At 47.8% G+C, this 115610-nt stretch overlaps 2 protein-coding genes across 4 annotated transcripts; both read left to right on the top strand.

Moving 5' to 3' along the window:
• Positions 1 to 56142: 56142 nt before the first annotated feature.
• Positions 56143 to 87279, top strand: LOC111154921 (mitochondrial inner membrane organizing system 1). The gene is made up of 4 exons (XM_022514877.1): positions 56143 to 56325; positions 83348 to 83395; positions 84706 to 84815; positions 87035 to 87279. Exons 1-4 carry the CDS (start codon positions 56262 to 56264, stop codon positions 87047 to 87049), a joined length of 237 nt encoding a protein of 78 aa, XP_022370585.1. The 5' UTR covers positions 56143 to 56261; the 3' UTR covers positions 87050 to 87279.
• Positions 87280 to 102512: 15233 nt separating this feature from the next.
• LOC111154686 (neuroblastoma 1, DAN family BMP antagonist) lies at positions 102513 to 113775 on the top strand. 3 transcript variants are annotated; one of them, XM_022514517.1, is made up of 4 exons: positions 102513 to 102559; positions 110549 to 110743; positions 110842 to 110953; positions 112308 to 113775. In XM_022514517.1, the coding sequence occupies exons 2-4, from the start codon at positions 110577 to 110579 to the stop codon at positions 112554 to 112556; spliced, it is 528 nt and encodes a 175-aa protein (XP_022370225.1). In that variant the 5' UTR covers positions 102513 to 102559; positions 110549 to 110576; the 3' UTR covers positions 112557 to 113775. The 3 variants fall into 3 exon arrangements, with proteins under 3 accessions (XP_022370225.1, XP_022370223.1, XP_022370224.1); XM_022514515.1 differs by lacking the exon at positions 102513 to 102559 and adding an exon at positions 102611 to 102775; XM_022514516.1 differs by lacking the exon at positions 102513 to 102559 and adding an exon at positions 106668 to 106851.
• The last annotated feature ends 1835 nt before the right edge of the window (positions 113776 to 115610 follow it).

The raw sequence follows: 115610 nt of genomic DNA, 5'->3' as shown, positions 1-115610 counted from the left end.
AAAGAAAGAAAGAAAGAAAGAAAGAAAGAAAGAAAGAAAGAAAGAAAGAAAGAAAGAAAGAGGTGAAGTAGGAGAGAAAGTACACGTGGAAGCCCAGGAATAATCTGTTTTACACCATCCCCTTGACTGAGCAGCTGTTTGTGGTTGACTGGCTCTAGGAATGTGGGGAACCCTTGGGAGATGACTGTGGCTATCTGCCTTGCAAGGGCTCCTGGGCATAAGGGCAGGGTTTTATTCACGTGGCTTTACCATCCTCAATGGCTAGTGGCTTCTCTACCAAATTCTTCTCTCATTGATGACCAAGTCTCATCCCTTCTTTCTCTGCAAGGTCTTTCTCCCATCTGTCTTAGTTCTATTTGCACTGTTCGCTGACTCTAGATGGAACTTAACGGAAAAACTTCTCACCTAGACTTCCTTGCCTTCATCACCTCCTGTTCGCACCTCTTTCGCATTTCCTACCAGACCGGTCTTTCTGAAAAACAGATCCGATCTGCTCAAGGTCCTCTGTTATTCAAAGATCTCTGCTGGCTCCCCATTGCCGGTAAAATAAAGTCTGAGACCTGAGATCCCCAGGCAAGCTTCCAACTTATTCCCCGCCCCCCTCCGCCGTTATCATTCACACGTCCCTCTCCCTAAGACAAGTATAGCTAAGCAAGAATGGAATGTTGGATTAGAAAGAAAGAGGCTGGGGGTAAACTGGACAAGGGAACCAGATTTGCAGGAACCTGGTAGGAAGGAGAAGCCATTTGGTATTTTTAATATTTTTTGGGTCTTCCTAAATGTCCAACCAGAGGGGAATGGTGATGTATGAAATCTCTGCTTAGGATATGTTATATACTTACAGTTTAAATTATGTTTACAGTTCAAAAACAGGGAAATAGGGGCCCCTGGGGGGCTCAGTGGGTTAAAGCCTCTGCCTTCTGCTTAGGTTGAGATCCTAGAGTCCTGGGATAGAGCCCCGCATCGGGCTCTCTGCTCAGTGGGGAGCCTGCTCCCCACCCCCCGCCGCCTGCCTCTCTGCCTACTTGTGATCTCTCTGTCAAATAAATAAAATCTTTTTAAAAATTTAAAAAATATTTTAAAAAGGCAGGAATAAAATACACTTAAATGTTGGCAGTGGTTGTCTTGAGGTGCTTTCTTTAATATGCAAGTGTTGTTTTTATTATAGGAAAAATGTTTTATTTAAAAATCTGTTGTGACACTATACTGTTTCCTTCAAAGAAACAGAATCAATAGCACTGATCGATTGATTATAAGAAGTTACCTATCAAAATTAGGGAGACTCTGAGTCCCAAATTTGCAGCATTGCCCTGCAGGCTAGAGACCCAGTGGGGTCGATGGTACAGTTCCAATCCAAAGGCAGTCTGCTGGGAACGTCCCCTCGCTTAGGGAAGCTGGTCTTTTTGTTCTGGTCAGGTCCTTCAACTGATTGAATGAGGCCCACCCATACTATGGAGGGCAGTCTGTTTACTCAAAGATTAAAATATTAATCACATCCAAAACACCTTCCATAAAAAATTGACAGTTGACATAAAATTAACCATCACGGACAGCATAACCATTAAAGTATTCTTTTTTTTTTTTAAAGATTTTATTTATTTATTTCACAGAGAGAAATCACAAGTAGGCAGAGAGGCAGGCAGAGAGAGAGAGAGAGAGGAGGAAGCAGGTTCTCCGCTGAGCAGAGAGTCCGACGCGGGACTCGATCCCAGGACCCCGAGATCATGACCTGAGCCGAAGGCAGAGGCTTAACCCACTGAGCCACCCAGGTGCCCCCCATTAAAGTATTCTTGCCCCTCAAATAAATCTAACTGAAACTTATCAATCTTCCAGATCTACTTATCAGTTTCCATGAACAACAGGAGATGGAGGAACATATTAAAAGACACTATGGGAAGGCAATTATCTGACCCAGTACAAAATAAATGAATGACCTGAAAAAATCGAGGAATGGTGAGAGACGAAAAGTGGCTTGACAGCCATATTAGCTACACATGCTGCATGGACCATGTTTGGATCCTGATTGGAATGAACCGATTATAAAGAGAAATTTATGAGAGAATCAGGGAAATCTGCACATTCACTAGATATTCGTTGATATTAAGGGTTTTTTTATGTGTTAATCATAATATAGTTATATTTTCTAAAACAAGAGGTCTTGTTTTTTAGAAATATGTAATGAGGTGCTTACACATGGAAGGTTTGACATCTGAGCTCTGCTTTAGGACAACCTAGCACATTACGAGGAGGTATAGGTGAAAAAAGGGTCTTCTATACGTTGACAATTGTTGGTGCTGAAAGATGGGGGATCATTACATTATTCTCTCCACTTCTGTGTATGTTTCACATTTTCCATTAAAATGTCCAAAAGAATTACCTACTCTGGAGTATGGACAGTCTGTATTTTAGGCTCTCACTTTCCTACAAAGGAGCACATCAGTGAGATTCCCCCAGCTCACAAACCTGCAAGCTGAGACAAGCATTCTCCCATAGAAACAGAATACAGACCTTGTCTGTAATTTATGTTTTCTAGGCTATATTAAAAAAAAAAAAAAAAAAAAAAAAAAAAAAAACAAGTGAAATCAATGTTAGTAACAATTTTACTTGGCCCAATATTTCCAAAATTATCCTTTCAACATGTACCATAAAAATTATTAATGAGATACTTTACCCTTATTTTTTATCCTTAGTATTTAAAATCTGGCATGTATTTTATCCTGATAACATATCTCAGTTTGGCCTAGCCACATGGCAAGAGCTCAGTGGCCACATGGGGCTAGTTGCCGCCATGTTGGATAGAGGTGGCTTGCAGACTGGGCAGTCAGAACTCCGGGATTTTTCCCTACCCTACTTCACACACGTGGTCTAGTTCTTGAGCTGGCTTCTTCACAGTTGCATGAAGACTGCCCATAGATACCAAAACAGTGTGTTTCTAGTTCACAGCCTGGCAAACATCCTTTGATGTCTCATTGACCTATATCACCCTAGACCTGCCATCTTGGAACCAGTCATCGGCAGAGGGCCCAGGATTGTTGGGATTGCATAGAGTAACCAGAGGCTTGCCATTGGTATCAATTTCCTGAGTCTCACAGCTGCTCATCAGTAGAGGAGGGATGTGTGGATATGGGAGACCCAAGCCCAAACTCTCTATTAGTGTAGATTCTAGCCCCCAGGAACACCATCCAGACCACTCGAAGTCTTCTCCACTACTCATGGGACAGGAGAACACAATTCCTTGATGTGGCATCTTTATTGACCTTTGCCATAAAGGAGTAAAAAGCTCATGAGTATGATCTGCTTTCAGGCCGGCCAGTGTGAAACTGAGCTATTGACATAGATCCAAGAGGCTTTCCTAGGGAAACAAAACCCCCAAATCCCATATTCTCTCTGCACAGTGTAGATGAAACAGCCCTTCCCTAGCTCCTACATCTGCTCTGCCAGCCTCTCATTGGTCGTGGGAACTTAGGCAGAGAACTTTGCTGTCCTGGCGATGTTTCCCCTTTGTAAAATATGGGATTATATTACAACAGGGGTGGTCAATCTTTGTTCTTCCTCTTAATGAAATTTTACAAGGAAGCTGGGCCTGTAAAACAGATAAAAGCAGAGTTTCTCCAAGGACCTGGCCTCTCTGTTAGGCCACTACGTCATTCTTTTTTAAACTTAACATTTATATTGCATTTACAGTATGCCCAGCTCTGTTCTAAGTGACTTTCATGCATGAATTCATTTAAAATTTCATCTAAAGCCGCATAATGGCCCTATGAAGTAGGCATTATTATGAGCCACTGTTTACATCATGCAATCAAGTCCCAGAGAGGTTGAGTAACTTGTCAAAGGTCACACAGCTAGTAAGTAACAGAGCTAGGATTCAAACTCAAGACAATCCAGCTCTGATCCTCGTTCCTATCTCCTCAAAGCCCTGTGACTCCAGTGAGCTAGATGATGCTGAAGATCCTATCCAGCCTTCAAATCTGTCAAGCTACGAGTAGCAATCTTGTTTGTTGCTTGTCTATTTCAGCACTATGACTTCTTCAAAGCAAAATTTCATTGTTCAGGGGTGCCTGGGTGGTTCATTTGATTAGGCGTCTGACTTCGGCTCTGGTCATGATCTCAGGGTCCTGGGATCAAGCCCCAGATTGGGATCCCCACTCACTCAGAGGGCAGTCTGCTTGTCCTTCTGCCCCCCTCCCCCACCCCATTGTGTGCTCTCTCGCTCTCTCAAATAAATAAATAAAACAAAAAAAAAATCCATTGTTCAGCCTTCAGAGTTCTGTGTATGGTTCAAGGGACAGGAGTGGTGAGGGAGTGATGGAGAGAAAGGACTCTTCTCCAGACCCTGGAGGAGCCTTGGGCCCCCTTATCCCAGCACACTTCAGCTGAAGCCCACTGACTCTGACTTCCAGCTCTTGCCCCTTTACCCTTACCCCATAACCTTGGGGTGGTGGTGGGGCAACATTTTTCCTAACCTCAATTCGGACTTCATGGCTAAAACTAGACACATGTTATGATATTGTAATGTAATAAGAAATATATTTGGTCTTTGTCCAGTCTCTGGCACCAAGTTCCAAAATCTCTTGTCATTTCTTAAGTGATAAGAGCAATCGAAGTATCTTTTATTGTAATATCTGGTTTTTGTCCCCAGTTCCTGAAATAGCTCCGGAGGGATAAAAGTGAAAAGAGAGAGCAGGCACCTGGGTGGCTCAGTGGATTAAGCCTCTGCCTTCTGCTCAGGTCATGATCTCAGGGTCCTGGGATTGAGTCCCGCATCGGGCTCTCTGCTTGGCGGGGAGCCTGCTTCTTCATCTCTCTGTCTCTGCCGGCCTCTCCGCCTACTTGTGACCTCTCTCTGCCAAATAAATAAATAAAATCTTTTAAAAAAAAAAAAGTGAAAGGAGCATCTTTTGTTATTCATGACCAGGCCCTTTCAGAGGCCCCTGAGTTTATGTTAAATTGGTGACTTTTGAAAGCCCCTAAGGTTGGGGAGCTGGTTGCCAGGGGAACCAACAGTGATTTAGAGGGTTGAAACTTTCAGCCCCGCCCCCCAGCTTCTGGGGAGGAGAGAGGGACTGAAGAGTGAGTTCAACCATCAGTGGCCAATGATTTAATCAGGTGTGCCTACGTAAAGAATCCTCCATAAAAACCCCCTTAACCTAAGAGATTCAGAGAGCTCCAGGTTGGTCAGCTTCCAGGTAGAACGCATCCCTGTGTCGGGAGGCCAGCGCAACCCAGACTCCATAGGGGCAGAAGAAGCTTTCGTGCTCAAGACCTTACCAGACCTCACCCTATGTGTCTCTTCATCTGGCTGTTTTGTTTTGTTTTGTTTTGTTTTTTAAGATTTTTATTTATTTATTTATTTATTTGAGAGAGAGAGAGAGCAAGACAGTGCACACAGAGGGAGAGGGAGAAACAGGCTCCCCACTAAGCAGGGGATGATGCAGGGCTCATCCCAGGAGCCCAGGATGAGAACCAGAGCCCAAGGCAGATGTTTAACTGACTGAGCCACCCAGAGGCCCCTGGCTGTTCATTTTTATTCTTTAAAATGACCAAAATGAACAAGTCAGTAAACAACGTGTGTTGGAGAGGATGTGGAGAAAGGGGAACCCTCTTACACTCTTGGTGAGAATGCAAGTTGGTGCAGCCACTTTGGAAAGCAGTGTGGAGATGCCTTAAGAAATTAAAAATAGAGCTTTCCTATGACCCTGCAATTGCACTACTGGATATTTACCCCAAAGATACAGATGTAGTGAAAAGAAGGGCCATCTGTACCCCAATGTTCATAACAACAATGTTCATAGCAGCAATGGCCAGGGTCGCCAAACTGTGGAAAGTACCAGGATGCCTTTCAACAGATGAATGCATGAAGAAGATGTGGTCCATATACACTATGGAGTATTATGCCTCCATCAGAAAGGATGAATACCCAACTTTTGTATCAACATGAATGGGACTGGAGGAGATTATGCTGAATGAAATAAGTCAAGCAGAGAAAGTCAATTATCATATGGTTTCCCTTATAAGGAATAACACGGAGGACATTGGGAGATGGAGAGGAGAAGTGAGTTAGGGGAAATCGGAGGGGGACAGGAACCATCAGAGACTGTGCACACTGAGAAAGAAACTCAGGGTTTTGGAGGGGAGAGGAGTGGGGGGTTAGGTGACCCTGGTGGTGGGTATTAAGGAGGGCACGTATTGCATGGAGCACTGGGTGTGGTGCATAAACAGTGAATCTTGGAACACTGAAAAAATAAAATAAATTAAAAAAAATAAAATATCTCTTTGTGTTACACTGAGAAGGTTAAGTTTAGTGGTGTGTGTGTGTGTGTGTGTGTGTGTGTGTGTGTGTAGGTAATCTGTATACCCATTGTGGGGTTGGAGATCAAGATCAACCCCAAGATCAAGAGTCACACACTCTTTCGACTGAGCCAACCAGGTGCCCCAAGTTTAGCAATTATATAATCAGACAAACGGGTACACTCCTACCCCTTCTCCTACCCTTACCATATGATAGCTGTGGGACCACAAGATACTTAAAAATAAAAATATTGAGGAATATCGGAGAACTGGACAGATGTTGTTTAATTGTACTAACTTCCAACACATCATAAATAAGTCCTAGAGATTTAATGCACAGTCTGGTGAATGGAGACAACAACCTTGCATTGTAATCTTCAAAATTCGTTAAGAGATTACAAATTAATTATTCCAGTCACTGGAAAGAAAGGACAGTTAAGTGACATGATAAATTACCACCACGATGACAGTCATAGTGCTGCATATAAATGTACACGACATGTACATAACCTGTTGTACACATTAAGTTTCCACAATGTTATATGCCTAATATAGTTCCATTAAAAAAATCGATTAACATTAATTGACTTATTGAGCATTTTACATGTATTTCTTCCCTTCATCCTCGTTATCATCATATATGATAGAGCTACCCTTTATTCCTGTATTCTGGGGAGGGAAAGTGGGGGGCGGAGAGGTACAGTAACTCTGCCAAGGTGAGGGAGACAGGACTCATACCCAGAGAGCACCCACTTCTCCATCAACCACAGGACACCTAGCACGTAAAGCCCATGATACCTTGAGGGTCCACAAAATTGTTTTCATTTTCATTTATTTTATAATCACAAGAGAAATGAAAATAATAACAAAAGAGTATATAATAATGAATTCAGTCTGGATTAGAGTCCCCTTTATTCCAACACACCCATAAAATGTCTTGTTTAATGTTTTTTATGGAAGGAAGGGCCCCACAAGGCAAGAGTGCCCATAAAATCAAGTCCCATTATCCCAAGCCACTGGGCTTAAAGAACGAGGGCTCCCCAGCTCTCTGAACCCCACCTTAAGACTGGATACCTGCATGGCCTCAGGCAAGTCACCTTTCTCTGCCGTAGATTTCTACCCTGTAAAATGGGAATCATAAATAGTATGGATTTGTCTATAGCCGCGAGGGCGCCCCAAGTAACTGCCTAGCATCTTGGCAACATGCTTGATGCTCTAAGGACTCCCATACCGACTAGCTACGGGTGATCTGACCTGTTGCAGCCTTGGGGTCCAGAGCACCCAGACCCCACAGGGGCTGTCCCCGCGAGAGCCCCATGGCTGACAGGCTCAGCGTGGCAACGCCTCATCAGGGGCCACCAGAAAGTCTAGAGCATCTCCACGGCAGCCTCTGGAGAGATTCCGACATGTTCTTCACCCAACCACGGCAGATCCACACTTACAAAAGCTTCCAGGCCTCAGCGATCATCTCACCCTTTCCCACACCCCTCCCCACCCCCCTGGCCCTTTTCCCTCTTAGCTCTGTTTCTGCGGGAAGCAGGACAGAAAGGTCTCAGTCTTACGTGAGTCTAGAAGAAAAAGCCGAGACGTAGAGCTCTTGGGAACTGGCTTTGCAGCCCACAGCTCTGCCAGGACAAGCTCGGACAAGTCACTCAGCCTCTCTGAGCCCCAGAGCCCTCGGCTGGACAACAGGAACACGTAACTAAAGTAGGAGTAGGAGCACCTGGGTGGTCTGGGTGGCTCAGTTGTTTAAGCAGCTGCCTTCAGCTTGGGTCACAAGGCCAAGGTCTTGGGATCAAGTCCCACATCAGGTTCCCTGCTCAGCTGGGAGCCTGCTTCTCCCTCTGCCTCTGCCTACTGCTCCCCCGCTGCTTGTGCTCACTCTCAGTCTGAAAAATAAATAAAAAAGATCTTTGGAATAAATTAGTAGAGTAGAAATAATACTTGGAGCCGTTATTCTTACAGTGTGGTACTAGAAGCATGAGGGCTTCAAGGGTCAGAGGGCTTTGGTTCAAATCACAGCTTCCACCCTTTGACAGCACCTGACCTTGCCTTTCCAAGTCTGGGTTTCTCATTTATAAAATCGGGAAAAATAATAGCACCCATCTCAAAGGGTTGTTGGGATGGTAAAATGAGATACTTAGATCTAAAGCTCTTTGCAGCTCTGGGTATACACCAAGTGCTCTATAAAGATGAGCAGTGGTTGCTTTAATTGTAAATGTGCTTCTTCCCAACCCCTTTGGCCTGTAGCCCAGTCTCCCAACTGCTCACAGTAGATGCTCAATGAATAGCTGTGGAACGAAGAAATGAATGAATGGATGTGTGAATTAATGAACAGACTTGCCGTCCTTTGCAACCCAGAACTCAATCCAGAACTACTCCTGGCCAAAGTCCCTTGACCTCACAGCAATGGGAATTCTTGCAGCCTCAATACTTTCAATGTTCTTGTTTCTTCTTGAAGCAGTTAAAAATGTGTCCCCAGGTCTGAGCCTCCCTTCAAATTAGGGACCCTAATCCCCTTCTTCCCCTTGACTGTGAGCTGAATTTAGTGACTCAACTTCTTTTTTTAATTAAAGATTTATTTATTTATTTATTTATTTATTTATTTATTTATTTGAGAGTGAGCCAGAGAGCATGGGTGGGGGGTGAGGGGCCTAGGGAGAATCAGATTCCCCACTGAGCAGGGTGCCCAATGTGGGGCTTGATCCTGGGACTCTGGGATTATGACCTGAGCTGAGGGCAGGTGCTTAACTATGTTAACAAGCTGTTAGGCGTGCTCCCTTCGGCAGCATATATACTAAAAACAAGCTGTTAGGGAAGCAGGTCCTCCAGCCCCAGTCAAGCCTTCAGATGCCGCAGCCCCAGCCAACCATTGGACTGGAACCTCATCAGAGACTCTGAGCAAGAACCATCTGTCTGACTCCCAATTTTTGGACTCCCAGAAACTATGGATTAATAAGTGCTGTCTTAAGATGCTGTATTTGGGGATAATTTGTTATACAGCAATAATATAAGATAATATTTGCATGAATATTCTTGAGGAAAGGTTGAAAGAATGCCTTTCTTTTTTTTTTTTTTTTAAGATTTTATTTACTTGACAGAGAGAGAGAGAGAGAGATCACAAGTAGGCAGACAGGCAAGCAGAGAGAGGGGGAGAAGCAGGTTCTCCACTGAGCAGAGAGCCCAATGTGCGGCTAATTCCCAGGATCCTGAGATCACGACCTGAGCCAAAGGCAGAGGCTTAACCCACTGAGCCACCCAGGCGCCCCGAATGAACGCTTTTCTAACACATGGAAACTTCTGAGAGTTCATTCTCCTTATCGCTTTAGCACTCTTCAGTAAGCCTGAATCCACACTTTCCTAGACCATGCCTGCCTGCTGATTAAGGACCCCTAGGATCCCAGGTGGGATGCATCATGGTGTCTGTTCCACACCAGTCCTCAGGGGAGCTGGCACCACCAGGTCCCCAGCTGGGAAGGAAGAGTCAGGCTTTGTGCAAGCAGACTGGTCAGCAGCCCATGTTTAGAAGAATCATATTTTCAGTTTCAGGAGGGTCCATCTAGGAGAAACTATTTCCTTTCTTCCAGCTCCCATGTTGTGCTAACAGCAGCTAATCCTTTCAGCGTTTTAGAGACAAGTTCAGCATCCTTCCCCTGCCTAGCCAAGGCTCTGCACTCACTGGAGAGAACTCTGGTAGCCCTTTGCCTCTGGGAAATCTCCGCCTAATGTGGGAAAGTGCCTGGAAAGAGTGTCTGTGCCTGACCAGGTTGAGAACTCCAGGCTGATAAAGACAAGCCAGCTCTTTTTATCCCACAATGAGGACTTGAGCCAGCCGGCTGTCCTGAGGACATGGCCAGTGTGGCTATGGCCACCAAGTTCAACAGTCTTTTTTTTTTTTTTTTAAGATTTTATTCATTCACTTGAGAGAGAGAAAGAGAGAGTGCGCACTCATGAGCCATGTGATAGTCCAAGCAAGAGGGAATGGTGGCCGAGACCCTGGTGAGGACAGTATAGGTGAAGAACGTGAACAGATTCCAGATTTGACAAGAAATCTGCCCTTGAGCTTGTCTCAGAATCCCTGCTACAAGCTGAGCATGGTTTAGGGATCTTGACCTCTTTTTGTAAGATCTTCCTTCAGATTTCAAGCCCAGTTTGGTAGTTAATGTTCCAGGTGGACTCCAAGAGGGGTCAGAGGAGGATAAGTGAGATCCCACCAGTCCTCAGAAGTTATGGCCCGGAACCCAGCGGAATCCTTGCCCTGGCCTTCCAAGTCCTCAGTCTAGGATTTTCTCTTCTCTGTGCTTGGCTCATGACTGCGTCTACTTCTTAGTATTTCCTGAATCAGTCCAGTCTTCTCCATCCCCAGGGAAGGAACTTCTCCTTGTTCTCTTCTGCTCTGTGCTCTTGGTTTACCTGGTTTATGGGTAAACCTCTGCTTTTGACCTGGATTGTAGTTATTGATTGGTTTGCCTATCTTCCCTAGCAGGCCATGAGTTTCTTGAGGGCAAGGATCTTGTGTACTCATCTTTGTGTCCCAACCTTGTCTGCAGCGACTGGCACATGACTAAAAGACTATTGAACTTGGGATGCCTGGGAGACTCAGTCATTTGAGCATCTCCCTTCCTCAGGTCATGATCTCAGGGTCCTGGGATCGAGCCCTTGAATCGGGCTTCTTGCTCAGTGGGGAGTTTGCTTCTACCTCTCCCTTTGCCCCTCGCCCCTGCTTGCCTCCCCCCACATCTCACTCTGTTCTCTCTCTCAAATAAATAAAAAAAATTTCAAGTTGGTTAGATTCTTTTGCTCAACTGCTTAGACCCTTTTGAAATGTCTTCCATTCCTTTTTTTTTTTTTTTTTTTAATTTTTTTTTATTTATTTATTTGACAGAGAGAGATCACAAGTAGGCAGAGAGGCAGGCAGAGAGAGAGGGAAGCAGGCTCCCTGTTGAGCAGAGAGCCTGATGCGGGGCTCGATCCCAGGACCCTGGGATCATGACCTGAGCTGAAGGCAGAGGATGAACCCACCAAGCCACCCAGGTGCCCCTTCCATTCCTCTTAGGATAAAATCCCCCCTCCTTTCCATGGCTTACCAGGACCATGTGGCTACCTTCTGCCTACTTCTCCAACCTCCTCTCCTGCCCTGCCCCACCTGCTCACCGTGTCCCATACACTGACCTTCTACTGTCAGTGTAGAAGTACACCAAGTACACCAAGCTCTTTCCCAGTCAGAGTCATCCATTCTCTCAGAACATATTTATCAGGAAGCTTCTGCATGCCGGACATTATTATTATTATTTATTTTTTGCTGAAGATAGAGTGGGGAATAAAATGCACACAAATCATTGCCCTTGGGAAGTTTATATTTTAGTGAAGGAAGACAGCCTGCAAACAAGAGAAGTAAATCAACAGTATGTTGGACTCAGTACTAAGTGACGGGGAGGAGCAGAGAGAAGAGAGTAGAGACGTTGGAGGATTGGTTTGCAGGTTTCAACACAGGAGCCAGAGATGGGCTCAAGAAGGTGATACTTGAAGCCTGAAGGCGGCGAGGGTACAAGTCATGCAGATATGTGGGGGAAGAAGAGTGTTCTTAGCAGCGGGGATAGAAGTGCAAAGGCCCTGAGGCTGGGGCACACCCAGTTTGTTCCAGGAACAGCAAGGAGGCCAGAAGGGCTGGAGGGGAGTGAGAGGTGAGATTTGAGAGGTAACAGGAATCCTAATCAGACTCCCCTGAACACGAGACTGGCATAAGAACTTCGGCATCTGTGGAAATTTCCACCTGGAACATTCCATCCTGACTCTACCTGTCTGACTCTTTCCCATCCTACAGATCTCAGAGAGACTTTCCTGGGCCACCCTCCTGCTTCACTTTCACAACACTCTTTTTTCATCATAGTAAGTGCTGAAATATGCAATTGTATGATCTAGTTCTACATCCTTGTCTGCTCACTATAGCACAAGCTCCACCGAGGGCAAGAGTGCTGTCGGCCCCTTCCACCCTCGAAAGCCCAGCACTGAGCAGACTGCCCAGCACTCAGTAAGTCCTCAGTAAATAATTTGTGGAATGAAAAAGAAAGAAAGAGGGAAGCTCTGTCATTATTATTCCCAGCTTGAACCTTCTGAAGTATGAAGAAATGTGTTTTGATATTGGAGGGCCATCCCTAGGAAATCTGTGGGCAAAGAGCTTTCAGAGAGACTAAGAAAAGAAAAATCAGACATGCACCACGTTGAAAGACTTGGGAATTAGGATGGCCCAAGCTTCTGAAAAGTAACATTAGAAGCTAGAAGGAACACAGAAGGAACAAAGGAACACAGCCTTCAAAATACTGTGTGAAAAATATCGTTAACACAGAACTAACTCTGCATCTAGCCAATCTATCAATCAACATTTCAGATATGCAAACGCTCAAAATATTTTACCTCGCATGCACTTTTCCCCAGAAAGTGATTGATGATGTGCTCCACCCAGATGAGAGAAAAACAGAAAGACAAGTATCCAGGAGACAGTGGCTCCAACCCAGGAAGGAGCAAGGCAAGGAAAACTTCCAAGCCCATGGCACAAGGAGGACTCAGCAAGACCCCCCCTGCGGGGGCTCATTCCAGATGGGAAGAAGAGGGCAGATGACTCCGGGACTGAGATCTCCTGGAAAAAAGGGAAATTCACACAATATCTACTCTGTGCAGCCAGAGCTGGCTGCCTAAGTTGCAGGGCCCCCTGCAAGAGGGAAACAGACACGCATCTTGCTTAAAGCTTAAGAATTTCAGGGTGCCTGGGTGGCTCATTGGTTGAGCGACTGTCTTCTGCTCAGGTCATGATCCCAGACTTCCAGGATCAAGTCCGGCATCGGGATCCCAGCTCCTTGGGGAGTCTGCTTCTCCCTCTGACCTTCTCCTCTCTCATGCTCTCTCAAATGAATAAATAAAATCTTTTAAAAAATTTTTTTTTCTAAAAAAAAAGAATTTCAAGATGGTGGAATCAGAGCAAGTGGGTGGGCTCTTCTGAGAGTGGGGTCTGGTGCCTCCTGCCCAGGTCACACACCCAGGAAGGTGGCCCTGCCTGTGACCATGTGGAAGACTGTATTGCTAGCCGTTCTTTTCTGTAAGCTAGGTAGAACCAACTCTAGTTGACTTAAGAAGAAAGGGAACTTATTGAAGGAGTATTAGGGACTTGTAAAATCCCACGAGGGCTGGAGAATGTCCATCATAGCTACCCAACTAGAGACAGCTCCTCTGCCGGGCTGTCAGCTGGTATAGTCAGGATGACACTGCCGCTGTCCCCAAGTAGCAGACACGGCAGCTTGCAGAGACGGCACTGACGGGTCCCCGGCACAGGTCACTGCCACTGTCGTGCACTGCTGCCCCGCTGTGACTTCTTCTGCCAAAAAAATGCTCCTTGCATGTTCTGCTTCTGCACCCAGCAGTTACCTATTGAGATGTGTGCATCTGATGGGTGATGTCTGAGTTGAGTGCCTTAGCTGCAAGTGGCTGAGAAAGTGAGCTTCTAGAATCTTCCATTTCCCTGGTGGAGGTTCTGCTTCCCACAAGTCTCCTAAGGGGAAATTCCCCAAATACAGGAAGGGCTTAGCATCTGGGCAGCAAGGAATGACAAGTATCCACTGTAGAAGTATGGAAAAAATTGGTGATAGGGAAATCTACGAAAAACAACGAAGCAAATAAAAATAAAACAAGACAAATAAAAACACAGATACAAAAAAAATTAAAACTTGCTCAAGAAAGGAAATGCAGGGGGACCTGGGGGGCTTAGTTGGTTGAGCATGTGACTCTGGATTTGGGCTCAGGTTGTGATCTCAGGGTCATGAGATCGAGCCCCGTGCGGACTCCACACTCGGTGGGGAGTCTGCTGGAGATGCTCTCTCTCTCTCTCTCTGTCCCTCCCGCTCGTGCTTTGTCTGTCCAATAAATAAATAAATAAAATCTTTTTACAAAAGATTTTATTTATTTATTTGTCAGAGAGAGAGAGAGCAAGCGAGCACACAAGCAGGGGAAGTGGTGGGCAGAGGGAGAAGCAGGCTCCCCGCTGAACCAGGAGCCTGATGCAGGGCTTGACCTCAGGGTCTCGCGATTATGACCTGAGCTGAAGGCAGACACTTAACCCACTGAGCCATCCAGTCGCCCCAGTAAATAAGTCTTTAGAAAAAAAAAAGAAAAAGGCAAAGTAATGCCACTGTAGCATCTGGCTCATCGGAGTCCTATACTTGCATATTCTGCATAATGTAAAAACTGAATGGGATTTAGCCCCAGATGGCACATTTATCACATTGTAAAGTTGGAAAGGGGACAATCAGGGCTGTTGATCCTTTAAGAATGCTAACTCATTTGTTGTAACAGGAAGTTCATCGATAATACCTAAAATTGGTAAAGACAAAGTTAGAATTAAAATCATATTTAGAAATGTGGACATAAATGCCCAAAGAAGTTGCTGAAACATTGCAAGTGGTCGTCTGGGGAAGAAGACGGAGCGTGAGAGGATGTGAGGCAGGGGACCGGCTGCTTTCGCTGTTGTTTGTTTTGTTATAAGCCTTTCGGTGGTATTTCTGGTCCAGTTATATTAGGTTGTGTCGCGATAGGAAATCCTGAGGTGCTTTGTGGCTTTTACCGCAATAACAGGAGGGGATTTTTCCTCCTTCTTCCAGAATCCAGTGAGAGTCGGATAGCCCCCCAGTCTTGTAGCCCCATCATCCCGAGCAAGGTCATTGCCAAAAGAAGGAAGGGCTGGAGGGACTTTTGAAGGACCACGCCTGGAAATGGCTTACTTCGCTTCCGTTTAGTGCCCAGAACTCAAGACACTGGGGCCCAACAGAACCCTAGGAGAACAGGGAAATGTCGTCTTCCCAGGAAGACACAAGGCATGGTCTGCTGTGAGACCATTCACTTTTGAAAAATTAATAGACTTTATTATTTAGAGCAGTTTTAGGTTAAAAGGAAAACGGAGCAGAAGTACAGTTTTTCCGTATAACCCCTTTCCCTTCACCTCACACATGATTTCCACAGTTTTTAAAAAAAGATTTTATTTATTCATTTGTGTGAGAGAGAGAGAGCTCGAGCAGGGAGAGGGAGAGGAGCAGTAGACTCCCCCGCCTAGAAGCAAGGCCGATGTAGAACTAGATCCTACGACCCTGGGATCATAACCTGAGCGGAAGGCAAACAGACGCCCAACCAACGGAGTCACCCAGGCACCCATCGATTTTTTTTTTTTTTGAATACGGAACACGAGATGAGTTTACACATCATCCTTATATAGATGACAGGTTAATTTTCTTTGTATTGTTCCAATCTCCGTATAGGCGCTACAGAAGCGAGCACAATTTCTTCAATTTTTAATATCTTGCAGTGATGTCGAACATTTGTCGTCATCGATGAACCAACACGGATACCTCACTATTAACTAAGTTCATAACATGCAGTAGGTTCTCCTCTTTGTGGTCTACAGTGCCGTGGGTTTCATCAAATGCGTAATGTCATATGTCTACTACTAACGCATCATAGAGTAGTTTCACCGCTATAAATACCTCCCAGGCAGCACCTCCTCATTTCTCCCCAGCCCTGCCCCCCTCCGCCAGCCCCAGTGTTCCCGGAACCCCGGGCAACTGCTGATCTTCTTACTGCCACCATAGTTTTTCCTTTCCTGGAATGCCCTATAATTGGAATCATACAGGATGAGTGAAACCCTTTCAGACCGGCTTCTTTCACTTAGCAAAAACGCATTTAAACTTCCTCCATGTGTTTTCGTGGCTGGATAGCTCAGTCCCTTTTAAGCGCTGAATAATACGTTCCATTGTTTGGGTGTCCCACTGTTTGTTTATATCCATTCGCCTAGCGAAGGACATCGTGGTTGTTTCTAATTTTCGGCAATTATGAGTAAAGCTGCTGTAAACATTCATGTGCAGGTTTTTGTGAGGACATACGTTTTCAACTCACTTGGGGTAAATACTAATGCAATTGTAGGAATGCCATTGCCGAATCCTACGGTAAGATGACGTTTAGTTTTGTAAGAAACTGCCAGACCATCTTCCAAAGTGGTCAAACGTCTTGGATTCCCACAGCAATGAATGGGACGTCCTGCTAACCCATTTCCTCACCAGTATCTGGTGTTGTCAGTATTTTGGGTTTTAGCCATTTTAATAGATGTATGTATAGTGGCATTGCCTAGTGGCTTTGACTTGTTTTTTCTTTTTCTTTCTTTATTTTTATTATTATTTTTTTTTTAGCAAGCTCCATGCTGGGGCTCGAACTCAGGACCCTGAGATCAAGACCTGAGCTGAGGTCAAGAGTCCGATGCTGAACGGACGGAACCACCCAGGTACCGTGAAGATCATCTTAAGTTTTTCTTTTGTAGTTTGTACTTCTGGTGTTGTGTCTGAAAACTCCTGGTGAAACCCCAGGTCACCTCGATTTTCTGCTATGTTATTTTCCAGAAATATTTTAGTGTCGTGTTTTCCGTTTAGGTTTATGGCCCGTCTTCAGCTCGTTTTTGTTGCAGGTGTAAGGTCAGTATCTAGACTCCTTCTGATTGCCGGTGGATGCCCAGGTGTTCCAGCAGTATTTGCTGAAAAGACTAGCTTTTCTTCATTGAACTGCCCCTTCGTTCCTTTGTAAAAAAAAAAAAAACCAACTGACTATATTATTGCAGGTCCACTTCTGAGCTCTCTGTTCTGTTCCGTTGATCTGTCTACTCCTCCGTTAATACCACACTATCTTTTTCTTAAGATTTTATTTATGTATTTGAGAGAGGGAGCGAGAATGAGCAAGGGGGAGGGGAGAGCATAGTTGGGGAGCCCGATGCGGGACTCAATCCCAGGACCCTGAGATCATGGCTTAACCCACTGAGCCACCCAGGCGCCTCCCACACTGTCTTGATTACCGTATTTTCACAGTAAGTCCCGCAGTTGGGTCATGTCTGTCCTCCGACTTTGTTCTTGTTTAATATTGCACCGGCGATTCCAGATTCTCTTGCTTCTCCACATAAACGCGATTTGCTGAAATCCACAAAATAACTTGCTTGCATTTTGAGTGAACTACAGACCAAGTTGGAAATAACTGGTGTCTTACCAACACGGATTTTTCTTATCCACAAACAGAATATCTATTTCTTCGGTTGTTCCTTGATTTCCTTCATCAGACTTTTGTAGATCTTGCATGCATTTTGTTAGATTTTATACCTCAGTCTTTGATTTAAGGGGGTGCTAATAGAAATGGTTTTTTTTTAGATTTTATTTATTTATTTGACAGACAGAGATCACAAGTAGGCAGAGAGGCAGGCAGAGAGAGAGGAGGAAGCAGGCTCCCTGCTGAGCAGAGAGCCTGATGCGGGGCTCGATCCCAGGACCCTGAGACCATGACCTGAGCCGAAGGCAGAGGCTTTAACTCACTGAGTCACCCAGGCGTCCCAAGATTTTATTTTTAAGCAATCTCCACACCCACCATGGGACTCAAACTCATGATACCGAGATGAACAGTCACACGCTCTACTGACTGAGCCAGCCAGGCGCCCCTAGAAATGTTTCATCTGAACAACTGAAGGATACGTTAGAAGCGTACTCGGACTGTGGATGAGCTGAGGCACTGCCACCACACACAAAATCTCAGGTGTGGGGCACCTGGGTGGCTCAGTCATTAAGTGTCTGCCTTCACCTCAGGTCATGATCCCAGGGTCCTGGGATCGAGCCCCTCATCGGGCTCTCTGCTTAGCGGGAAGCCTGCTTCTCCCTCTCCCACTCTCCCTCTTGTGTTCCCTCTCTCACTGTAACTCTATCTGTCAAAAAAATAAATAAATAAAATCTAAAAAAAAAATCTCAGGTGTGTCAGTCTGTTCCTTTGTTCCTCAAAAGCTAATGTTCTCACAGAAAACAACAAGTGTTGGCAAGAATGTGGAGACACTGGAATTCTAGTGCGCTGTTGGTGGGAGTTTCGAATGGTGAAGTCACTATGGAAAACAGTGTGCAGGTTCCTCAAAGCATTAAAAAGAGTGTGAACACACAAGCGGGGGGAGGGGCAGACTCTCCACTGAGCAGGGACACCCCCACCCATGCAGAGGCTCAATTCCAGGACCCCGAGATCATGACCTGAGCTGAAAGCAGATACTTAACCAGCACCCCTAGAATTATCATTGGACCCAGCAATCCCATTTCGAGGTATATATCCCCAAAGGACTGAAAGCAGGTTCTCAAAGAGATGTTTGCACACCTATGTTTATTGTAGCATTATTGACAACTTGGGCTGTGGAAGCAACTCAAACGTCCAAAGACGAATGAATATAGAAAATGTGATAATGCATACAATAGAATATCATTCCATCTTTAAAAGGAAATCCTTGTCAGGGTGTTACAACATGGATGGACCTTGAGGACATGACGCTCAATGAAATAAGCTAGTCACAGAAAGACAAATGTATGATTCTTACAGGAGGTACCTAAGGTAGCAAACTCCTAGAAGCAGAAAGTAGAATGGTGGTTGCCTGGGGCTGGTGGGGAAGGGGAAGTGGGAAGGTATTTAATGGGTATAGAGTTTCAGTTTTGTAAGATGAAAAGGTTCTGGAGGTCTGTTGCACAACAAATGTGAACATACTTAACACTACTGAACTGCACATTTCGAATGATTAAGATGATAAATTTAATGCTATGTGATCTCTACTACAATTCGAAAAAATGTTAATGATGGTTCCATATTGAACTGGAAAGATGAACTGGAAGGCTTTTCGGGTCCCACCAGACCCTATAGAAATCTATCTGTAAGCAAATACTTAACCATGTCATGTTATTACTGTTTAAGTTTTAAATGACGAGTGCCTTTTAAGTATCTTAGAGGGACTGCTTGGGGGAACAATAATGACTATTTTGCAGTGAGAGCCGCCAACTCTAATTTATCAGATTTGAAAAGTGAAATTTTTGTTTTTGGGTTTTCTGAAGGGCATCAAAAGCATACAGCATTTCCTGGGATTAAAAATTTTCAGTTTTCTGAGTCTTTAAAAAAATGCAGCTATTCAACTTCCCTTCTTCATCTTCTTTTTTTAAAAGATTTTACTTATTTATTTGAAAGAGAGAGCAAGAGAGCACAAGCAGGGAGAGCAGCAGAGGGAGAGGGAGAAGCAGGCTCCCTACTGAGCAGGGAGCCCAATGTGGGGCACCATCTCAGGACCCTGGGATCATGACCTGAGTTGAAGGCAGACATTTAACCAACTGAGCCACCCAGGTACCCCTCAACTACCCTTCTTGTATAAAGAATTAGAACGAGCCATGTTGGGGCACATGGGTGGCACAGTCGATTAGACATCCGACTCCTAGTTTTGGCACAGCTTGCGATCTCAGGGTTGTGAGATGGAGCCCTGAGTCGGGCTCCTCGCTCAGTGCAGAGGCAGCTCGAGAACTGCTCTCCCTCTCCCTCTGCCCCTCCTGCTGGTGCACTCTCTCTTTCTCTCTCTCAAATGAATACATAAATCCTTAAAAAAAAAAAAAAGAACCAGCTATGTTGTCGAGGTAATTAGTTTGTTTTCAATCTGAAAACCACATCAGAAGTAATGAATAAATAAATCTTAAAACACACACACACACACACACACACACACACACACACACACACACACAAGAACCAGCTACATTGTCCAGGTAATTAGTTTGTTTCAATCTGAAAACCACATCAGAAGTATTTCCTTATTTGCTGTGACGACCAGGAAGCTCAGAACAAGATTTATAGTACATCTCTAACTTCGAGCAGAAACTGTATTTTTATTTATTTATTTATTTATTTGAAAGTGGGCTCCATGCCCAACGTGGAGCTCCAACTCATGACCACAAGATCAAGAGTCACATGCTTCATGGACTGAGCCAGCTGGGCAACCTCTACCCAGGATTTTAGGCAATATGTGTTTAGGCAACATTGTGTTTTACTTGTCTCTTAATTCATCTGCTTTATTCCCTCCCCTAATGTTTGCTTGGCTCAACTTCGTCACTTACTTTTTTTTTTTTTTTTTTTTTTTATCTTTTGCACAATATATTTAGGAAATCCTCTTTGGAACATGGTAGGGTCCATAAATATAAAATAAGATGAGTCACGTGAACTGTGCACCTTACAGATAGGGTCTTATACAGTCATAAATCTCCAAACATCATCAAGTCCATGACTTCCAAAGACAAAATTCCAAGGACAAGTGAAATTCATCCTGAGAAGCAGAAGGAAGTGGCAAAGCATTAGGGGTGGACTCTTCAACTAATCTATTTCATATCTCTTTGTAAACAGGAAGCACACGCTGCTCTAACAGCCAAGCAGCTGGTGGGGGGAGGAAGTGAGGAGGAAGGCTGGTTCGTGAACCAGCTCGTTCTGGGTGCAGTTATTGTTCTCAGCGGCCTCCACTGAAGAAACCAGCAACCTTCTAAGAAAGAGGTAGGAAGTTAAAGCTATACAGTGAGGGGTGCCTTGGTGGCTCAGGTCATGATCCCGGGGTCCAAGGATTCGAGCCCTGCCAGGCTCTCTGCTCAGTGGGGAGCCTGCTCCCTCCTCTCTCTCTGCCTGCCTTTCTGCCTACTTGTGATCTCTGTCTGTTAAATAAATAAAATCTTTAAAAAAAATTTTTTTTAAGAAGCTATGCAATGAGGAGACTTTTAAACACACAGATGTATCATAGATCAAGAGGACACTAGTGACTCCTGTTAGTCATAATCTGCTTGGAGTGGTTTCCCCAGCAAAGGGAGTGAGGGACTTTGAGCTAGCCCCTTTGCAAAGGGCCTCATGGAATTAAATCAAATGAGTAAGCACTGTTTCAATTAGGGTTCTTGGTTACTAGCCAAAGAAATGGACTCTCGCTTAGGCAAAACCAAAATACATTACAAAGATGCTATGGACTGAACGCCCATGTTTCCCCAAAATTCATATGCTGAAGCCCCCCCCCCAGTGTGGTGGTATTTGGAGAGGGAGCACTTGGGATGTAAATTGCGGTTAGATGAAGTCATGAGGGTGGAGCCCTCGTGATGGGATTAGTGCCCTTAGAAGAGGAGACACCAGAGGCCCAGGGCTCCCTCCCACCCACAGCCTTGGCAAAGAAGAGGACATGTGAGCACATGGGGTGATGCCAGCCACCTACATGGGAGAAACCCACCTACCAGCACCTTGATCTTCAACTTTGCACCTCCAGAACTGTGAGAAATCAATGTCTGCTGTTCAAGTCACCCAGTCTATTATATTTTGTTATGGTAGCTAGAGCCAACTGAGACACAGGATGGGGGGGGTGGTTCACAGAATCCAGAGGAAGCTGTGGGGCTGGCTTGGAAAAGCAGCAGGAACACAGAGAGCTCCAAAAGTCCAGCAGCCACGTCTGTACCAACCCTGGGCCCAAAGCACTGTTCCTACCCACCAGGAGTCAGCGGACTCTGGCACCGTGGCCCATTCTTGCCTGCCACATGCTTTTGCAAATAAAGTTTTATCAGAACTACCCGTTTCTTACAACACTGCTGGTTTCTTCGGTCAGAACCGCAGAGAACAATAACTCACCCTAGAATATTCTTAAGTTTACATGTTTTCTATGCTGCATTTGCACCGTAACAGCAAAGTTGAGTAGTTTTTACAGCTCATATGACCTGCAAAGCCTAAGATACCTACCCAAAATGTTTGCTGATCCCTGCCATAGACTAACATAGTATAGAATGAAATAGTGTCCCCTAAAGTTGTACAGTGCCCCGGGGGCCTCATCTGGAGGGAGGCTGCACAGCAGAAACCCAGCTGAGGTTATGTGGTAGGACAGGTCAGGTTCACATGCCGCCTCTGTGATGGATCTGGGGTTTCTAAACCCTTTCTCCATGCTCTGTGTCCTTAGAGGGCCCATTGGCTGAGCTTATGTTCTAGACTCATCCCTGTGCCATGGGACAGACGGTAGAAGGATCGGGCCCTCTTGGCCTCATTTACAAGGGTGGGCAAGGGTGCCAGGCCTGGCCCTTCCTATGAGACTCCAAGTGAGTTCCTAGATAGGGAGCTTCGGGTCCTCATAGGAGAAGGGGGAGCTGGATACTGATTGGCTGAGTCTACAAATGTCCTCAAAAATATGAGGAGCACGATCATTGTCTTATGACCCATCAAGGTAGACGTGGTTTTCTCATTCATTCATTGTCATGCCTCAAGTCCAGAATCTTCTCCCCACTGGCTGCAACCCTAGCTGGGGCCAGCATCATCTCTTCCCTGCATTGTTGCAACAGCCGCCTTCTGCTCTCTGCTTCTGGCCTTGCTTATGCAGTCTCTTCTCCACACAGCTGTCCGAATATTTTTTCCACAGTTTATTTCATCACAAACTTGAAGTCAGGTTATATCATATCTCTGTTCACACTGTCTAGTGGCTTCCCAGCTAACTCAGGGTCAAAGCCAAAACTGTCACCCTGGCAGACCAGGGCATGACCTGTCGGCCCCTAAGGGGCTCTCTTATCTTACCTCCTACCCTTCTTCCCTGCACTCCCTCTGTTCCAGCCACACCAGCCTCCAGGCTATCCCTCCAACTGTGCATGCCCTCTCTTGCCTCAGAGCCTTTGATCTTACCCTTCCTTCGGCCTAGAATTCTGTTCCCTCATAGCTGCAGGACTTCATCTCTCAAGCACCTTGCTCAAAGGTCTTCTCAGCAGAGAGGGTGTCCTTGACCACCCTGTGACCTTTATCTCCCTCACCCTGCTTTCTCCCTAGTCCTAGCATCTCTCACCACCAGATACCTTACACACGCCCATTCATTTGTCTGTGGTCCACGTGTCATCTCAGAGAGTAAACTCCAGGAGAGCCACCGTGTCTCTGTGAGCCCGGCCTGGAGCAGAGCAGTGCTCGATGAACAGAGGTTAAGTGGAAGAATCCTGACCCGGGAAGGGCCATGGTTTCCCTTGAATCTTGGGAAGCTGGGGACTCTGAAGCCCCCTGGAGTGGGAAAATGACCCTCTTTTCCCCACTCTTGGAATGTTGAACTTGAATTCCCTCATTTCACACCGGGGGAATTTCCAGACTATAAAACTAAAAGTTAAAGACCTCGACCTTTTAAAACCCCAAAGCCTCAAGAGCAGGGAAAGGGGGACAAGTCCCACAGCAGGGTCAAAACGATTTTTCTTTTTCCCCGTCCCTATGACCCTGCTTTATTTTTCTTCATAGCATTTGTCACTGTTTGAAACCGAGCTGAAGGCCCATCTAGCCACTTGGTGTTTCTGCATTTCATGTCTGTTTTTCTGAAACTCTCTTTCTTCTGATTTTCCTTGGGAACCCCATCCTACCCCCCCATTCCCTCAGTTCAAGTGACTCGGTTGGCCTAATCTTCAAGAGCTCCAGGAAGGGCCACACAGACAAGGCTTATACTAGTCAGTCTGCTTTATGTCTTTATGTCTGGCTGCTTGAGTATGGCCATGGGACCCCATTGAGACAAAAGAGAATCAGGACAAATTTAAGTCAATGGGACTGCTGGAGAAATAGAGCATCTTTTTTCTGCCCCCTCTTTTATTTTTTAAGATTTTATTTATTTTTTTGTCAGAGAGATAGAGGACACAAGCAGGGGTGTGGCAGGCAGAGGGAGAAGCAGGCTTCTTGCTCAGCAGTGAGGCTGATGCAGGGCTTGATCCCGAAGGCAGATGCTTAACTGACTGAGCCACCCAGGCGTCCCTTTTGCCAGTTTTAAAAGAGAACAAGATATACGCCTGAAATTGCTGATACCAGTGCCACAGCTAGGGAAGAGCCTTCCTATATAAAGGTTTTTTTTTTTTCCTTTCTCTATTAAGTTTCACAACAAAGAGACAGAGAGAGACTGGTCCTGATACTATTGAGCCCCTGGATCCAGCCAAACCTGAAGTCCATGGACATTTCTGATACATGTTGCCTAAGCCAGCTTGAGCTGGATTTTCTGTTACTTATCACCAAGAGATTGTTACCTTTTTTATTCACTCTTCCCTCCCAACTCACTGTTCATTCATTCCCTCTGATTCCTCTTCTGCTAGTAGGAGCCATAACTCTATGTCAGACCGCAGGCCCTGAAATGGGATACAAAAACACTTCCTGCTCAAACCAAAACAACAGGATGAAGAAGGGGAAAGGTCAGCTCATTTTCCCCATGTTTCCAAACATTTGGATGCTTGTCAACACAAAAACAGAACTTATAGCTTTAGATCTGGTAATTTTGGAACTCTGTCGATGCCAAAGGGCTTGATTCTCATGCTCTCTTTAGAACAAAACTTACTAGAATTCGTGCAGAACTTGGAGAGAAGGACCCTAAATACATTTGCTGAAGTATTTGTACAACTTCCTCTTAATCAACTTAAATGACATCATTGTTTTCAGAGCATTTTGAGCTATTTTTCCTTTTTAATGTTAGAAGAATAGAGGTAGACACATGTGGACTGTATCTTTTTAATATTAAATAAACAGAAGTAGACACGTATCTAGACTTAAAAAAATCTTTCACCCTCATAATTTTTTTCTTATGGAAGTGAGAAATGTCTTAGAAAAATAAAACATTACAGGAATATATAAAACAGGATACGTCAGTTTCCCCATCACTGACTCTCTAGAGATGGCCACAATTAACAGTTTGCTGGATATCCTAGCTCCCACTAAACCAGAAAGTTCTTAGACCCCAAGGGATTATACCATGTATATTTTTTGTGACTTTTTTCTTCCATATATCATGGACAACCCACCATTGTCTTTATATACCATTTTAAAGGGTTCCATCATATTTCATTGTGCTCAGGGCTATGCCTGTTGTCTGAGTTGCCAGCGTGTAAAAACTCTGATTTTATAGAAATTCCATAATTTATTTTTCCATTCTCTTTCAGCTGGGCATTTGGGTTATCTCTAACGTTTGCTCTAATAAAGAATGCTATATTTGCATCTTTCTATGTTTGCTTGCTTGTGGAAGTACGTAGAACTTATCTCTAAATGTCGAATTGCTGGGTCAGAGGGTATACACACTAAAGTTTTTGGTTTTTTTTTTTTTAAAGATTTTATTTATTTATTTGACAGAGATCACAAGTAGGCAGAGAAGCAGGCAGAGAGAGATAGGAGGAAGCAGGCTCTCTGCTGAGCAGAGAGCCCGATGCGGGGCTCGATCCCAGGACCCTGGGATCATGACCTGAGCCGAAGGCAGAGGCTTTAACCCACTGAGCCACCCAGGCGCCCCTAAAGTTTTTTTTTTTTAAGATTTTATTTATTTATTTGAGAGAGAGCGAGAGAGTACGTGCAGGGAGTGGGGGAGGGAGAAGCCGGCTCCCCACTAAGGAGGGAGCCCGTGGGCTCGATCCCAAGATCTAGGGATCATGACCCCAGCTGAAGGCGGCTGATTAACTGACTGAGCTCCCCAGGTGCCCCAGCATTAAAATTTTAATACCTAGGGGCTAACTTTTATCCTCTGCAGAGGTTGTACCAGCTTTTACCAATAATGCACGAGGGTGCTTTGGTCGGTAACTTTTTTTTCTCCTCACTAAAAACCATCAGGAGGTGTCTTCATCTGTCTGGGCTGCTAGGATAAACTACCATAGACCAGATGGTCCACGAACAACAGACTTTTATGCCTAACGGTTCCGGACACTGGGAAGTCTAAGATCGAGGTGCTGGTAGAGTGGATGTCTGGTGAGAAACTGCTTCCCAGATCACATACTCCTATCTTTTTGCCCCCCTCCTCCTGTACTAGGAAGGACAAATGAGCTCTCTGAGATGCTTTATAAAGGCACTAATTCCATCTTGGAGAGCTCCGCCCTCATGGCCTCCCGAAGATCCCCCCTCCAAGTACCATCCCGCTGGGGATTAGATTCCAATCTATTAATCTGGCGAGGACACAGACAGTCAACGTGGTGGCACTGTACGTCTTTCTTCCCTGAGGACCTAGTCAGGATCAGGGACGGCATTGTGGTGACCCATTTGCTTTCATTTCACCCCCATTCTATCAGCCAGAAACCAAACTCAAATTGATTTGGTGACAAGTTGACTTTATGAGGTAAATCGCTTCAGGCAAGGCTGGATTCAGGGCTCAGATGTTGCCCTTGGAACTCATTTTCTGTTTCCCACGGGGTTGGCTTACTTCTGTTCTAGGTCATGCCTCCAGCAGCTCCAGGCTCTCTCTCTCTCTTTTTTTTTCTTTTTTCTTTCTTTTTTAAGATTTTATTTTTCAGTAACTTCTACGGCAAATGTGGGGCTCAAACTCACAACCCCAAGATCAAGAGTTCCACCGACTGAGCCAGCTGGGTGCCCCCAGGCTCTCTCCTTTCAGGGTCCGGGTTCTTGCAGGAGCTGCAACAATCCTATATGCTCAAGTTCAAGTTCTGCACACAGGAGTCCTGGGAGTGCTGCATGGTTGCTGGGGAGACCAAGCTCGGTGGCCACCCTGCCTCCAGCGCTATCCGGGGGTAAATCCATTCTCCATACTGCAGCCAGAAAGGGGCCCTCCAAAAGGAACAAATCTGAGCCTTGTTTCAAACCCTGGTTGTTCTCTGCCTTCAGGGTAAATTCCATCCTCCTTAACAAGGCCTCCAGGACCTGGCCTCTCCCACCCCCACACACCCCAGCATTCCTTAGTAAAGCCAGGCTGCGTTGCCTAGTTGTCCAAATATGCCTTGTTCTCTCTTCTACTTCTTGGCTTTTGCATAAGAGTCTTGGTGATTTACAAAGAATTTACCAAGTGCCAGGCAATGTGCAAAGCATTACATGTGTATTACCTACCCAACGTGGGTCCTCCCGCTAACTCTGGGAAAGGAGGCACGGTGTCCTGGAGACTACAAACACAGCAGTCGGTCTGCTGGGTTCAGATGTAGGCTCGTGTATTAATCATATCTCCATTTTCTGTATTTTATGATGCTTTCACATCTTAGGGCCCGGCAAATCCTGGAGAGACAGCCCCTCCCAGGGCTAGCTAATTCTTAGAGATAGTAAACAACTTGCCTTCCAGCACGCCTTTCCAATACAAACCAGAGGGTTCAAAGCCCACACCCCCAACCCTCCTTTATCCAACTCCCCAGCAGCAAGTTAATAGTCGCCCTGCCCTCATCACACACACACACACACACACACACACACACACACAGGCCAGCCAGGTAACCAAACAACCAGGGGTCATCCCACAGGCAGGAACCTGCGGACATTATTCATACTAGCCAATCCGAAACTCATTCCTTCCCCTGAAAACCACGATCAAGGCTTATGCTGATGCTTTTTTCCTGTCTAACTTGTCCTGGTGCTTTCCCAGAATGGCCCTGTGTAGCATGAGGTACCCCTGCTCCTCAGGAATTTTAAGTAATAAATCCTCCTTTTGAAGGCAGTTGTCTCATGTCTGACATCTTACCATACCTGATTAAAATCAAATCGTAGAGGGACGCCTGGCTGGCTCAGTTGGTAGAATACGTGACTCTTGATCTTGGGGTCATGAGTTCGAGCCCCATGTTGTGGTAGAGGTGACTTTAAAATAAAATTAAAAATTTAAAAAAAATTTTTTTAAATAAAATCATGGATACATTTCTTTCCTTCCTTCTTTCTTTCTTCCTTTCTTTCTTTCTTTTTTGAAGATTTTACCCATTTATTTAACAGAGATCACAAGTAAGCAGAGAGGCAGGCAGAGAGAGGGGGGAGGCAGGCTTCCCACTGAGCAGAGAACCCGATGCGGGGCTTGATCCCAGGACCCTGGGATCATGTCCTGAGCCGAAGGCAGAGGCTTTAACCCACTGAGCCACCCAGGCGCCCCATCATGGATACATTTCGTAATAGTTTAACCTCTAACTAGCTGTGTGACCTTGAGCTCGAGCTCTCTCTGTCTTGAGTTCTCTCTCTCTAAAATGGGGAAAAGAGTACCTACTTTAAAGATGTGGGGAGGGCTGCCTGGGTGGCTCAAGTTGTTAAGCATCTGACTAGGGTCTTGGTCTCAGGGTCCTGGGTTCAAGCCTTGCACTGGGCTCCATGCTGGGCGTGCGGAGCCTGCTTAAAAAAATGTAGGGGCGCCTGAGTGGCTCAGTGTATTAAGCATCTGCCTGGGGCTCAGGTCATAATCCCAGGGTCCTGGGATGGAGACCCGCATCTGGCTCCCTGCTCAGAGGGACATCTGCTTCTCTCTTTCGCCCTGCCCCTCCCCATGCTAGTGCTCTCTCTCTCAAATAAATAAATAAAATCTTTTTTAAAATGTCGGGAAAAATTGTGAAAGACTTTGAAATGGGAAAAAACCCAAACCATCAATGCGTGTCTGATGATGAACTCACTCATCATAGTTATTGCTACCTTTCATGGTCTTGGAGTTATTTTGCAACTCTGTAAGTCATGGGAAACCAACAGTAATGCAATAATTATTGAATAATTTTTTAAGGCTTTCTTTCTTTTTTTTCAAGATTTTATTTATTTAGTTGTCAGAGAGGGAGTGGTAGGCAGAGGGAGAAGCAGGCTCCCCACTGAGCAGAGAGCTGATGTGGGGCTCAATCCCATTACCCTGGGATCGTGATCTGAGCCAAAGGCAGATGCTTAACCGACTGAACCACCCAGATGCCCTGAATAATAATTTTTAATAGAAATGCAAATATTGTATCTGGTGAAAGGCAGCTGATTTTGCCCTGAGGATATTGACCAGTTTTGTCAGTTTTGCATCTATTTGTAAATTTCAACATCTTCTTCCCAGCTACCACTGGTTGCACTTCCAACTTCCCAAAGTTCTATTCCCACCAATAGTATCTGAGGGGTTTCCTCCTGACTTAATGAGTCCAATAAAGTCTTTGACGATGTTCACTCTATCTGTCCAAGTCAGGATTTTACCTTTTTGGAAAATGATCTTATAATGTGCCATCAAGACATCCTAGAGATCCACCTGCCAGCGGGGTGGACCGCACCTGCAGAAGAGAGCCTGGTGGCTGGTCTAAGTGCGGACACATCTCTTCTTGGCCCTCGGAAATAGATCCCAACTAGCAAGACAACCTTGACTTTCCTAACTCTCTGTTTCTCTTTTCTCTCTCTCTCCACTAAGTTTGTGTTTTGTTTTTTTGTTTTGGCTCATATACAGCTAATAAATTATTCCCCTTTAGTGGCGGCAGTAATGGGGAATTTTATTTTTATGGTCAGAACATTTCGCAATCTCTGTAAATGGGTTCATGGATTATAAGAGATCTATTCTCTGTTGAGAGAGGCAGAGAATCTGGCTCACTGGTCTTTTTGTTTGTCTGTTTGAGCTCAAATCAGTTAAGACTTTTATGCCTGCCAGGAAGGAAAAGAACTCTTTGATATCCAGACCAGTGAGTTTTATGTGTTTTTCAGTTTATTCTTGACCCTTGGCTACAGTTGTAGGTCTGAAGCGAGAGGCTTTGTATGTTTGTCTATCTGTAATACAGAAAGGCCCTTATCTCTTTTGTAACTATGTAAAGTTTTCTTATCTTTAGAGGCTATCAGTAAATCAGATTATAAAGTCTTCTAAAGTCAAGAAGTTCTTTTCTGAGTCTCCTAGAGCTTTTAAAAAAGTGATTATATTTCTGAAATATGAATAAAAGGAGGAAATCGAATGTCTAATACTTCCACGTGTGACAAGTAGAACCTATTATTCTCATAGAAACTCAGAAATGTTTTCAGGATTCAAGTTCATGGACGAAATAGGGAGGCTGAAGGGGCTCCATTTTTTGTTTTTTTCTTTCTTTTTTTTTTTTTTATTAAAGATTTTTTTATTTATTTGACAGAGAGAGAGATCACAAGCAGAGAGAGAGAGAGAGAGAGGAGGAAGCAGGCTCCCTGCCTAGTAGAGAGCCCGATGTGGGACTTGATCCCAGAACCCTGAGATCAGGACCTGAGCTGAAGGCAGAGGCTTAACCCACTGAGCCACCCAGGCAGCCCCTGTTTTTTTCTTTTTTGAAGGGGCTCTGTTTTCGAAAGGCTCTGCTGTCTTTCTACTAGCCCTCACGGACCCACATTTTGCCTCTGAATAAATCAAAGAAGCTTTGTTCCCATTGCAAGGAGGAAAGCAAGAAAGTTCTTCATTCTCTGAGTCTTGTCATTGACCCCCAAACACCTGGTAACACCTAAGATGAGCCAGATCGCAAATATGTTCCAGGACGGAAACTTTGAGCCGACTCAGCCAACACAGGCCTCTGTACCCCCTACCTTCGGGAATTTATGGACTACCTACCACCTACTGTTCACCTCTCACTTACCTTTGTTTGGACCCTACCCTGGATTCCTGGAGGAACAGGTACCCTAGGCCCAATTTCTTTCTTTCTTTCTTTCTTTCTTTCTTTCTTTCTTTCTTTCTTTCTTTCTTTTTTAAGATTATTTATTTATTTATTTGACAGACAGAGATGACAGGTAGGCAGGGATGCAGGCAGAGAGGGAGAGAGAGGAGGAAGCAGGCTCGCTGCTGAGCAGAGAGCCCGATGTAGGGCTCGATCCCAGAACCCTGGGATAGCGACCTGAGCCGAAGGCAGAGGCTTTAACCCACTGAACCACCCAGGCGCCCCTCTAGGCCCATTTCTAATATAAAGCCCCAGCCCCAAGCAATGACAAGACTCCTTTTCCTTTCCTTTCCAAGACCCCCCATGCATCGTCTACCATTTTCTCCGATTCTGTCACTTAAATTAGTCGGTCAACTTTCCATTTCTCTGGCTTGCTTTTGATTTCTCTCTTCAGGAAGCCAAAGACCCTCTTGGCTGGTCTTGTGGGACCTGCCCCCCCGCCGGGTCCTTGTACTCAGCCTGCCTGCATCACATATGGAAGATAAACCTTTGGCACAAAAAAGGTTAGCTTAACAATTTTGCTTTCATAAAAACTATGTCTGATTTATCAGTGTTGCGTATAATAACAGTGTACATTTTATTCTACTTGGCTTTGTTTATCTCGAACTTATTCAGCTTTATTGATTAAATAAGCTAACTTACTCATGCATCACATTGACAAAAATGAAGAAATGTAAATTTGTATTCAACTAAATTCAAATATTGTATTCAGCTAAATTGAGTCACTCTGGCACACTTTAACAGTGATCATGTCTTACAGTCTTTCACCTAATAGATAATTTCCAAGGTCTTTAGATGACTGAAAACCTTGAACGGATAATAAATTAAGTTATTTAATGGATAGACATTGGTATTCAAATAATTTCCAAGATACAACAGTGAAACATTGTTTACCAGGCATAATTTTATTTATTTATTTATTTTTACTAGGCATAATTTTAAATTTATATACTCCGCTTATATGTTTGTTATATAAAGACTATGTTCTGAGTCATTTTTTAAAATTTTATTTATTTTATTTGAGAGAAAGAGAACGAGATAAGCAGAGGGAGAGGGAGAGGCAGGCTTCCCCCCCCCCGAGCAAGAAGCCCAATGTGGGGCTCGATCTCAGGACCCTTGGATCATGACCTGAGCTTAAGGCAGACGCTTAACTGACTGAGCCACCCAGGCACCCCTATCTGAATTATTTTAATGAGCATTTTTAAAAAAGATTTTTACTGGGGCGCCTGGGTGGCTCAGTGGGTTAAGCCGCTGCCTTCGGCTCAGGTCATGATCTCAGGGTCCTGGGATCGAGCCCCGCATCGGGCTCTTTTCTTTCTTTCTTTCTTTCTTTCTTTCTTTCTTTCTTTCTTTCTTTCTTTCTTTTTTAAGATTATTTATTTATTTATTTGACAGACAGAGATGACAGGTAGGCAGGGATGCAGGCAGAGAGGGAGAGAGAGGAGGAAGCAGGCTCGCTGCTGAGCAGAGAGCCCGATGTAGGGCTCGATCCCAGAACCCTGGGATAGCGACCTGAGCCGAAGGCAGAGGCTTTAACCCACTGAACCACCCAGGCGCCCCTCTAGGCCCATTTCTAATATAAAGCCCCAGCCCCAAGCAATGACAAGACTCCTTTTCCTTTCCTTTCCAAGACCCCCCATGCATCGTCTACCATTTTCTCCGATTCTGTCACTTAAATTAGTCGGTCAACTTTCCATTTCTCTGGCTTGCTTTTGATTTCTCTCTTCAGGAAGCCAAAGACCCTCTTGGCTGGTCTTGTGGGACCTGCCCCCCCGCCGGGTCCTTGTACTCAGCCTGCCTGCATCACATATGGAAGATAAACCTTTGGCACAAAAAAGGTTAGCTTAACAATTTTGCTTTCATAAAAACTATGTCTGATTTATCAGTGTTGCGTATAATAACAGTGTACATTTTATTCTACTTGGCTTTGTTTATCTCGAACTTATTCAGCTTTATTGATTAAATAAGCTAACTTACTCATGCATCACATTGACAAAAATGAAGAAATGTAAATTTGTATTCAACTAAATTCAAATATTGTATTCAGCTAAATTGAGTCACTCTGGCACACTTTAACAGTGATCATGTCTTACAGTCTTTCACCTAATAGATAATTTCCAAGGTCTTTAGATGACTGAAAACCTTGAACGGATAATAAATTAAGTTATTTAATGGATAGACATTGGTATTCAAATAATTTCCAAGATACAACAGTGAAACATTGTTTACCAGGCATAATTTTATTTATTTATTTATTTTTACTAGGCATAATTTTAAATTTATATACTCCGCTTATATGTTTGTTATATAAAGACTATGTTCTGAGTCATTTTTTAAAATTTTATTTATTTTATTTGAGAGAAAGAGAACGAGATAAGCAGAGGGAGAGGGAGAGGCAGGCTTCCCCCCCCCGAGCAAGAAGCCCAATGTGGGGCTCGATCTCAGGACCCTTGGATCATGACCTGAGCTTAAGGCAGACGCTTAACTGACTGAGCCACCCAGGCACCCCTATCTGAATTATTTTAATGAGCATTTTTAAAAAAGATTTTTACTGGGGCGCCTGGGTGGCTCAGTGGGTTAAGCCGCTGCCTTCGGCTCAGGTCATGATCTCAGGGTCCTGGGATCGAGCCCCGCATCGGGCTCTCTGCTCAGCAGGGAGCCTGCTTCCTCCTCTCTCTCTCTGCCTGCCTCTCTGCCTGCTTGTGATCTCTGTCTGTCAAATAAATAAATAAAATCTTTAAAAAAAAAAAAGATTTTTACTTATGTATTTGACACAGAAAGAGAGATAGTGAGAGCAGGAACACAAGCAGGGGGAGTGGGAGAAGGAGAAGAGGGCTTCCCATGGAGCAGGGAAGCAGATGCGGGGCTCGATCCCAGGACGCTGACATCATGACCTGAGCTGAAGGCAGTCACTTAACAGCTGAGCCAACCAGGCGCCCCTTAATGAGCATTTTTTTTTAAAGATTTTATTTATTTATTTGTCAGAGAGAGAGAGGGAGAGAGAGCGAGCACAGGCAGACAGAATGGCAGGCAGAGGCAGAGGGAGAAGCAGGCTCCCTGACAAGCAAGGAGCCCGATGTGGGACTTGATCCCAGGACGCTGGGATCATGACCTGAGCTGAAGGCAGCTGCTTAACCAACTGAGCCACCCAGGCGTCCCCTTAATGAGCATTTTTAACAGGCATAAGAGAGATGTGTGGCTGTAGAAAGATGCATTGTAAGTTTTGCTCATCTGCTATAATACTGGGGGGTGGCTGACAGGTCTTCCTAAGCTACCCCACATGCCCCAGTATTATTTGTGAAATGGAAGTTAATTACTTTGGTAAAAAGTTAAACTTCGGTTAAAAATAAAAATTCAGGGTTTGTGTTTCCGTCAAAGAACCCGTTCCCAGAGCTTCATGGAAAAGGACTATATCAGATACTTCAAACTACTGGCACTCAAACCTGAGCTGACTCAGTTTTAGACTGTACCAGTGGGGTGAATCAGGATTTCCAGGACTCTATGGTTGAGCAGGTGGCTTCATGAGACTCCAACTCGAGAGCCAACAGAAGAAGAATTAATTACATAGGACCGAATGAACAGACAAGGGAAATTTTATGGTAGTTTTTTGTTTGGAAAACTGTTGGTCTTGTAATGTTCTGTTTTCCAGATTCGTAAGGAAGTCCTTTGTCTTTTCTTCTCAAGCCGTCTGTAATCCATAACAACTTAGTTGGTTTTGCTCTTGTAAATTGAATGAAATCATTTTTTTAAAGATTTTATTGATTTATTTGACAGAGAGAGAGAGAGAGAGAGATCACAAGTAGGCAGAGAGGCAGGCAGAGAGAGAGGGGGAAGCAGGCTCCCTGCTGAGCAGAGAGCCCGATGCGGGGCTTGATCCCAGGACCCTGATATCATGACCTGAGCTGAAGGCAGAGGCTTAACCCACTGAGCCACCCAGGCGCCCCTGAACTAAATCATTTAAAATGTCTGATTTTCACTGACTTTACAGAACCCAGAAACTTTTACTGTCTTCTTGCTTTTCATGGTATTAGTTATTTGCATACCTTTGATAAGAATGTGTCCTACTTCTTGTCAGGACAAATTGTACATCAGGGCATGAAGAGTCATGTTTGAGAACTATCCTCATCAAATCAGGTATGACAAGACATTTTAAGGAATGAAATTTGGCTCTACCCCTGGAGCTCATACCTACAAAACTCTCCAGGAAGACTGACCTGGTACCTGGTTTACAGGTGCTAAGGCATGATACTTGGAATATTTGGGGACCTCAAAATGAGAAGAACTCACCCAAATTTATCGGTGACAGGTCAAAGAAATCTGGGTTGGGGTTCTTAACCTAGGAATTACAAATAATAGAGCCCTTTTAAAATTCCAGTTGGTGATTCCTTACGAAAATGTCCAGACAAAAGTTAATTGTGCAATTATTTAAAACTGTGTGGCTTTAAATTTTGCAAAGCAAATTTAGGAGGTCTATATGACAAATTAATGCACTCACTGGACCTATGTAAACAATCAGACCAAATGTCATGAGACCAGCCTTATTTTGTGATCAGGAATAATTTTTCTTTGAGATTATTATGATCATAAGGGCATGGCAGAGACCATAGGAACAAGTCGGAAGGACCTTGAAATTCAGTGGGCGTCCTGACTGGCTTCACCTTACCTCTGTCTTTTATCAGTGAGCTACTTTACAGCTCAAAACTGTAGCAAATGGACAGAAATGCAGATGAGACTTGTCTATTGAAATGTAAATCGCTTATGGTACAGTGCAGTTGTCTTGGGGACACTGACCAAACTTGCCAGTTTTGTATTTGTTTCTAGATTAATTTCATTGTTCCTTATCTCCCTATAATGGCAGAATACTTTGATTTGTCCATTGCACTAGTCATAATGTCTAACTGGTTCCCTCATTATTTCATAGGTTCCATAAAATCTTTGATATGTGTTCATTTCATATCCTTAGGAGAATCAAAATTTTATCTTTTTTGAAAATTACCCTCAGAATTAATGTAGGTAGGATGCATAGAGCAGGGCCTGCCATCCAGTAGAGGCTCAATAATGTTAGCTTTTTTAAAGGATTCAGATTATCCCTGCCTCACAGATGAGGAGAATAAGGTCTGTGGAGAAGCTAAGCAAACTTGCTTAAATGACACAGCTTTTCAGAAGTAGAACAGAACTAGAAGTCAAGTCCATCTGCCTTCAAGCCCCTGTTTTCTTGTCCCCGCCCCCTCCATCCCCAGCCCTACCTACAGTCCTCTCTGGCTGTGCTCTGCTGACTCCCACTCCTTCTTCAGGTTTCAGAGTTGGAGTCTTTCTGGATCCTTCTGGGCTAGGTTAGCATCTCTACCTCCAACCTTGGGTCTTCCCCTGTCAAGCCTGTGTCGTAAATATGTTGCAACCATCAATGTCTTTGTCTGAAGGATGAGACCCATATGACCAGGGACCAAGACTGTTGCCATCACCATCCAGCCCAGAGCTGGCATCCAGCAAGTGCCTACATCCGAGTGCTAGAAGTGAGATGTCATGTAGGCATGGCATTTTTGCCCCCCAACACTGAGAGCGGGGATGCTTTCTGGAACCTCCTGGAACCCCTCAGCATCTCCATTCTGCCAAACCAACACTCCCTGGGCTCTTGTCGGCTGGAGCTACTAGCCTCTCAGGACTTGAGTTTCTGGGGCTTTTAGGGTTTTGTGGGGGGGTTTTTGGGGTTTTTTGGTTATTGTTTGTTTTTTTGTTTTATGTTGTTATTGTTTCTTCTTCCAAATCAAATTCCAGAAATCCAGATTTAAAAATAACCAAGAAATGCAACCTTCTCCACCAAGCTTGGCAAAATAAATCCTCAACAAAGACCATGTGCAGTCTCGCTTCGCGCTTACTCATTTTCAGACGCCAACTCGGCTCTGTGTTGGGTTGGGAGGAGGACTCTTTGGGGCTGGTGCGCAAGGGCACAGAGGCTGTGCACTGGCTGGGCTGGACTGCGGGGCAACCCGGCGGGGCAGGCATACGCCCTTGCAGGAAGACAGCTGCCTGGGACTGCTGTGAAGTCCCGTTTTCCTTGGAGTCCCAGCTTGCTGATCCCCAGCCCTGGATTGGGCAGAAGATCAAAGCAACCCTGGAAAATGGTCTCCATTAGCGATCCAGAATTCATTCTCCTTCCCTGGGGAGACATTAGCTTCTGCTCTAGCCTGCCTTTCCCCATCATTACTTAGGGAACTGGCTGGTGGTAATAGGGAGTAGCATTTATACTCCTGCTAACAACAACCTCAAACTCCCTCCTCTTTTCTACATGGTCTATTTTTTGACCTGTCATCTTTCTTAATGCCTATTTTGTGGGCGAGAAAAATGTGTGATGGAAGAGAGGAAATTCGGGACCAGGGAAGGCCTGGAAAACTGTCAGATTTCATATTTCCTCCTACTTTGAATCAGCATTTATGTCCCTCAGTGGGGTTTTCCTGCATATGCTTGTATAACTCCCTCTTAAAACAATTTTTGCTGTTTTTTCCTTTCCCTGCCCCTGGGTAAGTTATTCCAACGACTACTTTCCACCTCAAAAGAAAGTAGTGGACAGGAAAAAAGAGGTCGTGTGGTCTGTTGGCTACCACTCCAAGTGGAGCCAGGAGACTTTGGTTCTATTCTGAGACTTTTTGGGAACAGGATGAAGGAGGGGGATGCGAGCCTTGCCCTTCTACGGGGACTTCCCGGGACCCGGTGCCAACCGGAGGAAGTTGCTTCCTCCGGATCCGAAGGGGCCCGGAAGCAGCATTTATGAAACCTGTAAAGTGCCAGGCTCACTTAATCTTCACAACTGGGGAAGAGAGGTCTGTGACTTCCATATTGCTGCTGAGGAAACTGAGGCTCAGAGAGATGTAGTGAGTTGCCCCAGGGGAGCACAGCTTGGCAGCAAGGAACACAGCCTGACTCTGATTCTTTGGTGTGAGCTGTTTCATTGAGTGACTCAATTTATTGAGAACTTATTATGCGCCACTCCCTGTTCTAATTGGGAGCAAAGATCCATTTTTTTATGGAGCTTCTATTCTCATTGGGGTTGGGGCAAAGGGAGGAGGTAGACAGGAAATAAACTCAATAAATAAGTAAATTATGTAACACGTGATGTCTTCCAAGCTGAGAACAAAAGAAAAAATAGAGCAAGCTAAGGGTATTGGGAGGGCTAGAGACAGAGTTGTACGTTTTTTGTTTGTTTGTTTGTTTTTGAAGATTTTATTTATTTATTTGACAGACAGAGGTCACAAGTAGGCAGAGAGGCAGGCAGAGAAAGAGGGGGAAGCAGGCTCCCCGCTGAGCAGAGAGCCCGATGCAGGACTCGATCCCAGGACCCTGAGATCATGACCTGAGCCGAAGGCAGAGGCTTTAACCCACTGAGCCACCCAGGTGCTCCAGAGTTGTACGTTTACACAGGGTAATCAAAAGAGGCCTCAGGGAGGAGGTGACATTTGTGTGAGGATTTAAAAGAGAAATGAGAGCTGGGGGTGGTGTTTCCCATCCAAGTACTAACCAGGCCCGACCCTGCTTAGCTTCCGAGATCAGACGAGATCGGGCGCGTTCAGGGTGGTATGGCCGTAGACCTGGGGGTGGTGTTTGAGGGAGATTATTACCGTCAGAGGGAACAGTCAAGTCAGGGCCAAGACCCTGAGGTGGAAGTGTGCCTAGCGCGTCTGACCGACAGCAAGAAGGCGAGGGTGGGCCGAGGGAGCAAGGAGCCCTTTCACAGAAAAGGGCCGCTCTGCTGTGTTGTGAATACACCGCCCAGGGATGGGGAAGAAGCAGGGAGAGCGGGAAGGGCTGTTGCAGTCCCAGGCGAGAGACCGGGTCGGGCTCCGTGGGGTGGTGGTTGGATTCTGGATTTATTCTGAAAGCAGAGTCAGCGGGATTTCCTGACAGATTAGATGTGCAGTGTGAGAGGGAGAGGCGTCCGGGCACTTTCCAAGGTTTCTGCTGGCAGGAGGAAGGTTTTGAGTGGGGCAGATGTAGGCAGGGAAGGAAGATCAGGAGTTTGGTTTTAGACATAATGAGTTCAGGATGTGTAACTTCTCTCCCTACGGGGCCAAATCAACATCATCCAAGAGCAAGACCCAAGAGGCCCATTAATAAGGAACCTCCAAACTAAGCATCCAACTTCAGCTTCCCCAGCATCATTTTCCTCTTTCTTTCTTTCTTCCTTCCTTCTTTCCTTTCTTCCTTCCTTCCTTCCTTCCCTTCAGATTTTATTTATTTATTTGACAGAGAGAGACACAGCGAGAGAGGGAACACAAGCAGGGGGAGTGGAAGAGGGAGAAGCAGGCTCCCCACTGAGCAGGGAGCCCGATGTGGGGCTCGATCCCTGGACCCTGGGATCTTGACCTGAGCTGAAGGCAGACGCTTAACGACTGAGCCACCCAGGGGTCCCCCTATTTTTTCCTTAAAAGATTTTATTTAGGGGTACCTAGGTGGCTCAGTCATTAGGTGTCTGCCTTTGGCTCAGGTCATGACCCTGGGTTCTTAGGATCAAGCCCCACATCCAGCTCCTTGCTCAGCAGGAAGCCTGCTTTTCCCTCTCCCACTCCCCCTGCTTGTGTTCCCTCTCTCGCTATGTCTCCCTGTCAAATAAATAAAATCTTAAAAAAAAAAGATTTTATTTACTTATTTGAGATAGAGAGGGAGAAAGAGTGGGCAGAGGGAGAGAGACAGAGAATCTCAAGCAGACTCTGGGCACACCTGAGCCTGACTCCGCTCTTGATCCCTGGACCCCAAGATCCTGACCTAAGCTGAAATCAAGTGTTGGACACTTAACTGATTGAGCCACCTAGGAGCCTTGACCTTTCCTTTTAATAAGAACATCCATGAACTTGGATGGGAAAAGAATTACATCTTTTCCACCCCCAGTAACCTCTTTTTTTTTTTTAAAGATTTGATTTATTTGACACACAGAGATCACAAATAGGCAGAGAGGCAGGCAGAGAGAGAGAGAGGACGAAGCAGGCTCCCCACTGAGCAGAGAGCCCGATGTAGGGCTTGATCCCAGGACCCTGAGATCATGACCTGAGCTGAAGGCAGAGGCTTAAACCACTGAGCCACCCAGGTGCCCCTTCCCCAGTAGCCTCTTACTAGAATTTCACATTTCTTTCAATTATAAATGTAGGCAACAAACCCCAGTAGGCTAAACAAGGCCAGTGACTGTTACCACTAAGAATTAGATATTTTCATTTTACATAATTGGTGCCACAGATTATCCTCAAAAGTCTTTTATCTTCACCACTTCTTTGAACTTAGGGTAATTATTAGATGCCACTACATTTTATGATTTCATGCATTAACAATCACATATATTACTATAACATAAATTTGAGTGTTTCTTTTAAGATTTTATTTATTCATTGGACAATCAGAGATCACAAGTAGGCAGAGAGGCAGGCCGAGAGACAGAGAGGGAAGCAGGTCCCCTGCTGAGCTGGGAGCCCAACACGGGGCTTGATCTCGGGACCCTGGGATCATGACCTGAGCCAAAGGCAGAGGCTTTAACCCAATGAGCCACCCAGGTGCACCAAATTTGAATTTTTTGATAACAGTATTTCATCATACTTAGTTTCCCTGGTAATCCTATGCATTTTATCATTTGCATCTAAAATCATTATCTTGGGGGCACCTGGGTGGCTCAGTCAGTTGAGCGTCAGACTCCTGGTTTTGGCTCAGGTCATGATCTCAGGGTCATGAGCTCGAGCCCCTGCCTGAGATCAAGCCGAGCTCAGAGTTTTCTTGAGATTCTCTCTCTACCTCTGCTCTTCCCTCTGCTCTCTCTCTCTAAAATAAAGAAACAAAATATTTTAAAATAACAATAAAAAAACAAAGATAAAATCATTATTTTTTTTAAGATTTTATTTATTTATTTGACAGAGATCACAAGAAGGCAGAGAGGCAGGCAGAGAGAGGGGGAAGCAGGCTCCCCGCTGAGCAGAGAGCCCGATGCTGGACTCGATCCCAGGACCCTGAGATCATGACCTGAGCCGAAGGCAGAGGCTTTAACCCCCTGAGCCACCCAGGCGCTCCTAAAATCATTATACTGAGAGAAGCTTCAGCAGCTTCCACAGACTGCCCAAGGCGTCCACAACCCAAAAGAGTTAAGACCCCGATATAAGTTAAAGACTCCTTGACAAGACAGGAGCAAAAATCAATAAATAAGCCATTAATATTTCTTGAGCCGTAGTGGGAACCACACCAGGAGCTTTATAGACGTTACCTCATGTAACCCTTCCAGGTGCATGGTGGGTATTTGTATGATTTTCCCTTTTACAAATGAGGAAATTGAGGCTCAGAGACATTAAAGTCACCCAGCTGCTCAGTGAAGAATCGGGCGTTCAAACTCAGGGCTCTTTTTTTTTTTTTTTTAAGATTTTATTTATTTAATTGACAGAGAGACAGACAGCTAGAGAGGGAACACAAGCAGGGGGAGTGGGAGAGAGAGAAGTAGGTTCCTGGCTGAGCAGGGAGCCTGATGCAGGGCTCGATCCCAGAACCCCGGGGTCATGACCTGAGCTGAAGGCAGACACTCAACGACAGAACCACCCAGGCCCCCCCTCAGGGCTCTTTCTAAAGCCTGCGTTTATGTTACTAAAACAAACTGGGTCATACGAAGAGCCCCACACGGCCCTCTGAATCAGCACAGTGTCATAGCCCAATGGTAGGGTGGTATCAGTTAAGAACTGAAAACTGGAGAGGCCCATGGGGGGTGCAGTCGGTTGTGCCTGACTCTTGATTTCAGCTCAGGTCACGATCTCAGGGTCGTGAGATGGAGCCCTCCATCAGGCTCCACGCTCAGTAGGGAGTCTGCTTGAGAGTCTCTCTCCCTTTCTCTCTACTTTCTCTCTCAAATAAATTAAAAAAAAAAGAATTCAGGTTGCCCTGGATCAAGCCTCACATTGGGCTCTCCGCTCAGCGGGAAGTCTGCTTCTCATTCTCTCTTTCTCTCAAATAAATAAATAAAATCTGAAAAAAAAAAAAAAAAAGAATGCATCTGCCAGTTCCGCGGCCCTATCCTTGTCTCTGAGATTGCGTTCATCTGCTCTAGCAATGTTATCACAGCTGGGGTTGGTGTTGCTGGTTGGTGGGGTTTACAGTAGTCCATTGTCCTCTTCCAGGAACACAATGGCGAGTTCATCCCCCATTGGTCATAAGCACCTTTGGTCTTTTATCATCTTTCTCCAGGGCATGGGTAGCCTCCAGGAATAGCCAACTGATTCCAGTCTTTGAAACTGTCAAACACCTGGTATATTGCAACCCTCAGTTCAATCTCTTCCTCTCATATCCCATTCCGGTTCGCCACCGGTGAAAATTTTAACAATGGTGTCATCATTGCACATGAGGAGCCGCTGGAACTCCACAAACCATCAATGACACGGTCTCCATTGTCAGGCAACAGGCCGGTGACCCAGCTCTAAAATCCCAGTTTAGTTTTCTTCCTAAAACCACTTTCTGTAGCAACAGATACAGGTTGGGTTCTCTGTGAAACAGATTTAGAGTCTGAAATCTGTACGTTAAGAAGTTTTTGCAGGGGTGGGATGGGGATGCTTTCAGCAAAGATACCGGCAAATGAGTGAGGGGAGCAGAATCGGGCAGAGGGAGAAGCTGAATAGCGAGGAAGTTGCTCCCAGCCCTCAGATAGAACCCTGGGGAGCTCTGGAGTTGAGATGGATTTTCAGAGTTGTCCTGCCTGAAGCAAGGGGGCTAGGCACTGACTCTCCCTTCTGGACCAGTCATTAGATACAGGTGACTTTAAGGAGGGGGTCTGATCTTGGGCAAGGCACCACTCTGTGGCTGAGCTGGGGAAGGGAGTGGCTCAGCTCTGAAATATGGGATGTGAGAGAACACCACGGCAGCCTCTACGGAGACTCTCCCTGTTTTCATATCCACGTGCAAGGATTCCATGCACAAGTTAAATATTAGATAGTCTTAATATCTTTTTTCAATCTGTCATCTGTCTGTTAACTCTTAGTGTCATTTGTTAAGCCAAATTCCTTAATTAATTATGATGTAACCAAATTAATCAATTTCTCTCCTTAAGGATTTGTCCTCCTTCCTGAGGTCCCAAAGAGATCCTCCTACATTATGTTTATTTCATTAAATATATTTTTACCTCTCCAGTTTAGGTCTTCAGTCCTCCTGGAGCCCACTCTGAATGCAGGTATTATGGGGGGGGGCGGTAATTCTTCCTTTTTCCTCTGTGTAATGAACCAACTTTCCCTACGTGTCTTCATCTCTCTGCTTTCTGGTTTCTGCTCTCATCACTGTCTTAAAATGCCACATCTGCAGAGAATCACGGCTCTCTTTATACTCTTACTTTAGGGCTTTAAAAAAAAAATCTCCATTCATCTTGCCCTCTATACAACACTGGGCACTTTGGACCATTTCCACTTCTTGCAGCTCTGTGCGGACGACCTTTCCAGACTTATTATTCTTGTTTGCCTTTTCCTCCTTCATCCTTTCCTCCTCTTTCATCCCTAGGGCTTTGTGGGTTGACTTTCTCTTGCAGCTCCTAACAATTGGTGTAATTTAAGGCTCAATGCTTGTCTTTATTTTTATCCTGTGTAATTCTATCTTCTTTGTGAAATCCCTTCATTTTCAAGGTCTCAATACTTCCAGGTGTGTGACTTCCCAATGGGCAGGTCCAGCCCTGACCTCTCTTGTGAACGCCAGTCAAATTTCAAACGGAAAACTGGACATTTTTAGTATGTGTAGATTCAAATCAATCTTCACCATGCCAGTAATGTTATACGATTCACCTATATTTTATACGTTTCCAGAGACGTATTTATTCAAAGGGTGAGAGGATCACTTATGTTTAACCATATTAACAGTCAGAGTCAAATATTTTTATTCGTGGTTCAAAAGATCAGAGTCACTTAAATTTCAGAGGGAAGTTCAGCCATGAGTCAGCTTATCTTCTTCTTCTTTTTTTAAAGATTTATTTATTTATTTGTCAGAGAGAGAGAGAGCATGAGCAGGGGGAGCGGCAGGCAGAGGAGGAGGGAGAAGCAGGCTCCCGGCTGAGCAGGAAAAGGGTTGGCGGAGACCAGAACCATAGTCACGTGCTGTAGTGGACCGATCACAGTTTTGGAGCCGGAGATACCTGCATTCAAATTCCACGCCCTCCACTTACAAGGGCCTGCTTTCCTATCTATCGAAGGCTCAGGCCAGACACTATTGCGGACTAAAACAACACATGGAGAGTGCTTTGCACCCGAAGGCTGCTAAAGAGAATTCTGAGTTCCCTTTCCTTCCTTCTCCTTGCATCCCTCTCCTGCATTCAGCTTCCAGATGAAGACAGAAGTGTCTGAGCTCTCAGGATAAGTGGTCTGTATGTGAGCATCCTGCAGAGCCCAAGGGGAAGGTCAGACTGCAAGTCTCAGGGATCTACAGAGCCTTCCCTAGGCACCTATAAAGCTGGCCAAGGGAACTACAACTGTCCCCTATTTGCAGATTAAAAATTCGAAGTGACAGGTACCATCCCAAGAGCATCCAAGGGGCACTTTACAGTTTACGACAGCTCAGACCTCAGACTCTCGGGAAATAAGCTCACTCTTAACTTTTCAGATGGGCAGCAGAGGAGATCATGTCAAACCATCCATGTACCACGATCCTGTCCAGTGATGTGGGCAGCATGTTCAAGCTGGCTCAGGGATGAGACGTAGAGTCAACACAAGCATCCCCAGTTTGTCTCTGGAATCCCTCCAGACCACCTCCTTGTTTTTCCACCCTGCAATGCCTCATTCATAAGTTTCTTAGTCTTCAACTCTCTTTGTTTTGGCTTCTACCATGAGGTTCCTATCCTCCACCCATCTCTGTGCTGGACGGTCCTCTGGGCTTGACTCTTGCTCCTGGCTCTCAACGACCACACCGATCCAAGCCATTGCTTGATCTTCGTGCTTTGATCACCCACACTGCTCCCACGGGTAAGAAGCAGCCCATCGGTCAGATCTGCTGGAGACGCCTCACCCCTCCGCAGGACCACGGGGGTCATTGATGGCCTGCCAGTTTCAAGATGACAGAATCAGGGCTTTTTTGTCCCCCGTCATTAAAAACATCCCAAAACAAACAGTGCAGGATATGAAAACTGAAGTATTGTTTTCAGATTAAACCAGGAGAAAACAGCAGCCCCTGTCCAATGCACGGGGATCAGGAATGTGGAAAGACCAAGGGCCGAGCACCCCGTGTAGACATCGGAGCCTCCTCACAGAAACCAGACTAGACTCTGTAGACAGAGGGTGTCTTGTGCATTTCTTTATCCTCAAGGCTTAGCATAGGATTAATCAAGCATTCAACTAATCCTCATTCAACATTTGTTGAATGAATTACATCATTTTATATATATCATGTAATAGTCATCCCCAGACAAAGGCATATTTTTATTGCAAGGGGAATCATTAGAAATGTTTCCTATGCTGCAAACTGAAGCTGCCATTATTTCTCTTAGAGGGATGGCCCTTCCAAACCCATATGCTGAGGAAGAGATGTCTGAGCAACACCCTTGCCTTGATACTCAGCATTTCATTGCTTCAAATATTTCGAAAAACTCACCAAATCAGCTCGGTCTTCGTCTTTTATTATTTTAACGTGAACTTGGTCCCTATGGCGGTCAGGACCTGATAATTACACGCAGCCCTTTGCCATTATGAGTAAGGAACCAGGTAACAGCGCTGACATTTAATATTTAATTGTTTTTGATCAGCATTAATTAGTCACAGATGCACACCAGATTCCCATTGAATTAAATTCTCTCGGGAACAGATCGCGGGCTCAGGGATTCTAACCACATCAAAAAGTAAATGTTCGACTTTAAAAGTTGGGCCCTAGAGACCCAGGCATCCGTGGAGAGGAAATTCCAGATGTCTCGCATTCTCCCTCTTTCGTCAGAAGTCAACCTCCTACTTGCAGCCCCGTGGAATCTAAAACCTCAGGGTTCTGCGGGGGACCGTGCCGGCTGCAGTCTCCTCTCCCTTACTCCAGCAGTTTAAGCCTCTTCCCGGAATCATTCCCATCTGCCTGCACACACGAGTAATTTCTCCAAGCCTAGAAACCTCCTGTGGACTCCACTGCTTCTCAAGCGATTGCCTCCTCTCTTTGTTCCTCTTATGAGAAACACTCCTTGAAAAGACCGCGTTCACCTGACGTCTCCCACCCGGCGCCTCCCGGTCTTTCTCAAACCCACAGTCTTCAGTCTACCCTCCGACCCCTTCAAGGAAATTGTCCTTGTCAATTGTAACCAAAAGAACCACCAAGGTGAGAAATCCAACGGCCGGGTCTTCACCTCCCTTCGACCAAGTGGATCATATTCTCTTTCTTGAAACAGTTTTTCATGGTCTGGCTTCCAGGACACTGTTCAGGTTGGGTTTCCTCCCATCGCCCCTCCCCCCACCCCGCCGTCATTCCTTTTGATTCTGCCGGGCTCATTCACCCTCTGCTCCCCAGCCCGAAAGCATCATAGTCTCAGCGCTTTGCTCTTCCTTTTTGCTCTGTCCACACTCATCCTTTAGGTGGTCTTAGAGAAGCACGTCTACGCATTGAACTCCCCATTTTTTAGAAAAGATTTTATTTACTTGACAGGGGGAGCACCAGCCAGGAGAAAAGGGAGAGAAGCAGGCTCACGGAGCAGGGAGCCCGACACGGGGCTCGATCCCAGGACCCTGGGATGATGACCTGAGGCGAAGGCAGATGCCCCAAACGCCCCGTTTTTATCTCCAGCACTGACCCCTCCCCTGCTTACTCTGTGTGTCCACTTGAATGTGGACTTAGCCTGGGTGCCTTAGACATCAGAGCCTGAGGCCAAGCTCACACTTGGGCATGCTGTCTTAGGGGACTGCCAGTCCAGGGCAGAGGTGGGGGGAGGAAATGAGGCAGGGAAGGAGGTAAAGCAGACACCAGTGGGTGCGTTATCTAGCTAGCCCTGTGTTCATCTGTTGGCTCCTTCTTGTCTCTTGTCTCTCAATGATCAGAGTTGAGCCCTGAAGTTCAGGGTTGTGGTCCCTAGCCTTTTTGGACTCCTTAGGATGCCAGCACTCCCAGCTCTGGTTTAGAACTTAATCTGGGCTCAGACGTGTTTGGAGGGGCCAGAGCCTCAGTGTCGGGACATGCGGGTCGTGTGTGTGGAGAGCTGGTGCAGGTCCTGGTATAGCAGGCAGGAGAGAGCCGGGAGAGACTGAGGCAGCCGGACTTAGCAGGAGGCCATTTGCTGTGGTGGCCGGGTCCTTCTTTGAGGGCACGGTCAAGAGCGGGTGGGAGGATGGGGTTGGGGAAATATGGGGCAGCACATAAGTGGGTCTCCTAGGGAGGAGCCCCAAGCTTAAGCTAGCCAGAACTGAATTCCTTCCTCTGTTGCTGCACACAAACTCCTTTCTCCTATTTTCTTTCTTTTTTTTTTTTTTTTTTAAGATTTATTTGTCAGGCAGAGAGAGAGAGAAAACACAAAAGCACAAGCAGGGGGTAGGAGTAGAGAGATAGAGGGAGAAGCAGGCTCCCTGCTGAGCAGGGAGGGAATCAAATGTGAGACTCTATCTCCCAACCCTGGGATCATGACCCGAGCGGAAGGCAGACGTTTAACAGACTGAGCCACCCAGGCATTCATCTCCTGTTTTCTTCTGTCTCAGCTTCAACTCCTACCTTTCTGTTTGCTCATACCCCAAACCTTAAAACTTAAAACTCTTTTTTTCCCCTCAAACCTACATCCCATCCATCAACAAATCCTATCAGCTCTACCTTCAAAATATATCTGGCAGCAGACCTCTTCTCACTGCCTCCTTTCCCATCATTCTTAGATGTCGGCTCTTGGCTTCTGCCCTTGCCTCCACATTCTATTCTCAGCATAACCCTCAGAGCCATGCTTTCCAAACACAAGTGAGATGGTCATTCCTCCCCTTGGGCCTCTAATGTCTTTCCATCTCACTCAGAGTAAAACCAGGCTTTGTGATAGCCCGTAAAGTTCTGTACCATCTGCTTCTACCACCCCTCCTGTTTGCACACTCTGTTCCAGCCACACAGTGCCTTTGTACGCTCAAGCAGAGTCCTACCCCAGGGCCTTTGTACTTGCCCTTCTCTGTGCCTACAGGACTCTCTCCCCAATATCTGTGTGGCTTGCTTCCTTGTTCCTTCAGAGTCCTTAACCTTGTGTTCTACTGCTTCTCAGCTGGAGATGGCTCCACGGAGGATGGAGCTGAAGGATGGGAAAGACAGGAAAACAGGAGGGAAGAAATGATCCCTTCAGGAAGTTGTTGGAAAGCCCAAAGCAATTGCAAGGATAGTTTGGCTAACAAGGAGACCTTAGGCGCCGGGAAGGGAGAAAGTCCCATGAAAAGGAAAAGTTGAAGGTGGAGTGGAATCTTTTCAAAAGGCTTTGAATGCTAAGTAAGGCAGAGAGATGTTTATTCTATAGACAAAGGCCTCCAGGGGGAATCCAAGTCAGTTCACTTGAGTTTCCATTGAAGATTGTCTTAACATCGGGATCTCTGAGTCAGAGTTTGCTCTGGTGGTCTGAACATATCCACGGAGGAAGCAAGAGAAACCAGCATTGGGAAAGGAGCAACAAAGCTGAGAAAGATACATGTTCCTAGGAGGAATTTTCCAGGCCCTTTCAGGAAGTTGGTAGGAGAAAGTAGTCTTCCCAGAGCCAGTGTTGGAGAGCTTACACATCCCATGAGGTGGCCACTGGGGGATTGGAAATGGGATTTCAAAACCAACCCAACAGGAAGAACAGGGGAATCTTGGTGTTCTCTTCTGGTGCTCTCGGGTCAGGCCTCCCCGACTCCATCACTGGGCTCTCTGGATGCCCATGTTGCGAGGTCGAAGAGGTCAGCGACCATGGGTGCCACTGCCCTCTGCTGGAGGGACTGCGCTCCTCCCCAAGGCCTGTATCGAGATCAGGGTCAATGGTTAACCTTCTTTGGATCAGGGGTCCCTTTGACAATAGGAGGCAAGCTATGGACTCCAAGATAGGCACTCCTACATAAAGTTGTGAGGATTTGTGGAAAGATCCTCTGAAACCCATCCACCAACCTTCCACATAAAGGTATAACTTTACTTTTTCTTATTTATGTATTTATTTATTTAGATTTCTATTAAATCAAAGTATAGTTGACACACAATGTTACATCAGTTTCGGGTGTACAACATAGTGATTGACAAGTCTACACCTCATGCTCTATGGTTCCGGTAAGGGTACCTGCCATCTGTCACCACACAAGGCTATTATAATAGCACTGACTGCATTCCCTATGCTGTGTGTTTTTTGTTGTTGTTGTTGTTGTTTTGTTTTGTTTTGTTTTTATCCTGGGCATTTACTCATTGCATAACTGGAAATCTGCATCTCCTACCCTGCTTTACCCAATTGCCCATCACCCCTTCTGGCAACCACCCATTTGTTCGCTGTGTTTTTGGGTCTGTTTCTGCTTTTTCGTTCATTTGTTCATTTGTTTCGGTTTTTCTCGGTTCCGCACATAAATGAAATCATATGGTGTTTGTCTTTCACTTAGTGGAACTTATTTCACTTAGTGGAACACCCACTAGTTCCATCTACGTTGTTGCAAATGACAAGATCGCATTCTTTTTTATAGCTGAGTAATATTCCATAGTATATAGACATCGCGTCTTCTTTATTCGTTCATCTATGGGTGGGGCACTTGGGCTGGTGCCATGTCTTGGCTATTGTAACTGATGCTGCAATAAACATAACGATGTATGTATCTTTTCCAATTAGTGTTTTCATGATCTCTGGGTAAGGAACCAGTAGTGAAATTACTGGATCATATGGTAATTCCATCTTTAATTTTTTAAAAATATTTTATTTGTTTATTTGAGAGAGAGAGCGTGAGAGAGAGCATGAGAGGGGAGAAGGTCAGAGGGAGAAGCAAACTCCCCATGGAGCTGGGAGCCCAAGGCGGGACACATCCTGGGATCATGACCTGAGCTGAAGGCAGTCGCCCAAACAACTGAGCCACCCAGGCGCCCAATTTTTTGAGGAACTTCCATACTGTTTTCCCCAGCAGCTACACTAACTTATTCCCATAAAGGTGTAACTTGCAAACCAGAAAGCCCTAAGTGCCAGTGGGCTAAGACGCCCACCTATTTGGCTGTGGGACAGGAGAAAAATTAAAAAGAGCTTACCCAGCCCATTTTCTGCCAAGAATGCCTTTTCCCATCTTTGGATCCCATACTCAGAAATATTTTCCCTACCAAACGAGTTGCATTGATAAGAACCCCCCCAATTTTTTAAAAAAGATTTTTATTTATTTATTTGACACAGAGAGAGAGATCACAAGTAGGCAGAGAGGCAGGCAGAGAGGGGGAGGGGGAAGCAGGCTCCCTGCTGAAAAGAGAGCCTGATGCAGGGCTCGATCCCCAGACCCTGAGATCATGACCTGAGCTGAAGGCAGAGGCTTAACCCACTGAACCACCCAGGCGCCCCAAGAACTCCCTAAATTTTTTGTTAACAAAACAGAACAGGCAAGTGATAGCCGGTAATCTCATTATGGCCGAGTTCATACAATCTAGTCAAAAAATCAAAGCTGACATGACATTCAGTTGGCCCAGGGAGCTGTCCTATGGACAAATAATGGCTTTGGTTGGCCTTTGAAATATCAACACTCAATTATAATGATTACAGTGCATTTGTCTCAAACTCACGCTCTCTCACAGATCTGTTTCTGTGCCCCTTCAATGTAGCTTCAAATGCAGGTAAATGCACCTACCAGTGTGTCTTTCCAAGCATTCCCATAGACTCAAACTCTTTCTGAGGTCAATTCAACACATACTGACCACAGAGCTACACTCAAATCTGCTCTGGTTGTTACTTTTAAGCTGTGTCCCTCCCTGGCCTCCAACCACCAAAAAAAAAAAAAAAACCCAACCTCATTCCCGCTTCTCATTCATTCTTCCAAGAAATATTAAATGCCTTCAGTGTTATCAGACACTGTGCAAAGCACTAGGGGTGTAATGACAATGAGACATACGAAGTCCCTGCTTCCATGAAACTTGAGCTCTGGCGGGAGAAACAGGACAGGGGAGGGGGTGGGGAGGACAGGAGAGGAGTAAATACACAGAGAATGTGATTGCAATTTTTGATATGCACTAGGAAGGAAACAAAGAGGGTGGTGGGCAGATAGAGAACAGGGGCAGAGCGGGGATCTGCCGTGGGTTTAGCAGCCAGGGTCCCAGCAGGAAACACAGGGTACACCCAAAGGGGGACGTGGAGAGTTTAATACGCTGGCATTAGTAACAGTGGGAGGCATTGCCTGCATTATGTCCACAGTACTGTGCAGCCTGGGTGGCTTAAAGTAACAGCATGTTATTCTCAGTGCTGGAGGCTAGACGGCCAAAACCAAGGTGTCTGCAGGGTCCGTTTCTTCGTGGAAGCTCAGAGGGAGAATGTGTTTCACGCCTCTCTCCTAGTTTCTGGTGATCGCTGGGAGACCTTGGCTTCCCTTGGCTTGTTGCCACGTATCTCTAATCTCTGCCATCATCATCCCCCAGCTATCTCCCCCTGCATCTGCCTGCCTCTGTATTTTTTCTCCTCTTATAAGGACACCAGTCACTTTGGATTTAGGGTTCCCCTTATTCCAGTATGATTTAATCTTAACTAATACCATCTGCCATGACCCTATTTCCAAGTAAATTCACATTCTGAGGTTCCAGGAAGGATGTGAATTGAGGGGGGACTATTCAACCCAGTATACCTGCTTTTTTGTAAAGCATTAATTTTGCAGTGTCTTCAACATCTTCTTTTTCAGGGACACATTCATTCCACTCGAATCTCCTACTCCTGCCATATTATGGATTCAGAACATACGCTCGAGTAGTATCAACACTTGAGAAGTGAGGGTTATCTTAATGAGATGCCATGACACACAGCTCAGATTGGCAACAATTTTAGAGTGTAATTAAAAATCGACTGTTGGGGGCGCACCTGGGTGGCTCAGTGGGTTAAAGCCTCTGCCTTCAGCTCAGGTCATGATCCCAGGGTCCTGGGATCGAGCCCCGAATCAGGCTCTCTGCTCAGTGGGGAGCCTGCTTCCCTTCCTCTCTCTCTGCCTGCCTCTCTGCCTACTTGTGATCACTGTCTGTCAAATAAATAAAGTATTTAAAAAAATAAAAATAAAAATAAACTGTTGGGGAGGATGGGGAATAACAGGCATGGTCGTACATTGCTGGTGAGGATGTAAACTGGTACAATCACTTTAGGATAAAGTTGTCAGTATCTAGTAAAGCTGAAGATGAGCATTCCTATTGTCCTCCTTAGTTACAGATGCTATAAAAATGTATGCCAGTGTGCATCAGAATGCATGTATGAGAATGAGAAGCCTTGTGGGTAATAAGTCCCCAAGTGGAAACAACTCAAATATCCATGGACAGTAGAATAAGTAAACACATTATGGGTAGAATATAATGGAGTACTGTATAGCAATGAAACCAGGACAAATTATACACCCAACCCAGGTGAATCGTAAAGCATAATAATGAACAAAAGAAGCCAAATACCGTAAATAGAGACTGTACGATTCCATTTATATCAAGTTCGAAAGCAGCAAAATTAAACCATATTATTTAAGGATATGTGCTCAGGCAACAACGCTTAAAGAAAAGCAAGGAAATGAGTCACATGAAAGTCAGGATAGTGGTTATACTTGCAGGGAAGGAAAGGATGTGATTGGGCACAGGACTCACCCAGGCTTGGGCTTCCGAGATGCTAGCTATTTTCATTTTACACCAATTTATTTGTTACTTATTTATTATTTAGACTTTTAGCACTTTTCTATACTCTCGTTAACACATACACATGTAAAATGTGGGAGATGAGCACGTGGGCTTTAGAACCAGACAAAGGAGCTACTTAGTAGCTGTTCAACTCTGGATACACAGCTCAAGAGGTGAAACCATCTAAGACCCTCTGGGGGAAAGGAGATATGAAGCAAAAAAAATGTATATCTCCTTTTAAGAAAGGAATTCACTTTTAATTGAAGGGAAATGGAAGAGAAAAAAAAAAAACAAAACCCAAACCTCCTGGAATCTAAAACACCTTTATTTGTGCAGGTGCTGTGCTATAAAATATTCTAATCTGCGTTGTTAATGAAGCTGGATTTACAGCCTAGTAAACTAAACAAAGAGCTTATGTTTAACTGAGTAACCAGTTGAGGGTGACATCTTGACTCCTTAAGTGACAGTTTTCACTCTTTCATTTTTCTTCTGTTCAGTGTGAAAAGATGCCAGCTCGCTTGCTGTGAAATTGCTTTATTACAGGACTCTGTCTTTACCCACTTGAAGTGCAAACTTCATCTTTGTGAAACTTGTTCCATACAGTTGGGAGAAGTCCCAGCCATAGTAATAGTGACTTACACAAAGAGATCCAATTAGGAACCAAGCGCTACTTCAGGCAGTTTGGAGCTATGCAAACATTTTGACATGACGTTGTTAACCTTTGAAGACTTCCTTACTCTGTGTTTGTGACATAAGAAGACATTCACCTTGTATTTTCCCTGCTTCAGCCCCGGAGTCTCTGTCATGTTCCTAAGGAGTCCTCATATTTAGAAGCCAAGAGCCAGGCTTGTTTATTGCTACTGATGGGTCGCTGCTTTTCTTTCTTCTTTTGTTTTCTTTTGTTCTGTCTTGTTTTGTTTTCTTTTCTTCTCTTTCTCCATTCCTTCCTTCCTTTCTCTCTCTCTCTTTCTTTCTTTCCTCCCTTCCTTTTTCTTTCTTTCATTTTTTTAAAAAGATTTTATTTATTTATTTGACAGAGATCACAAGTAGGCAGAGAGACAGACAGAGAGAAAGGAAGGGAAGCAGGCTCCATGCTGAGCAGAGAGCCCGATGCGGGGCTCGATCCCAGGACCCTGGGATCATGACCTGAGCCAAAGGCTGAGGCCTTAACCCACTGAGCCACCCAGGCGCCCCTCTTTCTTTCATTTTTAAGTGGGTTCCATGCCCAGTGTGGAGCCCAACCAACATTGGGCTTGAGCTCACAACCCTGAGATCAAGACCTGGGCTGAGATCAAGAGTTGGACACTTAACCAGCTGAGCCCCCAGATGCCTGGTGTCATTGTTTTAGACCTTTTCCCACACAGGATCAGGAAATATGCACGTATATATTTGTATTTACCTCCATTATATTAAATACCATGAGTTCATACCAATACATTCAATTCCAATCTAAAAGCAAAGAGTTCTTGCCAGGGTTCCCCCATTCCATGTTTGTAAATCCCTTCTCCAGCACTGGGAAATCTATTTCTAAACATTTCAAATGTTTACTAAGTTTACAATGAAAGTATTGCTGTTTTTTAAATGTCTATGCTCCACACTTGTATGGGTCTTTGTTCTCCAAGAGCCATGAAAACTCCACAGAGTTTTCGTTTCTTTTATTCAACCAACACGTATTTATCAAGCAAACATTATGTGTCACATAATGTTGTAGCAGTGGGGATACAGCAGTGAACAAAACATTGTGTTGGGAAAGGAACAGAAAGAGAGAAAAATAGATACAAGCCTAGAAAATGACAAAGCTGGGATCTAAATCCAGACAGCCTGACTCCAGAATTCATTCTATACCATCTGCCTCTGATTGCTTTTGTAAGTTGCTCTCTGCCTTCTACAAAAGTTTACAACTCTCTTGAATCCAATAAAAATGCCTCTGTCAGTTTCTAATTCTACACAATACAGAGCCTTGTGCATCTTCCATACGACTTCTCTGAGACTCAGTTTCCAAATTTGTGAAAGTGAAGATACTAATTTTAATCTGCTGTGAGGATAAATGGAATTATATGAGATCCCTGGTGCTATTGGTGACACATCATAGGTATTTAGTGAAGTTAGTTTTTTTCCTTTTTCAACACAAATGCTATACTACACAACACCCCTAGAATAGTGTTTTTTGTTTTTTAAAGTTGGCTCCACACCCAACATGGGTCTTGAACTCATGACCCGGAGATCAAGAGGCTCAGGCTTTACTGACAGAGCCAGTCAGGTGCTCTGAGAGAATTTTTCTCTCTAATTCATCCAATCAATCATTATTTATTCATTCACCCATTCTTACATCCATTCAAAAAAGCATTTATTGAGAATCTAATATATACCAGGCTCTCTGCTCGTCATTCAGGATACAAAAATGGCACGGACCTCATTCTCACAGAGCTCCCAGTCACATCCAAGAGATACACAAAGAATTAGAATATAATCTGATAATGTAACTCAGATGAGAGCTAGAAGAAGGGTGGTCATGGAAGGAAGCCTTCCTAAAGGAAGGGGCTCTGTCATGGTAAGAACTGGTCTGGCAGTTCTACTGTTAAAGTTGCCAAAAATAAATGAATAAATTAATGGGTCAATGAATTCAGTTCATTTCAAGAAGCACTTCATAGAAGATCCATCCTACTGTCCAAGGCATTGCACTCTGAACAGGGAGTGTGCGGACGAAGGGGAATGAGCTTCTAGTTTTACTGGCAGATACAATCATCTGTAAAGAGATGTTCTAATAGAATGTGGAGAATTCTATGGGGTACCCAAGCTACTTGGACAATGAGAAGATAGAGGGATCTCTATGCTCTATTAGTGGATGAAGAGGGGGCTCTAAGATCTATTAGTGTAGGCTTCTAAGAATGAACTCTGAGTCTTGGATATATATGGAATGTCATTGACAACTTTTTTTTTTTTTTAAGATTTTATTTATTTGACAGAGATCACAAGTAGGCAGAGAGGCAGGCAGAGAGGTTGGAGGAAGCAGGCTCCCCACCCAGCAGAGAGCCCGATGTGAGGCTGGATTCCAGAACCCTGAGACCATGACCTGAGCCGAAGGCAGAGGCTTTAACCTACTGAGCCACCCAGGCGCCCCTCACTGACAGCTTCTAATCAGGATTAATATGGTCAAATTTGTGTTTGTTGGTAGCATGGGGGAGGCAAACGGGGAAGGAGGGCTTAAATCAACGCTACCAGCAAGGAGGTTGGATTATGAACACGAGGCTTGAGCTAGACGTTTGAGCTGGAGATAGAATTTGAAAGTGGTTGCCATCACTCAGGGAGAGTATGCAGAGGGAAAAGGGGATGGGTGGACTCCTTGGAACCCACGCCCTTTAAGCAGCTGGCGGTGAAAAAGCAACCCGGGAAGGACACCTAAAGATTAGAGTCGGCAGCAGAACTAGGAAAGTCTGTGTCCTGGAGGTCGGATGAATAAAGAGAAGGCGGAGACAAGGAGGACCAGGAAGGAGGGCGCAGTTGTGCCCAGCGCCGTGTAGAGGTTCCAAAGCATCCCTTTTTTTCTGGCCTAGGTGACCTTTGTCAGAGCAGTTTCCCAGGTCGTGGCGCAGGCGGGAGTCCCACTGCAATAAACGAGTCAATGAGGGAGTAGAAACAGTCCAGTGAGTATATGAATGAATACATCAACGCTGTGCCCTCACTTTCCCTGGGACTTTCCAGGGCCAACGCCGGAAGCTGGTGCGGAGGAAGGGCCTTCCCGACAGAGCTCTGGATGCCGCCCGGGAAGCCTGTCAGCCTCGCAGCCTTCAGGTAGGCGCGGCTCCAAGGTCAGGGTCACCTCGGGCCTCCAGGCAACCCGTCACCCTGACAACCAACTGAAGAAAAAAACAACAACAACAAAAAAAACCCCACAAACCGGAAAGGGCGGAAGCATTCAGATCATCTCGCGATATCTGTCAGGCCGGCGCCGGCCGTCCGGGCCTGGGACCCGCGGCCGGCTCTCGCGAGACTTGCCTGCAGTTGGAGCGCGGGGCCCGACCTTAAGGAAAGCGGGAGCTGCGGGTGGGGAACATGTCGGATTCAGAGCTCGGCAGGAAGTGGGACCGGTGCATGGCGGACACGGTGGTGAAGATAGGTAAGGGGCGTCTAGTCCCTGGCAGGCCCCGCCGGGAGCCGAGCGGCCGGTTTCAGGTCCCGCTGACCAGGCCGGCGGAAGGGAAGCTCCGGGGGAGGTCAGGCCGACCGTTCTGATCCAACCCCTCGGGCCGGGGCGAGCTGACCGAGCCGGGCGGGAGGCCACTCGGGCAGCGGAGGGACGCGGCCGGAGGAGCCTGGGCCCCCGCGGGAGGCGGGAGGCGGGAGGGGAGGAGTCGCAGCTCCAGGGGCGAGGAGTGGGGGGCAGTCGGGCTGGCAGGTGGCCGGAGAGGTGCAGAGCTCCTCGAGTAGAAAGCGGTCTGCAGGGCGCAACCTCGTGCCAGAGGCTGGACATTCTCCTCCCCGGTGCCACATTTCCAGCACGGGGCGTGGAGCCCGGTCAGGGGGCACAGTGCTCGCCGGCTGAAACAAGTGCCTTCTAAAGAAGGTCATGGGGAGCGTTTTATAGACACTGCCAGGCCCTAACGAGCGTTGCTGTTATTCCGGAGTCGTAACCCGGTTTATTGGCAGCAGAGTAGTCAGCGGCCTGAAATTGGAGACCTAGTGATCTGGACGGAGAATTGCCCTGGGAAGTAAGGGACTGGACACTTTTTGGTCCCGGGTGTAACTCCGCGGAGCCTTTTCACACGTGCTCAGTGACGACGCGGATTATGAAGTCACTGGATGGAGGGGAGGGGAAAGATGGGAGTTCACTTATGGAGCGTGTACTAAGTGCCAGACACTGTGGTAGGTGTGCAACCAAGTACGCTTATCTCGTACAGGTCATGAAATCGAGAGTCAGTGAACGGATTTGTCCAGGGTCCAAGAAGTGACAAAGTTGCTCAGAAATGGCAAAGTTGGAAGTGTAACTCAGGTTTTCTGTTTTCGAGTCCCATGCTTTTTCCTTGATACTAATTCTTAACCAAATTTGATGTTTTTTTTAATGGAAAACTTGAGTATTTAAGGGGATTTAGGTTTGTGTCCATTGAATGACGGTGTTGGAAAAGAACGAAGATGGTAAGCGCGGTGAGAGCAGAAATGAGTTCTGGTGTAGTCACTGCCGTATCCGCAGACCCTTTCTGGGTTTGCTTGTGCTTAATAAAAATTGTCGAGAAGGAATTAGTAAGAGGAGTACGTACTTGATCACAGCTGTCGCTTCACCCTTGAATTCACTTACCAGCTCTGTGGTTGGGGGCAAGTTGTTGAGCCCCTCCGTCCCTCTGTTTCCTCATTTGTAAATTGACAACAGCAATTATTATCTCACGGAGTTGTTAGGATTACAAGTTTGTTTAAGTAAAGGCTTGGGTATGAATCACTTATTAAGAATGGGTTATTCTGTAAGTGAGCCAAGAAATACAGTTTTTGGAGAGATTTAACATGTGGCTCTTTTTTTTTTTTTTTAATATTTTATTTATTTATTTGACATAGAGAAGCAAGAGCGAGCACAGGCAGACAGAGAGGCAGGCAGAGGCAGAGGGAGAAGCAGGCTCCCTGCCAAGCAAGGAGCCCGATGCGGGACTCGATCCCAGGACGCCGGGACCACGACCTGAGCCGAAGGCAGCTGCCCAACCAACTGAGCCACCCAGGCGTCCCTAACATGTGGCTCTTAAATGACCACACTAAGTACTAAGCAACACGATGGCAGTAGGTACACGAGTGGGAGGCCGACTGCTCAGTTTGACATCATCCCTCTGGCTCTTCACCCTGGTCCCCATCCCCACTAGCTTTGTGGCTTTGGGTCGGTTCTCTTCTGCCACTATGAAATGGGGATAAAAAGATTAACTAAAAGAATTAGGAAGATTGAAGGATAGTAAAATACACAGGAAACTGAGCGCAGTGCCTGGCCCTTAGAGAGGCAGCAAATGTCGTAATAATTGTTGATATTAATATTGTGTCACTGAGGATCCCTGAGGGAGTGAGTGGCATGGCTGTCATTTGTGAGTGGGACATTGGTGGGGGAAGGGTATACACAGGGGAAATAATTCGGTGAGACGCCGTGATACATGATTACCGATAAGACTTGAAATGAGCGCTTCAGGCTCCTCCTGTTGTAGAGCTGTTATGAACCCAGTCAGTGTGGTGATGGGCTGAGGTCATCCAGTGAGAGTTTGCAAGGAAAATGGGCCTTTATCCGACCTTTGGAGAATGACTTGGACTTGGATAGTCAGGGAGAGTGGGAAAACTGGGACAGAGGCCCAGCCCAGTTGAACTCTTGTAGAGCAGGAGATTGAAGCATGGAGAGGTTAAGAAGCTAGCCATGGAGGAGCGGGGGTTTGAACCCAGGAATTCTAAATCCAGTAGCCCCGCTCCGTGAAGAAGGCTGGTTTGGGTGGAGTCAGAATTGTGAAATGTCTTAGGGAAATTCCACTTTATCTTAACGGCTCCTGAGTTGCTTTTGGCTTTTTCACATGCGTGGTGCGGATTCAACACAGCTGCCCTAAACACCTCTTACTTTCTGCTTCTCGGGCTCATTAGCTCTAAGCTGGTGGGGAATCATGGGATGATTTTAAGCAACAAATAATTACTGAATTCTGGGCCAGTCTGTGGGCAAATAGAGAAGCAGAAGGCATTTCACTTCCCTCAACCGGGAATTGGTGTGATATAAATGGGATTTTGGTGTGATTGTTCCGGCAGTGTTTCATACAGAACAGGTCAGGAGTTGAGGCCAGCGGTGCTGTGGATTTGAAGTGGTGAAAGTCTGCTCTGTTAGACCAGAGAGGAATGGGTATATTGAAGAAACATTCAGCTTTGTTCCCCATTTATAAAATGGAGATAGAAATTCCCACCTCCTAAGCTAGAACAGTGCCAAGTTCATAGTAGGAACTCATTAATGCTATTTTCTTCATCTTTCTCTCCAACTGGCTAACTTTGCCTCATTCCGTTTCTTACAAAGAAGACTCCAAGGTTAGAATGGGGTTAAGGGGTGATCCGCTGATGGGAACTTGGACATAAAACACCTTGTTTACAGGAAGTAAGGAAGGACTAGAAACTGATCATGGGGGATGGCAGAAGACCAGTGAGAACAGCGATCATGATTTTGGTCACTTTTCTACTTACATGATTGAGTTGTTTGAGACTGATAATGAAGCTGAGTAGGGAGTTTTAATTTTGTGGGAGAAGCTGAGTTCAGATTCGGAGGGTGTCGTCCCTTTAGTAGTGGACTTAGAGAAAGGGCATAAGAGCGAGGAAGCACAGAAGGAATACTTGGGGAGCCTTTAGTTTGAGAGTCTTGGAGACGGTGGAGATGGGCACACTCTGTAGTGAGCAAATTGGTTCCTTTTCCCGTTGGCAGTGATGTTGTGAGACCCTTCAAACCTCCTTGGCCGCTTGCTGTCTGGTCCGCAGCAGGATGGAGGTGGACACTCACGATGGCCGCCCGCCAGAAGTAGATGGGAGGCTTTGTAGAAGACGTGGGCTTTCAGCTACGTATTGGTAATTTCAGGCTCTGGCTTGACAAGAGACTGAAGGGAATCCAAGGTGAACGGACAGCTCCCGTTGTGAGGGCTTCTCTGTGTTTGGCTGCCTTAAACCTGAAGGGTTTTTGTCCTTTTCCCACTGGTTTGCTGAAAAATGACTTTTCAGTGCTCATGTTTAGCCTAGATGTAGTACAGCTGAGTTAAAGAGCATATAAGCTTGTACTTAGACGGTAGTTCTTTAGAAAAAACTGCTCTTTGCGGATCTCTTACTCTGAAGCTGGAGCAATGTCTCAACTGAAAATTCTGTGATTTCATCCTGTGGGAAGAGCTACATTGATTCACAAATACCTTTTCCCTGCCCTTCGCCATCATAAGAAAAGCACTTTTATTTCCCTCGTTAATTTTGGTTTTAAGATACTATTTGTGTATAATAGGAGTGTGATAGGATAGGTGGTTTCTAATATGGCTTGACCTAAGATATTGAGCCCACGAATCAGACAAAACAAAACACATGCCTCCCTGTAATAGACACAATAGGCCATTGTTCCTTACACATCTGTTTCTTTCAGCTCCTGTGCCTTTCTTTTCCTTTCTCCCCCTCACATTTTCACCCTTCTCTTTGGCCTGTGTTCTTATTCCTGCCACTCATATGCCTTGCCTAGTTCCTCCATAAAGCTTGAGCTTAATGTATTTTTTTAAATAAATTTGTTAGCATTGAATAAGTTCCTAGGTGTCCTGTTCATTCTCCATCACATCACTAATTTTTCTTAATAGCGCATGGCACCGGGCGCCTGGGTGGCTCAGTGGGTTAAGCCTCTGCCTTCAGCTCAGGTCATGATCTCAGGGTCCTGGGATCGAGGCCCGCATGGGCTCTCTGCTCAGTGGGGAGCCTGCTTCCGCCTCTCTGCCTACTTATGACCTCTCTCTCTCAAATAAATAAATAAAATCTTTAAAAAAAAAATAGCGCATGGCACCATCTGAAATTTGTGATTTTTTTCTTTACTTGATTGTCCGTCCTCGCTAGAATATGAACTCATGAGGCCCAGAGACATTTTTATTCACTGCTGATCGCCTAACCCCTGACACACAGAAGGCATACAATAATTACTGTTAGAAAGACATGTTTTGCTAAGAATTTTGCAGACTACATTCTCTGCCTGTATTTGCTTCTCACTGTGTGTTTATTAACTGAATGAATTAGCATTTAAGTTAAAAAGTCAAGTCAGGTAGATTTCAGGTGAATTTTTGCTAGTTCACATGTTTGACTGTGTGTCCCTGTAATTTAGGGGCTTTTTACCAACTCTTTATTTCATCTGGGGATGTAAATTATTGTCAGTAGATCTTCATAACAAAGTAGTAGTAGAAATGTTTGGGAGTAGTCAGCTAAGAAACATGAACCAGAGAACACTTTTGTATTTAAACAAGTAGAGGGTGATGTTGGTTTCAGTGGTAGTGCCAAAGCCTTATTGCAGGAAATTAAAAAGGAGTGAAGATGACATTTTATGAATGGCATGTTCCGTTAGTTTTTATGTGAATGCGTCATTAATTGTTTTTTGCTAATTTTATGGATTTATTTTTAAGTTTTATCAGATTTATTGAATGCTCTGGTTTTCTTTCTGCCCTCAGTTCACAGACTGTGCCGGCTGTTTTCCTTGTACATACCGAGTAATTTGTCTTGTGTGTACCCACATGAATAAATCACACCTTCTTGTTAATGAGGCTAGAAGGCAAGGTATCTTCCCAAAATAGAGGGCTTAAAAGCCCTGGGACAGAGCTGGTACCCTCAGCTTGTGCTTATTTCTCTGGATTGGATGGGTGGTTATATCTGTTTTCTGTTTCCCCGGGAAAACAAGATTCCAGGAGATGAGAAAAACCCAGCTATAAGACTTCAGGAGGTGCTTCCCTGTGATCTGAGAATTTCTAAGCCCTGCAAGCGTGGGTCATGGAAGCACTACCGTTGTCCTCAGAGCCTTGTTATAACTCTCTCTTGAATGCTGGAGGTCCGGCTGGCCGGCTGTGACCTCATGACCAAGTCGATGTCTGCGTGATAGCGGCCGGGCCTCAGAGTTGCAGATTTGCCCAAGGAGGCTTGGAGGAAAATCTGATCCCAATACTTCCTGAATTCATGCGGAGGTCCTGGGTTTCCTAATGTGACTTGCAAAGTTGTACAATGGACTGTGTCCCTTTTCCCCGCATTTCTCTTCCACTGAGAGGCCAGAGTCCGGAATATCTAGTCTTACTAATTTGTGAATTGGCCAGGAGATCCAGAAGGGAAGGAGATGTCATGGTTGGGGCAGGGTTGTCCGAGGCTGTGGTGCCTTCCGGGAAAAGGCTGTCTCTGCAAGGTAGGTATATTCAGCACAGCAGGGTTTTCATTTTCTTGGTAACAAGGAAAAGTGCAAGCCTGGGACATTGGGAAACAGCCCTGGAGTGTGTTGCATTCAGTGGACTCTGGGGCATTTACAGTCCTTTCCTTTTCTTTTCCCTGGCTCAGTTGGTAGTGTGTGTCTTTTGATCTCAGGGTCATGAGTTTGAGCCCCACATTGGGCACAGAGTTTATAAGAAAGAAAGGAAGAGGGGCACCTGGGTGGCTCTGTGGGTTAAGCCTCTGCCTTCGGCTTGGGTCATGGTCTCAGGGTCCTAGGATTGAGCCCCGCATTGGGCTCTCTGCTCAGCGGGGAGCCTGCTTCCCCCTCTCTCTCTTTGCCTGCTTCTGCCTACTTGTGATCTCTGTCAAATAAATAAAACAAATCTTTAAAAAAAAACAAACGAAAGGAAGAAAGGGAGGGAGGGAGGGAGGGAGGAAGGAAAGAATAGAAAGAAAGGGAGAGAGAAAGAAGTTCCTCTTTGTGCCTCAGTTTCCTTATCTATGGAATGGTAGTATCTTTCTGGGGGGGGGGTTGTTACAAGTAAGGATAAAATGAGATATTCTTTATAGAGCAATTAGGGAATTACCTGTACTTGATAAATATTAGCCGCAGGCACGTGAATGAAAGCTGGCAGTCATAAGTTAAAATATTTACCACATTTGCTTTCATCTTGCTGCTGTGGGTAGTATGGAAGCCTGATGATCAGTATTCCAGTTTATATATGTAACAGTAATTGTTAATGTATAATCACCACCCCACCACCCCCAGCTTAATGCCAGGGATTCCGGAGAGCCTGGGGGGTGCGGGGCACAGATGGTCAGTAGCAGCCTTACCCTGGAGGGGCTTACCTTCTGGAGGAATTTGCAAAGAAGGTGGTGACCTTGGAGCTCCACCTTGGAGAGTGTGTAGGCATTTAGTAGGTGGACCAGGTGGAGGACTGCATTCAGGGCCTTGGAAGCTATGCAGGCATTGTCCCAGAGGACCGAGAGGCTCTGGCTTCTGCTGGAAATGATGACAGCGGCAGCCATTCGTCCAGCACTTAGCGCGAGCTGGCAGACCCTGGCATTTCCGTTTTACATACATGACCACACTTAAGCCTGATAGCCCTATGGCGGATTTCCCCCTTTTGTTCCCCCCATTTTTTTTTAATTGTGATAAAATACACATAACAGAATTTACCATCTGACCCACTTAAAAATGCGCAGGTGAATGATAGTCCATTCGTAGTGTTTTACAGTTAATGCCGCCACCCCTCTCTGTGACTCTTCATCTGTGAGCCCCAAACTCTACCCATTTAATACTGACTCCTGCCTCCCCCCAGCCCCTGGCCACCTCTGTTCTACTTTCTCTTTCTGTGATTTTGACTTCTCTAAGTACCTCCTGGAAATACAGTCCCACAGTCCTTGCCTTTTTGAAACTGACTTATTTCAGTTTATGTGATGCCCTCAAGGTTCACCCACGTTGTAGCATATATCAGAATTGCCTCCTTTTAAAATCTGAGTAGGATTTTGGTGTGTGTGTGTGTGTAACACATTTTGCTTATTCATTCAGCTGTGGACGGATGGACGCTATTGTGAGTAATGTTGCTGTGAACACGGTACACACCTGTCTTTTGAAGACCTTGCTTCCAATTCTTTTTGGGTACATACCTAGAAGTGGCATTGTTGGGTCATATTGTAAATCGATTTTTAACAGTTTGAGGATCTGCCGCACTGTTTTCCACAGCAACTGGACCATTTTACGTTCCTACCCGTAGTGCACCAGTGTCCCAGTTAGTTCACATCCTCACCAACAGTTGTTTCCTTCCTGCCTTTTTTTTTGACAGTAGCCATTCCAGTGGGGGTAAGTTAGTATCTCATTGGTCTCGTTGTGGTCCTGATTTGCTATCCCTAATGATTAGTGATGTTGAACATCTTCACATGTGCTCACTGGCCATATGTATATCTTCTTTGGAGAAATGTCTGCTCAAGTTCCTTTTCCATTTTTGAATTGGTTTATTGTTGTGTTTTAGAAGTTCTCTTCTATATTCTGGATATTAACCCCTTGTCAGATAAATGATTTACAAATACTTCATTTATTTGAGAGAGAGTGAGAGAGAATGAGAGAGAACAAGAGGAGAGGCAGAGGGAGAGGGGGAGAGAGAATTCCAGGCAGACTCCCTGCTGAGCATGGAACCCAATTCGGGACTCAATCCTATGATGCTGAGATTGTTACCTGAGCCAAAACCAAGAGTCAGATGCTTAACCAACTGAGCCACCCAGGCGCCCCTATCATGGGATTTTGATAAGGATTGCTTTGACTTTGTAGATTGTTTGGTTAGTATTGACATGTATTAACAAATAGAATGCTGTTTATTAATTTTTAATACTTTTATTTATATTAATGATTATTAATACTGTTAGTATTAATACCATTTATTCTGCTACCTTTGAATACTATGATATGGATATATACAATATTTTGTTTATCCGTTTACCAGCTGATGGACATTTTTGTTGTTCGTACTTTTTTTTTTTTTTTTTAAGATTTTATTTGTTTTTGAGAGAGAGCACGAGTGGGTGGGGAGGAGGCAGAGTCCAGGACCCTGGGATCATGACCTGAGCCAAAGCAGACACTTAACTGACTGAGCCACTCAGGCGCCCAGTTGTTGTACCTTTTGGCTTTTAGGAATAATGCTGCTGTGATCAAATATACAAGTTTTTTTGTTTGTTTGTTTTTTTAAGATTTTTTATTTATTTATTTGACACAGAGAGAGGTCATAAGTAGGCAGAGAGGCAGGCAGAAAGGGGAGGGGAAACAGGCTCCCTGCTGAGCAGGGAGCCCACGACGTGGGCCTTGATCCCAGGACCCTGAGATCATGACCCAAGCTGAAGGCAGAGGCTTAACCCACTGAGCCACCCAGGTGCCCAAATATACAAGTTTTTATGTTGGGGTCTGTCTTCATTTCTCTTGGGTACGTATGCCCCTACGGGTGGGTTTGCTGGGTTGCTGGGTTGTGTGGCAACTCTTTGGGTAGCATTAGGAAGAACCATGGAATGTGAAGGCGAAGAGTGACATGGTTGGATTTCTGATTTCAGAAAGATGACTGAAGTAGCACCAGAAGAATGAGTTAGAAAGGACCGAGATGAAGGCAGAGAGATTGGTTAGTATGTTGTTGTTAATTTATGCTGAAGATGAGGTGATCTGATAGAAGAAACCAAAACTAAGATGGGGACAAAGAAGTGGAACGGAGACCGATGTCACAGTGCGGTGCAGTGATCCTATTTACAGAACTTGAAATGTACACCCTCAGGAGTCAGGGTCTATGTAAATGGAGGTGGTCTTGCTCTCGACAAATAGGAGAGGCAGGAGCGCAGCCCAGGCAACACTTTGCAGTTTATTAGTTTCTGGTACCTCTTGGGCTAGGTCGCTGGTTATGTGCAGCTCAGTGAACAGAGATGAAATTGCTTTGCCATGCGTTCATTTTCATGAAAAGAAAGGGTTTGGTCTTGTTTCTTCCTTGTTAAGAAAGTGGGACTTTAAATAACTTAGCAGGTGACCTGCCTTAGAATTAACCAGCAGATTTTGTGTATTCATCCATTAAACAGTTAAGTGTAGTGAAATTAATTGTGAAGGCCATTTTCATGTAAAAAAAAAAAAAACACTATACTGAAAGAGGCCAATGAATAAGGTCATGGAAAAAGAAAGCAAATTGTTGTTTCTCTGTAAATATCCGTTCATCTGATAAATGTGGGTTGCCACAAAGTATTGGTGGCTCACCAAAAACTGCCTTGTAGCCTGTGTTTGCAAACTGATCCGTCTCCATTTCATGGAGTGATATCACTTAGGCTAAACTAAAATACTTCAAAGGTTTTTGGCTGTTTATAGGTTTTGGGTCTCAAATTTGTACATGTTAATTGTTGAGTTAGTAGCCATATTTTGTTTGTTATATGTATTTCTAAACAGTTTTTGAGAGTAAAAATACTTTTTTCCGTCTGCGGCAGCAGTATGAATAATGGAACATTGTGATCTTGCTAGAGGGGAATTTTGTGTTAGTGTTATAGAATAATGTAATTAGGCACTATATGGAACTTCCAGACATATTTAGATCTTTGTTCTGGCTGTGGTTTCATGCTTTCCTAAAATGTGGCCTGAAACGGTTTATTAGCAAATATGCTGAATTGCTTTCTCTGGCAAGTGCATTTCAGTATTGAATCCAAGTGAAAACACAAATATTTACTTACAAAAGTCTTTTTGGTGTGGTAATATTTTTACTGTGGCCATTGACCCACTAGTAAAATGTGAGGGCATTGCTAGATTGGATCTTGTTTATTTAAAGACCATGAGAGGGAGAGAGAGGAGGCTAACTTTGTGTGAATGCCTGGTATCTGCCACTGTACTTGGTACACTAATGTATTATCCCCTGTTACCCTCCTGGCAACTCAGTGAGGAAATTTGTATTCTCTCTCTTTCTAGCAAGAAAAATAATGCTCAGAGATATTTATAAAAATTGAGCTGATTTTTATTTTTTTTTTTTTAATTTTTTTTAAAGATTTTATTTATTTATTTGACAGAGAGAGAGATTACAAGTAAGCAGAGAGGCAGGCAGAGAGAGAGGAGGAAGCAGGCTCCCTGCCGAGCAGAGAGCCCGACACGGGGCTCGATCCCAGAACCCTGGGATCACGACCCGAGCCGAAGGCAGAGGCTTTAACCCACTGAGCCACCCAGGCGCCCCTGAGCTGATTTTTAAATCTGTATTAAAGTGTAAACAATCCAAAGTCACCAGAGCGGTTTTTACAATGAAAAACAAAGTTGGGGGCGCCTGGGTGGCTCAGTGGGTTAAATGTAGCCTCTGCCTTCGGCTCAGGTCATGATCCCAGGGTCCTGGGATCCAGCCCAGAGTTGGGCTCTCTGCTCAGCAGGGAGCCGGCTTCCCTTCCTCTCTCTCTGCCTGCCTCTCTGCCAACTTGTGATCTCTCTCTCTCTCTCAAAATAAATAAATAAAATCTTAAAAAAAAAAAAAAAAAAAGAAAAACAAAGTTGGAAAAGTGCAGTCAATACCTGCCATCAAGGCTTATTGTAAAGCTGCAGTGAACGAGACAGTGGTATTGGCGAAGGGAGACACACCTAGATCAGTGTCAAGAAGTAGACCCATCAGTAGATGGTCAGTTAAAGATGCCAAGGCAGTTTAACGGGGAATGGAACATCTTTCCATCAAACTGCTTGAATAGCTGGGCATCCATATAGAGGGAAAAAAATGAACCTCATTATCGTGCATAAAAATTAACTGGAAAGAATCACAAACCTAAATGTAAAAGTTAAAACTGTAAAACTCCAGAAGAAAACATAGGAGAAAAATCTCTGTGACTTTGAGTTCTGAAAAGATTTCTTAGGTCACAACAAAGTCACAAAGAAAAAAACTGATACACGGGATTTGACCAAAATCTAAAACTTTTGCTCTTTGAAAGAAACCATTAAAAGCACAAAAAGGCAAGCCACAGAATGGGAGAAAATATTTGCAGTACATGTATCTGACACAGGACTTGTTTCCGTAATAAATAAAGAATTCTTGAGTGCCTAGGTGCTCGATCGGTTGATTGAGCACTTGCCTTGATCTCCGGTGTGATATCCCAGGAACCCCCCCCCCCCCCCCCCCCCCCCCCCCTGCCTCTGCTCCTTCCCCCCCCTCCTCTCCCTCCCCCCCCCCCCTGCTCTCCCGTGCTTTCTCTCTCAAATAATATCTTTTTAAAAAATGAAGAACTCTTAAATTTAGTGGTAAGAAGACCGCATTTGAGAAAATGGGTAAGGGTGCTTGGGTGGCTCAGTTGGTTAAGCATCTGCCTTCGGCTCAGGTCATGATCCCAGGGTCCTGGCATCAAGCCAGAGTTGGCTCCCTGCTCCGTGAGGAGCCTGCTTCTTCCTCTCCTGCTACCCCTTCACCCTGCTCGCGCGTGCACGCATGCTCTCTCTGTCTCAGATAAATAAACAAAATCTTAAAAAAAAAAAAAAAAAGAAAGTGGGCAAATGTTTGATAAGATTCTTCACAAAAGAAATTATACTGGGGTGCCTGGGTGGCTCAGTGGGTTAAAGCCTCTGCCTTCGTCTCAGGTCATAATCCCAGGGTCCTGGGATCCAGCCCCGCATTGGGCTCTCTGCTCAGCAGGGAGCCTGCTTCCCCCTCTCTCTCTGCCTGCCTCTCTGCCTACTTGCGATCTCTCTCTGTCAAATAAATAAAAAAAAAAAAAAAAATATTGACACATGAAAGGATTTTCAATATCATTAGTCATTAGGGAAATGCAAATTTCAGTCATAATGAGAATACCCCTCCACACCATTAAAATAGTTAAAAAGACAGACTGCACTAAAGTTTGACTAGGATGTTGGACAGGTGGAATTCTGGTGCACTGTTGATAGGGTTGTAAAATAGTACAACCACTTAGTAGTTTTTTGTATATATACCATCTAGTCATTCTACTCATACGGATTTACCCAAGAAAAATGAAAACATTTCCTCACATGAAGTCTTACGCATGAATATTCATAGCAGCTTTACTCATAATGCCCCCAAACTGGAAAGAACCCAGAAGTCCTTCAGCAGGTGAATGGATAAGAACAAAATATAGACTATCCATAAAGCGGACTGTTCATTAATAAAAGGAACAAATACTAATATATACAATAACATACGTACATTTCAAAATCATCTTGAGTAACAAACTAGACACAAGAGTATATATTATGTTCCATTAAAAAAAAAGTACGATCCATGCCCAATATGGGGCTTGAACTCACAGCCGAGAAATTAAGTCGCGTGCTCTACCAACTAAGCCAGCCAGGCACCTTCACTATATTCCATTTATATGATGCCATTTGTATATTAAATTCTAGAAAATACAAACCAGTCTGTAACGACAAAGTAGAGAAGCGGTTGCCTGGGGTAAAGGGTGGAGGGAAGGGTAGGCTGCGGAGGGACACAAGGGAACGTCGAGGGGTGATGGCAGTGTTCTGTTTCACGATTGGAGTGGTGGTTTCGCAGGTATATACACTCGTCAAACACCGTAAGTGGCTGCAGTTCATTCTACAGAAATAATACCTCCAAAAGTTCTTTAAAGACAGAAAGAAGGAAGATACTCCATGTTGGTGAGGATAAAAGCAGCCACAGCCTCAGACTGTCTGTGGGAATCTTGATCGGTGAACCACTTTGGAAAACTGGCAGTATTTACTAGAGCTAACCAGATGTATACCCCGTGACACAACGATTTCAGGCCTGGGTATCTACCCAGCAGACGTGCCCCCATGTCCACCAGATGACTTGCCCTGGAATGTTTAGAACACTATTCATAATGGCCCTGACTGGAAGCTCCCCAAATGGCCATCAGCGGAGAATGGATAAGTAAATCGGGGTACACTGATGTGATGGCGTGCTCTATGGCAATGACACTGAACGACCTCCTGCAGCTGTTCATGGTGTTAGGCTAACATTCTCACTGTGTGAGTCCACTTACAGAAGTTTTAGAAACGGGCAAAACTACTCACTTGTCAGAATATGATTGCCCTCGGATGGAGAGCTTTGCAAAAGGGAGCCCAGGCAGGCTTCTGACGGTGTTGGTCATCTTCTGTGCCCTCCTCTGGCTCACCTTGGGTGTTTTTCGTCTGCAAATACATCCCGTGGTGCACTTGAATTGTGCAGCTTTCTATCTGTATGTTGTGATTCAGTAAAAAGTGTTTTTTTTTAATTAATTTTTTAAAAAGATTTTATTTATTTGACAGGTAGAGATCACAAGTAGGCAGAGAGGCAGGCAGAGAGAGGGGGGGAAGCAGGCTCCCCGCTGAGCAGAGAACCCGATGCGGGACTCAATCCCAGCACCCCGAGATCATGACCTGAGCCGAAGGCAGTGACTTAACCCACTGAGCCACCCAGGCGCCCCCAATTCAGTAAAAAGTTTTTTTAAAAGACGTGCTGTGCGGCACCTGAGTGGCTCAGTCGGTTAAGTGTCCGCCTCTTGATTTAGGCTCAGGTCATGGCCTCAGGGTCGTGGGATTGAGTCCTCGTGGGGTCTCAGGGTCAGTGGGATTCCTCCTCTCTCTCTCCCTCTGTCCCTCCCCCTGCTCACACTCTCTCTAAAATAGTAAATAAATAAATCTTAGGAAAAAAGATGTACTATTACAGAATGGTGTCCTTTATAAAGTGAGGAAAGCAAATTGTAAAACATGCATGACATGTGATCCCATGTATATAAATGGAATGATAATAAACAATCCAAATTATCTCTTGGGAATGATGTTAGGTGGGGAAGATTGTTAACTTTGCTGTTTTTATAATGTAAGCAAGAAAACACATAAGAACAGTTTCTGTTTTTTAAAAAAAAGTTATTTAGGGGCGCCTGGCTGCTTAGTTGGTGGAGCGTGAGACTCTCTATCCTGGGGTTATAAGTTTGAGCCCCATGGTGGGTGTAGAGATTACTTAAAAGGAAGTATTTTTTTTTTTTTTAATTTATTTGACAGACAGAGATCACAAGTAGGCAGAGAGGCAGGCAAAGAGAGAGAGAGGAGGAAGCAGGCGCCCCACCGAGCAGAGAGCCTGATGTGGGGCTCGATCCCAGGACCCTGGGATCATGACCTGAGCTGAAGACAGAGGCTTTAACCCACTGAGCCACCCAGGCGCCCCTTAAAAAGAGTCTTAAAAAAAATTTTTTTAAGTTATTTGTGGAGTCCGTTTGGTTCCTGTAGTTGAAGATTATGAATGATCTTTAAATGCGTATGTTACGTCTAGTTTGCTATTTAACAGGTTAGTACTTTAAAGTGAAAATCTTTTTAAGCTTTTTGGCCAATTTTGGAAATTATATTTTCGTCTGTTAATGGAGTTTCTCATTGGGTGACCTGTTAGTGGGTTTGCTTTTGGTGGGTGTGATGGCCCATTGTTGCCTGAAGACCCCAGTAGGATAAACCTCCCTGGTTGAGGAAGCTGAAGGCTCTTGGCCGCAGAAGCCATGTGGGATAGTGAAAAGCCAAATGGGCTTGGGACAGTTACTGACTCGCTCTGAGACTCAATTTCCTAGTCTGTAGAAAACTGGTTGTCTTTTTTTTTTTTTAAAGTAGGCTTCACTCCCAGTGTGGGGCTCAAACTCATGACCCTGAGGTTGAGAATCACATGTCAACCCACCGAACAGCCAGATGTCGCTCTTCATCTGTGTGCTTGGGATGCTAGTCCCTACATGATTTTCATGAGGCTCAGGATGAGATAATAATCAAAATGGATGTGAAAGCACTTTATAAATTGTAAACCCCTAGACGGCTGGTTCTCCACTGGGAGTGATTTACAGCTACGCTGTGGGAACATTGGGCAATGTCTGGTGACTTGTGTGGTTGCCATATAGGGAGTGGGGGAGTGGCGGTGCTGCTGACACCTAGTAGGTAGGGACAGGGATGCTGCTAGACATCCTGTCATGCGCAGAACGGCACCCAGGAATTGTACACCCCAAATGCCAGTAATCAAGTTTGAGAAACCTTGCCCTAGGCTTATGTAACTTCCTGAACTTCTTACTCTCTGTGGCTCCCTGCCACAGCCTTCCAGACTAATGCTCACAAAACATGGGTCACATATTCGTGTATCACGTGCACGTACTTTCTCAGCAGCTGAAATCGAGGTGAGAAATGAAGAAGAAAAAGGAACAAATAGAATAATTAGAATGATTTGAAAGAAAGCATAGCCCATTATTTTTAGGGCCTTAAAAAAACACCACATGCATGCATATGGGAAGGATAGGGCATATGAGAGTATGAATTTGTGTTGATGACGACGGGAAGCCAAGTAGCAAAATGGTGTGCGGCACGGCTGGGAGAGCGGGCTGGCTGCAGTGCTTTTTCCCAGGTTGTTTCAGTTGGGTATCTGCAGGTAGAATTTAGAACTATTTGATTGAGAGTGAACAGTGCAAATGGGAGGAATTGAAATCCCATGTGTTTATGTCAAGTTTCTTTATCCAACCTAAAGCTGCATTAGAATGCTTAGAATAGTTTATAATTATTGTAACACTCCGACATAATTGTTGACAGATTTGTAGACTTACTTTGACAAATGTTTACGAGTCAGAACGAATGTTTCTGATTGTCAGAACTTACACATGTAAACCACTCAAAATTTCTGTCTGATTTTCAATGATTAACTGGAGTGAATGATTTAAGCAACACATTTCACCTTTTGCTAAGAAGCAGCCCTAGGAAAGCTGCTACTTTCTTGACATCATCTCAAATGATTAAATTGAAATCATTAGTTCAAAGGCTTTTTTTTTTTTTTAATTTTTTTTAACACCATTTTCGTATAGGCCTGCATGTGACAAATCCTGAACTCACGACCTCATAAATATCCCATTTTGATCAGAAGCAAAAATGGAGTATATTACTGCTCCAGTCTCACATTGTCTTGACATTAGAATATGTGCTACCAATCTTACGAATTTCCAGAAAAGATCGGCTCTCACCATCAAAGACCCACAGCATATTTTTCTTCTTGTTCCCACTACAACTTGAAATTCATTTTATTTCAGCTCATAATTTCTGTTTTAGAAGACTTTTTTTTCTTTACTCAGTTTATGAAAATTAAATTCTTGGCTTCTTTATGTGTGCAAGTGCAGTGGTTTGGAGAGGTGTATTTATGGGGCTTTGTGGAATAAGGATGCCTTCAAGAAAGACTGCAGACCACTACTGGAATATAAAGTCAGCTGGGCACTCTTGCTTGTCTTGGGCCTCTTATTAGAGTCAGATTTGAATAGCAGAGAGAAAGATGCTTACAGAAGCCCCGAAACTCAGATGAATCCTTGCGACACCTTTGCAAATGCTGTTTTGGGATATATTCCCCATTTGCACCAACAGGATCTTAAATGCAAAACCACTGGTATATTTTTCAAATATTTGAGCCCCTTTTCTATCTCTGCTCACCTTTGTCCATGACCGTGTCTTAAGGATCCCTTATTTAAGAGTCGTTACTGAGTGTGGTCACTCCCACTGCTCAGAAGTTCCTAACCCTGGACCATAGTCATGTCTTGAAAGCCTTCCCTTTCCATCCTGCCTAGCAGGGGGGACAGGGGAGCGAGAGACCACAGTACACAAGCTACCATTTTCCAGTCAGATGGGCAGAGGAGAGTGTGGTCTGGACCTGTCTCCCACTGGGCTGCTGTGACAGTTTTCTCTTGTCGGCACCCCGTTTCTGATGTCTCTGATGGGGGCCTCTTCACATCTGTCCCTGTTGCCGCCAAAGCAGGCACACTGTCAAGTGCTCATTGGGTATGTTGTTTCCCTCGCTTGATTCCCGTTACTGCTTCCCTCCTGCTTACAGTAGTGGGGGGGGGTTGGCTTAGTGCGGCAGGAAACACCCTTGCTCCGTCGACCTCACACTGGATGACTTGGCAGCAGGGAGCTCCTGGGAGCCAGTTTCCCTTGCCCCCTGTCTACCCCCCCAGAATGGTTTGGGTGTCCTCCTCAGTGCTTTTCATGCATTGTACCTGTTCCCGTCATTGTATCTCACACCTCGACCTCCTGGTTACAGTCGGTTCCAGCCCCAGACCTCGAGCTGACCGATCGCAGGGCCTGGCCCGACAGCTGGCACACAGTAGGGGCTCAGTTTGTATGCTTAAGGCAATGCTCACGCATAGTGTTGGCCGGCACAACTTGGGAAGGCATTTCGTTAACTTTAGGGACTCAAAAGTATTTAAATAGCTTTATGTGTCTGTGAGGGGGGCAGTCAAGCACCAGGCCTCTGGAGTCAGGCTGCCTGGTTCAAATCCCAGATGTGCGACCTGGGGCAAGGGACGTACCGTTTCCGAGTCTCCGTTTCTTGACCTGTAAGATGGGGCTAATGAAAGAAGTTTATCGTGAGGATTAAATGAGGTAACGGACTCCTGAAGCATAAGTGCTTAGCGAATGCTTTTCACTTAATGTTCTGTAGTGTTCCTGAAAACATTGCAGATGTCCCCCCCCTTTTTTTAGGATTTTATTTATTTTAGAGAGCATGGGGGCAGAGATCAGAGGGAGAGGGACAAGCAGACTCCATGCTGAGCTCAGAGCCAGACATGGGGCTTGATCCCACGACCCTGAGATCATGACCTGAGCCGAAATCCGGAGTCTGACACTCAACTGACGGAGCCACCCAGGCGCCCCGGCTGTTGCGGTTTTATAAACTCAGTTATATTTTAGATAAAGGGGATTTGGTATTAAAAGGTTAGTTGATGAATGTTATAAATATGTATAACTATTATAAATAGCACCCATGTTTTTCCTAGTTATCCAGATAGAGGTTCTCAGCATTTTCTTTGACGGCCTGCCCCGGTGCAGCCCCCGAACCCCAGACTCACATATACATAATCAGTTGCTAAGCCTGTAAATTCTGCCAGCAAAATGTCTTCTTCCTTTCCAAGTGATCCTACACACCTTAGTTAGACAAGTCTTACTAAAGCACGGGTTCAGTCAAGTTACATTTTTTTTTTCGAAGACTTTATTTATTTGACAGAGAGAGACAGAGAGAGGGAACACAAGCAGAGGGAGTGGGAGAGGGAGAAACAGGCTTCCTGCTGAGCAGGGAGACTCATGCAGGGCTTGTTCCCAGGACCCTTTTTTTTTTTTTATCCCGAAGGCAGCTGCTTAAGGACTGAGCCACCCAGGCGCCCCTCATATTACATATCTAAAAAAAACAAAAAACAAAAAACTTTAGGGCAGCCTCCTGCCTGCTAGAGTAAGTGCCGTGATATTTTGGGGCCTTCAGAATGGCCCTGATCCCTTTCTAGCCTTATCTCCTGCTGCAGGACATGCCTCATGCTTCAGGCAGGCTCTCCCCCCCCCACCCCCCCCGTTTCCCTGCATGAGCCTTGGGGGGATGGAGCACGCGCCCCTCTGTACACACTCGGGCTGTTAACCGTCTGCTCTTTAAGACAACTCAAATGACACCTCTTTCGCAGGCATTTAAAAATATCTTCCCAGCTAAGTGTGTTCCTCGCACTCTTTTCCTCTGGACCAGCAGAACATGGTCCCCTCCCAGTTTTCTGGATACCTGACTTACTCTCCTTCCCTGATCAGAAGCTCCCCAGGGAAGAGACTCTGTCTTACTTATTTCTGACCCGAACTCTTGTCCTTCAGCACTCAGTAAATATTTGAACTTTTGATTTGTTCTTGAACAAGCTTACCTCCTTCTCCCCACTCCCTTCTCTAACCTGCCGAGATGGTTTGGCTGGTTGGGAGAGGAAGGGGATGGCAGTTACGGTGTGCCATGTGCTGTTCTTCCTGGCTTTTTACACATACTATGATGTGTCATCCTTGCTGTTCCCCGGTCGGGGACAGGTCTGGTCAGTATTCCTGATTTCCATATGAAGAAACAGATGCCGCAAAGTTCTGTCATTTGCCCAAGGACTGAGACACACAACTAATAAGTAACCTAACCGGTATCCTCCTTCATGTCTAGCCTGTCTTACCCCAAGTCCACACAGCCTTATCACTGAAATAGACCGCCCTGTAACAGTTCCTACCCTTCAGAGAGGAAACACCTGTGCCTTCTCCTTAATAAATGCTCATAAATGTAGTTTAAGGAGATGCGCAAGGAAGAGAAATTACTGGTTCTTGTTTCTCCATTGAATTTGTCACTTGAATCAGGAGTAGGCGACCACGTAGTCGCTATCATGACGTACGTGTTGGTAATCCCGAATCCCCGATTCTTACATTTCCTTTCCCAAAGGTGAGAATCCAGTTACTGTATTGATGGGGATGGGCTGGGGGAATGCGGTTGTTGGGAGGGAGGAGACTCACTGGAAGTACCCTTTTGAACAGTTTGGATGAATTTGGATTCATTTGATCAGCTCTCAGCCCATTTGGTTTCATCCGATCTCGGCCAGTGCGCAGAGGGAGTACTTCCCAGTTTCAGTTTTGAGTTGTGGACTCTCTTTCATTGATTCTGCGTAATTTCAGGCTTTTGTTACCCCTCCTGAGAAGTCAAACATCTGTGGTTTCTGCTGTTTCCTTGAGGGACCAAAGAGTGCCATAGTCATAAACTACTTGTCACAGTGCAGAAGACACTTTATCATGTATAACGTGAGACCACTTGCCCTGCTGTTTCAACCCTCCGTGAAGTTGATTCCTGTGGACAGGAAAGAGCCATGACTTTGGAGTCGGACAGCCTGGGTTTGAATTCGACTTTTTTAGTTGCGTGTACTCGGGTAAGTCAGTTTCACTAAACTGTTTTCTCTTCTGGGGCACGGGATCGCAGTACATCTCATAACACGGATTGAGTGAGATGATACGCACGCACAGTCTGCGGTGCCTGACACTGTCAATGTTAGTACCTCCAAAGCCTCCTCTCCAGATAAGTGAAATGCGTTGCGTCTTTTAGTGTGATTCTGCATTTTTTCAGTCTCCCTTAAATCAGTCTTCAGAGCATTTTCTCATTTTCCTGCATGCTATGCCCACATGTGAATTTATTAGCTGATTATATGTTAGTAGAATGTGTACCAAGCCTGTTCCTTTCTTTGTGCATTCTTGGAAAGCTGTATGGCTGTCAGAATTCCCAAAGTTGGATCATGTGCCACACGCACTCATTTAATGAGTTTGGCTGTTCTTGAAGCAGAGCACCCCAGTAATGACTTCCACATTTGCCTTCCCTGTCTTTACTGCGTTCTGCTCACTGGCTGGCTTGTTCTGATCAGGATCCTGGGAGTTGACGTCCACCTGAGAAATTCCCTCAGATGTTCTGGCCTCTGTCTAGTCCGGAGATACCCAGGAAGGTGGAGGTCTTGTACGATATGACCTTCTTGGTCTGGTTCCTGTATACCCTGCAGCACTGCGGGCTGGTTAGCACAGACTGGATTTACCATGGCTGGGTCTTTGGTCCAGCCCACTTTCTTGGTTAATTCACACGACTTGGCATTTACACGTGAACACCTGGGTCCGTCCGTCTTTGCCTCAGAGCATTAAGTAACACTGTTTGGAGCTGACTTAAAACTTTTTTTTTTTTCCTCATAAATTGGGCCCTGAGCATCTTTCATAAATCAGGAATGTTTCTTGGAAATGTAATTCTCACTAAACTCAGTCCCAAGGGTACTTTTTTTCTCTATAAAAGCGCATTCTTGTTTGTTCTGTCATAACAAATGCATTTGATGATTGTAATAGCATTGATCAAAACATGATTGAACAGGAAAGCATGCCCATTATAAATAGATCGGTTTGATATTAATCCGGGTTCAAAGCATAGATAGAGCTTTCTGAAACACCAGGTAGCTCTAGGAAAAAATTTTTGTCATATTTTAAGCGAAATGTTCTAATTAGCCATGAGTCTGAAGGAATCCCCTCTTTTTAAAAGAAAAAAAAAACCCACACCTGTCAAAGCCTGAGATGTTCCTGTAAAAAAATTGCTGATACCATGGCGGGGGGGTGCGCAGGGATTGTGACTTTGAGCCATGGCTCCCCCATGGTGTGATCTTAGGCAAGCTGGTGGGTTGTATTTTATTTTATTTTTAAGATTTTATTTATTTATTTGACAGACAGAGATCACAAGTAGGCAGAGAGGCAGGCAGAGAGAGAGGGGGAAGCAGGCTCCCTGCTGAGCAGAGAGCCCGACGCGGGACTCGATCCCAGGACCCTGAGACCACGACCTGAGCCGAAGGCAGAGGCTTAACCCAGGTGCCCCAGTGGGTTGTATTTTAATAGAGGATTAACTATTACATGACACTTTTGACCTTTATTTTTGAGTTTTATTAGACGAGTAACAGAACTTACTACCACTTGTTGAGTTCTGTCCCAGATACCTTACATTTTCCTGAAACAGCAGCCCTGTGAGATTGTTTTTACTCTGTAACCTAGCAGGTTGAGGCCAGGTGACGTTAGTAATGGTTGTGAGGTCAGAGCTAGCTGCTGAACAGTAGTTGGAACAGTGGTTGACATGGGCTTATCTCGTGATGGCACCAGTCCTCTTGCCATGCCACTCAACCGGAGACCAAAGCCCTCCTTGCTTTGGAACCTTTATCTTTTACATTTACAAATAAAGTTGGTTGGCACGTGGCTTCTAGGGAATCTGAAAAACTTGCTTGGAATTCCTGAAGCTTCTCATGGTCACAAAACTGCCAGTTGCAATGGTACTTAAGTTTTTACTCCTACATTTTGATATAAGTTAAAGAAATTAAAATGGAGTTGCTTTGCAGTTTTACTTAATTTTTCGATACGGGTCAGATCTTACCATTGATAACTCTACAGTAGGCTTGGAATCTAGGCACTTTGTTTAACGTGTGAAATTGGAGTCCGGTTCTCATGATGAGCACTGAGTAATGGAGAGAATTGTTGAAATCACTGTGTCGTGCACCTGAAACTAATACAACACTGTTAATTATACTGGAATTAAAATTAAAAACTAATAAAAATGAAAAGTCAAAATAAAATGCTAAACATAAGCTGGAAGGAGAGCTAAATTATCGTGTAATAAGTTATTGCTAAAGTGGGCCCATGGTTCCCCCTGCCCCCCACCGACATCTTTCCTAGAAATGTTTTCTAAGTGACTTAATGAGGATTTTTTTTCTGTGCCCCTCCAAAGAGCCCCTCGCCCTGGCCTGCAAGTCCGTTGGCAAGTGCAGCTTTTCCCAAGTTGGTGCCGCAGGAGAGTGCATTGCTACAACTTGTTCCGTGTAGGGGCTCGCATCCAAAGTACACTTCTACCCCAGGACTGCAATCCGGTTGTGTAGTCTGCTTGTTAATTCTTGCTGATTATGCTTCTTAACAATTCGCAGTGAAGTAAAGCTTTATGCTAGGTGGCATGGCGCGAGCAAAGACTTCTCTAAATAAAGTGGGAACCAGAAGTTGTCCTCATGTCACCGTAATGGCCGTCAGCATACATTTATGTCCTCCCCTTCCTTGCACAGAACGTGGCTTCAGGCATCCACGGATGTACTGCCTTGGGTTGTTCTTCTTTTAAACCCGTTACGAAGTCACTTGGGCATAAGATACGGCAGTATTTTGTATGTATTTTATGTGTCGTTAGTGGGAGTGAGTTCTTTCTTGTTTTGTTATTAAAATAGTATCAGATGAACTCCTAAGGAATTGGTCCTCCCTAAGCATTTGTGCTTCTCTGCGAGCCAGCTCTATGATGTCCTTTTGGGCACCGGGCGTGCACTGAAGTGCCGGGTTAGATTGATTTGGAGTAATTTCTTTTTGAAAGAGTTGGTGCCAATTCTTTTTCCTCTCCAAAAGAAATGGTTTTGGAGCTTGGGCTCCTTGCCTAATGTCAATTCCATAAGGCTCCTCTGTGTGTGTGTGTGTGTGTGTGTGTGTGTGTGTGTGTGTGTGTGTGTTTGCCTTGCCCCCGCTCCTTCCCCTCATAGCTGGACTTTGCCACGAGGAAGATGTGTACCTATAATCAGGCATTTCTTTCCTTTAGGGTGATTTGTCATTCCAGACAGCACGGAGCAAAAGACCAGGCTTGAGGTGGGGGGAAGGTGAAGTTATATAAACTTTATTCATAGTTAAATATTTGCTTCCAGGGAAGGTGAAAAATGCTTTGTACTTTTTCCTTTGGCTTTTTTCCTCTAAGAGAGCTTGTCATGCAACAACACAAAAAAGTGGCCAAAGGCGGAGAAAACTCTTCTCTTTTCCATGTTGGTTTGTTTTTATTGTAAGACAGGCCTTTCATGTTTTATTGTTATGAAGTTTAAATGTGGCCTAGAGGTGCCAATCTTTAGTGGAAACAGCTGTGGAGTGGGTGTCCCCGGATCAGGTGGGACTTTCTTTGAAGCAGCGTGTTGCCTTTTAAAAGAAATCCAGCATGTGAGGACTTGAGCCCGTAAACTCATCGGCGGCTCCACCATCGCTAATCTCGCAAATAACTCAGATAGCTAAGTTTAAATAAAACATTGGCATTGAAAAAGTCAGTTTCTGTATTATATTTTTCTGAAGAGAACAGTCTTGTTATTTTGTGTCTTAAAAATACAGAAACAGAGGGGGAAAGAAACCACTATTAAGACTTGAAGAGGTAGCAGCCCATTTGGAGGCTGTGGAGCTCACTCTGTCTTTCGGTTAGTCTGAACCGGGATTTGGATCTCAGACTTGCGGAGAGGTGCTTTTGCTGGGAGCAGAACTGGGTGTTGGGCATATACCTGAGCTTAAGTGTCCAGAGTAAAGATTTCCTGGGCTCTGTTGATTGGTGTCGACACATTTCTCATCTCTGTGATGAGCGATTCTCGTGGACCATTCTTGGTCTACTATTTGGAAAAACTGAGCGTCTGAGAGCTTTCTTTCCTTGGGGAAAAGTAGGAGAGACAGGCATGGAGTCAGAGGGACAAGAAAAATGCTGAAATATTTTCCTTTTGGGCTTTTGATTTGTTTGCCAAAACATTGCCTTCCAGATGGAGAAGACCAAAGCTCTGATTGTAAGCCATTATGTTTTTACTGGCCTACCTCCCCATCCCATTGCCTGGTTTGAAATCTGTAAGCCAGTCCAAATCCTTTACCTCATTTTCTAGTACCAATTTACTGTCTTACTCATCTTCCAGCTGCAAGGGGTGAGGCAAGTTGCTTTGAAATTGAACCCGGTGCCGTTTTGTAGATCTGCAACAGCAGATTCTCGCCAAGGAGTATCAGTCACGACAGCTCGCGTTTCTCCGAAGCTCTTGGATCGCACCTACCAGGTGGACTTGTGTCTGTGACCTGTGCAGTAGGATTAGTCTGGGAAGGAATCTGAACAAGCCCTTTGGGCCTTGTGCAGACTTGTTACTGCCCTGGTCGCCCAGCGTTCTGGGCTGTTGCCTGATAAGCACCATTTGGTTTTTGGCCATATCTCACTTCACAGGCAGTAGAGATCCTGACACTCCAGCTTTCCCTTGGGAGGTAGGGATTGTGTGGGGGTTGAAGTTGTAGGAGACTCCAGTGTCAAGACAGCTGGGAGGGTGGCTTTGGAGTCCGGCAGACCTGGTCCCTACTCACTGCTCTTCCACTCACCGAACGGAGTACCCTCGAGCAAATTATTTTCTGCACCTGAAAAATGGGGGATATTACTGTGTCAGGTTGTCGTTTGGTTTGAAAGAGAATTTGGGGGCAGGGTGGGGAGAGAATGGTGGGTACTCATGGGAAATACCAAAACGTTAATTCCTTTTCCTTCAGATGATGTCCGCTTTGAACAGGTTTAACTGTTGTGGTCTGTAAACTGATGAGCTTGCCACTGTATTATAAATTATATGGACAGTAGGGTGACATGAGTGATTTTCAGATACTGCGTTTTAGAGTTGAGCACCGGACCTCATGCAGGGTCTATCGGACAGGGCAAAGTCACGGTTTGTAATGAAAACTCCTATTTGTGTAGGATGTAGTAGTCATAGGGAAGAAACCTGTGCTGTGGCCACATCTATGTGGCAGATGAGAATAATCAGAAATGGTTCTCGGTAAGTGGCATAAATACTTTCTTCAGGCCACCATCAGCTGGGCGGTTGCATGGGTGGATGAAAACTGATGTGAATGAGCTCGCTTGGGCCGACCGACGTTCTGTGTTTGGAGCAGAGAGGTCAGGCCGGTAGCCAGGAAGTACGCGGAGCGTTTGCACTGCAGTAGCCCAATGTCATGGTTAGAGAAGATGCTCATGGAATTCCAACAGCCAAAATCGGAAAACTATTAAGGCAGAGTGAGAATCAGGACTTTCTTGTGGTGCTTAATTGTAAAGAGGTTGGTTGGGGGCTCCGTTGGTCTCTGGAGTAGACTCTTTGTCAAGAGCCTCAGAATACCCTGGAAGGTCTGAAAACAGTTGTCATGTCTGAAAAACAAATAGAAAATCAGGCCTTGGCACTCTTCCTTGGTATATGTAACTGTTTCGATAGTAGAAAAATTAGTTACTTCAAACTTTAGGCCATGTATCACTATTGTACGGGCGGAGGGCGTGTGATTTTCTTTTTTTTCCCTTAAAATGGTACCACAGACCAAAAAAAAATTTTTTTTTTATTTTAATGGTTCTACACTGATGTTAACACATTTTGTTAAAGATTTTATTTATTTATTCATGAGAGACAGAGAGAGAGGCAGAGGCAGAAGCTGGCTCCCCGCAGAGCAGGGAGCCCAATGCGGGACTCAGTCCCGGGACCCTGAGATCATGACCTGAGCCTTCGACTCAGCCACCCAGGCACCCCTCATTTTAACACATCTTATGAAAAAGATATAACTAGCACTCAAAGCTATGATTACACCAAATTCATTTAATTAAATACATGCATTGGTTTTTCTTTTTTTTTAAAGTAAACAAGTAATTGTGAAGATAATGTAGATTTAGCGAAAATTGTGATGGCAGTGCTCAAATGACTAGGTTTGAGAAATACTGGTTAAAATGAGGATCTAGTCGTTTTCCCCCACAGGCTTAGGTTCCTATGAGTGAGGTTTGATTGAAAATTACAAATTTAATTTTTTTTTTCTACCAGACCATTAAAATAGGCTTATATCTGTTCTTTTATTTTGAAAGATCGTGGTTGAAAATGCCCTGTGAGTGAAAACAAGGGAAGGGGACTAATCTCCACATTCGGGGCTTTTTTTTTTTTTTTTTTTAATATTTTATTTATTTATTTGACAGACAGAGACCACAAGTAGGCAGAGAGGCAGGCAGAGAGAGAGAGAGGAGGAAGCAGGCTCCCTGCTGAGCAGAGAGCCCGATGCGGGGCTCGATCCCAGGACCCTGAGATCATGACCTGAGCCGAAGGCAGAGGCTTAACCCACGGAGCCACCCAGGCGCCCCTTCATTCGGGGCTTTTGAGGAAACGCTTTCCCTCTGACTGAGGACTCTGACTTGTGTCTTGACATGTGACAGCCTTTGGGAATGTTCTGGATCACTCCTTTCCCTATTCCTCAAGAAGTAGCCATCACTCAAAATGCTGCAATGACAGGGGAACTTCCGGTTGACATTGTTTACAGTCTGATGCTCTAGCTCCGGCGCCCTTTGGAGGAGGGCCTGGCGCGCCCAGAATGCCCGACGCCGTTTGCAAGCGGGACCCAGAGCGTCGGCTCAAGCCTCGTCTCTTGGCTCGTCCCCCTGCCCTGACGGACTTGTCTAGACAGATTGGGAGTAGAGTTCTCTCCCTGCTGTAGGCAGGAGGACCAGAGGCCTGTGGAGAGCCTCTGACGATAAGGTTAGAAATGAGAAAATCAACTTGGTACCAAATTATTTAAGAAAAGAATTTGTTTTATAGATGTTCACATTTATGAAATGCTCATTTTATTTCTGTTAAGTTACTGTTATAAGATTTAACGTGTTTCTCCTCCCTCTTTGTAGGTACTGGTTTTGGATTAGGACTTGTTTTCTCACTTACCTTCTTTAAAAGTAAGTGTGACTTTTACTGTCTTTTCAACATTATGTCCTCGGGCATGCGCACGCGCGCGCGCACACACACACACACACACAGCAGGCACACTTCTGGAGAGCACGGCTACTTGGTTGCCACCGCGTCCATTTATGGGTGTAGGTAGGCCACTGTCAAAGGTGCTAGACCGAGAACGTGGACTTGGAAAAGGTCAGAGTGGGTTGGGCACCTCCAGATCTCCCCCCTGGGCGTTGAGTCAGGGTACCTGATATCTTCAATATGATATCATCTGAAAAGCCTAATTTATGCCAGTGAGTCACTTGGCCAAATCTACATGCTCAAATATTTCTAATTAATTACAAGTTTTTCTAAAGGAACTTGAAAATGAGTCTTGCTGGTCATAAAAACAAGTGGACCAGAAACACACATGCTTTTTGTCCAGAAATTCTCCTAAGCAAAGGTCAGGCAGTATCCCTTTCATTCTGAAGTTTGGTTGTTGAATAGAAGCCAGAGGGTTCCCTTTGACCCCTTTCCACGACGAATGGGCGGGGAACACATGACCAGAGAATCCTAACAGGCAGGGCTGACACCGACTAATCGCGTGCGGTATTGGCATATGTAGGCTTTATGACTTGCTGCGATCAAAATTTACTTGAGTCCATTTAAAATTCAAGCACCTTCCCAAAGGGTGGTATTTCTTTTCTTTTCTTTTTTTTTTTTTTAAGATTGTATTTATTTATTTGACAGACAGAGATCACAAGTAGGCAGAGAGGCAGGCAGAGAAAGAGAGAGGGGGAAGCAGGCTCCCCGCAGAGCAGAGAGCCCGATGCGGGGCTCGATCCCAGGACCCTGGGATCATGACCTGAGCGGAAGGCAGAGGCTTAACCCACTGAGCCACCCAGGCGCCCCAAGGGTGGTATTTCTGATAAGGTTGAGAAATGAGTTAAAATGAGCAAATGATGAGAACGGATATATATAAAAATTAAAAGGTTCAGCCATGTCTGCTGTCATGTTGCACCACTTGTTAAGATCTCAAACCCAGCAGCGTAGGTACTTAATAAATATTGGCTGAATTAATAAATTCAGTATTAATAATTAATATTAAATAATTAAATAATTCAAGTATTAATTCGATTCAAGTATTAATTAATAAATTCAGTGGCATTTCACTGTTGATTAAATACCGATAGAAACGTATGGCGCATTACAGTTATCAGTAGGAGGCATTCTGAATGTTTATTAGCCCTAAGCAAGTGTATTTAAGCCAGAGAAAAAGCTTTCTCTTCTCTTAATGGCTCCCTGTTGGGATTTTCCTTTTTCTGTTCACCAGGGAGAATGTGGCCGTTAGCCTTTGGTTCTGGCATGGGATTGGGAATGGCCTACTCCAACTGTCAGCATGATTTCCAGGCTCCGTATCTTCTACACGGAAAATACGTCAAAGTACGTACAGAGTTGATCGTTCTCTTTCTTTTAAAAGGCAAGGAATTTCCCCAGAGGACCTGAAGAATTCTTTGGAGCATAAATAATTCATAAACGGTGCATGTCATCATGGCGCCACTGAGCTCCTAATTGCTCTTTGGCCTTCAGTGCTGGTGACACCGCTTTGGTGCCTGAAGTCCGTCCCTCCCACTGCGGCCAGAGACGCACCTGTGCATTCACGCGGGTGCTTTCACGCTAGCGGGCGGAGCGGAACGACCTGTCATCGCGGGCAGTAGCTTCGTCTTGAGTGTCTGTAAGGGGCACCGAGGTTCAAGATCTCAGAGTGCCGTGTCAGCATCTCTCACGGGCTGCAGCCAAACCGAAGGACAGCTGGGACTCAGCATTCTTCCACTGTTGCAGAAGGGAGGTTCTTGACTCTAAGTCCCATCTGATTCTGCTGCAGTCCTTGTCTGCAGGTGGACTTTTAGTAATGGCGGCAGGATGAGAACCTGTGGCCCGCACCTCAGGAGGGAGAAGGTAGCCCGTCTCCTGAGGCTCCTCCCGTTGCCTTACTTTTGATGACTGATTACTGCCGGGTTTGGGGGAAAGGATCATGGGAGGCCGGGTGCCCAAGGACAAGGGTGGTATTTACTTTTGTGTCCCCAGGGCCCGGAACAAAGTAGACACTCAAATAGGAAATGACGGAGTGAAGTAAACCGGGTATCCTAGTAGATGTGGGTGGCCTCGGGCTTCCTAAGGCATAGTCTTCACAGCAACACCAGCTTCGGTGTGGAGCGTCCCGTTCCCTAGACGTATGGAACCCTCTCCTTTCTGGGTCACCCTTGAGCCGGAGTTGCTATGATCTGGGCACAGCAGGGAGGCAAGGGGAAAGGGCTGAGAAGCCAGGAGACCGGGGTGTGGGTCCCGGGCCACCCACCACTCGCCTCCTGTGTGTTTTCACTCGTGAGGTTCTGGCTTCTGTCTATAAAATGAGGGTCATGATTTCCGCCTACGTGGTTGCTGTGAGCAGGGGTGTGAGAATGACTGGGAGCTGTGAGGTGCCGCATCTGTAGGAATGCCGGCGGTAATAGTCGAGGCCCGCCGAGAAACGGGGATTGACTTACCCGCCGTTCCACCAAAATGACAGGTAGAGCAGAAGATGCCCTTCCGTCGAGTGTCCCGGTTCTGGTTGAAAGCTGGAGCCACAAGGGTCCCCAAAGCTCAAAGGACAGTCCCCACCACAGCTCAGTGGCGTCTGTTTTAGAACCTGCTCGGACTGCCCACTGCCCGCCAGGCCCCCAGCCCGAACGCTCTGCCAGAGAACTGGGGGTGGCGAGAGCAGTCGGCCTCGGGAGCCTGGGCGCCCTCCGTGGGCGGTCCCCGTGCCAGAGCCCAGGCGAGGTCCTCGAAGGGACGAGAAGAGGCACGGCTGTGTGACACCAAAGCCAGTGACAGGCAGTTTCCAGCACCCCCTGGCCCTTTGCTTTCTTGGCCCCACAGCTGGATTTGGGGAGAGCAAAAGGGAACCAGAGAGGAGCTTCGGGTCTTTTAATTGTTTGGAAGGTTTTCGTTGTTGCAGACCTGAGCTGTCGTGGATAGTGTGGCTCAGGGGTGATTATATGCACATTCTACATTTCATGGCTGGGAGCTGCTGTGGAAAATATTGTTCCTTTTTAACAGCCTTGTGTGTACTGCTCCAAAATGGCCCTGTAGCCGTATCTGGACTTGAGTCTGTGCCTCTCTGGTCAGCCTCCGTGCTCCGCAGAGAGGGGCACAGCGCAGGCAGTCCTCTCACAGTCGTTGGCTGCCGAGGGCGCACTGCACCTTTGTGGGCCCTCCTGGGTGACTCGGCTGTCTGTTCTTCCTCGAGACTGCCCTCCCAGTAGACTCGTGGGAGAGGTTTTCCTTACCCTTCTTCAGCAGAGGAGGAAACGCAGTCTTCCCGTCGGTAGTGGGCTGATTGGTTCCAGAGCCGCGCGGTGTCCGCTCACTGGTGATGCAGCCCTTGGACGAGTTTTAGGAACAGTTGTCTGGGTCCTGACTCTGGGCCTTACCCCCCGGCCTCCCCCCAGGATTAGGGAGCCACTCTGAGGCCCTGGGAGGGGTGTTCACAGTTCTCTTGTGAGACCGCTCTGTAAAGCCGGTCAGGCATCAAGGTTTGGGGCCCCTTGGTTCCGTGGGTGGGAGATGGTTGTGCACATGGGGTCCGCGCACTTCTAATCAGTGTCCTCACTTTCTAGGAGCAGGAGCAGTGACTTATGCCTGAGAACATCCCAGTGGGAGGAAAAGAGAAATCGTGTTCATTCCTCAGGAATACTGAAGTGCCTGGAGTAAGCTGACACTCTTCTGTAACGATGTTATCATTAATGCTTCAAACTCCAGCACGCTGTTCTCGTATTTGAAATGAAGTCTGTTTCTTGTTTTGTATTTTCTCTCTGGAAATTGCAAGGAGGTGGTCTTAAAAAAAAATAAATTAAAAATAGGCAGCCCGGTGCATTGCCTGCGTTTCTTTGCCTTTGGTCTTTGAGCCTCAGGAAGACTGTGTCAGAACTGCGAGCAGCTTTCACCTCCTGGTCCCCGCGAGCCTTCCTGAAACCGCAGCCCTTGTGCATCCCGCCCCCTCGTCCCCGCCGGTGGTGTCGCGGCCGCCTCTGCCTCGCTGAGTTGGTGCTCGGAGGCCGCAGCTGCGTTTTGAGGTACTCGCCTTCCGTAGCGGCTCTTTAAGATCTGTGTGTTGTCCTCACCATAGACCCCCCGGGGCATGCTCCAGAGGCGCCTGCAGCCCGAGGCCCAAGGCCGGCTGTGGGGAAGGGTGCGCGCGGGGCTGCGTTGGTGGCTCACTCCATCCCTGTCACGGTTGCCAGCAGCTTTGTGGGGCTGGGCCCAGCCCAGGCTTCACCTCGCTGGGGGCTTCATCCTGGGGGGCGCGGGGAGAGCTCAAGGCATACGCATCCCCCGGGCTGGAACGCCATGTTCAGGGGCAATTTCATCTTCATCCAGCAGCTGAAGGTTGAGGACAGAGGGGCCGCCTCTAATGGCGCCTGTGAGTTTATTTCTTTGGTTTCCCTTGAACCAAGGAGGCTGGACGCAAAAGTAATATCGCAGCAATTTCTTCTGAGAAAGTGTAGAAACCCGGAGAGAGCTCAGTCTTTCCTGTTGTGTTTTCTGTCTACAATAAAGTGAAGATGAGCAGAGCTCAATCCCACGGGTCCCTTCATCCTGTTACGTGTGGGTGGAGCATCTTGTGTGAGCCAGGCACCGTTCCAAGCTGCAGAGATAGAAGGAAAGGTAAGACACAGCCTCTGCCCTCGAGCCACTTGGAGTGTGCTGGAAGGCCGGGCCTGCAGTCTCTTGGAGGAGGGATACCGTGGACCGGTTCTTAAAGTTGACGTGGACGTTCGAGCCAGGCAAGGAAGAGCGGGAGGGTGGCTTCCATGAAGGCGCTGGGTCACGCGGTGCATGTGGTCGTTGGGGAATGACTAAGAGGTCCGCAGGGGCCAGGAGAGGTGTGGAGGGTGAGGCCAGGCACTGGGGTGGAACTAGCGTCTGACCCCAGTCCTGGAACATCGATTAGACGGTTCTTGCAGGTGTCGTAATGAGTAGATTCCGGGTAGAAACACTGTCTCTTTTTTCCCTCCATCATCCTTACCACCACCCCCTTCCAGAAGTGGGGGCTAAACTCTGAACCAAAACAGGCAGCAGTGGCTCTCTGCTCTGCGAACTGTCCAGACTCCTCTGCTCTCTGGGCCTTTTTGTTGAGTTGAATCACTGAAAGCTCAAAGTGGGCCTGAGCCCAGGACTAGAAGTCCTGGCCGTGGCTCCCCGTAGCCATTCTGCTGGTTTGCACTCCGCCCCCTCTCATTCCGTGACCAAGACCACCCATGTCATGAAAAGAAAAAACTGCCTTTGCAGCCTGCCTCATCCCTTACTCTTGTCTTCATATTTGCTTTAAAAGTTACTGTTTCCCTCCAATTTTTCTATCTTTATTCAGGCAGAGAGGAGAATAACAGGTTCCTTTCAAAAAAAAACAAAAAAAAAAAAAACCACAGCATGCCCACTGGTTCTCTGAACGATAGCAGAAGGATATGGAGTGGAAATGCACACTGGAAGGAGGCTTCCCTGTCTTGCTTTAGTTATCAGCTTTGGGCATGATGTTTGGAGGGTCCTTTTGCCCAGCATCTTTGAAATGCCACTTCTGTGTTTGAGAAACTGGTCAGCTCTGTGAGGGAGTGATTCCGGGCAAAGGCTGGCCGGAGGAAGCGTTGGCTGTTTGCTTTAATTCCAGAGCACTTTGTATTCCGGCCTTGGAACTCTGAGCAGACACTGGCCCAAAGCACAGTTGCCTGATCTTGTCCCCACTCCCTGCCCCCATCTCAGATCAACCTTCAGAAAGTTCCAGCTTGTTGGCAAAGGCACACGTTCTGTTCTACTTTAAGTTTCATTAGAAATTCAAGTCCTCTGGGGCTCTTTTCCCTTGTGGGGCTGTGAAGCTTTGACTTTGCTTCTTGTCTGCCCTTCTGGAACCAAATACAAGGAAATTCATGGGTTCGGGGAGAGAGTGCTGGGAACCCAACTGGGCACAGGATACTTGGATAAGGCTGTGGCGCCCCAAAAGTGGCCTGCTCTGCCAACATATATAAATTCATACAGCCTGAGCTTGACACTGTATAATTTGGCCCAGAACAATATGTATTTTGAACTCATTTAGGTGAATGACTTTGGCATTCCAAGTACCCACTGGGGGAAACCTTTATCAGGCTGCTTTGGCCTTAGGCAGAAGTGGGCCTTTGTTCTGAGAAATGGCCTCAAACATTGTCTTGCTTAGCTGTTTCCTTAAGCGAGTGTCATCCCCTCTCATCCATTTCAAAGATCTATGTAGATTTGCTTTTAGCTTTTCCAAGCCTCACGGTTTACTTTTTTTTTTTTATTGTAACCAAGCCATAATTACATTTTACTTGTCATGGTTAAGTCTGATTGTATTGTTGAGGGACTATTTTTGAACATGTCCAAATAAAGTCTGCGAAGTATTTCCACAAGGATGTCGTCCGTGGGGCTGGGGCGGCCTTCCTCCGGAGCGGTCGGGAGACTCGAACACGCTTCCTGTTGCACGCTTTCTAATTACAGAAATGCGAAGCTGTGGAATGGAGAAAGTGGAAATTCTAAGTACCAAAAGGAATGTTAAGTTTAGAATAACAAGCTCATCTGGAAGCTATCACCACTTTTTTTTTAAAGTGTGCTGCAAGCACCACTTCGCCTGGGACAGCAAAGGATGAGGTCGGGGGGAACACCAATCTGGGCGGGAGTGGGGTGGAGGCTCCCTTGTTCACGGAGCAGCCTCCGTGTGGAGCCGCTGCTCCGTGTGGAGCCGGTGTGAGCGTCCTCGATCGCTGTTAGAGCCGGGAAGTGCCTTGAAGGAAGAGGACAGGTGGGGAGGGAGGATGTGGCAGGAGGACTATACAGGAAAGAGCATAGGATTTGAAACCAAGGAGCTGGGTCCGAGTTCCCATTTCCACCACTCACTCCCCGAGTGACTTCCTTCTCTGTAAAGGGAGCAAAAAAGAATTCCTACGTTCCAGGCTCTGAGAGGTAAACATATGTGCTAACACAAGAGCTAAAAAGAGTTGGTTGCTCTTTGAGTCAGAACGGAGCACATGGTATGAAGGGTGGGAAGGGGACTGTTGCAGAACAGAAAGGGTATTATCTTTGGGCTCAAGGAGTCCGGTTCTCAGAGTCTAAATGAGCAAGATGTGAGAAAGAAGATGATGTGTCCAATGAGTTTCTCATAACCAAATAAACTCAAAGTAAAAGTATTTAGAAAACACCGCATCTTCATGAGTAAGTTTTAATGTCATCTGTTTTCACTCTGTCCCACGACTGTGGCATCTCCCTTTCCGACACAGCCTGAGCTAAAAGTTACTCGCTGTGAGCACCCAGTACGCAGCAGGGGCAGGGGGACAGGACACGGAGGAAGGAGAAGGGAAATGTGAGACCTCAGGGAGCTTCGGGGCTGGTAGGAAACAGCATGGGGACTGAGCATTCATATTCAGGATAATTGGCTTCAATTGTGTGACCCTCACTTTGGAGCCCGGAGCCAGAAGATGTAAGTGGGGAAAGGTGGTGTCAAGAATTCTTGGAGGAATTCGGGAGTGGGCAGAAGAGGAGTCTTTAATAGGGAAGAACTGGGACTAGAAAAAGGAGCTCATTATCAACTGTCAGCCAAGTCCTCTTTCCCTCTTCCTGGTCCAGCCAGCCTGAGCCAGACAACTTAATTTGATCACTTCGGGTGAATATATAATGGTGTTTATGGGGCTTGGTGCTGCTTACTGTTCTCAGGCTTTACATACGTCCTGTTGCTTCATTTTTATAACTCTATAAGAGAAGTACTCTTAGCCTCATTTTATAGATGAAGAAACAGATTTGGAAAGGATGAATAAATTAATGCCCAAGGACTAAGAGCTAAGAAGTGATACAGGCAGGGTTTTTATCTGATTCCAGAACCCAGGCTCTGAACTGCTCAGTTGAAGACTTGAAACTGGGAAGGGTCATTCAAAGGGGCTTGATCCAGTTTAAGTCCGATTTGGGACACTTGAACTGGTTGAAACCGGATCAGTTTCATTGAGTTTAAACTGTTAAGAGCAAGTTGATTCAATTTCAAATAAGCTGTATTTATTTATAAAAAATAATTCTTTGTTTATTAATCAGAAACATAATTGTCAGTCAGAACTTCAGGTCGGTGTTACTGATGAGTTTTGCTAAATCCTTGCAAATGTGGTAAGTAAAGCATCATGACATTTTATTGACCTATGCATACCCTTTCAATTAGGTTTTTTTTTAAAGACATAATTTACAAATAGTAAAATGCAACCATCACCTGGTTCAAAAATGATAGAATGTATATCGTATACCTTTATTTTATAATGTATACCTTCGTATTTTACTTATAAGAGGGTAAATATTTTTGTAACTTGATTTAATTTTTACAGAAAAGTTGTGAAAAGAAGGGGCTCCTTCGTACCTTTACCCATGCTCACCAGTCATTCACACTTTTCCTCATCTACTGTACCACTCTTCGTGTGTGTATATAGTATTTTTTGAGCCATATGAGAATAAAATGGAGACATCATGTCCACTGACACAAATATTTCAGCATACGTTTTCTAAGAATAAGAACATTCTAGATAACCACAGCATGATTATCTAAATCAGAAAATGAATGGGTGCGTGGCTGGCTCCGTCAGTAGAGCCCGCGACTCAATGTCGGAGTTGTGAGTTGGAGCCCCATGTTGGTTGTAGAGATGATTTAAAAATAAAATCTTGGGCGCCTGGGTGGCTCAGTGGGTTAAGCCTCTGCCCTCGGCTCAGGTCATGATCCCAGGGTCCTGGGATTGAGTCCCGCATTGGGTGCTCTGCTCAAAGGGAAGCCTGCTTCCTCCCTCTCTCTCTGCCTGCCTCTCTGCCTACTTGTGATCTCTGTCAAATAAATAAATAAAATCTTTAAAAAAAAATAAAATCTTTAAAAACAAAAAGCCACCTGGGTGGTTCAGTCGGTTCAACATCTAACTCTTGATTTCAGCTAAAGTGGTGATCTCAGAGTGTGAGATAGAGCCCTGTGTGGGGCTCCGTGCTGAGCATGGAGTCTGCTTGAGATTCTCTCCCTCTCAAAAAAAAAAAAAGATGATCTCCCTTCTCTCCCTCAGCCCCATTGCTTGGGACAGGTTCTCTCTCAAAGGAATACAATCTTAAGTAACAACAATAAATCAGGGAATTAACATTGATACTATAGTATCCTGTAATCCACAGTACATGTTCAAATTCTATACATTGTTGCAACAGTACCCTGTCCTGCTCTTTGCGCAGGCCAGGATCACCCACCAGCGGTATCTGGTTGTCAGGTTTCTTTCTTCAATCCAGAACCCTGCATCAACCTTACTGCTTGCTGTTGACATCTTTGAAGAATACAAGCCAATTATTTTGCAGGGTGTTTCTCACTTTGGGTTTGTCTGGTGTGTTTACTCACAATAGATTCAGGCTTTGCGGTTTGGACAGAGTGTGTCTGCCAGTGCACAGGATGTCCATGTGTCCTAACAGTAGTGGTGTGAACTTTGGTTACTTGGTGTAAGTGCTGCCTCCCTGGTTTCTCCAGTGTACGTTGACTATTTTTCTTTCTAATTTAGTAAATAAATTGTGGGGAGATACTTTTGAGACCGTAAATATCCTTTTCCATATCAAGCCATGGTGAGTTTTAGCATCCAGTGAGATTTTCAGAATTCATTATTCCTTACGACCTGGTGGTGCTATGAGGGAGAACTTTCCCTTCCTCCCACTTGATTTGTTCGTTTGTTTCTATCATTATGGACTCATGCATTCTCAATTGTGTGATTGTCAATATTCTAAAGATTTTATTTGACAGAGAATGAGAGAGAGATCACAAGTAGGCAGAGAAGCGGGCAGAGAGAGAGGGGGAAGCAGGCTCCCTGCCAAGCTGAGAGCCCGATGCGGGGCTGGAGCCCAGGACCTTGGGATCATGACCTCAGCTGAAGGCAGAGATTTTAACCCAGTGAGCCAGCCAGGCACCCCTGATTGTCAATATTTATTACTCAGTTTGTCCAGATACCTGTTGGGAGCTCTTCCCAGCTGCCACCTCTTTCCTTTAGACGACCCACTCCATTCTCAGAACAAGGTAGTCCAAACCCTTCCAGTATTTTCTTTACCCCAGCCTTGGAATCCCGCCATTTCTCCAGGGAGCCCTAGTTCCTTTTAGAAGAGAGTGGTAGTCCGAAACCAAGATCCACAGGTGCACGCTTTGCTGTCCATGTGCCATTGTTCAGCAGAGCTAGGAAATAGGTGTGTGCGTGCGTGTGCATGTGCATGCACGTGCATGCACACGTGTCTGTAACCTTGAGTTCGTACTGATAAACGAAGTCCAAAACCAAGGGTTTTGTATGGCCTTAGCTCATCCCAGTTCGTGACTCCCTTATCAGCGAGAATCCTGGCTTTGGGGGTGTAATTTCTAGAGAGCTGTAGCATCAGTGAGATCCACTTGGCTCCTGTGTGTAGGTGTAGAGATGAGTGGAAATACACTGGGATTCTCTGGGATGGAGTCAGGGTGTCAGTGCCCTCTGGGCTCTTGGCCTGTCTTCCAGTTCTCTTTCCTTACCTTCTCCTCCTTCTGCTGTCTACCCCTTTGGAGGCCATCAAGGCCCAGGGCACATTTTTCTTGTGCTGTTTATGAAGCAGTCTTACCCTTACTAGCTTGCAGTTAGGTAGTAGAGTATAATGTTTCGTATATTTTCAGAACCCCTAAATTAACTTGCTTTTTAAGTGGGTGGCCCTGACTAATCATTTGTATGGGTCAGTGACTTTCAATGCGAAGAAAGGCTTCCCCAAATTCTTACTATAGGGCATCCTCTGTTCTCTTCTGAGCTGCTTCCCTGGGTCACTGTGTCATCATGAGCAAGTCACTCGATCTCTCTGGGCCTCATTGTAAGATGGTTATGATGCTCCCTTCCTGCCACACTGTACAAATGTGAGGTCATGCGCCCTGTTATTTTGGAGAAAAGTGGAACAGCCAGACGAATATTATTTTCTGATATAATCAACTATGTAACCAATTATGATCAAATGAATCACTTTCCCAGTTAAAATGGGGGTCTATCAATTGTGACCTCACACGACAGACTCTTAAAGCGCAGAAAGGAAAGGCCCACCCCTGTTGCAGACTTGACTTCCTCTTCTCTCTGTGGGGGACTTCATGCATAAAGCTCAAAGTTCCACTTGGTTTACCAGGAAAAGTCCTGTTGAGGAGTATAAGGTAATTACAGATTTTTTCCTCAAGCCCTTTAGATACCCTTCTTAAAGACCAGGAGATAGAGTCATAGAAGGTGAACGTCAGAACATGGTTGTCCGTAACCACATCCTTCCTTCCTTTCTTTCTTTTTTAAAAATTTTATTTATTTATTTGAGAGAGCTAATGAGAGAGAGAGAGAGAGAGAGAGAGAGCATGAGAGGGGAGAAGTCAGAGAAGCAGACTCCCTGCTGAGCAGGGAGCCCATGTGGGACTTGATCCTGGGACTCCAGGATCATGACCTGAGCCGAAGCAGTTGCTGAACCGCCGCCTGAGCCACCCAGGCGCCCTCCCTCCAGCTTTCTTGACTCCTCTCCTTGGGCCCCAGAAACCCGCCATAAAGCTGCTTTTTTGGCCCAAACCTGTTATCTGTAAAGCCTTGTTCAATCAAGGCAGGGGAGTCTTGGGGATTTCTTTTACCTCCCCAGAATCTCTGTAAGACTTCCCATGGCTTCTCAGCCTCCAGCCGTCCTCCTTCCCTCCAGGTCTTTAGTTTTTTGTTTGTTTGTTTGTTTGTTTTTTAAGATTTTATTTTTAAGTAATCTCTACACCCAACATGGGGTTCAAACTTACAACCCTGAGGAGGTGTCTGGCTGGCTCAGTTGGAAGAGCATTTCCACTCTCGACCTCAGGGCTGTGAGTTCAAGCCCCACATTGGGTGTAGAGATAACTTGAAAATAGAGTCTTGGGGTGCCTGGGTGGCTCTGTCGGTTGAGCGGCTCCTTCTCCATCTCCCTCTGCCTGCTTCTCTGCCTACTTGCGATCTCTATCCCTCTGTCAAATAAATCTTTTTTTTAAAAGATTTTATTTATTTATTTGACAGACAGAGATCACAAGTAGGCAGAGAGGCAGGCAGAGAGAGGAAGGGAGACAGGCTCCCTGCCGAGCAGAGAGCCTGACATGGGGCTCAATCCCAGGGCCCTGGGATCATGACCTGAGCCGAAGGCAGAGGCTCAACCCACTGAGCCACCCAGGTGCCCCTAAATAAATAAACTCTTAAAAAAGAAAGAAAGAAAGAAAATAGAGTCTTAGAACAACAAAAACTTACAACCCCAAGATCAAGAGTCGCGTGCTCCGCTGATGAAGCCAGCCAGCTGCCCCCTCTCCATCAGTTTTAACACCATTTTCTATCCGTCGTTTCAGTTCATAAATTTTCAGTGGTTCTCCACTAATGCACAGAACATCGGTCCAAATCTCTTAGCATTCAAGGCCGTCATACACCAACCAGCTCCTACCTGCCCTCCTACTCTGCCCACTGCTCTCTCCACAGAGGAAGTTACAGGCTAAGAGCAGGAGCCCTTAGTGGGGTTTGAGGGGTTGAATCCAAGTTCCAACACTTGCTTGCTGTGGAGTCCGGGAAGTTACTTATTCTGTCCATGCCTCGCTTTCCTTGTCTGTAAATGGGAACAAAGATGATTTCTTCAAAAGGTTATTATGAGAAAAATGTGTCCACATATGTCTTCATTACTGTAAGAGAAGCCTTGATCTATAGTAATATTGGATTATATCATCACCGCCTCCCCCTTTATCCTCCACACGGCAGCCAGGGTTAAAGCATAAATTTGATTATGTCAGTCATCCGCCCCAAACCTCCCAGTGGCCTTTCATCCCATTTGGAGAAAAAGCCAAAGTCAATCCAGCGGACTCCAAAGACCTTGCAATTTCTGGCCCTCCCGGTGCCTGTCTGCCCTTGACTCTTCCCACCCTCTCCCTGGCTCCTCTGCTCCAGTCCTTCCGTCCTCGCTGTGCCTGAACTCACTGCTGCGCTCCCTCCTTGGGGCCCTAAGACCGGCTGTACTCGGACTATGGTCTCTGACCTCTCCTCGCCCAGGTACCCCCAAAGCTCATGCCGTCTTCTCTTGCCAGTCTCTCCTTGATGTCTCACGCTCAGTGAGATCTCCCCTGACCGCTTCGGTCTTTCTAACCCTACACACACCCTAACCTCCCTGCTCAGCTTGATGTTTCTCTCCGGCCTTTCCCCCAGTCTCTCACGGCCTGTGGCTTTACCTACATTTATTGGTTGGTTTTCTGTCTCCTCTTACTAGAATGTAAGCTCCCTGAGGGCAGGGATTGGAACTTGTTTCTCAATAAATATTTGCTGAGTAAGTGAACAGTAATCTATTAACTCTGTGTCTATCAAACTAGTTATTTGTTCCTGATACACAGTTTCCTGTGGGTGGTGCATTCATTCAACCAAGCTTCATCTCACAAACCAAATGTATCCATTTGGCGGTGACGGGGCAGTGTCTGGGCCCATGCAAGCTTGTTTTGTTACTTTTGTCTGCTGGAGCGCTGTGGAGGCCCACGGGCCTCGTGTTGGTTAAATACCCCTTTCCCTGGCTTTTTCTTTCTTAGTATGGACAGCTTTCCTGGCCTGCTCGAATCTTGCTCCTATCTCAAGCCCCTGTTCAAATCCCGCCACCTCCAGTGAGCCTTTCCTGGGCCCATCAGCCCCCTGGGACTTTGCTGCTTTTCGCTGTATGTCTGCCCTTTTTCCTTACGGGGCAGGCTTTTGGCTTTTTGCTGTCCCTAGTACCTGCCACTGTGCCAGACACTTAGGAGCTGGTCCCAGAAAGACATTGTTTCAATCAGACTTTTGGGGGAGGTGAATGATAAACTGCAAATTAGCTTAACTCAGAGATTCCAAGGACAGGTGAATGTCAAGGATGTACAAGAACTAAGCCCTCGCTGGCTTCTTCAGGAGCCCAGAATTCTCTAGAATCCCACTTGGCCCAGATTCAGCTGCCCAGCGCGGCTCCTGGGCCTTACAGTTCAGAATCTTCAGAGAGAATTTGATCGGCGCAGCCTTGCTCAGCTGTCCACTCTGGTCCCCCTCCCACTCTGGCCAGGAGGGCAGGTTCTAGGAGAACCACGCATCACGAGAGAACCCTGTTTATTTTTTTTCTTTAAAGATTTTATTTATTTGACAGAGAGGGAGCACAAGTGGAACGAGTGGTAGGCAGAGGGAGATGCAGGCTCCCCACTGAGCAGAGAGCCCAATGTGGGATTTGATCCCAGGACCCTGGGATCATGACCCGAGCCAAAGGCAAACACTTAACTGACTGAGCCACCCAGGCTCCCCAAGAACCCTGGTTATTTGTAGATATAGTCGGAGGCCATCGCCCTAGTGGAAGGGCTGGACAGACACCCAGATGATACTCTCTTGTGCCTTCTTTTTCTCCCCCAATCCCCACATTCCTAAAAAGGGGATTTTTCAATGAATTTATCTAGAGCACAAAAACCTTAAGGAAGAAAAAGCTGTTCTGTAGGATATTAAATGCGCATCAACTGTTGAGGAGGGAGAGAAGCTCTGTTCTCTGTGGGTTTGTGTGGCCGCTGGGAACCGAGCAGTGGAAGAAACACTGTAAGGGAACAATGGACAAATGACACAGTCGAGGAGTGGACGCGCCCTGTGTGGGCCCCGCCATGGCAACCTTGTTTAGTGCTCACCACGAGCAGCAGGGTGAGACACTCATGCCCGTTTCTGGACAGCCCGGCTCTTTTGCTGCCACATGGAGGTGGCAGTTTGGAGAGAGGGTGAAGGGAGGGAGAAAGCAAACAAATGAGGGGCAAGGGGGTGGTTGGGGACAGCCCCTGGCACCCCATCCCTGGCAACACCAGGGTGTTCACTGTTGCAGCGGAGTGAACAGCCATGACCACCGTGCCAGGCTGCCTGCCCCTCGAGTGGAAAGCGGCAACCGCTGGGGTCAGAGGGACTTGGGCTGAAATTTCTACTCAAAAATTCCCAGGATTCAGTTCTTGTCTCTGACTCTCTTCTCTCCCCTCGTCTCCCCCATTCTTAGCACTTGATCCCTGTTTTTGGTTCTTGTCCTCCCACCCCTTTCAAATTTGTCCACAGGGCCGAGGGCTCTCCCCCCGGGGCCTCATTCATGCTCTCGCATCCAGCCAAGGACACACCTCTGCACCAGACTCTGCAGTGCATGGCCACCTTCTTGTCCTCCCACATGGGGCCCCCAGAGCCCTCCCGAGCCTCCAGAGACAGGGGAAGGAAGAGGCCAGGGGACACAGCCCAGGGGGCGGGCTCAGAGTCAGAACATCTGATTCTGCGCCTGCACCTGATCCTGACTCGCAGGGCAGACGTAGGCAAATCCTTTTCCTCTGTGGGAGGGGTGAATACACGAGCCACTCCCCCTTCCTGAGAGGGGAGCCCGTGCCAGGCTCTGGGCTTCGTGTGCGTGGCTCTCGGTAAGCCTGCGGTTGGGCACTGTTAAAATTCCTATTTCACAGATGAAGAAACTGAGGCTCAGAAGTGTATTAGTTGAGTCAGAAGAGGAAGCTTTGTGCTGTAGCCCAGCTGTGGTCCAGGGGAACTGACCCCCGCGTCCTCTCTGCTGTACACGAGCCTTCCAACGCGCTGTTTTCCAGAAACTGTACCAAGCATCCATTCATCTCCTGGAGTCCTGGCTCCTTATCACAACCTCACCTTAAACATCACCTCTGAGCCCCTCCTGTGGCTTCTCTCAGCCCAACACCCCCTCTGGCTTCCTTCGTCCCTTCAGAGCACTCGATGAGAAACCCATTTGTCTGTTCCCTTGGACTCTGCTCCCTGTGCAGAACACACGCATCTCGAGGCTGGGACCTTAGTGGTCTGGTGCGCTGTCGTGTCCTCCACACTGTGTGGCACGTAGTAGGCATGCTACGTATCTGTTACATAATGAATGAGTGCTGACCAATGACCCTGTGGAGTACCATGACCAGCTGCACTTTGCAGGGAAGGAAACCAAGGCCCAGGCAGGAAACAGCTTGCACGGAGTCCCAGAGTCAGCGGGTGATGGAGCAAGGATTCTGACCCAAGGAGGAAGATTCCAGAACCTTCTGTGATGAGTCCTGGTGGCCCCTCCCAACTGCGATCATGGACGTGTGGAAATGCTTGGTCTTTATTTCATAGAAGAGGGCGACCCTGTGCTGCTCTCCGGGCGGAGGGGGGTACCCATCACCCACCTGACTGAGTGGGCCGCACTGGGAAGGAAGGCCTTCTGCTTGTTTTCACTCTCCGGGAGAGTGCAGAGGTTTGCACCCCTGTCCAGGCCAGGCTGACGGGATTAGAGGAAACAGCTGGCCCGAGCCCGTGCCCTGCGGGAGGGAGCTCACATTCCCCGGACTCAGGGAGGGAGCAGCTCCCCACAGCCCAGCCACATTCCAGGTCGGTCATTTTCTTGAGCCCAGATGTTTGCTAATGAGCTGGGGAGAGAGGCTTTCAGCCCTCTACCCCGGCTCTGGGCCCCACATTACTCGGCCCCCAGAGGCTGGCCGGGGGCCAGCAGGCTCTGGCTTCGGGCCCGTGCCCTGTGCCAGCCAGGCCTGTCGGGGCAACTGGCGGGCTGCTGACGACCAGGTGCAGCTCCGTGAGCTCGGGGACTCTGGCGTGACAGGTTCTGCCTTTCCTGCAGGGGCCCCGTCACTCCGGCTCCCGGGGGTATAGTCTCCTCACCGCAGCCTGATGGGGAGAGGCTCTGAGGCAGCCAAAGGGTGTGGCAGGCGAAGGAGCACAGGCTTTGGACTTGTCGGGTCTGGGTTCAAGTTCGACTCTCACTAGTGGTGTGATCTTGGGCGGGTCACTCCACTTCCTGAGGACTCGACTTCTCTCACCTCTAAACCAGGGATAATGTGGAGACTGTGGTAAGGAATCGATACAATAAAGCGGGCAGAGTGCTTGGCATGATACCGGGCATGTAACGGTGGCTGTTGGTATTATCAACAAGTCACCTTCCAGACCCCCTGAGCACACTGTGGTCCTTCTGTGATGACTGGTCTTCCCCAGGCAGGGGTGACTCAACACCAAGCCCCGTGTCCTTGATTAGGTGGTTGGGATCGTTCTTGAATATCCCTGGGTTTGGGAAAGTCGTGTTTAAACTGTCAAGGACTATACTCCCTGCTCTCTGTGCCATCTGACAAGCTCATGAGTCTACACAATTAGCTTCCTGAGTGTTGGAGCGGCAGAGATCCACAGCCCACCCTACCCAGAGTCTGCACTGAGAACGGTGCCGGTAAGCACAACAGTAAAGATTTCCTGGGTGCCTACTGAGCTCCAGGCAGCGAGGCTAGGCTCTGCAGGTTGTGGTCATCCAACAGACAGTAGCTGGCCTCATCTCCTGCTGTGTGACTTTAGGCCAGTTACTTAACCTCTCTCTAGGTTTTTCTCCTTTCACTGATAAAATGGGGATAACAATACTGTTTATCTTCTAGAGTTATTGTGTGGGTGGCAAGTGCCCAGAATGGGAGCAGGCACCCACTCAGGGGCTCAGTATGTGTGAGCTCAAATACCCATCACAAGTAAGATACACATTCTATATTGTAGGATTGTTATTCTTGTTATTCTCCTGGGAACACTTCTCAATGGCGGTTAAGAATTACTTCCATTCTGCCAAATATATTGGGGACATGTCCTTAGGCACTGGGGACACTGAAATAAACCAGCCATCACTGCCCTCAAGGTGCCTGCGGTCTAATGGAGGAAAGAGATGTGCCCAGCCAGCTAGAAATTGCCAGTCTGGGAAATTGCCAGACTTCTTTTCCATGCCAAGGATCCCACCTGAGGAAGGAGAGGTTTAGGCTCTCCGACGATCTTTGGAAGTCTTTCCAATCTGGTGCTCAAGGAATGCCTTTGCCAGGAGAGGAAAGGAGAAGGGAACTGCAGGCAGAGGAAACAGCATAAGTGGGAGCTAGGAGGCATGGGGATGCGTCTGGGTTTGGAACCACCGGAGCACCCCGTGGAGTTACCAGCAGGCCGCCTGGAGCCACCCCGGATGCTCGGCCACCCGTGACAACGATCGGTCTGGGGTAAAATAGACGGACACGCACAACTCTGATAGAAAGCAAAATGTGCAGGTCCCCCGATTGTGTCCTGGGCTACCACTTTCCAGGAGCAAAGCTGTTTCCTCGTTCCCCTGAGAGCACACGGAACGGTGGGGGGCATAGCCGCCACCCACCCAAGTGCGGGCTGATGAGTTGGACCGCCGAGGCGACGCTGGGCGCCGGGCCTGCGTCCTGCCCTTCCCGGGAGCCGGAGAAGCGAGTCCGTTGGTCGGCGCTCTCGTTCTGTTGAGTCCTTCCGGGCCTCTCACCCCCTTCTCCGGATGCCCACACCGGTGCCTGAGCTGAGAAGAGGCTGGGCGGAGGGCGAGGGGCAACGGGGTCCCCAGAGCCGGACCTGAGTTGCCCGAGAGCCGATAGGTGGGGCGCCCCGCGGGACTGCAGAACCGGGACAGTCGCCCGGTGCCGGGACTCGGTGGACTGGAGCGCCACAGCCTCGGAGCAAGACCGCAACGCCCGGGTCCCCGCAAAAGGGAAGACCTCCATCTTTGTCACCCCGAGGCCTGGCCAGGGTCGGGAAAAGTTAGGCGGAGGGAAGTTGGGCGCGCAGAGAAAGCCGCCGGAGGGTGCTTGAGAAGGGGTCGGGGCGCCGGGCTCTCTGCCGGCTGCCCGGGGGCGCCGGCCCGGGCGGCCCCGCAGCTCCGCCGCGCCGTCGGATCGCCGCGCAGGCCGGCCCGAGGCTCGCAGGCGGGGAGAAGGGCCGGGCCGGGCGGCCGGGGCAACCCCCCCCCCTCCGCGAGCCCGGAGGGAGCGGCCGTGCGCGCCCGCCCGCTCTTTCTTTTTCGCGTCCCTCCCTCCGCTGCCCCCGCCCTCGCTCCCTATTTGGAGCGGAGACACCCCTGACGTCGGAGCCGCTCCGCTCGCCGCTCCCCCGCACCGCGCGCCCGCCCGGGGCCGCAGACGGCGCGCAGCGCAGCCCAGCCGAGCCTCGCGGGGCCGCCGCCAGCCCTGCCGGCCGCCTCCCGAGCCTCCCGGGGGCGCCGGGCCTGCCGCCCCCCGCGGCCCGCAGACAGCTCCGCGGGAACCGGCGGGCGCGCCGCGCTCCTCGCCGCCGCCGCAGCCGCCGCCGCCGCCGCCGCCGCGCGCGGTAAGTCCCGCCCGGGCCGGCACGCGGGCGCCCGGCTTCCAGAGGCTTCGGCCAAAGGGGCAGCGCCGCGCCCCCGGCCCGCCCGGCGGCCCCGGGACACGGTGCGGAGGCGCCTCCGGACGCCGGGGCTGGGGACGTAGGCGCGGCACGGGGTGGCTGGGGGCACCGCTGCGCTCCGAGCCCGTCCCCGGACTCGCCGGGGGTTTCCGTCGCTTGGTGAGAGTTTCGGCGGCCGGGAGAGGAAGGGAGGGAGGTGCGTGGCGAGCGCACGCCGGGCGGGTCGAGGGCGGGTCGGGCCGCGCGGGCGCCGGGGCAGCGGCCGGAGGTCGGCCGCGGGGCTCGCGCGTCTTCCCGGCTCTGCCCGGGCCTCGCCGCGCCGCGAGCCTCTCCGCTGCGGTACGTTTCTGCCTCCTTTTTGTCTCGCTCCCTGTCTTTCTGTCTCCCCATCCGACTGCCCGTGTCTCTCGTTTCTCTGTTTCCGTCCCCCTCTCTGTTCGGTCCCTTTCTTTCTGTTTCTTCTCCCCTTCTGCCTTCGTGTTCAGCCTCCCTGGGTTTATGCCTTTATGTTCTCTCTGTCTCTCCGTTCTGCCCCTCTGGGAGGGGGTACCTTTGTGTCTGTGCATCCCCCTGACCCCCCACTCTCAAATTCAGACAGTCCCCCAGTGTCAGAGGCACGACCCCCCCCAGTGGGGTTCATGAATAGTTTCCTAGACCCGGTAAAAGACGCGTAAACCCTCCCCCTACCTTCCGCCTGCCCCCGGGGCCTGGCCTGGGTCATCCCCCTGGAATTGAGTCTGGGGCAGAGGGAGCCAGCCTTTCCGGGGGCTCAGGGGGCTCAGTTTTCTTAAGAATTCCACCCCCGCGAGGCGGCCCGGACAGCGGGGCCCCGCTGCCGGCCACCTGCCCGCCCCGCTCCCTGGGCGGGGCGATTCTGATCTTTTACAAGCCGCTGTAAAGGGGGCAGCTGCCCGCCTTGGCCTGGCCAGGGGGTTGGCAGACATCAGGGGAGAAGGGCACATTTTCAGGCTTTCTGAGGCCCTCGCCCAGCTGGAGGACACCAGCCTGTAACTACGGGAACTCCAGGGAAACAGAGGTCAGGGCTGGAGGCCAAAGGCTGGGCGCTGGCTGGGGAGGGGAGTGGGGAAGCAATTTGTCAACAAGGAGCCCCTCACCCTTTGTTACTGTTGAAACCCCCAGCCTCCAGAAACTCCCCCCAGATGCTGGGGCTGTTTGGGTGTGGTTTGCCTTTAGTTGGGGCCAAAGAAAAGGCAAGACTGGATCATTTCCTTGGTGACCCTTGCCCCTCTCCCCCCCACCCCTGCAAGCTGGACCTCTTTCTCCTGGGCCTGCGCCTGGGAGGGGTGGATGGGGGGGAGTAGGTGGTCTGCATTAGCCACGGGTATATCCTCATTCTTTTCAAGTGAGATTTCAGACTGAGTTTGGCTCTTTCTCCCCACCCCCAGCCCCAAGGGTTGGAGGCTGCAGTGGGCAGGGATGCCGGTGAGGTCTGCAGTGGGACTTCTGCTGAGCAGATGTGCGGCGGGCCCTGCAGCAGCTCATTAGCATAGATTTGTTTTGGAGACAGTTTTGGGTCTGTGGGCAGGAGGGTCTGCAGGTGGGAGAGCCGTGGCCTGGGGCGGGGGGCATGGGGGGGAGTGGTTTGCTGTGGCCCGGAAGCGGGACCTGCCTGTTAGAGGCGGGCAGGCCTTGGGAGCATGGGCCTGGCTCTGGGCGTCCACCCCCCAGGACAGTTAGTTCATGCTCTGCCAGCGCCTAGGGCCGAGGGGAGGAAGGAAGCCACCCCGCGGTGAGACTGGGGTCACGGAATCACAGTGGCCTTAAGCAACATGCTGGAGCCAGACTGCACTTGAGGGAATCTGCTTAAATGGACCTTCCCAGGCCATGCTCGCTCTTCTGGAGGGGACCAGTGTGGGGCTCGGGGAGGCAACGCAAATGTTCAGGGGCTCTGTCTGTAACTCTTAGACTTTACCGCGCCCGGGGACACAGTGAGTCAATGGATGGGCTTGGGCCTGAACTTGTCCAAGGGCAAGTCCAAGAGCGGGCCCAGTAGAGCCTACTGAGAGGAGTGGGGCTGGGGTCTGACGCCTTTTGGCCAGCGTCCCAGAGCAACCTTTCCAGCTGCACCATTCAAGGAAGTCCCTGCGCTCCTTCCAAGACCTGCAGGGACTGCCCCACCCTGGCTGAGCCCAAGCCTGGGGCTGCGGCCACAGAGGCCACGCCCTCCGCACCCGCTGGTGGGGACAGCCTGGCAGCCAGGCCCAGCCTGATTTCTCCTGGGTGGGTCCGAGGGGGCTGATCTCTCCAAGACCCTGTCCGTTCAGTCAGTGGCCCCAGAATGAGAGTCGGAGGGGTTCTTCCTCTCGGCTCCCACCCTGGCCAGTCCGTGTGGGAGGCAGCACTCAACGGTTTATAAAACCCTTTCTAAGACATCATCTCCTATGGTTGAGTTTCCCGTAAATCCACTCTCACCAGGGCAGCTGCAACCCCGGATTTGGTTATTTTCAGGACCCGCCCAGGATCTGATGGGAGGAGGTGAGGGAGAGGGGAGGGAGAAGGGCATCCTGTGGGAGGCGGGGAGAGGGTGGGGGCAAAGTTGGGGGACCCCAGGCTAGCCCTAGGGGTGACATTACTGAGGCTTTATCCTGTGGCAGCTGCCCTCTGCAGACCTTTCTGCGCACTCCGTGTGCCCACCTTACAGATGAGGAAATGGAAGCACAGAAAGTTTAAGTTGGCGGAGGTAGGATGTGAACCTGGGTCTGTGGCCGTCCGTGCCGGGGAACCCAGAGAGTGCTCTGTGCATATGTGGACAGGGAAAGCAGGAGGGGGTGGGCTGGGGTCATCTGTTCTGATCACTTCGAGAGCAACACACCACACACACCACGGGCTTGGTGTGTCAATCACCGTGTCGCCCAGATGCTGGGCCCATAGGCAGAAGTCTCTGTCCGACTCAGGTGGGGCTGTAGGCGGGAAGGGTGCCCAGGAGAGGTTACGGAAGCAGGAGTTGAAGTGGGGGAGATCCTTGCCACCGGGGATTTGCCAGCCCTGGCCTCACCTGCTTCCACACCAGGCTGGTTGCTACAAACGGTTACACCAGGGGCCTGTGTGTGTATGTGACTGGTGGGGAGTGGACCTTTCTAGCAAGAAAATCCTGGCATATGTGGCCTGAATATTCAGATTTGCCCTAAAGAGGAAACGGGCAGCGACTGTTCACTTCTTACACAATATAGGCTTTGCGAAGGGGTTCACAGTGGGGGTGGGTGGGCTGGAGGGCTCCCTGGAAATCTGGGTCCCTCCAGTGACTTGAACACTTCGTTCCAGGCCCTGGAATCCAGGCAGCAGGGTGGGTGGCTCCCGTCAGCAGTGCTGTTATGGGGGTCCCTGCCTTGGGGAGTTTGGGGGGCCATAGCTCCTGACCTGGCTGGGCCTCAGAATCATGTGGGAGTGTCGTCGATGTTGCCCGGACCACAGCCTGGACCTGTAGGGTCAGAAAATGCAGCGCTGGGGCCTGGGGAATGTGGGCTTTGGCAAGCATCTCTGGGAAAATGCTGAGTTCTGGGCGCTGCGGAAACGAGAGGGGGGACCCTGAAGGCCCAACCACGGAACATGTTCTTGCTGCCCCTCCCCCAGCCCCTCCCCGGGGACCTTTTGAATGAAGGATCCCGAGAAAGCCCCCCTCCCCCGGCTTTGCTGTGTTTGTCCACTGCCCTCTTCTCTAGAACGAGAAAGGTGGACACTCACCTCCTTGGTCTGTGCCTCAGTTTCCACAGTGCTGGCTGGGGTCCGCCAGCGACCCCTCCTCTCCCCCCAGGGAATTTTCTGTGTCGTTGGCAGCCTCGGGATGTGTCTGGTGTTTGCATAAGGCCTCTGAGGATCTGGGGGGGTTGGATCTAGGCTCCGCAGGGGGGCTGGTGAGAAGGCACTCACCCCCCACTGAAATCTTGCCACGACTGGAGGCTGGCCTGTATCAGACCTTTCCTGAGGTGCCAAGGTCCCAGGGGTCGGCCCTGGCTGCACTGTTGTCAGTGGCGGGGTGTGTGTGTGTGTGTGTGTGTGTGTGTGTGAGGGTGTGTGAGGGTGTGTGTGGGGGCGGTCTCATGGGCTGTAGAGTCAGGAGTGGAACTTGAACTCTGCTCCCAGGTAGTGCGAATAAGGATAAGAGACGCAGCCTGCTGGGGCAGGGAGCCCCAGGTCTCTTGCCAACTTCGGACCCTTCCCTGGACACCTCGTCCTGTTTCTGGATTTATCCTCCGGGAGCCTTCCCGTCTGCAAAGGTAGCTGGTGCTTATCTTGCTGCTGTCCATGTTCAAGTCTTGGTGTTGGTCAGTCCTTATCTTGTAAGCTTGAGCAAATCTCTTAATCTTCCCATGCCTCAGTTTCCTCCTCTATAGAATGGGGGAGCTAGTAGTAGCTATCTCACAGGTGGTTGTAAGGACCGCACAAATGCATACACGTTAAAAGCACCCAGAACGGTGTCTGGCCCGTTAGCACCAACTCTTGCTCTGAGACAGGTGGGGCATGGGCCGGGCTCTTAGTAATAAAGCCCCTCTCCTTGCTTTTGCGAGTGCGGTCCCCTCAGCCGGGAGCTCCCTCCTCTCCCCGTCATTGGTAACTCACCGCAAATCCTGAATTAAATCCAGAATTAATGGAGTGCCTGGGTGGCTCAGTTGGTTAAGCATCTGCCTTTGGCTCCAGTCACGATCTCAGGGTCCTGGAAATGAGCCCTGCCTTGGGCTCCCTGCTCAGTGGGGAGTCTGCTTCTCCCTCTCCCTCTGCCTCTCCCCCCTGCTTGTGCTCTCTCACTCTCTCAAATAAATTCTTTAAAATAAATAAATCCAGAATTAAGAATCTCTCCTTCCCTGCACCCCAGTCCTCTCTGACTTCCCATCTGAACAACTGCTTCCGTGAAACCCCATTTCCTTCAACCTCCCCCTCTAGGCTCTGAGCTCTGAGCGGGCATAGCGTCTGGGCCTCCAGCTCCCCTGGCCTCCCCTTGGCCTCCGTCTTCCCCACCACCTAGGAAGTGCTTAATGGACTGAGCGTTAAACTGTGGGGAACTTCATGCTTCACGGGAAGGGCACCGCTTGGCCCGACTTGCTGGGGGACCTTGGGGATGACCCCTTTGCAAAGCAAGGGGGTGGAGGGTTGTTGGCGTGGGGGAATCCCTCTGCCCACCGTGGCATTCTAGGAGTCCCATGACTTGCAGTGTGATCTTCAGGGAGGGAAGAAGAGATGAGAATCTGTGGGTGAGGCTCTTGTCTGAGGAAGGAAGGTCCGACTGCTGTCTAGAAAAATTAGCTGAGCATAAACCAAAAATAAAGAAAACCTGTGAGCTGCCCCGCCTTCCCTGCACTCTCCCAGGGGATGGGGACCCGACTGAGCTGGGGGCCCGCTGACTGCCTCCTCCAAGTCCTTCTCCCCAGCGGTGCTGTGCTCCCATCTTAGGGTAGGGGCAAGTAGGTGCAGAGAGGTCAGCTTTATTTCTGGAAGTCACACAGCTCCTAGGTGGGAAGGCCAGACTTGAACCAGGGGACTCTGGGGGCCATGCTTGGGGTGGGAGCAGGGCCGCCAGTCTAGGTAAGCAGACAGTGGCTCCAGCTTGCTCTGAGGTCCTGGGTGCTGGCAGGTTGGCTAACGGGACCCCCCACTCTCCCCCTCTGGGCCCTGCTGGATTAGCTCTGGACTGTGTCCTGGAGAGCAAGATTCCCCTTTCACTATAACCTGAACCTAATAACCAGTCCCCATGCTCCAGGCCCGTGACTCCCCTAAAACCTCACCACTACCCTGTCCCTCAATAAGCCTTGTTATTAACCTCACCCCTGTCTCAGCTCTGCCCCCCTTTAGCCTGGTCCAGGCCCACGGCTGCCATTCCAAAACCGCCCCCCCCCAATCACCTGCAAAGCAGATCCACAGGGCTCAGGGCTACTTCCACACCATCCCAGCCTCAACTCCCAGTCACCTTCTGCCTGGCCCGATCTTCCTGAGGAATCGTCACAGGGTCAGGGAGAAGACAAAGTGCCCAGACCTGCCTGAGGTCTTTGAGGGAGCTCTGGCCTCGGGGTGTGGGTGGGGGGTCCCTGCGGGGCTCCTTGTGGTGTGCTGTGATCAGACCCCGACTCCAAGTCTGATTCCCCAGGCACGGAAGAGGACCCAGTGGGGTCAGGGAGCCTTCTGGATGCCCCGCTGGTTGAAAAATTAGTTGGGCTGCCAGTTAGGAACGAGTCCGTTCTATTTTGTTAGGATGTGGTTGTACTGAAAACACGGGTTCGCTGTCGGTCTTGTGAGTGAGACCGGAAATATGTGGGTGAGAGCCAGGGTCATGACACAAATGCAATTGGGACTGGGCAGGCTGTCCCAACTCACCTCCTACTGCTCTCCCTGCTTCACCCCTCCCCGCTGGCTGGGAGCAGGGGTCACCCAGGCGTTGGGGTCCAGTGAGATGGGACTCAGCTCTGCTTCTGGAGACCTCCTGCAGGGAGAAGGGGCTGAGCAGGACTTTCTGGGTGGAGGGGACATGGGGCTGTGGAGGTGTTCCCAGCCCTGCAGGGGGCCCGGGCCCTCTCCTAGAGCACAGCTGAGCCAGCCCACCTAGGTCTTCCCTGGAGTAACAGGCAAGACCCCCAACACCACCCCCTTTCTGGACGCTTCACCAAGGAGGCTGACTGAGGGTAGGATCGTTCAGAAAGGATATGTTCCCACTCTAGTGCTGGGTGTCTGTGGGACAGCACCTGGCCCCTGATCCCGACTCGGCCATGCCCATACCCCGCTTGGGACCGTCCCAAGGCATGGAATCCCGGACTGACTGAGCTGGACCAGTTCTCCATGTCAGAGGCACCTTGGAAGCTTGCTAGAAAATTCGCAGCCCCGCTTGGCCCTAGAACTTCACTCCAGAAGTCCGTAGGGAACTCGGGATTCTTATGATCTGCTGACTTTGGCATCCAGTGTCCAGGGCACCTCACTCATTTTAGAGGTGGGGACACCGAGGCCTGGGTGTCCAGGGTCGTACAGCAGGTGCAGACTCCCAGATCCCCATTCAACACACCCTTTCCCATGTCCTGTCCCCAGAGCACCCCCTTGCAGGCCTGGCCCTCATTTCCAAGTCGCTCTGAAGCCTCCCTCTTCCACACGTTTGGAGGTCGGGGAGACGGCAAAGCCTAGGGAGGCTGAAGTCGGGGAACACTGGGAGAGCCCCCTCTGAGAGCAATCCTTCGGACACATGCTGCCCTGCAGCGCCATCTTCCGGCCAGTTCTGGTATTACCGTCTCCTTCCATCCCGTCAGACGCTGGTCTTGCCTTGGAGATTGGGATGGTACTGGGGATAAATAAAGATGTATGTATAGACTCAGGACTTGCGGCTCTGGTGGGGGATCCAAAAAAGAAATAGCCTGGTCCGGGGTTAGCTTTTTCATCGGACGCCCAGCCAGCCAAGGTGGCCCAGGAAGTCACAGTGCTGGACAGAGGAGGTTAGCTTTCCTGGTAGTTGACATGCAGGCGGTGTGCCCAGGAGATGCGCTGCGTGGCCAGCCCCTCGAGGGCAGGCACTGTGTTTCCTGGGCAAGCTTGTGTGTTTGCCAGAGGCCCTGAAGCATCACAGTCCTCTGCCATCCCGTCTCGCCATCCCCATTTCTTGGATGAAGAAACTGAGGCACAGACATAGAAAGGAACTTGCTCAAAGCTGCACAGTAGGGTTGCAGAGTAGCACCCGCAGAGCATGCATTATGGGCTAGTCTCACCGCTGGGGGCTCTCGTAACCTCCTGGGCGTCCATGGCACGTGCATGTGTTAGTGGCTCCACTGTCGAGGTTCAGAAAGGACAAATAAACGGGTCCAAGGTTGTGTTTTGCTGGTAAGCGGTAGAGCTAGGGCTCGAACCCAGGCAGTCGGATGGCAGAGTCCGTGCTTGTCATGCCGCCGTCCCCTCTGTCCACGGGGCCTCTGGGCCCCACCGGCCTCACCTGCAGTCTGTGCTCAGTCCTAGGGCCCTAGAGGCCACGGGCACGATGCTTCGGGTCCTGGTGGGGGCCGTCCTCCCCGCAATGCTGCTGGCCGCTCCACCGCCCATCAACAAGCTGGCACTGTTCCCGGACAAGAGCGCCTGGTGTGAGGCCAAGAACATCACCCAGATCGTGGGCCACAGCGGCTGCGAGGCCAAGTCCATCCAGAACAGGTGCGGGGCAGGGGCAGTGGGCAGAGGGGCAGAAGACGGGGCAGCCCATCCCCGCCGCTGCAGCGGTGTCACGGGCACAGTGACCTCTCCTCCTGCAGGGCGTGCCTAGGACAGTGCTTCAGTTACAGCGTTCCCAACACCTTCCCGCAGTCTACGGAGTCCCTGGTTCACTGCGACTCCTGCATGCCGGCCCAGTCCATGTGGGAGATCGTGAGTACTGCTGCCCGCCCCTGTCTGCCTGGGCCTCGGCCGCAGGGCCCACCGGTCAGGCCCCGCCATGTACAGGGGCCGAGAATTGTGCTGGGGCTCCAAACGTGGCCCTTGCCACGGGATGGCTTATGTGTCTGACACCAATATGTACTGGACAAGAGCTCTTCCTGCAGCTCCATTCTGATGTCAGTCCCACAGTGAAATTCTTTCTGTGGTTTCTTCCTCTTTTAAGATGAGACCCAATCCTCGCTGTGTCCCGCAGTGGCCAGCGTGGCCTGGCTCCCCAGTGTCTTGAGCTCTGTCTCGCCTCCCTCATCTTTTTTACTTGCTTGACATTTGACATCAGTGTGCTTTCTTTCAACTCTCATAGCTGCTCTGCGTGGTACAACCACAGGGCCTTTGGATGTGCTCTTTCCCCTGTTTGGAATACCTCTCTTCTCCTTACTCACTTAACATCTATTCATTCTCCTGCTCTTGGCTCAGCAGCATTTTCAGGGCCCTTTCTTATCCCCCTGAGCACTGTGTGCGTCTGCTTTGACATCTGTCCCCTCACAGTTTTCCATCTGCATTTGGGTGATTGTGACAAGTCTGCTTCCCTCGTTAGACTCTGAATTCTTTGCAGGACCATGCCTATCCTTATGTCCCCAGCACTGGCAGGGAGTAGGTGCTTTGTGGAAGGAAGGAGGGAGAAAAGGGGAAGAAAGATGGAAAAAGGGAGAGCTGTTGGAAAAGTGTGAATTAGGAGAAAAGCAAGACCCTGCAGGGTCCAGTAGGGCAGACCTAGGCTGGGCTGTGGCTTTGAGATGGGGCTCTTTGAGGGTGTGATGTCGGAACGCCACCCCAAAGGTTAAGTGGAAGTCAAGTGGGCGATTTGGGGGCAGGTGGTCTGGGGTGGGTTAGGTGAGGACCTTCCAGGTGGAGGGAACAGCATGTGCAAAGTCTCGGGCTGATCAGGCAGCTTAGACTTGGTGGGAGTGACACGAGATCAGGGATGGAGAGGTCAGCCAGAGGCCACCTGAAGGTCCTGGGGAGGGGGCTTGGTAAGGAGTCTGGACTTTTCTTCAAGTCCACTGAGGTGGACTGTGGACAGGGGCAGGCCCCGTTGGATTTCTCCCCTCAGGCTGCTGTGAGGGAATGGGTAGGGAGGGGGCAGGACAGGTTGTGAGGAGACGAGTCGGGTGGCTCCTGTGGCGGCTTGCCCTCCTCCCTGTGGAGGGGCCTGCAGAGCTAACTGGGGTACCCCCCAGGCAGGCTCAGGCATTCTGGGGTCTCTGGGACTGTCGGTCCCATGAGGAGTGTTGTTGCCCGTGGGGCCTCTGGAAACATGTCCTCCCTTCTCTGCTGTCCTCTGCAGGTGACCTTGGAGTGTCCCGGCCACGAGGAGGTGCCCCGGGTGGACAAGCTGGTGGAGAAGATCGTGCACTGTAGCTGCCAGGCATGTGGCAAGGAGCCCAGCCATGGGCTGAGCGTCTACATGCAAGGCGAGGACACGCCAGGCTCCCAGCCGGGCACCCGTCCCCACCCCCACCCAGGCGGGCAGACCCCCGAGCCCGAGGATCCCCCCGGGGCCCCCCACGTGGAGGAAGAGGGGGCTGAGGACTGAGGCCCCAACTCCTCCTCCCCTCTCGTCCCCTGTGGAATGTTGGGTCTCACCCTTGGGGGAGCGGTGGGGAGAAAGGCCGGAGCCCCCCTTTGGCACTGGATGGACTTGGATTCAGACTTGGACTTGGAACGCTTTCCGGTTGCCGTGGAGATCTGAAGGGAGGGGTTGGGACCAAGCTGCACAATTTAATATATTCAAGAGTGAGGGGAGGTAGCAGAGGTCTTCAGGGTTCTTTTTCAGAGGGGGGGGTGGTTCTCTTCCTTTCTGCCTCCTAGAGATATGCCTTTGGGAGCAGGAAGAGGTTGGCTAAGCTGCTGAGGTGGGTGTGAGGTCCTCACCACCCTGGTGGGGCAGGGCCCCTGGGGTACAGATGGTGGAGCGGGGACCCTGGACCGAGGGTCGGTGCCTTGCCAGCAGTAGCCTTGAGGAAGGGGCTGGGTCCAGGCTAGGAAGACCACTGGCAGAAGCTCGAGCCCCATAGGTTTCCCCAAAGGTCTCTCGTCCCCAGGAGAGCTTCTCCCCATTGGCACCAAAATGGCCCTCCCTCAATGGTGTGCTTGGGAGTCAGGTCTGGGCAGGACCCTGCTGACTCATGGCCCTGGAGCTGGGAGGACTTTCTGGCTTCCTTGGCTTTCCAGGGGGTGGAGGAAGGCAAGGGAGGAGCCTACCTGGGCCAGGGGGAGGGGAGGACTCCCAGACCATCCCTGGAGTATCCCTCACCCTCCCTCTCCAAGATGGTAGTACCTCCCACTGCCCCCCCAAGTCTTGGGCGGAAAACTGATGGAGCTAGCCTTCCCCCTCCTGGGGAGCTCTTTCTAAATCTGAAGGTGGTGGGCGGGCGGGGGGGGGCGCTCCAAGGAGGGATCTGGGTGGGATAGACTCTGGCTGAGCCTCAAGAAACCAGGAAGAGGAGGGGGGAGGGCTCATGGCGGCCAGTGTCCCCACAGCTCTCCAGCACCCAGTTCTACCTATCACCCCCCTCCCAGCTGCACTTTAACCCAGAGGGCAGTGGGGTTCTGGGGACAGGGCAAGCAGGCGGGCCGTGAAGAACGCCTCGGTACCCACACCCGCCTGTGTCTGCCCTTCTGTCCCCAGGGCGGCGGTCAGCTCCCCTGGCCCCCCGGTCCACACTCCCGGCTATTCCGACAAGGGCTTCTGGAGCTTGTAACCAGCAGATTGTTTCCCTGAGTTTTCTCATGAATAAATTTCCTTCAATGCTTGTGTTCTCTTCCTCACTGGGTGCCTCTGCTGACCCAGAGTCCCCGAAGGGGTCCTCAGCAAGGCCTGGGGGAGGGGGTCAGGCTGCGCAGTGAGGAGCCCCTAGTGGCCCTCCCACTTTGCTGCCGTGGTGTGCCTGTGGCTGCTGCCTCCTTGGCTCCCACCTCCCTCCTTGGGCGCCCATGTCTGGCCTCGGATATACCTTGGGTGGGCCTCCAGACCAGGCGCTTTTCATCTTGACCCTTGGGCCCTTTGGGCTTAGCTCATGCCATCTGTTCCCCCTCCCAGGGACCCAATATCAGCCCTTTCCTGGACCCCCGTCTAGTCTGACCTGGTAGAAGGGGAAAGAGACAAAGCCAGCGGTTATAAAGGAATATACAAGTTTGGGTGCTGTGCTAAGTACTCTACACAAAGTCACTCGCTTAATCCTCAGCACCAGCCTGTGATGCAGACATTGGCCCGCACTGTACAGAGGAGGCGGCCAAAGTGGGGAGGGATTGCGTCATCTGTCCAGGGCAGCATGGTTGAAAGACGGCAGCCACAGGACTCGAGCCCAGGCCTGACCCTGCTCTCAGCGGTTGTCATTTGTACGTATCCTGCTGTGTGCCAGGTGGGTGCCTGACCACCTCCCAGGGACCGGGGGATTTGGGATCATTACCCCCAGGCCATTGGGTCCCCCCAATTCTCCATCATTGAGACACAGCAGGGCTGGTGGGGTGGGTGAGGGCCCAGACCCTTTGTTCCTCACCCATATTGCTGTGAACACCACATACCAGACAATTCACATATATTACTACTAATCCACAGAAAATCCATTTTTTGGAATCGAGTGCTCTTATGCCCTGGGAGTGCTGTGCACGGGCCGGTAAGCAGCGGCGCCCAGAGTCTAATCTTGCGCCCTCTAGCGACAACGGTGCTGTACCACACGCGCGATTTCCTCAGCGGACACTGCCTTCCCAGAGCATGGCTGCTCTGGGCTGTTGTGCAGATTGTGCACTTCCCGGCTCCGGAATGGCGTTTCTTGCCGTTGTGCGGACGTAGCCATCCACCCGGGCCCTACGTCCCTGACGTGGAGTTGGATTGGAGAGAAGTAGATCTCCTGCATGCAGACTCAGTGACTCCTAGTCTGGTAGGGACAAGCCCTGGTCATATTAACAGCCATTCCGTACGTCTGGAGGTGAGGCCTGGCCCAAGGATGCAGAGAAGATGCTGCGGGGCTTCCAAGGACTCAGAGAACACGTCCAAATGCAGGGCTTCCTGGGGCCTTGGACGCGGTGCTCAGAACCTGGAGCCTGGAGGAGCTCAGAACCAAGCACCGTGCTGGCAGGATGAATCTTGGGTCAGGAGCCGCCTCCATCCTGTGTATGGAACCAGGCAGGGTAGACATATAAAGAAATTAAGAGGCTCATTGGAAAGAAAGCAGGAAGATGGGTTGGCGTGGCTGGTGGCAGGTGTGCAATGCTAGCCAGAGTTCAGACTTCATTCTTCTTGCAGTAAGAGCCCCGGAGGGCTCTGCACAGAGCTGGGTTTCCCAGAGAATGGAGACGGATGGTGGTGACTGCAATAGTCCGGGCAGGAGATAGAGACCAGAGACCACAGAGACCAGAATTGAGTGGGGCCTTGGGGAGGCGGGGCCAGGTTGGAGAGGAGCCGCTGATTGGATGCAGGAGCAGCAAATGGGAGGAGCCAGATTTGAATGCTGACGTCTCTTGTGCCAGCCTGCCATTGGGCATGGGATGGGAAGTAGTGACTTCGCTTTTCCTTGCCAACCTCAAGCTGAACCACCAAGAGAGCCCAGAAAAAAACATTTCAGGTCCTCCTCTGCCCTTCGCTCCC

Source organism: Enhydra lutris, unplaced genomic scaffold (genome assembly GCF_002288905.1).
Source record: "Enhydra lutris kenyoni isolate GAN:26980312 unplaced genomic scaffold, ASM228890v2 scaffoldscaffold38, whole genome shotgun sequence".
In the NCBI taxonomy this organism is placed as follows: Eukaryota; Metazoa; Chordata; class Mammalia; order Carnivora; family Mustelidae; genus Enhydra; species Enhydra lutris.
The sequence above is the reverse complement of the archived record's forward strand: the minus strand, read 5'-3'. Positions and strand labels throughout refer to the sequence as shown.

Bases quoted from the DNA above. Each gene is read 5' to 3' on its own strand.
- LOC111154921 (XM_022514877.1), top strand. From the start codon at position 56,262: ATGTCGGATTCAGAGCTCGGCAGGAAGTGGGACCGGTGCATGGCGGAC. The intron at 56,326-83,347 runs GTAAGGGGCGTC...CCCTCTTTGTAG, and splicing joins GGACACGGTGGTGAAGATAG to GTACTGGTTTTGGATTAGGA. The intron at 83,396-84,705 runs GTAAGTGTGACT...TCTGTTCACCAG, and splicing joins CTCACTTACCTTCTTTAAAA to GGAGAATGTGGCCGTTAGCC.
- LOC111154686 (XM_022514517.1), top strand. From the start codon at position 110,577: ATGCTTCGGGTCCTGGTGGGGGCCGTCCTCCCCGCAATGCTGCTGGCC. The intron at 110,744-110,841 runs GTGCGGGGCAGG...CTCCTCCTGCAG, and splicing joins GCCAAGTCCATCCAGAACAG to GGCGTGCCTAGGACAGTGCT. The intron at 110,954-112,307 runs GTGAGTACTGCT...TGTCCTCTGCAG, and splicing joins CCCAGTCCATGTGGGAGATC to GTGACCTTGGAGTGTCCCGG.